The following is a 144,179-nucleotide window of genomic DNA, read 5'->3' as shown; positions in this document are numbered from 1 at the left end:
TCTGATGTGGTTGTGCAAACCATACATGTTGGCTGGGGGAAGCACCATTATCCAGTGTGAGGAGACGGACTGGGGGCGGGATAAGGCAGAGCAGGATCCCCATCCTCTCCCTTCTTTCAGTGCTGCATGTTCCATTCCCAGTATAGTGTGTTTCACTATACAACTCACAGCAGGACAAGAGAATCCCAGAGGAAACTGAGTCGTTCCCCTCACCCAGGGCTGTGAGTGCCAGTTCCAGTAGATAACGCCGTCCCCATGCGTGATGGGGCGTGGTCTCCTTGGCAGCACAGCACATGATCAACAGTGAGAGTCTTGCTGTGTACAAGAGAGTCTCTGGAGACTTCTGTACCTTCAAGGTGTTGGTCTCAGCGGGGGTCCCAGTCTGGCATATGGGGCAATAGGCCCTACTGGCTGATCCTTCAAATATAGTAAAACCTAAGGCAGTACTTCATTTTACCTGGCCAAGGTGTTTTCCTTGTTAGTAATTTAATCTGCTGCTTTAATATTTCAGTCATCCTTTTTACCAGCACTGCTACTGTGGGGCCTAGGGGAGATGGAGTTTCTACTTGGTGTCATGCTCTTTTACGCAGTCTTGCACATCATGACCTTTGAAATGTGATCACCAATCACTGTATAGTCAGCGAAGCTGCCTGACCATGGTCCTGTGTATTCTGATAACAGGGGAAACTTGGATTAGGCCAGATACAGTGACCACACAAACAAAGGCATATTTAGAACCCTCACTTGAAAAAACTGGCTTAAAACTCAACATTCAAAAAACTAAGATCATGATATTCAGTCCCAGGACTTCATGGCAAAAAAAAAAAAAAAAAATGGGGACAAAAATGGAAAGAGTAACAGACTTTATTTTCTTGGGCTCCAAAATCACTGCAGATGGTGAGTGCAGCCATCAAATTAAAAGACGCTTGCTCCTGGGAAGGAAAGCTACGACAAACCTAGACAGCATGTTAAAAAGCAGAGACATCACTTTGCCGACAAACATCCGTGTAGGCAAAGCTATGGTTTTTCCAGTAGTCATGCACAGATGTGAGAGTTGGACCATAAAGAAGACTGAGCACCAAAGAATGGACGCTTTCGAACTGTGGTGCTGGAGAAGCCTCTTGAGAGTCCCTTGGACAGCAAAGAGATCAAACCAGTCAATCCTAAAAGAAATCAACCCTGAAAATTCATTGGAAGGACTGATGCTGAAGCTGAAGCTCCAATACTTTGCCCACCCAATGTGAAGAGCCGACTCATCGGAAAAGACCCTGATGCTGGAAAAGATTGAGGGCAGAAGGAGAAGAGGGCAACCCAGATGGTATCATCAACTCAATGGACATGAGTTTGAGCAAATTCCAGGAGATAGTGAAGGCCAGGGAAGCCTGGTGTGCTGCAGTTTGTGGGGTCACAAAAAGTCAGACACAACTGAAAGACTGAACAGCAACAACTTGAAGGCAGGGGCTAATATAATCAATTTGCAATCCCTCACTGGTTGAAAACTCCACTCCAGACTCCTTTGGCAGTTTGCTGCCTTGGGGGTTGTTTAGAATACACAGGACATGCTGTTACCGCATTAAACAAGTCATTGTATTTCAAGGATAATCCCGTATTCTTGGCAATATGTCACCCAGGGACTAAGGTGGCTGCTCTTTCTATACACACAGTCTGCTTTAGCTACAGGATTAGGTTGCTAAAGTTTGCACCTAAATTTCCTAATTGCCAAAGGGTGTCAGTGCCTTACCAGGTGGGAGTTTAGAGGACAGTGAGCCTCAGGCTCTTGCAGATGAACCCAGATGTCTTTCCAGATATCCTGACCCCATAGGGCTTATTCATGATCATTCACTCCTCAGCTTCCTATTGTTCAAGCCACGGGATTGATCCCTTTAGAACATCCAACTGTCAATGCAAAGAGCTAAGGGCTGGGGCTCCTGAGTGATCACAAGCCAAACTGCTCTGAGTTTAGCCCACTGGCTGCTAGGGTGCATTCCTGTTTTGATCCAGATGGTGTCAGTGTTGGGCTGCAGTCCACCTGGACCAGTTGCTCTGACTAGACTCATCAGAACACCAGGCACAGCAGGAATTTCTCCCATTAACTTCTACAGGCCACAGGGGCTGCCCAGAAATAGGGAAGGGGCATCTGGAGGGTCTGCATACTCTAGCACCCACCTATCTGGAGATTGAGCTGGGAGAAAGGTGCTCCTCTGCTGTGAAAAAGCTGCCATGTAGCATGGGAGTTTGAGCCATGACAGAGGTGGGTTGATGGAACATGTTCTCAACCCGTCCCTTGATAGAAAGGGAAATTCTTGCCTACCTGAGAGGCTCTACCTGGAGGAGCACTCTGTACACTGCCAGGAGCTGTTGCTCTATGGGATCCAAGGGGTTTCTTTCCCCTCCCAGAGCTGGGACCAAACTCCTACGGGTACTCTCTTCTGCTGTCTCTGCCACAGTGCCCAGCCCATACCTTACAGAGTCATAGATACACTGAACTATGGACAGCCCTGCTTGGGAGATGCCCAGAGCTTTCATTGGCTTCATTAGTGCTCTTCCTTCTCAAAGATGGCTTGCTGCTCTGATCCCCAGGCCCACACATACCTTTTCTTTACAAGGAGGCTTGAGGGATGGGGCACTCTGCCAGGTGGGGAATGAAAGTCCTCCAAACCCCAAATCCTTATAGAGGCTTGCTCCTCTTTCTAGTACTTAAGGGTTGGACAGGCTTGTATTTTACCAATCACAGCTTCTGGATCAATGAGAATCTTACCCAACCACATGATTCCTAAATACTTTATGACAGTGACTGGGCCTTGAATTTTCTGTGAGGTCACCACCGGTCCTTTCCTCTCAGGTGTTCCAGCTAAGTTTTCAGAGTGTCCTTCAGCAGAGGCAAGTCTTTACGGGTTAACATGATATCATCCATGTAGTCCTTTTCCTGATGTGGGGAAGGACAACAGGGACAGGTCTTGGGGTCCCATCCCATGACAGGTGGTGAGGCGGTGCAGGCGGCCTTGGGGAAGCACTTGGAAGTATTTTTGTCCTTCCCACAGGAAGACAAATTGATCTTGTGGCTTGGCGGCCCAAGGTGTACTAGAAAAGGCAACACAGCATTGTACCTTCCTAGAACGATGGCCAAGGTTTCTAAAATGGGTGTGATGTTGGGCACAAAGCTGCACAGACTGGGTGTCCTACCTTGCTTTTGTTCTCGGCAGTCCAGCTCCCACTGTGGGAACAGTGGGTAGAATGTACATTCTGAGGACAGAGGAGGAGTGAGGAGTCTCCAGTTGCCCGGGTCCAGTTTGTGGGTCAGCAGTGGTTATGTCCTCTCCCTGACTTCCTCCAACACCTAGTACATGGGAGGCACACGAGAGGGGATCCCTAAACATTGACTATTGAGTGAATGGTCACTTAAGGGAACATCTAAAATCAGGCCAGTTAATGGAGATTTCCAGTGATAACACATCAGAGAAGCCATTATAGACTGGCACTGGTTCTTTAAGAATTTTGTTCTACAAATTAGAAATGCCTCTCTGAAATGCCATCAGCACTCCCCCATCTCAGGAAATGGGACCACTGATTCTTCAAGCCAGAATGCTGGAGATTCCTTCAGCTGATTCCTCCTGTCTGTTTCTCTTACTCCCACTTCCAGTACATAATTGTGTCTAGCCAAGGCTATCTCCAAAAGACACCTTACATTCATTCTCTTCATCTCCATCTTTAACTCCACTGCCACCTTGGAGGGCTAAGCCTCCACTATCACTGGTTTGAAGGCTTGTGATTGTGCCCTAAATGATCTCCCCCGGTATCCTAGCAAATACCTTCAAAGGGATATTTTCAGAATACCTTCTTCAGCCTGTCAGTCCATTTTAACTTTTTACTCTGTTTTATATGCTTCCCCTTCCAGACATGGACTTCCATAAGGGCCTGAACTTTGCTGTTTTTCTTCAGTCACCATTCTACAGCACCTAGTAGGTAAAAGGCAATAAAAATTGTCTAAAATGAGAAATGTCCTTGAAAATCATCTAACCTAGTGAATTGTAGCTTTGGGGAGGTCATGGATTGCTTAGAGAAATCAATGAAAGCTATGAATGTTCTCCCAGAAAAATAGATTTATATAAGATGTATAATATATTAACTATAATTTACAATTTTAGCTATTATGATATTCCCTCGTAATGTTCCATTCGGGTCCAAGTTATAAAAAAAAGAAAAACTTAAAATAACCTCTTACCTTTTTCAGAAGCTTAAATTAATTTTCTAAGATCAAACAACATGTAGTTGATGGAGTTGAGATAAGCATGTTCAATAAAACTCCAAGTGATTAAACTAGAACCCACATTTTCCAAACAAATGGTAAAGGAAACCATTTAGCTAAGAAATTCTGACTATAATACTCAAAAGCTGAAAAAGTATATAAAAAGCTACTTACCAGTTTATTTCTTAGTAATCAAATTTGTGGAATATAATCACAACAACAAGAGAATTTCCTTCTTTTATCATTTGTGCCATAGAAGTTCCATGACCAGCTAGAGAAGTTACAAAATCCTACGACCTGGAAAAGTCTTTTGAGATATGGCAGGTCTTTTACAAATGGAGACAAAAACATCCATAGGGGCAGTTAGACTGAAACTAGGGATGAGCATTCCAGGCAGAGGGAACAGCCATGGCAAGGTGCAGAATCAAGGGCAAGCCTGATGTGCTCAAAGAAAAGCAAAGAAGCCAGGTTGGCTAGCTCAGAGCAGACTTGAGGGAGGGTAGCAAGAGATATGCTCAGGTAGGTGACTCGGGTATTTGACTTCTCAGCAGCCATTTAAGGCTGGAGAGGTGAGGACAGTGTGGGTGGTAGGTAAAGTTGTGGGCACACAAGTCGACTATGGATGGGATCCAGATTCAAGGCAGGAGAAATGAAGACAGAATCTTTCTTGTTTTCTACAGTGGCACATTTCCAGTTTCTATTAGATCCCTCCTATTGTTCCCTCCCTCACCAGAGCCACCTTCTCTGTTGACTTTCCTCAGGTCAGTATGGGAGAAGAGAAGAAATGATAAGGTCAAAGGTGATACTGGGACTGGGCTCAGGTATATCTTTAACAGGGAGGTTGGGTAAGAAGTAGAGAAGGGTATAGCATGGGATTTCTTTTTTGTGTCAAGCCCTCACACAAAAAAGGAACCAACACACATAGGGCTTGCTTCATAATCCAGTCCCATGGCCTCTGTGAACTTCCAGATGCTCAAGCTGGATTTAGAAAAAGCAGAGGAACCAGAGATCAAATTGCCAACACCTGTTAGATCATCGAAAAAGCAAGAGAGTTCCAGAAAAACATCTACTTCTGCTTTATTGACTATGCCAAAGCCTTTGACTGTGTGGATCACAATAAACTGTGGAAAATTCTTCAAGAGATGAGAATACCAGACCACCTGACCTGCATCTTGAAAAAATCTGTATGAATGTCAGGATGCAACAGTTAGAACTGGACATGGAACAACAGACTGGTTCCAAAGAGGGAAAGTAGTATGTCAAGGCTGTATATTGTCACCCTGCTTATTTACTTATATGCAGAGTACATCATGAGAAACGCTGGGCTGGAGGAAGCACAAGCTAGAAATAAAATTGCCAGGAGAAATATCAATAACATCAGATATGCAGATGACACCACCCTTATGGCAGAAAGTGAAGAAGAACTAAAGAGCCTCTTGATGAAAGTGAAAGAGGAGAGTGAAAAAGTTGGCTTAAAGCTCAACATTCAGAAAACTAAGATCATAGCATCTGGTCCCATCATTTCATGGCAAATAGATGGGGAAACAGTGGAAACAGTGGCTGACTATTTTTCTGGGCTCCAAAATCACTGCAGATGGTGACTGCCGCCATGAAATTAAAAGACACTTACTCCTTGGAAGGAAAGTTATGACCAACCTAGACAGCATATTAAGAAGCAGAGACATTACTTTGCCATCTAGTCAAAGCTACGGTTTTCCCAGTAGTCATGCTTGGTTGTGAGATGCCAAAGAATTGATGCTTTTGAACTGTGGTGTTGGAGAAGACTCTTGAGAGTCCCTTGGACAGCAAAGAGATCCAATCAGTCCATCCAAAAGGAAATCAGTCCTGAAAATTCACTGGAAGGACTGACGCTAAAGCTGAAACTCCAATACTTTGGCTACCTGATGCAAAGAGCTGACTCATTTGAAAAGACTCTGATACTGGGGAAGATTGAAGGCAGGAGGAGAAGGGGACAACAAAGAATGAGATGGTTGAATGGCATCACCGGCTCAGTGGACATGTGTTTTGAGTAAACTCCGGGAGTTGGTGATGGACAGGGAGGCCTGGCATGCTGCAGTCCATGGGGTTGCAAAGAGTCCGACATGATGAGCAACTGAAATGAACTGAATTGAACTGAACTGATGTCCCCCTTAGTTATAACACCACCAATTAGACCTTCTAAAGAAGAAACCATCCAAACCAGGTCATTTTTAAAAAATAACACAGATGATGTGGTAGGGAGAACAATGGCCCCTAAAGATATTGGATAATACAATGATGGAAGTAATAAGGGGTCACAGGCCAAGGATAGTGGGCAATCCCCACAAAGTGGAATAAAACAAGGAAATGGATTCTCCCTAGGGCCTCCAGAAGGAACACAATCCTGAGGACACCTTGATTTTAGTCCCATGAGACCTGCTTCAGACTTCCAGCCTCTAGAACTGTCAGATAATAAATTTCTATCAGTAATTTGTTACAGCAGCATCAGGAAACAGATACACATGTAAAGCTGCTTCTCGTTTACTCATTCATTAATTCAATAAATATTTATTGAAAGCTTCTCTGTGCTGGACACTGTTCTTGGCTCTAGGGATACAGTTTTTTAGAAAGACACAAAGTCCACAGTCCCTTGGAGCTTACATTCTAATGGACACAGACAGATAATAAACAAGAGAATGTCTAATGTATCAGATGACATAATAGGTCAGGTAAGTCCTATGACTAAAATAGATGGAAGTAAGGATGAGAGGGAGGGACGATGTTATACAAGATATTTGGAGACATCTGACAAAATGACATTTGAGCCTTACACATCAGGAGCCAAAGCATTCCAGGCAGAAGAACAGCAAATGCAAAGCCCTGAGGCAGCAACTGTGATATAAAACATTGCGATTTCGCTGGTGGCATAGTTCCAAGAACTATCACTGCTTATATTTATAGTCCAAGGAAATGCTACTTTTGTGTTAACGGTTAGTAATTTTTTTTAATTCACACTGAATTTGGATTAAGATCTGGTTTAAAATCCTGGTAAAAGCAAGGCATTTACTTAATCTTTTAAAAATAGATAGTACTATAGTAAGTTAAAGTAGCAGACCACTCTTCTCAAATCCCTAGAAACCCTCTCTTTCCAATTCAAGTTTTATTAAGTACCTATAGAGATCTTCATGTGCACATTATGAGCAAATAAAACAACAGTAATAGGAAGTCAATGACAACATGCAAGTAAATCAAGGATTCTGATAATTATTAGAGGAAAATCTGACCTCTAACTTAGAAATAAACATATTTGTGTTCTAAATCTATTGAAACCAAACCCAGATGGGAAGGGGCAGAAGGAAAGAGGCATATAGGATTTGCAAGCATGACACCAGTGACATCTAGTGGGAGCTATGTGGTAAAGCACCTTGAATACTACCAAGAAATCCAGCAGACAGACAGAAACACAGAAATAATCATTAAACATGTATTGAGCGCAGTGAGGAGATACCCCATATCCAAGGTCAGGAGCAGCGGCTGTGCTTTGCTGGAGCAGCCCTGAAGAGATACCCCACGTCCAAGGTCAGAGAAACCCCAGTAAGATGGTAGGCTCTGGAGCGGGCTATGAGGAGATACCCCACGTCCAAGGGCAAAGGAGAAGCCCCAGAAAGATGGTAGGAGGGGTGAATTCGCATTTAGAATCAAGCTCCATTCCAGTCAGAGACACTAAGAGGGCTCAAACAAACGTGTGCACCAGGACCCAGGGACCCCACAGAGACAGACAGAACAGTTTGAGCGTTTCCTGTGGAGGTACGGGTCAGCAGTGGACTGCCACAAGGACAGGGGCTCTGAGTGCAGCAGACTTGGATACAGCATAAGCCCTCTTGGAGGAGGTCGCCATTAACCCCACCATAGAGCTGCCAGAACTTACTCAGGACTGGGAAATGGACTCTTGGAAGGCACAAACAGAGCCTTGTGCACCAGGACCCAGGAGAAAGGAGCAGTGACCACATAATAGACTGACCCAGACTTGCCTGTGAGTGTCCAAGAGTCTCCAGCGGAGGCGTGGGTTGGTGGTGGCCTGCTGCAGGGTTGGGGGCACTGAGTGTAGCAGTGCATGCATGGGATGTTTTGAAGGAGGTCACCATTATCTTCATTACCTCCACCATAGTTTGGCCCCAGGTGGCTCAGACAGTAAAGCGTCTGCCTACAATGTGGGAGACCTGGGTTCAATCCCTGGGTTGGGAAGATCCCCTGGAGAAGGAAATGGCAACCCATTCCAGTACTCTTGCCTGGAAAATCCTATGGGTGAAGGAGCCTGATAGGCTACAGTCCATAGGGTCGCAAAGATCGGACACACGATTGAGCGACTTCACTTTCTTTCTTTCTTTAGATAGCGGGGAGGGAACACAGCCCCACCCATCAACAGAAAATTGGATTAAAGATTTACTGAGCATGGCCCCGCCCATCAGAACAAGACCCAGTTTCCCCCTCAGTCAGTCTCTCCTATCAGGAAGCTTCCATAAGCCTCTTATCCTTCTCCATCAGAGGGAAGACAGACTAAAAACCACAATCACAGAAAACTAACCAATCTAATCACATGGACCACAGCCTTGACTAACTCAGTGAAACTATGAGACATGCTGTATAGGGCCACCCAAGACAGACGGGTCATGGTGGAGAGGTCTGACAGAATGTGGTCCACTGGAGAAGGGCATGGCAAACCACTTCAGTATTCTTGCCTTGAGAACCCCATGAACAGTATGAAAAGGCAAAAAGATAGGACACTGAAAGATGAACTCCCCAAGTTGGTAGGTGCCCAATATGCTACTGGAGATTAGTGGAGAAATAACTCCAGAAAGAATGAAGAAACAGAGCCAAAGCAAAAACAACACCCAGTTGTGGATGTGACTGGTGATGAAAGCAAGGTCCAATGCTGTAAAGAGCAATATTGCATAGGAACCTGTAATGTTAGGTCCATGAATCAAGGCAAATTGGAAGTGGTCAAACAGGAGATGAAAAGAGTGAACGTCGACATTTTAGGAATCAGTGAACTAAAATGGACTGGAATGGGTGAATTTAACTCAGATGACCATTATATCTACTACTGTGGACAAGAATCCCTTAGAAGAAATGGAGTGGTCCTCATAGTCAACAAAAGAGTCTGAAATGCAGTACTTGGATGCAATCTCAAAAATGACAGAATGATCTCTGTTTCCAGGGCAAACCATTCAATATCACGGTAATCCAAGTCTATGCCCTGACCAGTAATGCTGAAGAACCTGAAGTTGAACGTTTCTATGAAGACCTACAAGACCTTTTAGAACTAACACCCCAAAAAGATGTCCTTTTCATTATAGGGGACTGGAATGCAAAAGTAGGAAGTCAAGAATTACCTGGAGTAACAGGCAAATTTGGCCTTGGTGTACAGAATGAAGCAGGGCAAAGGCTAATAGAATTTTGCCAAGAGAACGCACTGGTCATAGCAAACACCCTCTTCCAACAACACAAGAGAAGACTCTATACATGGACATCACCAGATGGTCAATACCAAAATCAGATTGATTGTATCCTCAGAAGATGAAGATAGAGAAGCTCTATACAGTCAGCAAAAACAAGACCGGGAGCAGACTGTGGCTCAGATCATGAACTCCTTATTGCCAAATTCAGACTGAAATTGAAGAAAGTAGGGAAAACCACTAGACCATATTCAGGTATGACCTAAATCAAATTCCTTACGATTATACAGTGGAAGTGAGAAATAGATTTAAGGGACTAGATCTGATAGACAGAGTACCGGATAAACTATGGACTGAAGTTCGTGACATTGTACAGGAGACAGGGATCAAGACCATCCCCCCAAAAAAAGAAATGCAAATAAGCAAAATGGCTGTCTGAGGAGGCCTTACAAATAGCTGGGAAAAGAAGAGAAGCCAAGAGCAAAGGAGAAAAGGAAAGATATACCCATTTGAATGCAGAGTTCCAAAGAATAGCAAGGAGAGACAGGAAAGCCTTCCTCAGTGATCAATGCAAAGAAATAGAGGAAAACAACAGAATGGGAAAGACTAGAGATCTCTTCAAGAAAATTAGAGATACCAAGGGAACATTTCATGCAAAGATGGGCTCAATAAAGGACAGAAATGGTACGGACCTAACAGAAACAGAAGATATTAAGAAGAGGTGGCAAGAATACACAGAAGAACTGTACAAAAAAGATCTTCACGACCCAGATAATCATGATGGTGTGATCACTCACCTAGAGCCAGACATCCTGGAATGTGAAGTCAAGTGGGCCTTAGGAAGCATCACTATGAACAAAGCTAGTGGAGGCGATGGAATTCCAGTTGAGCTATTTCAAATCCTAAAAGATGATGCTATGAAAGTGCTGCACTCAATATGCCAGCAAATTTGGAAAACTCAGCAGTGGCCACAGGACTGGAAAATGTCAGTTTTCATTCCAATCCCAAAGAAAGGCAATGCCAAAGAATGCTCAAACTCTCCCACGATTGCACTCATCTCTGCTGCTGCTGCTCAGTCGCTTCAGTTCTGTCCAACTCTGTGCGACCCCATAGACAGCAGCCCACCAGGCTCCCCCGTCCCTGGGATTCTTCAGGCAAGAACACGGGAGTGGGTTGTCACACTCATCTCACATGCTAGTAAAGTAATGCTCAAAACTTTCCAAGCCAGGATTCAACAATACATGAACTGTGAACTTCCAGATGTTCAAGCTGGTTTTAGAAAAGGCAGAGGAACCAGAGATTAAATTGTCAAAATCTGCTGGATTGTAGAAAAAGCAAGAGAGTTCCAGAAAAACATCTATTTCTGCTTTATTGACTATGCCAAAGCCTTTGACTGTGTGGATCACAATAAACTGTGGAAAATTCTTCAAGAGATGAGAATACCAGACCACCTGACCTGCATCTTGAGAAATCTGTATGCAGGTCAGGATGTGACAGTTAGAACTGGACATGGAACAACAGACTGGTTCCAAATAGGAAAAGGAGTACGTCAAGGCTGTATATTGTCACCCTGCTTATTTAACTTATATGCAGAGTACATCGTGAGAAACGCTGGGCTGGAGGAAGCACAAGCTGGAATCAAGATTGCCGGGAGAAATATCAATAACCTCAGATATGCACATGACACCACCCTTATGGCAGAAAGTGAAGAACTAAAGAGCCTCTTGATGAAAGTGAAAGAGGAAAGTGAAAAAGTTGGCTTAAAGCTCAACATTCAGAAAACTTAGATCATGGCATCTGGTCCCATCATTTCATGGCAAATAGATGGGGAAACAAAGGAAATAGTGGCTGACTTTATTTTGGGGGCTCCAAAATCACTGCAGATGGTGACTGCAGCCATGAAATTAAAAGACATTTACTCCTTGGAAGAAAAGCCTTGACCAACCTAGATAGCATATTAAAAAGCATTGACATTGCTTTGCCACAAAGGTCTGTCTAGTCAATGCTATGGTTTTTCCGGTAGTCATCTATGGATGTGAGAGTTGGACTATAAAGAAAGCTGAGTGCAAAAGAATTGATGCTTTTGAACTGTGGTGTTGCAGAAGACTCTTGAGAGTCCCTTGGACTGCAAGGAGATCCAGCCAGTCAATCCTAAAGGAGATCAGTCCTGAGTGTTCATTGGAAGGACTGATATTGAAACTGAAACTCCAATACTTTGGCCACCTGATGCGAAGAGCTGACTCATTTGAAAAGACACTGATGCTGGGAAAGGTTGAAGGCAGGAGGAGAAGGGGACGACAGAGGATGAGATGGTTGAATGGCATCACCGACTCAATGGACATGGATTTGGGTTGACTCCGGGAGTTGGTGATGGACAGGGAGGCCTGGCATGCTGCAGTTCATGGGGTCACAAAGAGTCGGACATGACTGAGCAACTGAACTGAACTGAACTGAACTGAGCACCTATTATAGACTAATACTGAACTGGACTGAACTGAACTGAGCACCTGTTATAGACTAATATTCCTTGGGCCCAGGCCAATAGCCCATTCATGTATTTTTCCCTCCCCTGGCTCCATCCCACACCATAATGGCCTTCTGTGTACACATCTAAGCCAGATACAAGGTAGGTAAGGAAAACGACCCTGGGTACTGGCTAATTGAAGATTTAGTGCCAAAAAAGGTCATGCAGATATAAGATGACCAAATCCAGGCAAAGGATATTTGCCATGAAGACAAAGAAAAACATGTGCCCTGAAGTAGGTTATAATATTGGAGGCCTGGGATGGAATTAGTCAGTTCCCCACAATCTACTTCCATGTTCTCTCTCCTTTTGCCCTTTCCTTCCTCCAACAAACCCAGAGTGTCTGAGAGGTAGTGCAAGGGCCATGAGAGAAGAAGATAGACAGCATTTGCAGCAAAGTGAGTTCCCTGGGAACTCAGACCTACAAGAGTACACCCTGCGGGGGATCCACCCTACGGACAAGGGCAGCCTGAGCCACTGCTCAGCTGGTTGGAGAGGCACTGAGACCTGGGTGGTCAGAATGCAAAGGCTGAGAATAGTCCAGGCAGAAACATACTTGGGGCCCATTGTGAAGGGAGTTCCAAAGTCTCAGGTACCCAGTGTAAGCTGTTTAAGGATCTAGAGGTGGTCTCCAGGGGGAAATACTCTAAGCCACGTGGGCTCCTCAGCCAGTGGGACAGACATGCCAGAAGGAGCTGTGGGAGGGGAAAGGGTTCTTGCCAAGAGTTAAGGTTAGCACTACCCTTACCTGTCCTCCCTTCTGCATTACCTGGTTGTGATGTTTTCATGACTGTAGCAACTCTAGACATTCACATAGTCCATATGGAAGAGGAGTGAGAGAGATCAACCACATCTCTCTAACAATGCTCTGTGGTACAGCCCAAGAGTGGGCACCTGCTCCTGCCAGACTGGTGGGAAGCCTTCCCAGTACATTGTCAGAACTTTTCAGCATTTCCAACTGTACAGTCATAATGGGCATGGCAAAGTTCATCCTTTTCACCTAGTTGAGTCAGCCTGAGAATAACACCGTTGCAAAAGAAAACAGAGCCAAGACACACGGAGAAAGAGGCAGGGCTCTGATGAAATCCTGAGTCCTGCCACAGCTCTCACATCTCAGTTATGACAGATACACTTCTTTTGTCCCTGAGCTACTTTCAGATGGCCTCTTCTCTTCCTGATTTCAATCTTGCAAGATATAGACAGCAGCTGATTTCAAAATGGAGACATTATTGCTCCTATTTCAAAGGGACACATCTTCCAGAAGCCTTCTCCAACCCCTCTAATCAGCAAGAAGCCTCCTGCATTGAAACTTAGAGTTCTGGGGAGTTACCTAGTGACCTAGTTGTTATGATTCCTAGTTGTTATGATTCCTGCCTTGGCCCGGGTTCAGGGAACTGAGACCCCACAAGCCACTCATTGTGGTCAAAAAAGAAAAGGAAACCCACAGTTCCAACAGCCCTAGGCCTCTCATTTGGAACTTTTTATTTATAATCCCATTTATAAAGCATTTTCCAGTTGCAAAGCCTCTTTCAGATACATAGTCCAGACAAGAAGTAAACTGCCTGGGTTCAAAGCCCACTTTGCCCCTTCTTAACTATATGATGTTGGGCTAGCTACTTAGCTTCTTTGTGATTCCATTTCTTCTACTTAAGGCTGCTATGACGTTTGGTGGGTTGTTGTTCAGTCACTAAGTCGTCTGACTCTTTGAAACCCCATGAACTGCAGCACGCCAGGCTTCCCTGTCCTTCACTATCTCCCTAAGTTTGCTCAAACTCATGTCCATTGAGTCAATGATGCCATCCAATCATCTCATCCACTGTCATCCCCTTCTCCTCTTGCCCCCAATCTTTCTCATCATCAGGGTCTTTTCCAGTAAGTTAGCTCTTAGAACAGTGCTCAGCACATGGTAAGATCTATATACATGCCTTCCAATATTTATTATAGCTACTAATGTTGTTTTATCCCAAAACAACCTTTCAAAGTATGTATTATTGTTTTTATCCTTATTACCATTTTACAGTTAGTGAAACAGAGCAGGACCCTATAGCCCTTATTCCCTTCCTCCCCCCATATCCTCTGCCTTTCTTTTGTCTGTGGAAAACTTTAACCAAAGAATAAGTTTAATAGAGAAATGAAAAATGCAGAAACAAAAGAAAATAGTCAAAGGAAACCAAATAATAATAATGTAGTCATTAAGCATAGTCAAAGACCTTTAGTTCTTTCTCAAGGGCTATAAATATTCTGAGCCACAGCCCATGAGCTGTTTCATAGAAACTGAAACCCCAGGTGGTGAAGTTAACTACATGATGACCAGACTGTACAGATGACATGAGTTGCGACAATTCTGAGAACCGGGCTCAAAGAAATGGAAACAAACCGACCTGGAAGTGAAGATTAACTGTACCTAAAACAACTGAGATGACGCTGCTCAGACCACTGATGACCAGTATGAAGATGACTGTGCTATTTCTGCATGTAGCCCCCCTCCTTCTGTCTATAAAACCTCTTGCCTCCCCTAGTTGCTGGCATCTGAAAAAAAGCAAACTTTTCTTTCCACAAACCTGGCCTGTTTATTGGCTTTTGAGCAGCTAAGCAGCTGTACCCCTCACCTCTTGATAACATTGAAAGTGAAAGTGAAAGTCACTCAATTGTGTCCAACTCTTTTCTGTATAGTCCATGGACTATACAGTCCATAGAATTCTCCAGGCCAGAATACTGCAGTGGGTAGCCTTTCCCTTCTCCAGGGGATCTTCCCAACCCAGGGATTGAACCCCGGTCTCCCTCATTGCAGGCAGATTCTTTACCAGCTGAGCCACAAGGGAAGCCCAAGAATACTGGAGTGGGTAGCTTATTCCTTCTCCAGCAGATCTACCTGACCCAGGAATCAAACCGGGGTCTCCTGCATTACAGGCAGATTATTTACCAACTGAGCTATTATCAGGGAAGCCTTAGTAACATTAGGAGCTGAAAATATTGTATGGCAAATTCATTTAGTGAACAACATTGCTCAGATAATTTCAAGTCTTCTGACTCTATATACCCATGAACAATCTTCCCAAACTGTAATGTGTGGACTCTTCCAATATTGTCATATTATTTAGCTATTTTATTTGTATGCCTATTTTAGGTCTTCTCAATAACTAAACTGTAATCTCCTTCATGCTAGAAACTCTCATTAATACATCTTTAAAATCTCTGAGCAAGTAGCACAGTAGTGCCAGGTAGTAAGCAAGCATTGTTGTTGTTCAGTCCCTAAGTCGTGTCCAACTCTTTGTGACCCCATGGACTACAGCCACCAGGCTCCTCTGTCCATGGGATTCCCCAGGTGAGAATATTGGAGTAGGTTGCCGTTTCTTCCTCCAGAGGATCTTCCTGACCCAGGGATTGAACTTGTGTCTCCTGTGTCTCCTGCACTGCAGGTGGATTCTTTACTGTCTGAACCATCAGAGAAGCCCCCAGTAAACAAATACCCAGTGACTAATAACATTTAATGGGATAGAAATACATTAATACATAATGTGTTATACATTAATTCTTTAGATGGTGGAGGCAGTTTGTAAAGCAGGATGTAATGTATATGAATCCTATTACTGTAAAAAATAGTTTTCTATATATTTTTCTGTATAGAGACAGAAAAAATGACTAAAGGAAATTATATCCAGATAGTAACAAGTTTGTCACTTCTGGGTAGTGGCTTATGGATAATATTTTGTGTGTTTCTGAGATTTTAATTAATAGATTTCCAAAATTACATATACCCCAGTGTCCTTAGCAGAATTATTTATAACAAAAAGATATGGAAGCAACCTAAATGCCCATTAACAGATGAATGGATAAAGATGTTGTATGTACACACAGTGGAATACTACTCGACCACACATAAAAAAGAATAAAATTCTACCATTTACGACAACTTGGATGGACCTGGAGGATATTATGCTAAGTGAAATACTTAGCATAAATATTGTGTGTTAACACTTATTTGTGAAATCTAAAAAAAAAGTTTATGGATAAATATAACAAAACAGAAACAGACTCATAGACAAAGAAAGCAAACTAGTATTTACTAGTGGGGAGAGGGACAAGATTGGAGTGGGATATTAAGAGGTACAAACTACTGTGTATAAAATAAATAAGCTACAAGGATGTGTTATACTTCACAGAGAATATAGTTACTATTTTATAATAATATAAATGGAATAAAACTTCTAAAAACTGTGAATCACTGTGTTGTGCACCTGAAACTAATATAATATTGTAAATCAGCTATGCTTTAATAAAAATAAATAAATAAAAATTTAAAGAGACTTCCAAAGACTCAACAGCTGGCCAGTGTGATGTGCTGTGCTCTCTGACTTCCATCCTCCCCAATGCTACTTGAGGGCTGTCAGGGTTCCTGTAATCACCTCAGTTGGAAATGGACCAAAGGAACCTTCTCAGGTCCAGAATCTATATTTGTTAATATCCTTGGTGTGACCACCTGTCTCAAGCTCTCCCAGTTGGGTTCCAACAGCTTGAATGAATACACCACTTTTCAGTGGTGCATAAAACTCCCTCTTAGTGCTACTTGGTGTCTCCTCAGTAAAGGATTCTCAGAGGAGCATAGAAACTGCCTGGTCTTCATTCAGGAACTCTCCCAAATAGGGGGTGGAAGATCCCAGGTGATCCTCTGAGCAGAAGAGAGTGAAGTTCCCCGTGGGGGCTCTCCCTTCTACATCTTCTACCACCAACATGCATCTTAGAGAAAAATGCATTGTTAGAAAAGCATTATAACATAGATTGAGAATATACTGAAATGAGTTCTTTGTCCAAGTCTTGCCAAGTTTTCATGCTTTTCCTAGTATTTATTTTTGCTCTTTGGGAGTCAAAGCATAATCATCTTATTCTGGATTTTTTTTTTGTTTACATTTCCTCTCAGTTTCCTGGGATAGTTTTTTATCTCTATAATGACTGGCATAGAACAGCTCTAGAGATCTGTAAAAGGTCTTACCTAATTTCTTTTTTTTAAGTATTGTCTTTTTTTTAGTATTATCTTTAAACATTTCAGAGGGTTAAAAATCAGGAAACTATAGAGTAAGACTGGTTCCTTATTTAGCAAATATTTGTTTGGTACCTTCTATGTAACAAGCCCTGGGAAAAAGTGATGAATTAAAATACACACTTTACTTATCTTCCAGGAGCTTAGAGTCTAATAGCCTTCAATCTCACTCACCTCTAGAAGTGATGTCCCTTTTCTCCAACTGTCATCTGTCTATACTATTATTGTTGGTGCTACTGTTTAGTCACTAAGTTGTGTCCAACGCTTTGCAACCCCAGAGACTATAGCCTGCTAGGGTCCTCTGTCCATGAGATTTACCAGTCAAGAATACTGGTAGGGAAATGGGTAGCCATTTCCTTCTCCAGAGGATCTTCATGGCCCAGGGATTGAACCGACATCCTCAGCCTTGGCAGGCAGATTCTTTACCAGTGAGCCACCAGGGAAGCCTATGCTCTATGCTCTATAAATTTTCCAAAATCAAAGCTTTGCATCCACACTAAACAGAATATCAGAAGGAAAGAAATTAGGGGGAAAGGAGAGGTTGCCTCACATATTGTCTTCCTAATTATTGGTTTAATATCTACCTTTACTAGTGTATTGCAAACTCCATCAGGGCAGAGACTCTATCTTTTCATTCATTGCTTTATCTCCAGCACATAGAACATTGACTGGCACAGAGGAGGCACTCAACAAATACCAACTGATCTGTTGAATGAATGAATGGACTTAGGAGCATTGCCTGACAGGGAATTCGCTGGCTGCCCAGTGGTTAAGACTCGGCACCTTCACTGCTATGGGTGTGGGTTCAATCCCTGGTCAGGGAACTAAGATCCCACAAACTGTGTGGTGTGGGCAAAAAAAAAAAAAAGAACATTGTCTAACAGATGTAGGTGCTCATTTCTGGATAGTTAGCTGAATAGGTGGTCCGAGTAGATGAGAGGATAAGCATATAGATTAGCTAACAGTGGGGATGAATAGGTAAAAGGGTGGGAAGGTCAAGGAATGGATGGATGGGTCAGGCGGTGGGGTAAGCAGATACATGGTTGGGTTGATGCATATGTGGTTGGTTGATTTTAAAAATGGAAAGTTTCAGTACAGTTACCAAGATTCTTGTGATAATGTTCAATTTATAAAGAGGTTTGAATTTTCTCTAATCAGGAAGAAATCACAGACGCACCACCATGGTTTGGAGCAACCCACAGCCTGAATATTCCTAAATCACACCCCGCACCCAGGTCATGAGGCTCCAGCAGCACACATGGGTTCAAACCAGGTACATTTTGCAGCCCTCACCCATTCTCCGTACTCCTGACAACAACATCTATTTACCCTTTGAAGAACCACCCACCGACCCCTCCAAATATGGTCTCATGAGTGCAAAATAACATAAGCTGGACTACTCAGATATTTTGAACCTGAAGCAGAAAAACACTGTATTTGCTGCCATAACAAAGTACCACAAACTGAGTGGCTTAAAGCAATAGAAACTTTTTATCTCATAGTTCTGGAGCCTAGAATTTTGAAATCAAGTTGTTGTCAGGGCATTGCTCCCTCTGAAATTTGTAGCGGAGAATCCATTCTTGCCTCTTCTAGCTTCTGATGTTTGCTGGAAATCCTTGACCTCCCTTGGGTTTTAGCTGCGTGACCGACCCCAATCTCTGCCTCCATGGTCAATCACCATCTTCTCCCCATGGCTCTGTCTCTTCTCCTCTAACAAGGGCACTAGTCATGTTGGATTTGTCACCCTACTCCAGTATGACCTTGTCTTAAATCAAAGAACCTACTTCCCAATAAGATCACATCTGCAGATATTGAAGGGAGGACCTCCACATATCTTTTGGCCAATACAATTCAATTCCTAACAAACACAAAGCCTGAAATCATTTGTCTGAAAAGAGAAGCCTAAAGTGATTTGATCCCTATATGCCTTGGTTCCTGTGCTTTCCAAAGTCTAGTGGGGAGCTTTTCCTTGAGTCTGTGAACTGCAGCTACTTAACCATATATTTTAATTTTATGTGTTTATTCTTTTAAGACAGACTTGGTTTATGTTGTCTACAACCAAAATATCCTAACAGCTAGACCCAGTCCTCCAGGACAAAGGGATTGGGTGTGGTGCACACACAAACTCACCACAAACACACACACATGCACAGTCATCTCTCCTTTGACCTTGAAGAGTGAGCTTGTCAAGAAGAGGCCAAGGGGTTCCTTTGTCAACTCAAATGAAAACAAAAGGTCTTTTCCAGTACATTTTACTTAAACTTGGTGGCTCAGACAGTAAGGAATCTGACTGCAATGCAGGAGACCCAGGTTCAACCCTAGGTTGGGAAGACCCCCTGGAGAAGGGAATGGCCACCCACTCTAGTATTCTTGCCTGGGAAATCCCACGGACAGAGGGGCCTGGCAGGCTACAGTTAGTGGGGTCACAAAGAGTCAGACACAACTGAGCAACTAACAGTTTCAGTTTTCCTCTCCCTCTGTATTTTAGTTTAAGAATCTTGAACAGTTCATCAGTTGGATTGCGTTGAATCCTTATCTAAACTCTTCATAAGGGTATTGTAAAAAATAACTAGGGGAAAGAGGTTTGAAAACGAAATATGACCGACGAAGTGTTATAAAACGGTGAAGGCCATATCTTCAGTAAATGAGGACTGAGAGTAAACTGTAGATTCAGAAGACTCCTGTTAAGGGTCAATCTCTTATCCTTCTGTATTTTCCTTTGTAAACATTTCTGTTACCTGAAATTGTGTTTTATTTGTATTTATTTATTTACTTGCCTATAATCCAACTTTCCACTAGAAGACAAGTTCCCCTAAGTGGGGACTTGATTTCCCTATCTGAAGTCTCCATAATGCCTGAATGAATGACTGAAAGAAGCTGCATTGACAGCACTGAAGACAAATTGCTTAACCTGAGTGTTTGTTGTTTGCCAAGTTATTACAGGAATTGAGATGAACTAAGACTAGTAATAGGCTTCCCTGGTGGCTAAGATGGTAAAGTGTCTGCCTGCAATGCAGGAGATCTGGGTTCAATCCCTGGGTCGGGAAGATCCCCTGGAGAAGGAAATGGCAACCCAGTCCAGTACTCTTGCCTGGAAAATCCCACGGACGGAGAAGCCTGGTAGGCTACAGTCCATGGGGTTGCAAAGAGTCAGACACAACTGAGCGACTTCTCTTTCTCTTTTCTTTCTTAAGACTAGTAATGCACAATGTAGCCTGGAGACCAGTGGCATTGGCATCATCTGGGAGCTTGTTGGAATGCAGGTTCTCAGGCCCCAACACAGACCCAATGAGTCAGAATTTGCATTTTAACAAGATACTCAGATGATTCATCTGCGAGGTATAATTTGAGAAGCCTTGAATGTGAAAGGTGCATGAAACCGTTCATTTATTAAGGTAAATGAAACTATAAAACATATACACAGACATTATCATATTATTATATTGTTGCCATATGTCCCTCACTTTTTCACTTGTGTGTCAAAAGACAGGTACCCTAAGGGCCTGATAGAACATAAAATTTAATACAAGAGTGATAACAATGCATAATAATCTTAGAGGAGTTCTGATATACTGCTGGACAGAATATTAATGGATACAATCTTTCTGGTGAAAAAACTTTACAATCATACCAAAACTCTCTATTTTTTACTCACTTTGGTTTATTTAAACATTTGGATGCTCTGAGTCTTAGTTGTGGCATGCAGGATCTTTTAGTTGTGGTATGTGGGATCTAGTTCCCTGATCAAAGATAGAACTCAGGCTCCCTGCATCAGGAGCATGGAGTCTTAGCCCTGAACCACAAGGGAAGTCCCCCAAAACCCTTTAAATTTTTACATACTTGCACAAAAATTTAGCAAGATGTCCAGCAGAGCCTTAAATTGGAGGGCAATGGAAACAATTCAGAACAGTACATAATGGATCAAAATAAGTTATGCTTACCCAAACAGTAGAAAGCTTGTAATCATGTTCAGTATATACGAACATATGTATTATTAATAAAATGACTAAGCAAGACTCATACATCATAATCTTTTAAAACTATTTTACTTGTTTCCCATTCTTTCTATAGACACAAGGAGAGGGGGTATTTATCTTCCCCTCCTTGGGTGAAAATCAGGGCAGCTTTTATAAGATATCTGGGCCCTCTTAGATCATGAAAAGTGCTCCTGACACTGGCTGGTCCTTTAAAAAAAAAAAAAGTTTGGTAAGGGATAGTCTAGTTTCATGTAAAAATTTAAATATCAACCTTCATTCAAAGTTAAAAGTTCTCCTTCCTCCACCTGTGCTTCCCACAGCTTCACCACCTGCAGCGCTAGTTCTTTTTTTTTTTTAATACATAAAAAGGGTTTTATTTGCAGGGCAGCGGGACTCTAATCAAACAAGCCAAAGCCCATGTCGTCATCTGACTCCTCCGATTCTTCCTTCTTCTCCTCTGCTGCGGCTGGAGCAGAGCCCGCAGCAGGTGCTGCAGATCCTGGGGCAGCGGAGACGGCCACAGCCCCACCAGCGGGCACACTGGCCAGCTTGCCGATACCCTGGGCAATGACGTCCTCAACGTTCTTTCCGTTGAGCTCACTGATGACCTTGTTGAGCCGGTCGTCGTCTGCCTCGATGCCCACGCTGTCCAGGATCTTTTTGATGTCCTTGGCGCTGGGGGAGAAATTGCCCCCGAGGGCGGCCAACAAGTAGGAGGCAACGTAACACATCTCTCGCGGGTGCGACCTCGGCGGCGTCAGGGACGGAAAGGCTAGTTCTTAAAGAATGGGTAGGAATTTACACAAAGAAAGGGTAGAGGAGGGAAGTACAGACAGAAAGAACTGTGTAAACAAAGATGAGAAGCAACAAAGAGCACACCTTCCTCGGTGGACTCCAAGAAAACCATCCTGCTGAGATAGAGCCCTCTTAAATGGCAATAAACTCTCAGAAGCTGCCAGAAATTCAACCTATCAAAACTAGGTAGAATTGGAATTTGCAAAAGGAATACTGCATGTGTGTGCCAATAGTATTGTGAGCTATTGAGAGCATTGGTTTCAGAGTTAAACGGGTCCAAGTTCAAACTCCAAGTTTGCCACTTAATAGCTGAGTGACCTTGAGCAAATTGCTTAAGCTCCTTAAGCTTCAGTTTCCTCATCTGTAAAATGTCCCCTTAGGTTGTGAGGATTAAGTGACATAATGCATGCCAAGAACTAGATATTGTGCCTGGGACACAGAAAGTACTCACCGAAAGGCTAAAGACTGCCTCCATGACTCAGGAAACTGCAAACTTGCGCTTACCTTCCATAGTGGTCAAGGATTGGAAGCAACTGTCATTTGCAATTCCTACTAAGAAGTTGAGGTTGCCATCTCCTGTTCCCTTCCCAAGAGCCATTCTCTCCCCAGAAAAATGCAGGAGAGACATTCATTGTAGCACTGGAAGCCTTAGGGCAAGACTCAGGCTCAAACTGAGCTCAGGAAAGGAAAGACATTTCCTGTAAGTAAGTACTTAGAGAAGACAAATTTTTAGAGACCAGTGGAACTGGAGCTCAGAGAGCCCTTCCAGAAAGCTCTATAACCTCAGAATCTTCTTAAGATGCTGGATGGAGGTCAGGGAAGTGAAATCCAATAACAACAGATAACATTTCCCACCAGCATAGCAGAAGGGAAAAGGCAAAGAAGAAAGAGTGGTTTAAAATATTTTTGAAAAATTATTCATTTTAAATTTTTTAACAGGTTAAAATCTATCATTGATTAAAAGCAACAGATTCATACCCCATTCCTTGCCATACAGTGTCCTCCTGTTCCCAGAGGCAAATATTTCTAATTCTTTTAGCTCTTTCTCCTGGGTGTTAAATCTATATCTTTATACAGTGGAACCTCATTACACAGTTCCATATTTGAGAATTTGTCCAGGCTTTCCCAGTGGCTTAGACAGTAAAGAATCTGCCTGCAATGCAGGAGACCCAGGTTTGATCCCCGGGTCAAGAAGATCCTCTGGAAAAGGGAATGGGTACCCACTCCAGTATTCTTGCCTGGAGAATTCCATTGACAGAGGAACTTGGCAGGGTACAGTCGATGGCGTCACAAAGAGTCAGACGTGACTGAACAACGAACACACACTACTAGCTAAAATTTATTTGTAACTCCAAAATTAATATTCAAGGTGCTTTTGCAGCAGACAACAGAAAAATTGAGTCATCTTTAACATGCTAGTGTCCAACTGAGGTGGAGCAAGACAGTAGATGGCTTTCTTGTTTCATGTCTCACACAAATGTCTTCAAAAATAATCAATAAAGAACTTCCCTGATGGTCCAGCAGTTAAGAATCTGCCTGCCAATGCAGGGGCCACAGGTTCAATCCCTGGTCTAGGAAGATTCCACATGTCATTAAGCAGCTAAATCCACGTGCCACAACTACCGAACCCTGCTCACTCTAGAGCCTGTCCTGGGCGGGGCTCTAGAGAAGCCAACGCAATGAGAAGCCTGTGCACCACAACTAGAGATTAGCATCTGCTCTCCAAAACTAGAGAGAGCCTGCATGCAGCAACAAAGACCCAACACAGTCAAAAATTAATAAATGAATAAATAAAATTTTAAAAATAATAATCAGTTAAAAATCTATAATAGTAGTATAAAAGAGTTTTATTTGACCCAAATTGAGGACTATTGTCAGGGAGACAGCAACTCAGATTAATCTGAGGAACTGCTCTGGAGAAGCATGTTTTTCCGCAGTTTTATGTCTTGTCATAACAAAGAACATCAAACTAGTTGGGGATACATCATTTCAACTTTTCAAAAATAAACAAATCAGCACATACACAGCAAGTTAGTATGTTCTTGGCACCTAGGAAGGGAGTCTTATCACTGAAGGAATACCAACATTGGCATCACTTGAAGTCAGGCATTTCAACTTTATTTTTAATGTGGACATTCTTTACTTCTAGTCAATGCCATCTTTTCTTTAGTGATTAAAGCAGATGTGCAATGTATGTTCAAGAGACCACAAACAAGCTGTTTCAGTTAACATAAAATTCAATTAAAATCATGATTAACCCAGAAACCAGGTATTCCCATACCTCAATAGGTGAAATTTTCCATCCATTATTTTTCTCTTTTGATTGTAAATCTTTCTATAGAAAGCATTGATGATCAAAATATTTGTCCCCTCAATGCCAGGGTGGTTGCTGCCTGCCCTGGGTCCATCACGTCCCTCAGTGCTAGGCTTCCTTTTTTGTTGTTTACATATGTGTAGAGATCTGCCTAAGAAGGAGATAGCCTGCCATCCAAGTGGTGGGCCTGTGCCAAGAGGAGCCACAGTGCAACGAAGCCCGGGCGTGGTGGGAGCCAAGCAGAACATAGCCCCAGCACACAGAGGAGATGCTAACCCTGCCTGGCCCGCACTGCCAAGGCAGGCCTGGCATGAAGGAGGAGTGCCAGGTGCTCTCCATTCAGAGCCATGTCATCCACAGCTAGAGGGCAACTGGGTGGCCATGTTCCTACTGCAGGTTTTGGGGTTTGAGGTGGACACAGTGAACTTTGTCCGGTTTTCAAACCACACAGGCTACTCTCCCTGGAAGGGTCAAGTGTTAAACTCAGATAAACTCCCCAAGCTGTCAGATGGGCTGAAGCTGAATGACATGAACAAATATGACAGTGTGCTCACAGGTTACATGCGAGACAAATCCTTCCTGGCCATGGTGGTAGACATCCTGTGGGAAGTGGAACAGCAGAACTCCAGCCTTATGTGAGCAACCCCATGATTGGAGACAAGTGGAATGGAGAAGACTCCAGGTACTTCCCCTGAGGACTTCCTTCAGGTTTACAGAGAGAAGGTCATGCTGGTTGCAGACATCACAACTCCCAACCAGTTCTGGGGCTTCCAGTGGTAAAGAACCCACCTGCCAATGCAGGAGAACTAAGAGATGCAGGTTCAATCCCTGGGCCAGGAAGAGTCCCTGGAGGAGGACATGGCAACATACTCTACTATCCTTGCCTGGAGAATCCCATGGACAGAGGATCCTGGCGGACTACAGCTTATAGGGTAGCAAAGAGTCAGACATGGCTGAAGCGACTTAACACACACAAACGACCAGTTCAAGACTGACTTGCTCAGCAGGAGGAAGATCCATAGCCAGAAACAAGCCTTACCAGTGATGCCCATGCTGCACTTGATGGGCCCCAACATGGTGGTCATCACACCTCAGATCTGCTGTCACCCAAGAGGCAGCAACTACCCAATCAAGCTGGGGAGCCTAAGCATGCTGACCACCGATGGCTCTGTGGAGACACAGCACATTTGTGTGGAGATGCGCAAGGTGGACACAGTCCTTGTGAGTACTTGGGGCCTCTTTGCAGCCATGCTCTTGGTGGGGACACACAGGCACCCTAAGGATCTCTGGGTGGTCTGTGAGAACACCATGTTGCCAGGCACCGTGTTCTGCAGTGGAAGATCAAGTGCACAAAAGCCAAGGCTGGGGACAGACCAAAGCCTAACCCAGCCTAGCGGAAGCTGAGAATGATCCAGAGCAAAAAGAATATCAAGAACCCAGAGATCATTGTCCAGGCCACAGTGCTATGAGTGATGCAGAAACCTGCCTCCCTAACGCCCATCGTTAGGTTTTCATCCTTGTGAAAAATGTAACGTCTACTTAGAGCTGTGACTGAAATTTGATTTTTCTTTTATGAGAAAAAAAAAAAGAAAGATTTGCCTAATTATTCAATTGGGGGAAGGCAGAGTGGGGGGTACAAATCAGACATAGCTAATTAGGCATGCACAGGCATGCTAATTGGGAAACATTTTATAGGTGATGCATGCATGCATGCGTGTGCTAAGTCGCTTCAGTCATGTCCGACTCTTTGCAACCCTATGGATTGTAGCCCGCCAGGCTCCTCTGTCCATGGGATTCTCTAGGCAAGAATACTGGAGTGGGTAGCCATGACCTCCTCCAAGGGATCTTCCCAACCCAGGGATTGAATCCGCATCTCTTTTATTTCCTGTGTTGGCAGGTGGGATCTTTACCACTAGCACCACCTGGAAAGACCTTACAGGTTATGAAAGTGAAAGTGTTAGTCACTCAATCATGTTTGACTCTTTGTGACCCCATGGACTGGAGCCCACCAGGCTCCTCTGTCCATGGAATTCTCCAGGCAGGTATACTGGAGTGGATAGCCATTCCCTTATCCAGGGGATCTTACTGACTCATGGATCGAACCCAGGTCTCCTGAATTGCAGGCAGATTCTTTACAGTCTGAATCACCAGAGAAGACTTTATAGGCTATAAATTTTATCAATTATGCTGAACTGTCACATAAACATTGTTACACTTGTTTTTAGCAGTAGCCTTAAAGCAAGCAGTGATACATGTCCTGAATAACTTCATAAGCAGCAAAAGAATAATAATACCTACTATGACAAAGATGATCACTTGTAAAGCAAAACAGGAAAAAAAAAGATCAGACAATCTTGTAGCCATTTCATCCTTTTGGGAAATTGTGTGTGTGTGTGTCTACTTTTCCAGGGTTGTTGATTTAAGTGCAACAAGTAGTGTGAGCAATAGAATTATTGCTTCCTTGTTTAACCAGCAAAACTATGAGGCCGTTCTATTATCCAGTATTATGTGGGCTAAGGAACTGAGGGATGTCTGCTATGCTGCAGTGCTTTTTGCAGTTTCCTCAACAATTTAAAGAATGGTGGCTGATGGATTTCTAATCACATCTCTGTTTATACATGCTCCTGCATTAGGAACCAAAATTGCCAAAATATTTTGACATGAGATATCTTATTATCTTGCTAACATGGATCTCTTGACTGTAATAAAGACAGAAAATGGATTCATCTCTTTATTTATGGATAGACAATGTAGTGATATTTTATCCTAGTAAACATAAACCTTCTATTTGCCAGCTAGTTAAGACTATGTGTCCATCTTTAGGAAAGTGGATCAGCTCCAATATCACATACAAAGACAAAACCTGGGTGAACACAAGTGATCTCTCCCACAGTGCTTTCATTGTTAGCCTCATTAGCTGGAAGTTTTGTTAGCATGATATTAAACCATGGGTCATTTCTCCTGCAGGTGTTCCAAAAGCCATCTCCATAGTATTTGACATAAGGGAGTCACTGGCATAATTTACTTGTGTTTTTTTTCATTAAGACATTTGTTAATTAAATAAGAAATAGAATGAGGTGTCCTAAAGTAAGTTATGTCAAGTCTCTAAGGATCAAGGATAGTATCAAAGGAGAGACACATTAATATATAGAAGAATTTGTACCTGAAAGGTTAGGCCAGAGGGAGGTCAGTATAGGTGGATGGTAATGTTAGAAACATTTGAAAAATCAGCAATATAGGTATTATGGTCTTGTACTATGGCCAATTGGTCTTGTACTAACAGAGGAATTTGATGGCAAATCCAACAGATTGCCCCTAGGAGTTATTGTTGCTGTTGTTCAGTCACTAAGTTGTGTCCAACTCTTTGAGACCCCATGAACTGCAGCGCATCAGGCTTCCCTGTCCTTCAGTATCTCCCAAAGTTTGCTCAAACTCATGTCCATTGAGTTGATGATGCCATCCAAACATCTCATTCTCTGTCGCCCCCTTCTCCTGCCCTTAATCTTTCCTAGCATCAGGGTCTTTTCCAATGAGTCAACTCTTCGCATCAAGTGGCCAAAGTATTGGAGTTTCAGCTTCAACATCAGTCCTTCCAATGAATACCCAGGACTGATCTCCTTTAGGATGGACTGCTTGTATCTCCTTGCAGTCCAAGGGACTCTCAAGAGTCTTCTCCAACACCACAGTTCAAAAGCATCAATTCTTCGGCACTCAGCTTTCTTCATAGTCCAACTCTCAAATCCATACATGACTACTGGAAAAACCATAGCCTTGACTAGACGGACCTTTGTTGGCAAAGTAATGTCTCTGCTTTTTAATATGCTATCTAGGTTGGTCATAACTTTCCTTCTAAGGAGTAAGCGTCTTTTAATTTCATGGCTACAGTCACCATCTGTAGTGATTTTGGAGCCCCCACAAAAATAAAGTCAGCCATTGTTTCCACTGTTTCCCCATCTATTTCCCATGAAGTGATGGGACCAGATGCCATGATCTTAGTTTTCTGAATGTTGAGCTTTAAGCCAACATTTTCACTCTCCTCTCTCACTTTCATCAAGAGGCTTTCTAGTTCTTCTTCACTTTCTGCCATAAGGGTGGTGTCATCTGCATATCTGAGGTTATTGATATTTCTCCCAGCAATCTTGATTCCAGCTTGTGCTTCATCCAGCCCAGCGTTTCTCATGATGGACTCTGCATAGAAGTTAAATAAGCAGGGTGACAATATATAGCCTTGACATACTCCTTTTCCTATTTGGAACCAGTCTGTTGTTCCATGTCCAGTTCTAACTGTTGCTTCCTGACCTACATACAGGTTTCTCAAGAGGCAGGTCAGGTGGTCTGGTATTCCCATCTCTTTCAGAATTTTCCACAGTTTATTGTGATCCACACAGTCATAGGCTTTGGTATAGTCAATAAAGCAGAAATAGATATTTTTCTGGAACTCTCTTGCTTTTTCTCTGATCCATTGGATGTTGGCAATTTGATCTCTGGTTCCTCTGCCTTTTCTAAAACCAGCTTGAACATCTGGAGGTTCCGGGTTCACGTATTGTTGAAGCCTGGCTTGGAGAATTTTGAGCATTACTTTACTGGCATGTGAGATGAGTGCAATTGTGTGGTAGTTTGAGCATTCTTTGGCGTTGCCTTTCTTTGGGATTGGAATGAAAACTGACCTTTTCCAGTCCTGTGGTCACTGCTGAGTTTTTCAAATTTGCTGGCATATTGAGTGCAGCACTTTCACAGCGTCATCTCTCAGGTTTTGAAATAGTCAACTGGAATTCCATCACCTCCACTAGCTTTGTTTGTAGTGATGTTTTCTAAGGCCCACTTGACTTTACATTCCAGGGTAGTAGTCTTTAAAAGCACAATTTCCTCCTCCTCTTTTTTTTCCAATTTTATTTTACTATAAAGGACAAATATATCCAATTTTAAGCCACATTTTTTTTTTTAAGTCAGCCAACTCGCTTCACTTCAAAGTTCCTTCTAAAAGAAAAAAAGGTTCCTTCTAGGCTTTTCCTGCCTAGCAATTCTCTCTAGGTTCTCTACCTGGTAACTTTCCCCTATGTGCCTTTCATTAGGAAATATACTGGTATCCTTTTAAGACTCCAAGTCTTAAGATAACAAGCAGCTCAAATAAAAGTCATTGACCATAATTTAATGCAAGGAGATCCAGATATCAAGGAAAAACTCACTGAAGCACCTGAAAGGTGCTGTGAAGTTGGTAGGGTTGGGGTCCAAAGTACACTCCAGGTAACCTCAGGTGAATTTTTATGATATCCTATGGGTTATGCCAAGCAATGTCATTGGAAATAATCAATTAAAAAAATCTATAGTAGGACTATAAAAGAGTTTTGTTTGGCCCAAATTGAGGACTATAGTGTGGGAGACAGCCTCTCAGATTAATTCGAGGGACTGCTCTAGAGAAGCATGATTTTCAGCAGTATCATATCTTGTCAGAGCAAAGAACATCAAATAAGTCAAGGATACATTCCCTCAAGGTTTCAAAAATAAACAGATCAGCAGAGCATATACACAGTGAGTCAGTATGTCCTTGGCAACTGGGAAGGGTGTTTTATAATTGAAGAAATACCAGCCATCCTAAGAAGGGAGCATTTAATCTTTATTTTTAATATGGACATTCTTTACTTCTAGTCAACACACCCTTTTCTTTAATAGTTAAAGAAGATGTACAAAATATGTTCAATAGACCACAAACAGACTGTTTCAGTTAGCTTAAACTTTAAGCTAAATCATTTACAAACCAAAATGATTTCCCATACTTCAATATGTGAAAATTTCTTCCATTATAGAGGAAGAAGGATGGAGGATGACCAGAGGATGGAGATCAGTTGACAGTGTCGTGTCCTGCAAAAATCTCCAGCTCTGGGGTCATTTGGATGTAGTGTGAATCCCAACTCTGGCTTCTATTAGTGGAGCAGCCTAAGATTAGCCACAACACTTTTGAAGCCCAGAAAATTTTTAAAAATAGAAGCTACCAGGATAAGTTGTTTTTAGATTTAAAATTATGATCTATGGGAAATATGTATGTATGTGTGTTTGTGTGCATATATCTCCCTAGGAGCAATGGTTCATTATTGACTAATTCAATGGTCATGGCAACTTTATAGAACATAATTCCCATGAATAATAAGATTCAACTGTATATAATATCAGAGAAGGCAATGCCAAGCCACTCCAGTACTGTTGCCTGGAAAATCCCATGGACAGAGGAGCCTGGTAGGCTGCAGTCCATGGGGTTGCTAAGAGTCGGACACGACTGAGAGAATTCACTTTCACTTTCACTTTTCACTTTCATGCATTGGAGAAGGAAATGGCAACCCACTCCAGTGTTCTTGCCTGAAGAATTCCAGGGATGGGGGAGCCTGGTGGGCTGTTGTCTATGGGGTCGCACAGAGTCGGATACGACTGAAGCGACTTAGCAGCAGTAGCAGTATATAATATGTTTCTACTACTGATTCTTAAGTTATCAATTTGAGACATCTGTGGACTTCCATGTATAATAGATGAGTATTAAGTTCTCTTACAAATCTCCCACCTCTCAAAACAGGTATATCTAGACGTATTTTTAATTTAGTTCTTCTCTTGGTTACTTTTGTTACTTCAAAGTAACAAGGTAATATATTAATACCTTGATTACTTGTTTATTAACCTTTGGCATTCTGTAATGTAACATGAGGCTTTTAGCACCTCTAAAAGTTCTCATGAACTGAGAACTTCCAGATGTACAAGCTGGTTTTTGAAGAGCAGAGGAACCAGAGATCAAATTGCCAACATTTGGTGGATCATGAAGAAAGCAAGGGGCGGGGTGGGGGGGGTTACTTCCCTGAAAGCTCAGTTGGTAAAGAATCCACCTGCAATGCAGGAGACCCTGGTTCAATTCCTGGGACAGGAAGATCCACTGGAGAAGGAATAGGCTACCCATTCCAGTATTCTTGGGCTTCCCCTGTGGCTCAACTGGTAAAGAATCCATCTGCAATTCAGGAGACTTAGGTTTGACCCCCGGATTGGGAAGATTCCCTGGAGAAGGGAACAGCTACCTTTTCCAATATTCTGACCTGGAGAGTTCCATGGACTGTGTGGTCCATGGGGTCACAAAGAGTCAGACATGACTGAGTGAATTTCACTTTCCAGAAAAACGTCTACTTCTGCTTCATTGACTACACTAACGTTTTTTGACTGTGTGAATCACAACAAACTGTTGAAAATTCTTAAAATGATAGGAGTACCAGATCACCTTACCTGTCTCCTGAGAAATCTGTATGTGGGTCAAGACGCAACAGTTAGAACCAGACATGTAACAACAGACTGGGTCAAAATTTTGGGAAAGGAATACGTCAAGGCTGCATATTGTCACCCTGTTTATTTAACTTATATGCAGAGTACATCATGCGAAATGTCATGCTGGATAAATCACAAACTGGAATCAAGATTGCCAGGAGAAATACCAACAACCTCAGATATGCAGATGATACCACTTTAATAGCAGAAAGTGAAGAGGAGCTAAAGGCCTTCTTGAGGAAGATGAAAGAGGAGAGTGAAAAAGTTGGCTTGAAACTTAACATTCAAAAAATGAAGATCATGGCATCTGGTCATATCACTTCACAGCAAATAGAAGGGGAAAAGTGGAAACAGTGACAGATTTCATTTTCTTGGGCTCCAAAATCACTGTGGACAGTGACCGCAGCCATGAAATTAAAAGATGATTGCTCCTTGGAAAGAAAGCTATGACAAACCTAGACAGCGTATTAAAAAGCAGGGACATCACTTTGCCAACAAAGGTCCATCTAATCAAAGCTATGGTTTTTCCAGTACTCATATACTCATGTATGAATGTGAGAGTTGGACCATAAGGAAGACTGAGCACTGAAGAATTGATGCTTTTGAATTGTGGTGTTGGAGAAGACTCTTGAGAGTCCCTTGAACTGCAAGGAGATCAAACCAGTCAAACCTAAGGGAAATAAACTCTGTATATTCATTGGAAGGACTGATGCTGTAGCTGAAGCTGCAATACTTTGGCCACCTGATGCGAAGAGCTGACTCACTGGAAAAGACCCTGATGCTGGGAAAGATTGAAGGCAAGAGGGGAAGGAGGTGACAGGGGATGAGAATGTTAGAAAGCATCACTGACTCAATGGACATAAATTTGAGCAAACCCTGGAAGGGAATGGAGGACAGAGAACCCTGGTGTGCTACTGTCCATGAGGTTGCAAAGAGTCAGTCATGACTTAGTGACTGAACAACGTTCTCTCTTTCTTCCACCCCAAAACTCTGTCACCCGTGCCTTTATCTTTGTGTTGTTGAGGTTGACTGGAAGGTTTTTTCCCCCCACCCAGTTCTCATTCTCTGACACAAAATGGTATCCTTCAAGAGAAGGCAATTCTGTCACTGGCCACCTGGAGTAGCAGCAGATCCCACAGGTATAAGAGCTTAGTCCCACAAGACTGTCCTCACTTCAGATGCCAGTTGCAAGAATTGCATCCCAAGTTACCTGTACTCTGTCTGATTTGGTTACAAAGTCAGAGGTTCCCACAATCCCCTTCCCTCAATGCAAAATAATTTACTAGAAAGATTCACAGCACTCATGAAAAATGCTGTACTTACTACTCCAGTTAATCAGAAAGGATACAAAGGAACAGGAAGATGCACATACTGAGAGTGAGGTCCAGAAGGGTGGCAAGTTCAGGGGCCTCTGTCTCGATGGGGTTGGGTGCAGGATTTCCTGGCATGTGGATGGGTTCACCAACTCAGGCCTCTCCAAAAACCATCGCTGAAGGGGTTTTATAGGCATGATTGTGGCAGGTGGTGATAAAGTCAGACTCCAGCTCCTGGAGATTAGAGCATGGTGCTGAAAGTTTTTAATCAAAGCCTGGTCTTTCTGGCCACCAGCCCCAGCCTGAGGCTATCTAGGGCCCTGTCAGAGTCGCTAGTTACAACAAAAAACACTCTTGTCACCCTTATCACTCAGGAAATTCCAAATGTTTTAGGAACTGTGTGTCAGGAACCGGATGAAGACCAAATATCTTTCTTACTATATCACTGACAATGTTTACATCCTGTTTCATAACTATAATTCAGTTTTATCTGCTTTGCTTATAGATTAATTTTTGAAATTGAAAAGGTTGTATATCCTTTTTTACATCTATTTTCTTTCCTGAATTTTCTGATCGACTTTATTTTTTCTTGCACTATCTTTCTTTACCAATCTCAAATCTTTTTCCAAACCTCTCATAACATCAAATATTCTTGACATCTTCTTTTGCCCTCGAGGGGAAGGAGGTCTTCTTTGCTTTTCTGGATTGAATCTACCGTTTCCTGTATCCTAATTGTCCCTGTCTCTTGATTCACTTCCTTGCTTTCTTGAGCTCATTTTGAGAATGTTTTTAAGACAGGTTTTCTGAGAATTAAATTTTCTGAGTCCCAGAATTTCTGAAACATATTTGATTGATGGTCTGACTCGGTATAGAAAGCTCATTTGGGTTCTTTTATAGATAAGCTGGCTTTTCTTACTAAAAGCTTTTGAGTTTGTATATTTACACAGTGATATTATATTTCTCAATACTGTACCTTGATATAGCTATTTCTTATTTATTTGATAGATATCCAGCAAACTCTTTAAACTAGAGGCTCTTTTTCCTCACTCTGGATGTTTCTCACACTATTTCTGTGATAATTTATCCCACTGTGTTTTCGTTTTTCTCATGTATTAACCTTGATGCTTTTGAACTGTGGTATTGGAGAAGACTCTTGAGAGTCCCTTGAACAGCAAGGAGATCCAACCAGTCCATCCTAAAGGAAATCAGTCCTGAACATTCATTGGAAGGACTGATGTTGAAGCTGAAACTCCAATACTTTGGCCATCTGATGCGAAGAACTGAATCATTTGAAAAGATCCTGCTGCCGAGAAAGATTGAAGGTGGGAGGAAAAGGGGATGACAGAGGATGAGGTGGTTGTATGGCATCACCGACTCAATGCACATGAGTTTGAGTAAACTTCAGGAGTTGGTGATGGACAGGGAGGCCTGATGTGCTGCAGTCCATGGGGTCGCAAAGAGTCGGACATGGCTGAGTGACTGAACTGAACTGTATTGACCATTTAGGTTTCTTATCTTTTTAACTCATTTTTTATTATTTATTTATTTGGCCATGCCAAGTGTTAGTCACAGCACCAGGTGTCTATCTGTGTTGCAACACGCAAGATCTTCTCTTAGTTGTGTCATGTGAGATCTAGTTCCCTGAGCAGGGATTGACCCGGGCCCCCAGCTTTGGAAGTGCAGAGGCTTAGCCACTGGACCATGAGGGAAGTCCTGATTTTTACTCACTTTTTGTGTGAAATTTTCTCATGTCAATTATTTCAATAAAACTGGGGGAAATAAATAAAATAAGAATTTTTAAAAGTTTGTTTCTCTCTCATGTTGCATGGTTTCCTTAAATGTTTGATAGCATTTGAAAATGAGGATATAGTGTTGTTGTTTTTTATTTATTTGGGAGGTTTCACTGATAGGCTTTGCTTTCAGGTAACTGAATGGGGAATTGGTCTTTATAGCAGGTAACCTTTTCAAAGGAGACATTTAACTTCTAAAGAGTGGAGCCATCTGAATTCGGGCCAGCAGGGTGGAGATCTTGCAGCCATTCACTCTCCCTGAATGTGACAGCGAGGGAGAACTGACTGTTCTTTATAGAGACTTTCCATTCATTCCTTTGTTTTTGATAACACACCTCATATCCACATTTGATATTTCATACCTATTTGTCATACTTGTCATTTTCCAGGACTTGAATTTTTCTGAGAATATTCTAGAAAGCCATGGTTACATTCCCATTTTCACATACACCTAGACTATGGATTTCACTGTTCTGCTTCATTACTAACCACTCCTTCAATTTTCTATCTTCTAGTAAATCTTGAAATCTCTTACTGGTTGATGGCTTTTCTCCTGTTAACCTTTGTTGTTGTATGTTTATACCTTTTATCCCTATACTATAATTTTAGCAAGGAGTCAATAGGAAGAAAAGATGAGTGGCCAATCAACTATCTTTAACCAAAAATCAAAATATAAATTTAGATTTATAAAAATAAAGGATTATGACTATTCTCACACTCAGCATTCTGAATTTTTCAAAATCATACCTGCTACTATAATAATAGCTAGTGTTTATTGAATATATATTACTAGAAAGTAGGACAGAAACCACTCCAATATTTCTAGAGCACCTTACACCTGCACTGAGATTTGGAAAGAACTCGCTATGACCCTTTTCCTACTAACCTGGTGTAAACTGTCACATTTTCCCTGTGGTACAGTCTGGGAAAATTGATAAATTCCTACAGATTCACCTAAGTGACACTTCCTCCCCTTCTTTCATCCCTTACCTGTGAGCAAAAATGCAGGAGAGGTAAGCACAGTCTTACCACACTGGGATGAGATGCAACATCTTCAGGATCTCCAATTCCTCCTCTTTATTGGAGAACAGCCCAGTCTTTCTTATTTATTTATTACTGTAGTAAAGTTTCAGGCTCTATGCTTGGGGAATATCCTCTCATTTCATAGCAACTTATGAGATGGGTATTATCAGTCCCATTTTATAGAACCAGAAACTGAAGCTCAGAGATGCAGACTAAAATTTGCCTAACCCTTCTCATGTGTAATGTCAGCAGTACCAGCAGGTGAACACAGATTTGTCAGTTTTCAAATCCTGAACCACCATACTGTAAAATCACCGCCAAGATAAGAATATTAGATATGGTCCCCAAACCCTAATCTAGTTTAAAAACTCTGAGTTACAATAACAGAAAAACAAACAATCCAATCAAAAAGTGGGGAAAAGACCTAAACAGACATTTCTCCAAAAAAAAAAAAACACAGATGGCTAACAAACACAAGAAAAAATTATTATTAGAGAAATGCAAATCAAAACTACAATGAGATATCACCTCACACCAGTCAGAATGAACATCATCAAAAAGTCTACAAACAGTAAATGCTGGAAAGGGTGTGGAGAAAAGGGAACACTCTTGCACTGTTGATGGGAAGGTAAATTGATAAAGTCACTATGGAAGATGGTATGGAGATTCCTTAAAAAAACAAGGAATAAAACGATCATATGACCCAGCAATCCCAATCCTTGGCATAAACCCTGAGGAAACCAAAATTGAAAAAGACACATGTACCCCAATATTCACTGTAGCACTTTTACAATAGCTAGAACATGGAGGCAACTTTGATATCCATCAACAGATGAATGGATAAAGAAGTTGTGTTAACAACAAAGGAAACTATAAGCAAGGTGAAAAGACAGCCTTCAGAATGGGAGAAAATAATAGCAAATGAAGCAAGGGACAAACAATTAATCTCAAAAATATACAAACAATTCCTGCAGCTCAATTCCAGAAAAATAAACGACTCAATCAAAAAGTGGGCCAAAGAACTAAACAGACATTTCTCCAAAGAAGACATACAGATGGCTAACAAACACATGAAAAGATGCTCAACATCACTCATTATCAGAGAAATGCAAATCAAAACCACAATGAGGTACCATTTCACACCAGTCAGAATGGCTGCTATCCAAAAGACTACAAGCAATAAATGCTGGAGAGGGTGTGGAGAAAGGGGAACCCTCTTACACTGTTGGTGGGAATGCAAACTAGTACAGCCACTATGGAGAATAGTATGGAGATTCCTCAAGAAACTGGAAATAGAACTGCCATATGACCCAGCAATCCCACTGCTGGGCATTCACATTGAGGAAACCAGAATTGAAAGAGACACATGTACCCCAATGTTCATCACAGCACTGTTTATAATAGCCAGGACATGGAAGCAGCCTAGATGCCCATCAGCAGACGAATGGATAAGGAAGCTGTGGTACATATACACAATGGAATATTACTCAGCCATTAAAAAGAATACATTCGAATCAGTTCTAATGAGGTGGATGAAACTGGAGCCTACTATACAGAGTGAAGTAAGCCAGAAAGAAAAACATCATTATATATGGTATTTAGTTAATTGGTAAAGATAACCCTGTATGTGAGACATCAAAAGAGACACAGATAAATAGAACAGTATTATGGACTCTATGGAGAGGGCAAGAGCGAGATGATATGGGAGAATGGCATTGAAGCATGTAAATTATCATATGTGAAACAAATCGCCAGTCCAGTTTCGACGCATGATACAGGGTGCTCGGGGCTGGTGCACCAGGATGACCTGGAGGGATGGGATGGGGAGGGAGGTGGGAGGGGGGTTCTGGATGGGGAACACGTGTACACCCATGGTGGATTCATATCAATGTATGGCAAAACAAATACAATATTGTAAAGTTAAAAAAAGAAAAAGAAATATTTGACACTGAAAACTTTAAAGTTAGGAACAAATAATCTGTAAAAAATAAAATAAAATAAAATATAGAGCAGGAGACTGGCAAAAAAAAAAAAGAAGTTGTGTTAAATATACACAATGGAATATTACTCAGCCATAAAAAGGAACACATTTGAGTACGTTCTAATGAGGTGGATGAACTTAGAGCCTATTATACAGAAAGAGAAAGATAAATATCGTATTCTAACACATATATACAGAGTCCAGAAAGATGTTACTGATGAATTTATTGGCAAGGCAGCAACAGAGAAACAGACACCACAAACAGATTTATGGACACAGGGAGAGAGGAGGAGAGGGTGAGATGTATGGAGAGAGTAACATGAAAACTTACATTACCATATGTAAAATAGACAGCCAATGGGAATTTGCTGTATGTCTCAGGGAACTCAAACAGGGGCTCTGTATCAACCTAGCGGGGTGGGATGGGGAGGGAGATGGGAAGGAGGTCCTAGAGGGAAGGGACATATGGACACCTATGGCTGATTTGTGTTGATGTTTGACAAAAAAAACAGCAAAATTCTGTAAAGCACTTATCCTTCAATTAAAAAATAAATTAATTTTTTTCAAAACTTGAGTTACAACAAACAACCACCTGCACATGACATTTTCTCTCCCTGCTCACTGGAAAGTCATGGCTGGATCCAGAACCGCAATTCTTCTCTGCTTGGTGAGTTGCTTCAGGGTCAGAGCATGCTCCTATTGCTATCTTCCTCCTTCTCTTCATTTTGAATAATCTTGGTCTTATAGGAAAATTATGAAAAGTACACAGAGAACTTGTATACCCTTGTACATAGTCACAATAAAATTATGGAAACCAGGAAATTAGCATTCTAATAATACTATTAACTAATCCACTGCCCTATTCACATTTCACAGACTTTCCCTACTGACATCTGCTCTCTGTTCCAGGATTAAATCTCACATGGCATTTAATCGTCTCTTTAATCTCCTCCAATCTGACACAGTCTCTCAGTTTTTCTGTCTCTCATTGTCACTTTTGAAAAATATTAATGATTTATTTTGTAAAAAATGTGAAAGTGAAAGTGAGTGAAGTCACTCAGTTGTGTCTGACTCTTTGCGACCTCATAGACTGTAGCCTACCATAGACTGTAGCCTACAGGCTTCTCCATCCATGGGATTTTCCAGGCAAGAGTACCAAGAGTGGGTTGCCATTTCCTTCTCCAGGGGATCTTCCCGACCCAGAGATCAAACCTGGGTCTCCCGCATTGCAGGCAGATGCTTTACCCTCTGAGCCACCAGGGAAGCCCCTTATTTGGTAAACTATCCTTCAATTTGGGTTTGTCTGATATTTTTTCATGATTAAATTGAGGTTATATATTTGGGGCAAGAATACCATGGAAGTGATGCTGTGTCTTCTCAGGTATGCAAGGTCAATATGCATTATTACAGATGATGCTTATTTTGATCACTTGATTAAGGTGATAACTAGCAGTTTTTTCCACTCTAAAATTACTATGTATCTTGTAGGGAGATACTTTGAAACTACAAATATCCTGTTTCTCATCATACTTTTACTCACCTATTTTATAATCCTTTCTTTCCTATGATTACTAGGTGTGAAAACTTCAAATACATCTTGTCTTTGCACCTTACTCACTTCCAAATTAAAGCTGTGCTTGTGTGTACCTGAGCAAAAGGGTCTAGGTCGCAGGCCTGTGCCCCAGCTGCAAAGGAGATTGGAAATTCAAGTTCTGATTTCTAGGCTGAAAGAATTTCTACAAATGTAAAGAAGACTTTCCAAGGGTAGTAGGCAATGATGACTATGAATGATGTCCACTATTAAGATATTTTAAAGTGAAAAAACAAAACACAAGAAAAAAAAATATATGTATAGAATACTACCACTTGTATAAAAGCTAAATAGTCTACTCACACAGACTATCTCTGGAAGGTTCAAGATGAAACTAGTAACAGTTTTCTCCAGAGAAGGGAACTTAGTATTATCAAGAGAAGACGAAGACAGTTATCAGAGCATATTCTTTTGTACCCTTTGATTTCAATGGATGCAAAGAAAGGAGGTCTGGCATGCTGCAGTCCATGGGGTCACAGAGAGTCAGACACAACTTGGCAACTGAACAACAGTAACAACAAAGGAAGGAAGAAGAAAGAAAGAAGGAGGGAAAGAGAGGGAGGAAAGCACAATCTTTCTTGCTCCTCTCACTCAACGGTGGCCTCCAACAAGATCTCCTTGGCCCTTCCTCACTATCTTTACCTGGTACCTGTCCACAGATCAGGACACACCTCTCTGCCCACTCAGGGAGAACATTTTAGAACTTGCCTGAGCATAGAAACTACTTATTACCCACCCAACTGGAAAGGAGGATGTAGCTGCAATAGGCACATTGTGATTTTTTTGCATTAAATAGAACACAAACATGAACACAGCTACTGAGTGTCAAGGACTCAGTGAAAACAAAAATACATTTTCAGTGACTGTTGCCATTTCTTAGTTGCCAGACTTGTGACACATTTATGAGCTGAATGCGCAATACAGAAATTTACATTGGGTAACAGCTTATTTGTTTTGTCCAATAAAACCACCAGTCAGGAAAAAATTCCCTCTTTTCTCTTTCTAGCAGTTTTCTCATTTTCTCTAAGTCAAGCATATAGAATTTTTTAAACTTTGAGGGCTCATCTGGTAGAAGTGAAAAGGTATTAGCAGAAGAAGGTCATTTGTGTCTAACAAGTTAAAGTAGCTGGGATGGTCAAAGGCCCTCTACTGGTTTATTTCCCTTTTCTGTTCAGTGAATAAGAACATGGCCACATCAATCATCCATTCCAGTGTACTTGTTACCAAATCTGAGCTCATACCGCTGGCCACGCAACAGGCCAATAAATCAAGAGATGAGCTGTTGGGACAAAGAATAACAACTTTATTTGGAAAGTCAGCTTATTAAGAAGATGATGGACTAGCAATCCAAAGAAACATCTTCCCAGCATTAGAATTCAGGCTTCTTTTATACTAAAAGAGGAGGCATGTGTCTGGCTGTTTCAGACTTCTTGGTACTAGAATCGTTTGCGCTTGCAGCTGTCCAAGTAGGTCAGGTCATCATGTTTCTGTAAATATCCAACAAGGTTCCTGTAAACCTCTGTTCCACAACTTTTTGTCTCTATATGAGTGAAAAATGTTGTATCTTTAAAGGGAGGAAGAGCCTTGAAAATGGGCTATCCTGTATATTTCAGGTTTGTTCTTTTCTGTTATAGACTTATATTCTACATGATAATGCAGACCTGACTAACTTACCTATTGAGGGTAATGATTCTCAGGCCAGCTCTGCAGTATTATAAGTATCCGATAATAGTTATTGTTTCAATATTTGCACTGTGAACCTGGAAATTTTTGAGATCAGGAAATATGTCTCCTGAAGCACAATAACTATCTGCTAACTAAAAAATATACCTTAAATCTGTTTTCTAGAGACTACAGGTTATTATAGGCAACTATCAAGCTTCGAATTCCATCTCAAAACCGATCTCTGAAGACTTTTCTAAAGCTCCCCACAATGCCACACACCTGGGAGAGGTACACACCACTCCTCCATATTCCTTAGGATCTGAGGATAAAGTCTGTGCCTAATCTGAGTAGTTTCAGCACTTGTTTCAGTGTCTATCTAGCTCACAGTAATACCATGGATGAAAGAATAAATAATCTTATTCATTGCTTGATGAACATGTGTGGATTAAATAACAGACTCAAAGTGTTGATTCTGCTTGTTTTTAAGAGGAATTCAAGCAAGCATTACTTGTTAGTATATTATGAAATTTTGAAGTCCAAAATATACTTTTTAATACACTTGTAAATCAGAATCTTAGAGGATGAATTGAACCTCTATCACAATAATAAGCAAGTACTAAAAAAAAAAAAAGAAAGAAAGAAACAACCTAAGACATTCAATATGGATGAAACTCAAAAACAATGCTAAACAAAAGAAACTAGACACAAAATAGTATATATCATCCAATTCCATTTATATGTGGTACAAATATCAGCAAAAAACCCATTTAAGGATTTGAAGTCAGGATAATGGCTACTCTTGGTGAGTGGTGGTAGTATTAAAAACTAAAAGGTGAGATTAAGGGGCTTCTGAGGACTGGCAATGTCCTGTTTCTTCATCTGGATGTTCATTTCACAGATGTGTCCAGCATGTGAAAATTCATCAGCTATATATTCTTGATTTGTGTTCTTGCATATAAAAGTATATTTCAATTAAAAGCTTAAAAAGGAATTTAGCCAAGCAGAGAAAGCTTAAAACCAGTTAAATTCTTTAGCGCAATCCAGATATTTTCAACTAAAATGGAAAACCAATTTGGTGTAGAGAAAGCCACCACTACTTTGTGATTGTGTCCAAGATCCTCAAGACCGCCTGTGGTCTAATCAGTCATGCACAGTCTCCAGAAAGCAAGTCTTAGACACTCTCTGCCCCAAATAAGTGCATATTTGCTCAGTCGGTATTAGGTATGCAAGAAAGTGGAACCAGATGACAGTTGACTACATTCCTATAGTTGACGAACTATAGGAATTAGGAAATTCAGTTTCAAATTTTTAATCATTTTAATTCTAAAACCCCATATTTGCTGATGTTTGTTCAACTGGCCTTTTAAAATTAAGTGTAAAGTACTTTCAGAACCATAATAATGGCTGAATATGGCAATGCCAAGCAAAAACAAGGATTCCACTTCTAAATTTTGCAACATTTTAAATTAAATATAAGTTATTGGAAGCTTTATGTACTTGATGAAAATCGCTAAAGACTGTATTACTGCATGAAACTCCTCCATGGACTGAAATTCTAGTGGTGGGAATCCCACCCCTTTACCCATTTTACAAATTCTGCTGCTGCTGCTGCTAAGTCGCTTCAGTTGTGTCCGACTCTGTGCGACCCCATAGACGGCAACCCACCAGGCTCCCCCTTCCCTGGGATTCTCCAAGCAAGAACACTGAAGTGGGTTGCCATTTCCTTCTCCAATGCATTAAAGTGAAAAGTGAAAGTGAAGTCGCTCAGTCGTGTCCGACTCTTAGCGACCCCATGGACTGCAGCCTACCAGGCTCCTCCGTCCATGGGATTTTCCAGACAAGAGTACTGGAGCGGCTTGCCATTGCCTTCTCCGATTTTACAAATGAGAAAACTACAATTTCCTGTTTTATAACCCTGATCCTCAAAGCTCAGACTCAGGCCTGGTGCGTAGTAAATACTCAACGAAAGGTTTGGAGAGGTGTGCCAATTGCCCAAGGTCACCCACCCTTCCTGCTTCCTTCGGAAGTGAATCCGACAGGAAGGTGAGCGGCGGGGCTGGGTGGTGAATATGAGGTGAGCCACCCAGACTTCAGCGAGGGGAGCGGCCTTAGGTTGCCCGGGGATCTTCCAACGTGCGTGTTTGGGGCGCCTCGCCCTTCTCAGAGGTTTACACCACCCTCTTACTCAGAGATGAACCACTTTTGTTTCTTCCAGCGGGCAACCACAGGTCCTCCGGGCTCTCTAGAGCGGAGGCGATTGTTCTCGCCTACAGCCAGGGCTCGGAGGAAGTGGACGCACCCGGGATGTGAGTGACGAGTACACCCGGAGGGCGGGGAAAGTAGCAGGACCTTAATCACCAGGCTAGTCCCGGGCGGGCCTCGGGGAACCGGGAAACGAGAGGCCGTCTAGAGGAGGGTGGGCAGGATGAGAGGTAGCAAGAGGGGCGTGGGTCTGAGCATCCGCACCGGTTTTCCCCGCTGTCCTGCCGCGCGGCAGCCCAGCGACCACCGTTTGTCCGTAAAGTCTGCAGAGCGCCCCCTCCTCGGGCAGCGGGACCTGGCAGGCAGAGGCTGGTCGTGCTGCCGCCTGCCCGCCGCGCTAGCTGGCCGTGCCCGGAGGGCCGCGCGGGGCGGAGACCAGTCGGCGGGGGCGGGCGCCAGTCTAGGCGGCAGGTCCGCGCGCAGCACTCGCCCGCAGAGCCTCGCGGAGCAGCCGCCGCCGCCACCGCGCGCCCCCGGCTCGGTCTGGGTGGCCTCTGCCCGCGTCTCCAGGAGGGCAGCGGCACACGTGCCCGGCCGCGAGACCGCACGCCGCAGGCTTGAGAAAGGAAGTGAGTGCCCAGGAGCTGGGCCCCGGCGGGGACTGGAGACTGGCGGGGAAGGGAGGCTGCGACGGGCACCGCTGGTTCCCCAGACCCCAGCTCCTGCCTTTCTGCGGCTTCCTGCGCATAAATAGCTGTTGAATTAAAAATCGCGTGATCAGCTTGTGACCACCTTCTCCGACCTTGCGCATCTGGCTGCGCAAAATAAACTCTCAGTCCAGCAGCGGTGCTGACCTTACGGGTGGGGAGGGGTTTCTACCCACCCACCACATTCCCCTGGGCCCCAGGACCCTGCATACCTGGTAAAAGACAGGGCAGTGGCCTTCGGACCCACTCACTCTCTGTTCTTCCAGAGAAAGCGTTCGGTCTGTTTCCCTCTCTGTCTCTCTGCCTGTGTCTGTCAGTCTTGACTGAGTTTTCTATAAAGGACCGCCGGAAGTGGGCCACTGGGTTTCCACAGGGAAGGCAGGTGTGCCGGTGCGCTTTGCTTCTGACTCTAATCTTTAACCCACTGGGTCTGCTTTCCCGGCCGAAGTCGGAGGCTGTCCTCAACAAGCAACAGCTTGCTGCAGAAGTTCACTCTCGAAAAGAAAGGCGCAGAAAAGATAGGAGCGGAATGTGGGGAAACCAGATTGTGTAATTTTAGCCTGAATTTCGTTGTAAGGGAATCACCACCTATTGCCTGTTTTTTAAATGAGAAATACTTTGATTGTCCAGGTTAGGTAAAGAAAAATCCTGTCTGATTGCTCCCAAAACAAGCAGTGAGGAGTCATTTTAAAAGTAAGGTTATTTTCTTTATGTACAAAACATTTTAAATAACAAAACCTCAAAGCATAGCATTTAAAAAGCTGTAAGGATCTTAAAAGTCAAATACTTCAATACCATGTTAAGAATCTGACAGTGAAAGAGGTATCTTTATTGTCTCCTAACTGGGAAAGATTTATGTTAGTTAAAATGTTTGGTGAAGGTACTGAGAATTTAGCTCATAGTTTTAAGTGTTGTATTTCATGTTAACTTTGTAATATTACCGAGAATGTGTCCCAGTGTGCTGGTTGAGAGTTTGGAGTTAGAACCTGAATTTCTGTTTGCACTCCATGATCTAACATGCTGTGTGACTTTTGATAAATTACCTAGCTTTTCTGAGTCTGTGTTTCCTCATTTCTAAATGGGATTGCTGAGAGGATGGAGATAACACAAGGATAGTAGTTATCCCAGAGTACCTCACTCTGAATGATGTACACAATAAATAACACCTGAGGCTGACGATGACAGTGAGGTGGTTAGGCCCAATATAATCATTGCATGACACTGCCCATGCAAGAAGTCCTGTATGTTCCTCTGTGCATTGGAAGCTGCAAACATTAGGATCCTTCTAGTCACCTCTGAACTCTTGAAGTTGAGTGGAACAAATGAAATCTGTTCTAAGCCTGTTCAGATTTGCAACATTTATCTATCTTGTGATTCTCTTTTGCTTACAAATGTGAACAATGACACTGGTGGTTTAACTATTGCTTTTTATAAATTTTTTTTACTTTTTAGTGAAATATAGTTGATGTACAGCATTATAAGTTACAGATGTACAACAGTGATTCACAATTTTAAAGGCTATACCCCATTTATACTTATAAAATATTGGCTATATTCCCTGTGTTGTACAATATATCCTATAAGCTATAAAGGTTATCTATTTTATACACAATAGTTTGTAGCTCTTAATTTCCCCTATTTTGCCCCTCCATCCTTCCCTCTCCCCACTAGTAACCACTAGTTTTTCTCTATATATGTGTTCTCTATCCATATATCTGTTTCCTTTTTGTTATGTTCAGTAGTTTATTATTTTAGATTCCACATATAAGTGTTATCATACAGTATTTGTCTGTCTGACTTATTTCACTTAGCATAATATCTTCAAAGTCCATCCATGTTGTTGGAAATGGCAAAATGTCATTCTTTTTTATGGTTGAATGATATCCCATTCCACATATTTATCCACTCATATGTTGATGGATACTTAAGCTGCTTCATATTTTGGCCATTGTAAATAATATCTTTACAATATGTATATTTTGTTTCTTTTCAAATTGGTGTTTTCGGGGGATTATTTGTGTTGTTATTTTGTTTTGTTTTTTGATATATATCAGGAATGTAATTGCTGGGTCATATGATAGCTCTATTTTTAGTTTTTTGAAAAGCCTCCATACTGTTCTCCACACTGGCTACACCAATTTACATTTTCACCAACAGTGTATTGAAGGTTCCCTTTTCTCCATGTCCTCACCAACGTTTGTTATTTCTAGTCTTTTTGATCATCGCCATTCTGACAGGTATGAGACTATATCTCACTGTGGTTCTAATTTGCATTTCTCTGGTGATTAACAATGTTGAGCATCTTTTCTTGTGCCTGTTGGCCATCTACATGTTTTCTTTGGAGAGATGTTTATTTAAGTCTTCTGCCCATTTTTTGAGTGGGTAGGGTTTTTTTTTAATTGAGCTGTATAAGCCGTTCGTACGTTTTAGAAATCAATCCCTTTTCTGTCACATCTTCTACAAATATCTTCTCCCATTCTATATGTTGTCTTTTCTTTTTATTTTTAGCTTCCTTTGCTGTACAAAAGCTTTTAAGTCTAATTAGGTCCCATTTGTTTATTTTTGCTTTTATCTCATTTGCTTTAGGAGACAGATACAAAAAAATATGTTGCTATAGTTTATGTCAAAGGGTGTTCTGCCTATGGTTTCTTCTAGGAGTTTTTTGGTTTCTGGTTACATTTAGGTCTTTAATCCATTTTGAATTTTTGTATATAGTATTAGAGAGTGTTCTAATTTCATTCTTTTACATGTAACTGTCCAGTTTTCCCAGTAGTACTTATTGAAGAGACCATGTTTTCTCCATTGTATATTCTTGTCTCCTTTGTTGTAGATTAATTGACCATAAGTGTGTGGGTTTAGTTTTGAGCTCTCTGTTATATTCCATTGATCTAAGTGTCTGTTTTTGTGCCAGTCTCATACTGTTTTGAGTACTATAGCCTTGTAGTATAATCTGATATCAGGAAGCATGATTCCTCTAGCTCCGTTCTTCTTTTTCAAGCTTGTTTTCACTATTTGGGGTCTTTTGTGTTTCCATACAAATTTTTAAATTATTTGTTCTACATCTGTGAAAAATTCCTTTGGTATTTTTATAGGGATTGCACTAAATCTGTAGATTTCCTTGCATAGTATCGTCATTTTAACAATATTAATTCTTCCAGCCCATGAATATGGTGTATCTTTCCATCTGTTTGTATTATCGTCCATTTCTTTCATCAGTGTCTTCCAAATAGATCCAAGTACAAATCTTTTACCTCCTTAGATTGGTTTATTACTAAGTATTCTATTCTTTTAGATGTAGTGGTAAGTATGATTGTTTCCTTAATTTCTCTGATAGTTCATTGTTAGTGTACAGAAATGCAACAGATTACTATATATATATATGAGATACATATATATATATATATATATAGTGTCCTGCAATGTTACCAAATTCATTGATTAGCTCTAGTAGTTTTCTGGTGGCATCTTTAGGGTTTTCTATATATAGTGTCATGTCACCTGCAAACAGTGACAGTTTTACTGCTTCCTCTCCAATTTGGCTTCCTTTTATTTCTTTTTCTTGTCTTATTGCTGTGGTTAGGTCTTCCAATACTATGTTGTATAAAAGTGGCTATATTGGGCATCCTTGTCTTGTTCCTGATCTTTTTTATTTATTTATTTATATGCATCAGGTCTCAGTTGCAACACGTGGGATCCTTCATTGCCTCACGGGGACTCTAGTTGTGGCATGCAGGCTTCAGCAGTTGCAGCATGTGGGCTCTCTAGTTTTGGCACAGAGGCTCTGGAGTGCACAGGCACAGTAGTTGCTCCAGGGTATGTGGGATCTTGTTCCCCTACAGGGGATCAAACCTGTGATCCCCTTCATTGCAAGGTGGATTCTTAACCACTGGACCACCAGTGAAGTCCCTGTTCCTGATCTTATAGGGAAATGCTTTCACCTTTTCACCACTGAGAATGATGTTTGCTGTGGGTTTCTCATTTATGAGCTTTATTATGTTGAGGTAGGTTTCCTCTATGCCCACTTTCTTGAGAGTTGTTACTATAATTAGTGGTTGGTGGTTTAGTTGCTAAGTCATGTCCAACACTTGTGACGACGTGGACTGGAGCCTGCCAGTCTCCCCTATCCATGGGATTTAGTGCTTAATATTAAAAATAATGTTCCTCAGAGGTCACCATGGTCCTAGCTTAATACTGATCTAGTTAGGTTGAAGGGAGGAACTGAGTCCTGGAGCTAATTTTTTAAGTGGCTGTTGTGACTTAAGTGTGTAAGATGAAGACTAGCATCAGCTGGAGTTTGTTATGAATGCAGCATTTCCACATCCATCCCAGATCTGCTGACTAGAACCTGCATGTTAATAAGATCCTGCTGAATAGAATCTGCATATAAATAAGATCCACAGGGTTCCTGTGCACTTTCCCTTAGAGAGACCCTTTCCCGGGCCCTTTGCATACACTGATAGTTTTCAAGAACCGGCCTTATGAAAACATGGATTTCTCATAAGCTGTCTTTACCTAGCAAAATAAAACAGATTTGTCATCACTTAAATGACTGATTTTTATTTTAAATCTTAAAATAGCCAGGAGAGGTATTATCATTTGCTTCCTACTTAAGAGAGAGCTGACATTTTTAAGTTCTGCAAATTTGGGATTCCAGTGTTCCTATTATACTCCAAACAGTCAGTTTTGATACTGCTTATCTTCATTCATCCTAGTTCCTCCAATGACGGGGCACTGTGGGTTTGAAGCGCTCACCCCATCTGTACTTTGAAGAGTGGGATTGTATGTCTGTCACTCCTGTTTTAAATATTTTGCCAAAAGTGTGTCTAAAAATGTATATGATATATATGATATAAAATGGTAACTCAAGTAAGTTGAATATGTGCTTCCTCTGGCCACCCTGAGGCTGATCCACCACCCAGGAGTAGAGGGCCCCGCTCGAGGTGGGTAACCCTGGAGCCGATCCCCCACCACTGCCGAGCTCTGGCCCCAGGCTCTCCTCTCCTCCTGCTCTGTGCTAGGAACTGGTGGTGCTGGTCACTACCCTGCTCCCATCTCCGTCTCCGGTATGATCTCTGTGAAGCTGCTTCCCAGGCCACCAGTGCCTCTTCAGGATTCTGCTGCCATGTTGTCCTGTGGACATCTGGTCCACTGGAGAAGGGAATGGCAAAGACCTCTAAGGAGGCCTTACAGAAGCTGAGAAAAGAGGAGAAGTGAAAGGCAAGGAGGAAGGGAAAGATATACACAACTGAATGCAAAGTTCCAGAGAATAGTAAGGAGAGATAAGAAAGCCTTCTTAAGTGTACAAAGCAAGGAAATAGAGGAAAACAATAGAATGGGAATGACTAGAGATCTCTTTAAGAAAACTGGAGATAGCAAGGGAACATTTCATTGCAAAGATAGGCACAATAAAGGACAAAAATGGTAAGGACCTTCAGAAGCAGAAGAGATTAAGAAAAGGTAGCAAGAATACACAGAAGATGGTGTGATCAGTCACCTAGAGCCAGACATCCTGGAATGCAAAATCAAGTGGTCTTTAGGAATCATCACTACAAACAAAGCTATTGGAGGTTATGGAATTCCAGCTGAGCTATTTCAAATCCTAAAAGATGATGCTGTGAAAGTGCTGCACTCAATATGCCAGCAAATTTGGAAAGCTCAGCAGTGGCCACAGGATGGGGAAAGATCAGCTTTCATTCCAGTCCCAAAGAAAGGCAACACCAAAGAATGTTCAAACTGCGGCACAATTGCACTCATCTCATGTGCTAGCAAAGTAATGCTGAAAATTATCCAAGACAGGCTTCAACAGTACGTGAACTGTGAACTTCCAGATGTTCAAGCTGTATTTAGAAAAGGCAGAGGAACCAGAGATCGAATTGCCAACATCTGTTGGATCATCGAAAAAGCAAGAGAGTTCCAGAAAAACATCTACTTCTGCTATATTGACTACACCAATGCCTTTGACTGTGTGGATCACAACAAACTGTGCAAAATTCTTAAAAAGATGGGAATACCAGACCACCTTATCTGCCTCCTGAGAAATTTGTATGAAGGTCAAGAAGCAAGAGTTAGAACCAGACATGGAACAGACTGGTTCCAAATTGGGAAAGGAGTACATCAAGGCTGTATAATGTCACCCTGCTTGTTTAACTTATATGCAGAATACATCATACAAAATGCTGGGCTGGATGAAGCACAAGCTGGAATCAAGATTGCTGGGAGAAATATCAATAACCTCAGATATGCAGATGACACCCCCCTTATGGCAGAAAGTGAAGAACTAAAGAGCCTCTTGATGAAAGTGAAAAAGGAGAATGAAGAAGTTGGCTTAAAACTCAACATTCAAAAAACTAAGATCATGGCATCTGGTCCTATCACTTCATGGCAAATAGATGAGAAAACAATGGAAGCAGTGACAGACTGTTTTCTTGGGCTCCAAAATCACTGCAAATGATGATTGCAGCCATGAAGTTAAAAGACACTTGCTCCTTGGAAGAAAACCTATAACCAACCAAGACAGCATATTAAAAAGTAGAGACATCACTTTGCTGACAAAGGTCTGTCTAGTCAAAGCTATGGTTTTTCCAGTAGTCATGTATGGATGTGAGAGTTGAACTATAAAGAAAGCTGAGCACCCAAGAATAGATGCTTTTGAACTGTGGTGTTGGAGAAGACTCTTGAGAGTCCCTGTACAGCAAGGAGATCAAACCAGTCAATCCTAAAGGAAATCAATCCTGAATATTCATTGGAAGAACTGATGCTGAAGCTGAAGCTTCAATACTTTGGACACCTGATGAGAAAACTGACTCATTAGAAAAGACCCTGATGGTATGGAAAATTGAAGGCGGTAGGAGAAGGGAACGACAGAGGATGAGATGGTTGGATGGCATCACCGACTTGATGGACATGAGTTTGAGCAAGTCCAGGAGTTAGTGATTCACAGGGAAGCCTGGGGTGCTGCAGTCCATGGGGTCACAAAGAATTAATCGGACATGACTAAGTGACTAAACTGAACTGATACACAGAGTTCAGTTCAGTTGCTCAGTCGTATCCATTTCTTTGTGACCTCATGGACTGCAACACACCAGGCCTCCCTGTCCATCACCAACTCCCAGAGTTTACTCAGACTCAAACGCGTTGAGTTAGTGATGGCATCCAACCATCTCATCCTCTGTCATCCCCTTCTCCTCCTGCCTTCAATTTTTCCCAACATCAAGGTCTTTTCAAATGAGTCAGCTCGTCGCATCAGGTGGCCAAAGTATTGGAGTTTCAGCTTCAGCATCAGTCCTTCCAATGAATATTTAGGACTGATTTCCTTTAGGATGGACTGGTTGGATCTCCTTGCAGTCCAAGGGACTATTAGGAGTCTTCTCCAACACCACAGTTCAAAAGCATCAATTCTTCGGCACTCAGCTTTCTTTATAGTCCAACTCTCACATCCATATATATGACTACTGGAAAAACCATAGCCTTGACTAGACGGACCTTTGTTGGCAAAGTAATGTCTCTGCTTTTCAATATGCTGTCTAGGTTAGTCATAACTTTTCTTCCAAGGAGTAAGTGTCTTTTAATTTCATGGCTGCTGTCACCATCTGCAGTGATTTTGGAGCCCAAAAAAACAAAGTCTGCCACTGTTACCACTGTTACTCCATCTATTTGCCATGAAGTGATGGGACCAGATGCCATGATGTTTGTTTTCTGAATGTTGAGCATTAAGCCAACTTTTTCACTCTCCTCTTTTACTTTCATCAAGAGGCTCTTTAGTTCTTCTTCACTTTCTTCCATACACAGAAGATACACAGAAGAACTGTATAAAAAAGCTCTGAATGACCTGGATAATGATGATGGTGTGATCACTCACCTAGAGCCAAACATCCTGGAGTGTGAAGTCAGGTGGGCCTTAGGAATCATCACTGTGAGCAAAGCTAGTGGAGGTGATAGAATTCCAGGTGAACTGGAATGATGCTGTCAAAGTGTTGCACTCTCAGCCAGCAAATTTGGAAAACTTTGCAGTGGCCACAGGCCTGGAAAAGATGAATTTTCATTCCAATCCCAAAGAAAGGCAATGCCAAAGAATGTTCAAATTACTATACAATTGCACTAATTTCAATGGTAGCAAGATTATGCTCAAAATCCTATGCAGTAGGCTTCAGCAGTACGTGACCTGAGAAATTCCAAATATACAAGCTGGAATTATAAAAGGCAGGGGAACCAGAGATCAAATTGCCAACATTTGTTGGACCATGAAGAAAGCAATGGAATTCAAATAAAATATCTACTTCTGCTTCATTGACTATGCTGAATCCTTTGACTGTGTTGTTCACAACAAACTGGAATATTCTTAATGAGATGGGAGTACCAGACCACATTACCTGCCTCCTGAGAAACCTGTATGCAGGTCAAGAAGCAACAGTTAGAACTGGACATGGAACAATGGACTCGTTCCAAACTGGGAAAGAAATACATCAAGGGTATATATTGTCACCCTGCTTATTTAACTTATATGCATCATACGAAATGCTGGGCTGGGTGACTCACAAGCTGGAATCAAGATGGACATGTGGATGGACATGAGTTTGAACAAGCTCTGGGAGATGGTGAAGGACAAGGAAGCCTAGCATGCCTAGCATATGACCATGGGGTCACAAAGAGAGGGGCATGACTTAGTGACTGAACCACAAGAACAAATTATTAATGACTGATATCTGTTATGTGCTTAAGATAAAACTACATGTTATATGACTAAAAAAGAAACTATTTTGTTCTGTTTTTAATTTTTTGAATTTTCATACCAGAAAATGTCCTTACTATTTTATGGGAGGAATACAATAATACCTATGTATAGATTTCAATGGTATTCTTTTTAAAATCAATTCTATTTAGGTATAATATGCATTCAATAAAATGCATCAAAGTATACATTTCAATTCAATGTCTTTTATTGTATGTAAATTATACTTCAATAAATGTGATTTTTTGTGTCAAGGAGTGTCATGATTTGTTGTCTATTGCTAAAGTAGTTCATAGAAGGTCAAGAAAAGTCAGTAGAAAGGGAGGGATGCAGTGGGCAGGCACAGAAAATAAATAGCTAGGTGGACCTGGGAGGGTGGAAAGGTTAAAGTACAAGATTTAGAAGAGATCATTTTTGTAAGACTTTTTGTCTTTAAAGTTAAGATGCTGAATTTAATATCAGGAACTGCAGCATTTTTGAGGAGGGGACTAAAATGAGAGAAAAGAGTTTTGCTCTGCAGAGTCTACCTGATGAGCCTCAGTTTCCTTCTGGTCTGTCTGCCTTTTTTCATGTAGACACCTGTATTTGCCACAATGCTGTCATCCAGTGACTTTGCATCTGCTTCGTGGGAGCTTGTGGTCCGAGTTGATCATCCAAATGAAGAGGAGCAGAAGGACATCACACTGAGAGTTTCTGGAGACCTCCACATTGGCGGAGTGATGCTCAAGTTAGTGGAACAGATAAGTAAGTTGCTGCTTATTTATGGTTTCTCTACATTTGAAACCCTCTGTGTTGCATCATCACTGAATGACTGAACTAGGCTGTTTGACTTAAGTTTTTCTGATCATTCATCTTGTAATGGCCCCTTTCTGCAGGAAGAAGAGAAATGGGGAGCCCTGAAGGAGCCCAAACAACCCCCTGACCCCCTCTGTCAAAATTTGAGTCTTTGGTAGCAAACTGAAGCTCCCCAGTAGGTGTAATAACCTATTTGCACTGGAATGAGGTCACCCTCCATGGTAACATCTAGGGTAACCTTAGACCGCACCTGGGGCCTTAGACTATTATGTGATGTTTTGTCAATGCTTGATTGCTCTGTGAGCAAGCAGCCTGGTACCAGTGTCCTTACCCACCGTTTGCCACTAGCCCTTGTTTAAACAAGGAAAGAAGTCTTCAGGGTCAGAGTCTTCGCATCAGGAGTCAACATGATGGACCTAGAATTTAATAATGTTCTATTTTCTTTGCATTTATTTTTTTGTCTTCTATTTAAGACCACAGATGTTGGCTTTCCACTTATACTAGTGATATAAAGTATTTTTAAGTTAAGTCTTCATTGGAATATAATATACATACAAAAAGTGCAGTTATCATAAGTATATAGTTCAGTGAATTTTCACAAAGTCATATAAACCACCATCCAAATCAAGGAATAGAGCAGTACCTGTTCCCCCACCCAAGTCCCACATCTGACACCTCCTGGCCACTGTCCCACTAGGGTAGCTATTACCCTGAATTGTTACTCCAAAGGAATAATTTTACTTGTTTGCAAACTGTATATATGTGGAATTATACAGGATAATATACCCTCAAGCATGTGCTTTCTTTCAGGCCACATTATGTCTGTGAGATTTATCCATTTTATTGCATATAGTTTGGGTTCTTTGATTCTCACTGCTGTATAATATTCCATTATATGATTTTTTTTTCCCACAATTTATCCATTTACCTGATGGTTTATGGATATTGGGATCTTTACATATGGGGGCTCCATTTTATTGCATATAGTTTGGGTTCTTTGATTCTCACTGCTGTATAATATTCCATTATATGATTTTTTTTCCCACAATTTATCCATTTACCTGATGGTTTATGGATATTTGGATCTTTACATATGGGGGCTTTTATAGATAGTACCTGTCTTGGGTGAGTATAGGCGTTTCTGTTGGGTATATAGATCAGAGAAAAGTTACTGAATCATATGACTTTCCAAAATAGTTACAGCATTACAGCATTTATGCTGCACTGCACTGTGCACAGTCGCTTCAGTCATGTCTGACTCTTCGTGAACCCATGGACTATAGCCTGCCAGGCTCCTCTGTCTGGGATTCTCCAGGCAAGAATACTGGAGTGGGTTGCCATGCCCTCCTCCAGGAAATCTTCCCAGCCCAGGGACTGAACCCACATCTCCTGCATTGCAGGCAGATTCGTTACCACGGAGCCATGGGGGAAGCCTATAGCATTTATACTTCTACTAACAGCACTGAGAGAAAGGTTTTCTAATTTTAAAAGAGAAAAAGAGGGAGAAACCATTTTTTAAGTAAAAGTACTGGTGGCTTCTAATTGAGCAAAATAAGAGACTGAATGTGACTCTAACATTGGCAAAGGGGAAAGATTCAATCTTGATGCCAAGGGGCATTGAAGAGGTAGAAGGGTTCAGTGTTGATGCTACCATTGAGAGATAAGATATTCAGCTCTGATTTTAGTGTAAACAATTTTGGAAACTGGTAATGCAGTGATACTGATAAGAGATGGACATTCCTGAGAAGAGTAAAATGTAAACTTCTCAGTAGTTCTACGTGCACTTTGACTGGAAGCTTTTGATATTCCCTTGTGAGCCAGTGTCTGAAGAATTCATCTATTTTTCCTCATTGTTGTGGTCGTGTTGGTGGTGCGTGGGCTTCTCTAGTTGTAGCACATGGGCTTAGTTGCCCCACAGCAGGTGGGTTCTTAGTTCCCTGACCAGGGATCAAACCCACATCCCCTGCATTGGAAGGGGGATTCTTAACCAACAGAGCACCAGGGACCTGGAAGGATCCATTTCTGTTAGACAAATCATCTTGATTAAACAAAGCCTTGCTTCTGGCCTTCCCAGAAAGGACCATGGCACTGAGGGACTTGGGAGAAGAAAACTTTAGCATTTCATTGTGAATAAAAGTTGTATGTTTCTGTTCCTTCCATAGTATTTAAATATAAAGAAGGTAAGGTTCAGTCGGTCTTCTAGCTGCCTTGCCTTAGGGACTTTGACAAGAAGCCAAGAATGATGGAGCCTTGGGTTGTAGGAAGAGATGAGGGTGGAAGATCAGCACTGGCTTTGGTTTTGCACATGCAGGACTTGACTCTAGGATGCAAGTGCTTGCTCTCACTTTACTGCGCTCTGTCCTCTATTCTTGCAGACATAGCCCAGGACTGGTCAGACTTTGCCCTTTGGTGGGAACAGAAACATTGCTGGCTTCTGAAAACACACTGGACTCTGGACAAATGTGGGGTCCAGGCAGATGCAAAGCTTGTCTTTACGCCTCAGCATAAAATGCTTCGCCTCCGCCTGCCAAACATGAAGACAGTGCGACTGCGAGTCAGCTTCTCAACTGTGGTCTTCAGAGCGGTCAGCGACATCTGCAGAGCCCTGAGTGAGTCCCCAAAGGCAGGCACCTCTACCCTCTGGACTCTCAGCCTAAGAGGACAGGAAAATACATACACTTCTGCCCACAAGTGGTTGGCTTTACATCCCTTATTAGGAGCACAGTTTTCAAGCCCAGTTCTGGGGACTTTAGCCATTAAGTTAAAGCAGATGGAACATATTGGAGTAAATCAGGCTCATTTACCTAAAGCTTAAAGCTATTTCAAAAGAGACTTGTAAACAGAAGAGACAACTCCATTAAGATTTCCATCCCAAAACTCATTTCCCTAAGCCATACTGAAATTGTTAAATGAAAAGAGTTCCATTAAATCATTATCACCATAGAGCTGATATGTCTATGTTGTTTTTGAGATAATGGTGATGCAGTGTCTTAATTGCTTCCCTAACACTTGGCTCCAGTAAATAGCTCTGTCCATAAACATTATTTGTGGAGTTTATTTTAAGCAGAAAAGTATACCTAATTATGTATCAAAAATTTTAACAGCCTTTAGGGACAACACTGCCCAAACCATTGCTTCTTTCTGGGACTTCCATAATAGTAGCAAACTCTGGGTCAGGAAGTATATTTTTTGAAAGTGTGTAGGTATATTCTTGAGTTCCAAGGCTAATATTTAGTATTTGAACACAGTATACACACTATGTGAGTGGGTGAGCTATCTTCCCCATTAAACTGTAAACTGCTTATTCATTCCTTCAGCAAATACATATTTTGACGTGGCAGACACTATGGTGAGTGCTAGAGACTGGTTAGCAATAAAAATAACCCAAACCCTCTGCCCTCCTTGAGCTTCCATTGTAGCACAGAGAGACAGAAAATAAATCATGTAAAAACTAAGATGTTAAAAGGGGGTAGGTAATGGAGGAAAAAAAGGGAAAAAGTCTAACAATGTACACAGTATTGAGAGTGCCAGTGTTGAGTGGTGCAGGCTGGTATGGTATTAGACAGCCGTTTCTTGAGCATGTCTGTTCCTAACACTTAGCACAATGCCTGACACATATCACCTGCTTAGTAACTGTTTGCTGACCAAACAAATGATTGGAAGCTTCCATTACAAAGGGTAAGTTCCAGAATTGTCCTTGATGCATGGTGAGCAAATGATATAAGCACAAGGTACGTGGCTTTCAATAACATTCTAATGAAAATTTGAAAACAGTAAATGAGTAAATAAAATGTACATTTCAGACACCACGGTGGACTAGAAACACACATTATAGCTGGGGTCAAAAACTTGGAGTTTTTAAATAAACAGAAGCATTCATATATTCTTTTCTTTCCAGTTACTTCATAGTAACTCTAAATGACTCAACTTGGCATTTCTAATAATCACTTTTTTTTGGCCAAGATGCACAGCATGTAGGATCATAGTTCCTCAATGAGGAACTGAACTTTGAACCTATGCCCTCTGCAGTGAAAGTTCCAAGACCTAACCACTGAACCTCCAGGGAATTCCCTAATAATCACTTTTTTTATCTGACCAACTGAACTTAAATCAAATCTAGCAATAGGATGATTTTTTTTTCTCTCAAAGAAAAGACAAGATACAAACCTTGGGCTTAGATATCAGTGGGGTTTTTGTTTTGTTTTGTTACTAATGTTTCCATTGGAACTTTTTATTCATCTCCTGGTTTTGTGTATAAATTATGCATTTGGAATGGTTACAAGTGTATGTTGCAACCTGACAGTCAGGCTTGTTTACTGGCAGCTCAGCTGCCAGATTCAACCTCAGCTGAACTAAGAGGTGGGAAAACCTGTGGAATCAGTGCATTTACCTCCAGGAAAGCTGCCCGGAGATTCTAACATACACATTCCTTGATTTTTACCTGGGATCATAACAGCCCAGTGTATAATCAGTTCTAATTGGAAATGGCAGTTAGAAGTATATTTGAGTAATGGAGGACAGTAGGGACTATCTTCTTAGCTAGAGTTCTCCAGAAGCAGACCTGAGATGAGAATTCAAGTACAAATATTATTTGTTTGGAAGGTTATGCCAGGAAACACTGGCTGGGAATGGTGAAGTGAGACTGGGAAGAGAAGGCCGCTAATAAGCGAGTGTCACTAATCAGCTCACACTGTGGACAGCTGGGCCCTCTGGGAAGCGGTGTGGTCATGCCTTCGAGCTGTGCAACCGGGGGGTGAGGGAGCTGGGGTGTTAATATACCATTCCACCAGTCACTGAGTCATTGAGGGCTGCTCTTGGGGAGTGTTAACTCTCTGAACTCATGTGACCTGTTGCATCTCTATCTGGGCAGTGAGGACTCTGGCATCCAGAGCCGGCCCTTGGATAAAGAGATACATCCTAGCTACCGTTGGAAGGAGGTCAGAGTGCACCAAAATGGGGAAGGCCAGGAGACGGACAGGGTGCCTAGAATGTCTGCCACAGGGATGGAAGAAGCCACTGGGCAGAGAAAGGCTCTGAGGACCACTGATCCATAAAGAAAAAGGTGGAGTCCTTGCTGGTTGCTTAAAAACCTAAAAACAGAAAAGGAAGGGAGAAAGGAAAGAAGGAAGGAGGGAGGGGAAAACTGCTAGTAAGTAAATGACACAAGAACAGCGAAACACTAGGAATGGTTTAAGGGGGCGGCGAGCATGGGAAGGGGCCACCATACGAGCATTGAATATGTTTGAAATAGTTTCACAATAGATTTTAAAACAAACTAGAAATTTTCCTAGAATGAATCTCCCTCCACTTTCCTAGAATGAATCCCCACACACCCATTTTGGGGGTCACTGATCTTCAATTTCTTCAAAAGGAATGTCATTTAGTTCCATTTACTTCTCAGGAAGTTTTTGAGAAATGGTTTCAAATGCCCAACGTGACTCAAAGTCTTAGAAGGAATTTTCTTTTTACTTCTTGCTTTTCTTTTTTATATTTATTTTTAGATATTAGAAGAGCAGAAGAACTGTCCTTATTAAAGCCTTCAGGTGAATATTTTAAAAAGAAGAAGAAAAAAGAAAAAAATAATAAGGAGCCCATAATTGAAGATATTTTAAACCTGGAGGGTTCTCCAACAATTTCAGGTCCATCTGGTAAGATTCATGATAGGTGTTTCATTATTTTATTATTAAATCCAAGAATTTCTTAAATTCTTAAGTCCCAAGAACTCTCCTCCCCTCTACTTAGCCTTTCCTCCTCTCTCCCTAAACAAGGACTAAAATTAAGGATTCCAGTGATAAGGAAAGAATATCCAACTAATTTTAGAACAGAAATTTTTTAACAAGGTATGTTATGTAGCTCATTATTTTAATTGTATATATTATGTTGCTGATGAATGAAAATCTTTAGCAGAATTGACCATGAATTTGTGGGATAAGGAAATTTGTTAGATCACTCAAATATATTTCTCTTCTTGATTCTACCTTCACATGACTCTTTCCTGAACTCAATTTAAATCTTGCATTGGGTATGTAACAGGAAGGGCAGTAAAAATTCTAGAAAAGTGTCATCCTTTCATTTTTACAGACATACCTCAGAGATACTGCAGACCACTGTAATAAAGCAAGTTGCATAAAATTTTTTTTGTTCCCCAGTGCATATAAAAGTTATGTTTACACTATATTGCTACCATTAAGAGTGCAATAGCAGTATGTCTTTTTAAAATGTACATACCTTAATTTAAAATATTTTATTGCTAAAAATGCTAACATCATCTGAGCCTTCAGCAAGTCGTAGTAGTAAAATGAAAGATAACTGATCACAGTGACAAATATAATAGTAATGAAAAAAAGTTTGAAATATTGGAGGAGTTACCAAAATGTAACACAGAGTCACAAAGTAAGCAAATGCCAATGGGAAAATGGTGCCAGTAGACCTGCTGTATGCACAGTTGCTGCAAACCTTCAACTTGTTAAAAAACAAAAAAACATATCTTCGAAGCATAGTGAAATGAGATATGCCTGTATATAAGAATGAATCTCTAGCTTGCTTGCAACACTGAGAGTTTCTTGCATAGTATATTCTACTACAAAGAATGAAAGCAATTATTTATACTTCCCTTATGCAAATTAGAGTCAGATGATTTATAAGCCATCAACTAGCTAAGTTCTTCAAATTGGTAAGCATTGCAATTTAAGAGATTTGCCAAAAAATAAAGTATATGCATGTATTCTGTGAGAGCTCCGGTTTTTTAATAGTGCCAGAACTCACTACTGATATAAGAGAATTTTGAATTATTGAGAAGGAGATAGTCCCACATTTGTCTGGGTTGATTTTGGAAGTTTTTACAGCCTATGAGTTTCCAAGCTTTCCAGGGACTAAATATTCAGACTAGAGTTTTACCTGTGTTTAACTTCTGCCATCATTCATCTGATTTTTCTAAATGATACAAACATTTAAGTTCAAAATCCATTTTATTACAAGCAGTGTTGATAATTATTGTTCTAAAGATTCTTATCCCAAATCTCATATCCTAGTTCATACTCTCCTTTGCTTTGCAGTAAGTCCTGGCTTATACAGTAAAACCATGACCCCCACATATGACCCCATAAATGGAACACCAGCATCGTCCACAATGACTTGGTTCAGTGACAGCCCTCTGACAGAACAAAACTGCAGCATCCTGGCATTCAGCCAGCCCCCACAATCGCCAGAGGCACTTGCTGATATGTACCAGTCTCGGTCTCTGGCTGACAAAGCCAAGCTTAACGCAGGGTAAGGACATGACTTGTTTTACTTCTCTGTGAACTGATGTTAATGTAGTAAGAGAGATGCTGTGGAGATGAGGCAGGGAGGGGTTGTTCAGTTCTTAAGTCAGCACACCTAGAAATTGTATACTATCCACAAAGGTCAGCACTGATTTTAGCAACAAAAAGACAAAATGTGGCTATTTGTCATTTCAATACATTTAAAGTGTGACAACATTTACACATTGGGCTAACTCAACGATTTACTGGCATGTGAGTGCTAATTCTTTGTTCGGACACTTGTGCAAATTTTATGGGATGTAGATCAGCTTATAAGTGGGCTGGTCCCCTCTGTGGCAGCAAGGGAGACCCAAGCGGCCCCGCTGTCTTTTATAGAGCACCCCTTTTCCATTCTGCATTCCAATTAGTGAGTCCTTAAGCTTTGAAGTGGTCTCAGAAAATACACTCAAACTATTTCTCAAACTGCCGCTTATCTCACTCACTGTTGTCCAGGTAAAGTCACATTTGTTAGCATTCCACTCCCCCAGATCCTAGTTCATACTCTCCCTTGATCCCGTGAGATCCGACCCATGCCTGTCCATCTGTCTGTCCTGCTGTGCTCTCATGCCCCCCATCCCCCCAACGTGCATGCTCATTCCTGTGTCACTGCCTTGTCTCCAGCTTTTCCTCTGCTCCAGGACCCTCTCCTTCCCTCCTGCTCTTCTGGCCTGTCCCTGTGTGTCCCATAAGGCCCAGCCACTTACGGTCTCTCAGAAGATCAGTCACTTCCCTCAAGTCCTGTTCTACTGCTCCAGTGTCAGCTTGTTTCTTTAATATGAGGCTTGGTTACCCCACTGACTGTCAGTTCCTTTCCATGGAGACTGCATCTTGGTTATTCTTATTCTCCCATATGATTATATAATAGAATATTTTATATATAAATACATAAAATCAATTTATATAAGCATATAAAATATATAAAACATATAAAATGAACTTCTATGTATTTATATATAGAAGTTCAAGCCATTTTCAGCAGTATTGGAGGCCCCTCATTCCCACCTCATTTCGTTGTTAACTTTTACTGTCTCCTCACCATTACCCAGTATTTATCTTTCAGACTCTACAACTGTGCTACCCAATACAGGAGTCACCAACAGCATGTGGACATTTACATTTACGTTTGAATATAATTAAAATTAAAACATGGCACTAGCCACATCTAAATCTTCAGTAGCCACATGAGGCTAGGGGCTATTCAGTTGAACTGGGAGATATAGAATATTTCCATAGTTACAGAAAGTTCTAGACAATAAGATAAAGCCACTCTGGGGTCAGGTCATCTGGTGTGGAAGTGGTCAGCAGTCAGCAGTCAGCAACTGCAGATTCTCGTTCTGGCTCCACCAGGAGACACAGGACCTTGAACATGTCACTTAATGTTACTAAGGCTCATTTTCCTCATTGCTAAAACTAGGAAAATAATAACTGCCCTGGCTCCTTCACTGGTTTACTCTAAAGTGTCAGTGAGAAAACACATAAATAAAAAAAAAAGCTCTTAGAAAGCTGTGTGATTAAATGGAGGCACAAGCTATTATCAAGTCATCTCCTTTACTGCATTTAGACTATGTTACTTACCCAGACTTTGTTCAAGGGTGTATATAGACATACATGCATACATTTACATGTATATGTATATATATATGTGTAGATATATCATATTATATAACACTAAAATATGTGTGTAAAATTGATTGACTTTTAAAACTTATCTTGTTGTTTTCTAGTTGGCTAGACTCCTCACGTTCCCTTATGGAACAAGGCATCCAGGAGGATGAGCAGCTGCTGTTACGATTTAAATACTACACTTTCTTTGACTTGAATCCCAAAGTAAGATACTTTTTCTCTAGTCTCTCTCTTCTTTTTTAATGTAAATGCATAGAAATGTAAAACTGAATCATTTAGTTACCAAAATTAGGATTAATTCGTGTAACCTTCTGTTTAGCTCTGCAGGGTTAGACCAATAAGTGTATACTGGTCTCTGGATTTTCCTGTTGGTCTCTAGTGGGAATGGTGAGCTTCCCCTGAGTTAGGGGAGTCTCTAAGGACCTTCATGCATAGCACGTACTGCCCCTCTCCACAGGGACCCAGAACAAGAAGAGAGTGAGTGGCTCACAAGTATGAAGCCGGAGCCCTTCATGCTTAAGAAGAAAGGAGTTGTCAGGGCCAGGTTAAGAGGTGTAGGGGTTCTGGCAAAGAAGCCAGGACCCCATGATAGCACACACTTGGCTCCCACCACAGTGCTGAATGAGTCTTGACTGGTGAGACAGAGGGGTCACCTGGGTCAATAAAGTACCCACCTGGTTGCCAACTCCCATATTAAGTGCACATCCCCTCCCTGAAGTTTCCCAGGACAGCTGAGTGGTGAAACAAGACCTCTGCATGTCTGCCCTTTCTTTGCCCCAGCTCTCCCTTTTGTAGAGCTGTGAACCAGCACTTAAAATGGCCCAAAGTAGAAAATACAAACTGAGTCACCTGAATGCACAGAAGAATTGTATTATTTCCACCCCAGTATGATGCTGGCTGCTTTTGTCCAATTACCAAAGGGCTGCTCTTCGAGGAGCCTGCTCCAAGTCGCCTTCTGCGCCCATCCTTTCCTCATGCATGGCAGTGTCTCTGTCTCTTGTGCCACTGTCTTCTCCTTATTCCTCAATTTAAATCTGGTCTCCAGAGGCCTTGTGGGCTCACTGCTTCTCTAACTAGTGTCTTCTTTAAAATAAGCCCGATTTCTTGTCCTTCTGTGGAGCTCTTGCTCAGTCTTGACTTGAGATCCAGCTTTCTGCCCCTGGTCCTGGCTTGTGTCTGGAGTGCATCACTTCCATCAAACCATGGTAAGAAAGCAAATTTTGGTTCTTCTTTGATTAAATCTTCAGGAGAAATCACTGTTACAGCTTTTCCTAACCAATTGTTTTAATTTTCCTAAGGACAGTATGAATTATACAGCTATTAGGATTTTCTTTTTGCATTGCCTATTAGAACCAAATCTTTTTTTAATATTTATTTATTTTAATTGTTGATGATTGGTTTACAGTGTTGGTTCCATTTCTGTTATACATCAACATGAATTAACCATAGGTGTACATATGTCCTCTCCCTTTTGAATCTCCCTCCCACCTCCCACCCATTCTCACCCCTCTAGGCTGTTACAGAGCCCAGTTTGAGTTCCCTGAGTCATACAGCAAATTCCCATTGGCTATTTACATATGTTAGTAGCATCCATGCTACTCTCTCCATTTATCTCACCCTTTCCTTCTTCTCCCCACCCTTAACCATAAGTCTGTTCTCTATGTCTGCATCTCCATTGCTGCTCTGTGAACAGATTTGTCGGTACTGTCCTTCTAGATTCTATATATATGTGTTAATATATGATATTTGTTTTTCTCTTTATGACTTCCTTCACTCTGTGTAATAGGGTCTCGGTTCATCTACCTCATTAGAACTGACTCACATGCATCCCTTTATATGGCTGAGTAATATTCCATTGTATATATGTACCACTACTTCTTTATCCATTCATCTGTCAGTGGACATCTAGGTTGCTTCCATGTCTTGGCTATTGTAAATAGTGCTGCAATGAATACTAGGGTACGTGTCTTTTTCAGTTCTGTTTTCTTCAGGGTATATGCCTAGAAGTGATATTGCTGAGTCATTTGGTAGTTTTATTCCTAGTTTTTTAAGAAATCTCCATACTGGCTGTATCAATTTACATTCCTACCAGCAGTGTAGGAGGGTTCCCTTTTCTCCACAGCATCTCCAGCACTTGTTGTTTGTGGATTTTTTTATTATGGCCATTCTGTCTGAGATGAAGTGATACCTCATTGTAGTTCTGATGTGTGTTTCTCTAATAATGAGTGATGTTGAACATCTCTTCATATGTTTATCAGCCATCTATGTATGTTTTCTTTGGAGAAATGTCTGTTTAGGTCTTTTGCCCACTTTTTGATTGGGTTGTTTATTTTTCTTGTATTAAGTTGTATGAGCTCTTGTATATTTTGGAAATTAATTCTTTGTCAGTTATTTTGTTTGCGATTATTTTATCCCATTCTGTGGGTTGTCTTTTCACCTTGTTTATAGTTTCCTGCTTTTTAAAAGCAGAAGCTTTTAAGTTTAATTAGGTCCCATTTATTTATCTTTGTTTTTATTTCTATTATTCTAAGAGGTGGGTCACAAAGGATCTTGCTATGATTTATGTCATATGGTGTTCTGCCTGTTATCTTCTAAGAGTTTTATAGTTTCTAGTCTCACATGTAGGTCTTTAGTCCATTTCAAGTTTATCTTTGTGTATGGTGTTACTAAATGTTCTAATTTCATTATTTTGTAGCTGTCCAGTTCTTCCAGCACCACTTATTGAAGAGATTGTCTTTTTCCCATTGTATATTCTTGCCTCCTTTGTCAAAGATAAGTGCCCATATGTGCATGGATTTATCTCAGGGCTTTTTTTCCTGTTCCATTGGTCTATACTTCTGTTTTTGAGCCAATACCTTACTGTGTTGATGACTGTAGCTTTGTAGTATAGTCTGAAATCAGGCCAGTTGATTCCTCCAGCTCCATTCTTCTTTCTCAAGATTGCTTTGGCTATTCAGGATCTTTTGTATGTCCATACAGAATTGTGAAATTTTTTGTTCTAGTTCTGTGAAAAATGTCATTGGTAATTTGATAGGGACTGCATTGAATCTGTAGATTGCTTTTGGTAGTGTAGTCATTTTCACAATATTGATTCTTCCAACCCAGGAGCATGGAATATCCCTCCTTCTGTTTCTGTCATCATGATACTATACGTAGAAAACCCTAAAGACACTATCAGAAAATTACTAGAATTAGTGAATTTGGTAAAGTCAGAGGATACAAAATCAATAAACAGAAATCACTTGCATTCCTATATACTAACAATGAAAAATCAGAAAGAGAAATTAAGGAATCAATCCCATTTACCATTGCAGCTAAAAGAATAAAATACCTAGGAATAAACCTACCTAAGGAGACAAAAGAGCTATATACAGAAAACTATAAGACACTGATGAAAGAAATCAAAGAACCAAATCTTTACATTTTCTATGACCTCAATTTTTAGTCTCATTCCTGACTCAACCTACTCTTTCCTTGCCTAGTTTCTAGGTAGCTTATTCTACCTTGTTGTATGCTATCTATTCTAATACATAAGTTTTTTTTTTCTGAAATCTGATAACACATAAATAAAGCATATTTATGCATTTTCTAATTGCTAAGTCGGGAATGTGGCTCCATCTTGTCTGTTCAGACTTGTACCCCTGTTGTTTATTTTTTCATTTATGTATCAAACAACTACTGTGTGCCGAGGGCCTCTCAGGTGGTTCAGTGGTAAAGGATCTGCCTGCCAATGCAGAAAATGGTCCCTGGGTCAGGAAAATCCCCTGGAGAAGGAAATGGCAACCCAACTCCAGTATTCTTACCTGGAAAATCCCATGGGCAGAGGAGCCTGACAGGCTACAGTACGTGGGGTTGCACAGAGTCGGACATGACTTAGCAACTAAGCACCAAACAACCACCATGTGCCAAGAACTAAGATAGCAGCTGAGGACCCCAAACTGCTGGACAGTAGAATAAGGTTTTCAAATTTATGAAATAAAACATAAGATTACAATAAGGAATAATTATGTTGAACTATATTAACCAAAATCTTTTTCAAAATGGATATAAGTAAATCTCTTTCATTAATTGAATAAACAAGAATATATAGTGGCCATTCTCATAACTAGCTTAATATTGAAGTGGTGATGATGCATGTGAGCGTTATTGGAAAATAACAACTGTGAGGAATATGAAAAATCTGTGATTCTGGTAGTCGTGAGTGCTCTATAATACTGTGGTTTGTTGCCTACATTCATCATGGATGGAAATGCTAAATTTCCATTAGGAGTTGGTGCAAATGGAGATGTAGTTTTTCCTCATCCAAGCTTATGGACTACCTGATTTAGACTCCCAGATTCAGAAACCCTTCCCTAGGTTCACACTCAGGTCTTATTCCTTCTAGAATAAGAGCTTTTCTCTATTCTTGGTCATGCTGGCCCTTCCATTTTCTGAGCCACAACTGAGTGTGGTTTCAGAACTCATACCTCTAATTGTACCACATTCATGAATTTTCTCCACAAACTGCAGACTCCTTGAAAATAGAGAACACTTCTGATATATCTTTTGCCCTCCACCCCTACATGTTGCAAGGATGCTAGGAGAGTGATCTTCGGTCACTTGCTCTGTGATTGGATCAGCTAGGTCTTGAAGGCCCTCCTATCAGTTTCCTTGCCAAGAGATTCTACATTCTACATTCTAAACTCCTTGCTTTGGCAATTGAGCTCATTGCTAAAAATAAACTCAGTCATCTACTTCTAAAAAATTTGTCAGAAACATGTGAATGACATCACAGTCATAAAATTCAGACATGTCAGATCATCAGCCTAAGTAAGCAGACATGGAAGAGCAGTGTTAAATATGTGTTGTCTAAAAAGTGGAAGATTGTGAGACGTCCCTGATGGTCCAGTTGTTAAGACTCCATGCTTCCAATATAGCAGGAGTGGGTTTGATTCCTTGTCGGGGAACTAAGATCCCATATGCCTCTCAGTGTGGCCATGTTTTTTTAAAAAAACAGTAAAAATAATTTAAAAAGTGGAAGATTAAAAAGAATCATAATCCCAGAAGGGGGCAAGCACACCAAAGACAAAGGTCACCAGGGTCACTGTCCTAGGCTCTTTGCCTCCAGTCTCTGCTTGCTTAATTGGTAAGGAATTCTCTGTCCACAGCCTATGAACAAAATGTATTTGAATCTAACAGCCAAATAGCAGCTGCCAACCAGCTGCTATGACAGGAAGATTCAGGCTGGCAGGATATAACTTTGCGGCGCAAGATGATTCCCAACCATCTAGAGTTGTGGCAGCCCTCCTTCCCTTCCCCTCCTAAAGTACAGAGTGCTATAAATGAAACCAAGTTTAAGGCTTCTACTGTGTACTGGGTAGAGGGATATAGAAACTTTAGATAGAGTTCATGTTTTCAAAGAATCTATAATCAAATTAAGAAGAGCAAAGATAGCACCCAAGAAACCACTGCAAATATACAAGGCACCCTGTATTTAGGAGCTAAATCAGTTAATTGGACCAGGGAGCTTCTCTACTCTGGCTTTCAGAGGAGAGATACAAGCAAGCTACAGGGTGTAGGCTACTGGAACTGATTAAAATCTCAGATGTGTGAGAGTACTAGAATACAACATTTCAAATATATTACTTTAGAAATGCAAAAAGAATCCATAAAAGGAAAGATTGATACATTTTAATTAAAAATGAAAATTGTATACATGGCAAAAAACTACAAATAAGTAGAAAAATGTTACTGTAATACTTACTACAAACAAAAGGCCAGACTCTCTAATATATAAAGAGTTCTTCCAAATCAGTAATAAAATAGCAACAACCCAGTAGCAAATGATATGAACACATAGTTCATAGAAAAGGAACTACAATAGCTCTTAGTCTTATATCCACAAAGAACAAAAAGTTCCGTACACTATCTTATTTATCTAGAGTATGGAGAAACAGGTTCTCTCATACATACACTGCTTGTAGGTCAAAGTACAAATTAAGTTTCTGTGGAAGACTATTTGACAGTATCTGTCAGAATTACAATTCTGCATAGCTTTGACCCAGCAAATCTACCCTTTGGTATTTTTACCACAGTTGTACTCAAATATGTGAGTCAATATGTCTGTACACCAGAATAGTTATTATCACATTATTTGTTTTAGGAAAAAATTGGAAACCACCTAAACATCTATCAGTAGGGAACTGGTTAGATACATTATGATCCATTCATATAGTGTTGTGATTAGGAAGAATGAGTCAGCTTCCTTTTGATGAGAAACATGTTCAGGGAATATTATTGAATAAAAAGGAACAAGATACAAAACAGTAGAGAAACCACCATTTGTGCAGAACAAGGAAGAAAGAGAGATTGACTTTTTATTGTACACCTTTTGTCTCTTTTAAATTCATTCAAAATTAATTTCATCATTATATACTCTTTTGCCCCATTTAAGGGCATTTTAAAATGTCTGCATTAAAATAAAAACTTTTATGACTTCAAAGCAACACTTTCCCTTTTATTAGGCTCACATGGACTTTTTAAAGTCCAACTTCTTGGAAAAATGTTTCTTTGTTATTAACTTCCTCGTTAGGGAGCAGACAAACTCTGTCCTTGAAAGCTGTGTTTTCTACTTGGTACTGCGCTCAGTCCTCAGGCCTGCAGTATGTGGTTTACAAGCAGCAGTCAAGTCTAACATCTTAGATAAAAGTGCTGTCAAGGCAGGAGGTAACCAACCAGGGCCTTCCATACTTCATACAAATATGTGTGTGTGTGTGTGTGTGTGTTAGTTGCTCAATCATGTCCGACTCTTTGCAACCCCATGGACTGTAGCCCACCAGGCTCCTCTGTCCATGGAATTCTCCAGGCATGAATACTGGTGTGGGTTGCCATTTCCTTCTCCAGGGGATCTTCCCAACCCAGGGATCAAACCCAGGTCTCCTGCATTGCAGGTAGATTCTTTACTGTCTAGGCCAAAGGGATGCCTATATAGATGCTGCTGCTGCTGCTAAGTCGCTTCAGTCATGTCCGACTCTGTGCGACCCCATAGACGGCAGCCCACCGGGCTCCCTCGTCCCTGGGATTCTCCAGGCAAGAATACTGGAGTGGGCTGCCATTTCCTTCTCCAATGCATGAAAGTGAAAAGTGAAAGTGAAGCCGCTCAGTCGTGTCCGACCCCTAGCGACCCCATAGACTGCAGCCTACTAGGCTCCTCCGTCCATGGGATTTTCCAGGCAAGAGTACTGGAGTGGGGTGCCATTGCCTTCTCTGGCCTATATAGATAGATAGATGCATATAGATACACATATATATGTACACATTTACATTTGTTTTTTACAAAAATAATATAACAGGGCTTACAGAGTTCTATTAATTCTTTAAAGTTACATAGTCAAGGTCTATGCTTCAATATAACCATTTTTTACTCTGTAGTAAAATGGGAATTTTAGGCCTAATATTAGATTTAAGATTACTGAACAGAGGCCATATAGCAACACAGATGTGATACATCTTGATCATCACATAACTAGAAATATGTTGCTTTTACCCTTATGCTCGGTCTTACACATCCCCCATCAGTTAGTTTCATTTTAAGTAAAATACAAAAGCAAAATAGTTCACTGAAGTAATCTTCTTTTCATTACATTAGCACATATGCCAAATTATACTAACTGCATGATAATCTCTATGTACCGAGGCTATATTTTTAGCATGTGCTCATATCTACTTCATTAAATACAGCATCCAGCTAGCAACCACAAAAAAAGGAATGTGTGCTGTACAGCAGAAAAGAGAACAACCTGCAGGGTGGTGTCTTACAGGGTTTGTTGTTTTTTAGTCACTAAGTCACGTCCAACTCTTTTGCAACCCCATGGACTGTAGCCCACAAGACTCCTATATCCATGGGATTTCCCAAGCAAAAATGCTAGAATGGGTTCCCATTTCCTTCTCCAGAAAAGGCACATTGGTTTTAGTAAGAGGTTTAAAAGATACTAAAAGTTGCTACCCAATTAACAGAGAATCTTGAATGATTAGATCAAATAGTAATCCTCTCCTGAGAGCATGAACACTGTGGGAGGTAGGCTTTATTATTTTTCCATATTGTTGATTGGTGGAAGGAGAGAGGTTTATTGAACTGACTAGATGGGGAAAAACAGGGATTTGAGCAGTGGAGGTGGCAGAGGCCACATGCTTTGGTGATTTCTATTTTCAATTAATCAGAAGACAAAGAAAATCCAGAGCCAAGGAGAGGACAGCAGTAGCCAGCCCCTACCAGGGAAAAATGTGTTTCTGAATCATTGAAACCCCTGAAGGAGTTCTCAGGGAAAACCTTTTGGGGCCCCTGTTAGCAAATGAACCTGCAAAAGACCCAGGACCCTATGCTCAGTGGGAACGTGTACAGTCCAAAGAGGAAAGTCCAAAGCTCTCTGGATGCAGCAGATGATCTGGGGTTCCTCAGCAAGAGCCAGGCCTGGCCCAGCCTGTTCTCCTGATGTCAGTCTGGAAAAGTAGGCAACTCTTGCTAACCAATACTTTCAAAGAACTGTTTTACCAGACTTGGGAATGGAAAGGAGATAAGTAGTTTTAGGTGTGGAAGCGCTTATTCAATTTTTTAAATCTGTACTGACTGCATTTGAGAGAAAAGCCTTATTGGGTGATTTAATTTACTTTCGCTAAGCAGACAGAGAAGGAGTGATAGGTAGACCAATAGATACATACATGCATACAGATATATATAAATATGTATATGACATATGACAAATGACAGTTTATTAGCCTAATTCAGATTTCAGCAACTGCACATACTATTTAAATTGTGTGTGTCAACTTGAATTAAAGGCAGGGGCCTTTTGTGGCGAGAGGGTTGGGAGTTGGTTGCCTGGTTTTTGGTGTGCACTGTATGTATGTGTGGGTTTTTTTTAGTTTTCATGTCTTTGGACGGTAGTATAATTGACATGCCATAAAATTCACCCATTGTAAGTGTACAGTGTAATTTTTAGTAAATTTACATAGTCGTGTAGTCATCACCACAATCTAGTTTTAAAACACTTGCATCACGCAAAAACGTTTCCAATCATACCCATTTGCGGTCAGTCTCTGTCCCCAGCCCCAGCCTGCACCTGATCTGCTTTCTGTCTTGAGTTTTGCCTTTTCTAGAAATTTCACATATGGAATCGTACAGTGGTAGCTTGTGTCTGGATTCTTTCACTCGGCTTGATCGCTTTGATGTGTATCTGTGTTTTTGCCTGAGTGGTGTCCCATCATGTGGATGGATACATGTGGATACATTTTGTTTATTCATCTTCAACTTGAGGGACATTCCGGTGTTTCTGGTTTGGAGCTGTTATGAATAATGCTGCCATGAATGTTTCTGTGTGTGTCATGTTTCAGTCTGTTTTTGGAGGATTCTGGGGCAAACTCCTGAGGGTTTCCATGACACCTGGCAAAGTTAAGAAAACAAGGACAGACTTTCTTGAGACTGTTATTATTCCAGCCTTCTGAAAACCACACACTTGGATCTGCATTTGCCCTCCTTTCCAAGCAGTTTTAAAAGCAGTGAGAAAGGAGGAAGCCTGCAGGCAGGTCACAGTCCCACTGGCCTGAGAGCAGCGCTCCTTCCCAAGCTCACCTTACTGTGGATTTTGTCCTTCCTTGTCACTTTTTTCCCTACTGTGCATAAAGTTAATGCAAAAGGAAAAGTGGACTCATGCTAACCAACCGATGATAAACCTGTTTACATACTCTGAATGTCTTTCTATTTCTCCGCCATGTTTTCTTCAACATTTTTATCTTTTTTAAAGGGTACAGTATTAACTCAATATGAAGGAAAAAAAGAAAATCAAACATAGGAGTTACTGTTTAATCGGAACAGAATTCCAGTTTTGCAAGATGAAACAAGTTCTGGAGTCAGATGGTAGTCAATGCAAGTGTACTTAATGGCACTGTGTACGCTTAAAAATGGTTAAGATGGTAAATTTCATATGTATTTTTTAAAGAAATTTTTAAAAATCAAACATAAAAAGGAAGTAGTTACAGTAAAAATAGAAAGTAATTCTTTACCATGATCTTTCTCCTGAGAGGTAGCCGTGGTTAACAGCTTAATGATTAGCCATCCCTGCAGATTTTTTCACATATATTTACTTGCTTCTTTTTACTTTATAATATATCAGCCATATTTTCATGTCAGCATATATATGTCTGACTCACTTTTTTTAACTACTACAAAATAATCAAAGAAAAGGCTAAACCATAGTTTATCAGGATCTATGGGTTGCTTGAAATTTTTACTCTTTCAAAAACTGAATATTCTTGTTCAAGTATCTTTGATGAATGCTTTGTATTTCTTTAGAATAGTAACCATGGACGTGCTCATGAAAGGGCAAAAAGACATTTAAAGATCTTGCCAAAGTGCTTCCTACTGACGTATGTGTAAGCGCCAGTTTACATCACATCCTCACCAACACCACACATTATCAGTACTTACAACCTAGATAAATCTGATAGGAAAATAGAAATTATGTCATCTGGTTTTAGTTTTAATTCTCTGATTATTAGTGAGGTTGAGCATATTTTCCAATGTTTATGTGGCCATTTTGGTTTCATCTGTGAATTGCCTGTTTATATATATTTGCCCTATTTTTTATTCAATTCTTTATATTTTTCATATTGATTTATAGGAGCACTTATTTATTGCAAATATTTTCTTTCAATCTATATCTTGTCTTAACATATAATCTTCTCTAGGGTATTTTTCGCCATTAAAAATGTTTAAATGATATAAGCATGATTTAAATGATTTAAAAATGATTGTAAAGTCAGCTGTATGCATCATAACCTAAAGGCTTCCTCTCTTGCTTAGAAAGGGCTTTCTCTCTGAAAGATAACAGTTTTCTATTGTGTTTCCTTCTAATAGTTTTTATTGTTATCTTTAGATTTTTGAATATGATATGCCTTTAGATATAAAATCATATACCATGCATTTCACGTACCAACATTTCATTCATTTAAAATGTACAAGTCAGTGGTTTTTAGTATATTAAGAGTTGTGCAACCATCACCACTATGTAATTTCAGAGCATTTTCATCATCCCATCAAGAAACCTTGTCACCCATTAGGAGTCTCTTCCCATTTCCCTCCAATTCTCCCAGTCCTCAGCAACCATCAGTCTACTTTCTACCTCTATGGATTGGCCTGTTCTGGACATTTCATGTAAATGGAATTATACAATATACAAAATACGTGGTACTTTGTGACAGTTTCTTTCCTTTAGCATATTTTCAGGGTCCATCTGTATTGTAGCATGTATCAGTATTTTATTTCTTTTTATTGCCAAATAATATTCCATTCTATGTATATGCCACATTTTATCATGGACATCTGAATTATTTCTATTTTTTGGTTATTATGACTAATGCTGCTGTGACCATTCATGTACACATCTAGGGGTTTTTTTCCTTTGACTTTTTTTAATCATGCTAAAATATACAAAATATAACATTTGCCATTTTAATCATTTTTAGGTCTACAGTTCAGTGGCAAGAAGTATAGTCACAGTGTTGTGCAACTATCACCACTATTTCCTGAACTGTTTCATCATCCTGTTCAGAAATTCTATACACATTAAACAAAACTCCCCATTTTCTCCTTGCTCCAGCAGCTAGTAAACTCTATTCTACTTCCTGTCTGTATGAATTTATCTATTCTCAGCACTTCATCATATAAGTGGAGTCATAAAATAGTTGTCTTTCTGTGTCTGTCTGTTTTCACTGAGCATAATATCTTCAAGATGCATATATGTTATAGCTTGTATCAGAATTCCTGTCCTTTTTAAGGCTGAGTAATACTCATTGTGTGTATATACTTCTTTTTGTTATTCATTCATCCATTGATAGATATTTTGGTTGTTTCTACTTTTTGGCTATTGTGAATAATGCTACTGTGAACATTGCGGTACAAGTATCCATTCAAGTCCCTGTTTTCATTCTTTTTCAGTATATACTTATGAGTGGAATTGCTGGATCTTATTCCATGTTCAACTTTTTGAGGAACTGCCAAACTGTTTCTTATGGAGGCTGCACCATTTTACATTCCCGCGAGCAATACATAAGGGTTCCAATTTCTCCACATTCTTAGCAACATTTGTTATTATCTGTCTTTTAGGTTAGATTGATCCTAGTGCATGTGAAGTGGTATCACATTGTGGTTTTGCCTGCTTGGATTCTTTAATCTATCTGTATATTTTGGATGTGTGAGGCTTTGTGATCTTCTATCTTGTTTTCCAAATGGCTAGGCATTTTTAACACTATTATAGTGTTGAAAGAAAGCTTCTCTTGCTTATAAAATGCCATTTTATTTTATATTAAATTATATACCTTCATTAGGTCTGTTGCTAGATATTGCTTTATTGACATTTTGTCCATTGCCATAGAAATAACACACTATTTTAGTTGCTGCCACTTTATTATATGTTTCAATACCTGAGAGGAAAAGTATCTTCCCAACATTGCTGTTTTTCAAAATGTTCTTGGAGATATTTGAACATTGTCTTTTCCAGCCCAACTCGAACAGCTTGCATGAAGTTCCACTAAAAACCTGTGTCCTTGTCCACTGAAATACAGAGGCTGGGGGGTTAAGATTCTGCTTAGAATTACACAGAGTCTACAGATCTGCCTGGGGACCCCTTCTCCTTATTTTACTTACCACATAAATCATTCCATTAGCTGTGTTTCTCACCAACAGAAGTATGATAAGAAAGGGAAAATAATGAAGTCTAATGGGTCAGTTTGGCCTCTTGAAGAAGCTCTGGGAAATATTTTGAGTAAGTTCTTAATTCAGAAGTAAAATGAACTGGGGTAGTGGAAAGATAGAGGGGTTTCTTCTAGTTACCTGAACTAAAATTTATTGCATCTGATTAACAAGAATTGACCTCAGTTATTCTAAAACTTTTGTATTATGGGATGTAAATATGCTCCATCACACACACATTGCACATGCCTGTTCTTCTCTCTAGTATGATGCTGTCCGAATAAACCAACTCTATGAACAAGCCAGGTGGGCTATTCTCTTAGAAGAAATTGACTGCACAGAGGAAGAAATGTTGATCTTTGCAGCACTACAGGTATGGGAACGTTAATACCTTCCTCTGGAAGGAAACAAAAAAAAATTTGTTCTCCTTAAAGTTTCATTTTCTTTCTACTGATTTTTTCTTTGAAAAGGAGTTGAAAATTAGTGTAGTAAATTTAAGTTTAAAATATTCCTCATAACCAACCCATGCATACATCTTATAAGGCATCAGTCTTGCTATCCTAATTGCTTCTACACTAAGGTCAACCAGTGATGGAGAAGAACTGAGCTGGAACTTGACTAACCATAAATCTCAAAATAATTTACATTAAAATGTCATTTTCCATGCATACCTGGGAGATCTTCCAGGAGATGTTCAGTATTTTCTTTCTTCATTTATGTTTCTAATAGTCCTAAAAACTCTGTTTCTGTTGTAGTATCACATTAGCAAACTGTCGTTGTCCACTGAAACACAGGATTTTACAAATGAGTCTGAGGTTGATGAAGTAGAAGCAGCACTTTCTAATTTGGAAGTGACCCTGGAAGGCGGAAAAGCAGACAACACTTTGGTATGAATGTTCCTGATAACTCAGAATTGTGGCTTTGCTCTGATTGACAAATATAATTGAGCTTTTTTATTATAAATAAGGGAATATTTTGTCTGATTTTGAAGAAAAGAAAATACTCTCTTCCTTGGACAAACTTAAACCTGACTAGCTTTTCTCGGATCAGCTCTGTAAGTGACTGTAAGGTATTTTTATCACTCCCAATGACAATTCTTTTGTATTGTATTTCTTCTTAAAGATAAGCTAGCTTGGTATGAGGGAAAGACCGCTCCGGTGTCCATTTCACTAGAGTGGAACATGAAATTGGCCCTTTAACTGAAACCTAGAAGAATGAGGTAGCTGTGAAAGTAGAGAGAATGCTTCACAGATACAAAACCATATGATCTGTTGACCTAGTCATGCAATTCTTTGGGCAAGACTGTACACTATAAAAAGTTCCTGAACCCTTTTGACTTTAGGAAATAAAGAAAAACTCTCCAGTAAAACATAAAGTAATAACGCTCCTGCTTCTTATCCAGCAAATGTGGCTGAACTGTTAGCTTTAAAATTGCAGTGTCCTGCCTTGTTTGATTCATTCGTTGGGAGCCACCCTTTTGTTTAACTTCTTCAATCATTAGTTTAATCACATTGAATCAGAGAGGTAGATTCATTGTAATTGGGTATAAATAGTAATAGATGTAATGAGGCATTGTATTGTATTTAATGTGTGTTCTCTTACAATTAAATTCCTTAAAATAGGAAATTGGTATAATGCAAAAGCAACTACCTCATGCAAATGAAATTCTCAGATTCTGTAGAGATCCAGGCCCTGAAACCACATTTATGAGACCTGGGCCCCATGAAACTGGATTTCTCTTTTGTTTACTTCCTCCACTAAATATTTACAGTGGAACAGTCATCCTTCTTAGAACAAATGGAAAATTCCCTCTCAATGCCCTCAAATTTTTATGTGATGCCAAACAATAGTCTTTTCAGTTTGAAAATAGGCACCAGCCTATACCATAGAATGAACTTTGAACCAGATTCCTTCTGAGAATCAGTAGGATTCTGTATATCAATAAACTAGATATAGCTTAGTCTTATACACTCTGATGTAAAAATTATGAAATATTTTGTTTGTACATAAAAGTAGCAGTTTCTAACTCAGATTTTTAACTTGAATGATAGTGTATGGTCAGTTTTTTTTAATCTTTTTTCGATTGTGTAATATATGTATTTTTTCACAGAAAGTGAAAAAATACAAAAATGTACAGCTTAACAAATCAGTATTAAATTATCAGCCAAGTTACCACCCAAAGCAAGAAATAGAACTTCACCAGTTACCCCGAGGATCCCCACAGGTGCCTAATCTCAGTCCCAGCCCTCTCCCACCCTACCCATGAGGTAACTACTGGAAATGTAGCTAGTATGACTGAGGAAGTGAGTTTTTCATTTTATTTAATTTTAATTAATTCTTATGTAAATAGTTCCACGTGGCAGGTGGCTACAGTGTGGGATAGAGTACCAGCACCACCTGTCTAATTACTGCTTGTCAAATGTTATCTGCTTTTCCTCAGGAGGACATTACTGATATCCCTAAACTTGCAGATAATCTCAGATTATTTAGGTAAGTCATCCTTGAAAAGGAAAGAAGTTACTCATAGCAAAATCTTGCAGGTAAAGAGAGTAGGAGTTTAAATTGAACATCCATTAGGCAGCTTCATGGTTCAAAGGTAAGAGCACAAGCTTTGGCATCAGGCAGATAATGGATGGAGTCCTAGCTCCATAGCGCACAACAGCCGGATGATCTCAGGCATTGTCATCATGTCTCTGAGCCTCAGTTTCCTGATCTGTGAAGTGGGGTATACCTCCTCTTGGGCATGTTGGGAATATTAAATTAAATGATGTATATGAAGCATTAAACATGGTGCCTGGCTCATTAAATGCTGGTATAAATATTGTCGGTATTGGTGATCGTGAACGCGTATGCCAGATTTTTACGGTCCACCTGCTCAGGGCTCTCATACCATTTGAAGGCTCTTTTATGATTTAAAAGCAAGTTGTCTCTAGAGCTTTGATCCCAGACTTATAGAGAGTTGGCTTCCCTGGTGGCTCAGAGAGTAAAGAATCTGCCTGCAATGCAGGAGACGTGAATCTGATCCCTGGATCAGGAAAATCCCCTGGAGAAGGGAGTGGCAACCCACTCCAGTATTCACACCTGGAGAATTCCATGGACAGAGGAGTCTGATGGGCTACCGTCCATGAAGTCACAGAGTCAGACATGACTGAGTGACTAACACACACATACACACACCTTAGTTTATCTACCTTCACCTGTTAAAGTATTTCTGATAAACCCCTAGTCACGTCAGATCACTCTGAAACTGTTAAAAGGAATAGAAGTTTTTTACTTTCTTCATGAAGGACTGCCACATTTGTGATGGTGCCAAGGTGTGTTAGGATGAAAGGAGTAAGGTTCGTTTGAAGTTCTATCAGTTACTTTATGATTTGTTGACTTTTCTTAACAAACTGACACTTCACTTAGTTGGCTTGAAAAGAAACACCAGTTGCTTTTGTTACCACGATTCAGAGAAAAACTTGGAAAGAATGAGCAATGAATCAGATATAAATGAGAAATAAGAGTCCAAAGGTAACAGTATTTGTCATCAGGTTTCTACAGGGTTTTTTTTAATGTGATCTTAGCAGATGGTCCAAACAATTGGGTCATTCGTTTAACTTCTGTGGAATAAATAGTTGTAACCATGCATATCATTACAGTCAGAATTACAGAAAAAATAATAACAATTTGAATCCACAAATCTATCTTTGTAAACTATTAATTGTTCTTGAGAGAAATTTGGTTGCCATAGCTTCTGTATAGAGCAAACTGAGCTCTTCACAGACCAAATGATGACAGTATTCTTCCTATAAAATGATAAATCCTAAAAAGGAGATGATATTATGGAAGTAAGCCCCACATCCATATCACTTTAAAGTGACTTTTATGCTAAAACTCACAAAGTTGTCCTCATATTTGGCCAGTGGACACTTTGTCTACCAAAGTTCTCAATGCATTGAATGTAATATATAATATTGTTTCTGGAAGAAAAAAATATAGAAAGAAGGTTGGGGGAGAGTGGAGCTGATGACACAGAAAAGGAGAAGGGAAAAGAGGAAGGAGGTTGGAGGGTGTACCTCTGCTGTTGGTGGGTATGTGACCCTTATAGGCCATTCTTTTCTCTGGGCCTCCTGTCCTCAACAGAAGAGCATTGAACTAGCCCTTTGGTTTTAAATTTTTTTCTTTGACAATGAAGCTCCTTTTTCTTTCCTAAGCCACATCTATTGAACCCACATATAAATAATGGACTTCTCTTCCTAGCAATGTGGTATCTGATCTGATGCAAATCTCAATCTTGCTTGCCTACACCAAATTGATCTTGAGGTGAGACTGGGAATCTCAGCTTGTAGGGAATGAAGAGGGAACCAGTTCTATTAGGTTGGTGCAAAAGTAAATGTGGTTTTGTATTGTTGAACTTTGCCATTTGATATTGGAATACATTCTTAAATAAATGTGGTTATGTTATATATCATTTTAATGCATATTTCTCACTTTATTTTTTTTGCTAGTGACATTACTTGCTGTGTATTTTACATTCATTTTAGACTATGGAAATTATATTAGACAAAAAGCAAATTCAAGCAATTTTCTTATTCGAGTTCAGAATGGGTCATAAAGCAGCAGAGATGTTGCATAAAACCTGCAATAATGCATTTGGCCCAGGAACTGCTAATGAACATACAGTGTAGTTCAAGAAGTGTTGCAAAGGAGTTGAGAGACTTGAAGATAGGAAGCGTAGTGGCTGGCCATCCAAAGTTGACAACAACCATTGAGAGCAATCATCAAAGCTGATTCTCTTACAACTGCATGAGAATTTGTCAAAGAACTCAGCATTGACCATTCTACAATCGTTTAGCATTTGAAACAAATTGGAAAGGTGAAAAGGCTTGATAGGTAGGTGCCTCATGAGCTGCCCAGAAATTTAAAAAATCATCATTTTGAAGCATCGTCTTCTCTTATCCTATACAACAACCAACCATTTCTCAATTGGATTGTGACATGCGAGAAAAAAGTGGATTTTATATGATGACCAGTAACAACCAGCTCAGTGGTTGGACCAAGAAGATGCTCCAAAGCACTTCCCAAAGCCAAACTTGCACCAAAAAAATGTCATGATCACTCTTTGGTGATCTGCTGCCAGTCTGATCCACTACAGCTTTCTGAATCCCAGCGAAACCATTACATCTAAGAAGTGTGCTCAGCAAATCAATGAGATGCACCAAAAACTGCAACACCTGCAGCTGGCACTGGTCAACAGAAAGGGCCCAGTCCTTCACACCTAACCACATCGCATGTCACACAACCAACGCTTCAAAAGTTGAACAAATTGGGCTACGTACAAAGTTTTGCCTCATCCGTCATATTCACCTGACCTCTTGCCATCCTTGGACTACCACTTCTTCAAGCATCTCAACAACTTTTTGCAGGGAAAATGCTTCCACAACCAGCAGGAGGCAGAAAATGCTTTCCAAGAGTTCGTCAAATTTCAAAGCACAGACTTTTTACACTACAGGAAAAAACAAACTTATTTCTCATTGGCAAAAATGTGTCTAGTGGTTTTCCCTCCCTTTCCCTAATACAGATGAAGGGCTTCGCAGGTGGCTCAGTGGTAAAGAACCCTCCTGCCAGTGCAGGAGACACAGGAGACGATTTGATCCCTGGGTTAGGAAGATCCCTGGAGGAGGGCATGGCAACCCACTCCAGTATTCTTGACTGGAGAATCCCATGGACAGAGGAGCCTGGTGGGCTACAGTTCATAGAGTCACAAAGAGTCAGACACAACTGAAGCGACGTAGCACACAAGCACAATACAAATGAAGCCTCAGTGGCACAGGGAGATCAGGCTATAGACATCGATGCTCACGGCTCAGGGCTGGGATTGTAATCCCTGTACAAAATCTAAGGTGGGGTTGCCTCCTGTGAGGCAGTGACCCAGGACTGAAGCCACTGCCTAAAGGCAGAAACTTGTAAGAGCTGTCTTCTCTGCTTAACCTGGAATAGAAAAACTGCCCATCAGCGGAAGGAAGAGTAAGAAGTTATCTTTGCATGGAGTTCTGTGTGGGGAAATGCGATGTCCTTTGAAAAATAAGAGCCACGGTCTGTGCCACACACAGATGTAGCTCTAAATTTAAATGTCTTATATGATAAAAGAATTCCGAAAAATAAAACATACTGGTCCAAAACCACAAAAGCTATGAAGCTCTGGCAAATGTAATTGCAAAAATACCTAGAGAGCTACAGAGAAAGTAAACCCCCTCAAATAAACAAACAAATAAAAACCTTCCCAATAAAAATTGCTAACCATGTGAGTTCATGAACTACCATAAAGAAAGTTCAGTAGGCCCAATAAATAAGAGGATTAGGTAGTAGAACAATCTGAAGAAACCATAAAATGAGTATGTTAAGAATCACTGAATATACTGAAAGGTAAAAATTTTAATGAAAGGTAATACTAGAAACTCTAGAAAATTAAAATATAGTCATAGAAATTGAAAATGGAATACATGTGTTAAACATCAAGTTTAAAACACAGCTAAAGGGAATCCCCTGTCAGTCCAGTGTTTAGGACTCAGATTTCACTGCCAAGGGCCCAGGTTCGTTCCCTGGTCAGGGAACTAAGATCTCACAAGCCGCACAGCCTGGCCAAAAATAAAAGAAGTTAAGGAGAGGACTTAGAAAGATAAAAGTGGAAAATATGATATAGGTAGAATAAGAGGGTTCAACTAGCAGTTTAAGAAGGGAAAAAGGATGGAGAAGCAAGTATTCAAAAGAGAATACTCCTGGACTTGCCTGGCGGTACAGTGGATAAGAATCTGCCTGCCAATGTAGGAGACACAGGTTCGATCCCTCATCTGCGAAGATTCCACATGCTGCAGAGCAACTAAGCCCATGAGCCACAACTACTAAAGCCCATGCACAGCCAAATAAATAAATAAAAAGTCAACAAATGAGAAACCCTCAGGTTAAGAGGATTAAACTGCAGAGATTGACCATTGCGGCTCTGCCTTTCTCTGAGCATTCCTTGAAATGGCATACGCAAATTACAGGAAGAATTTCTTTGAAGGGCCATTAGATGAAGAAAATGTCATTCTTACATTGTATCCAGTTAATGAGGAAGTTGTTGAAGACCATTAAGTGGAACCAGGTGTTTCCTCAACTTCAGAAGTCAAAGCGGAGGCACTGAATACAAATGATCAAGTTCCTCCTCCTCAAACAAATGAGCTTGAGGAAGCCTGTCCTAGCTCTGGCTTTAGAAGATTAGTTTGTCCCTTGCCGACCACATTGCCTCCAATTAACGACGTGAGTCGGGACACTGTGGTACTGGTGCCAACAACTTAAGTTGAGTACCGACGGCCAGAAAATAGAAGTTTATCGGAGACTCCAAGAACATGCTTATCCTGAAAAAGATCAGTATATTCCTAAATCATCACAGGAGGCCCAAATGCACTCATGTTCAAGGAAACACAACATGGTGACCAACAGGGGAAGTATACAGAAAAGGAAGATGCGTGAGAGTGAGGAAAGGACTAACATGGTTGAGGTGGTAACTTCAGCTCAGGCAGCCACGCTGGCAGCATGGTCAAGAATTGCTGCAGGGCTGTTCAGCTGAAGGCTGTGAATTCATGTGCCCTTCTTACCTCTCAGTCCTTTCTGCCCCAAGCCTCAGGCATCCGGTGTTTTGTGGTCCACAGCAGACCACTCTTGGCAGACACAGAAGGTTGGGTTCACCTGCGGTTCCAGGCAGATCAGACCTGGGTTCCTAACACCCCCAGGAGGATGACCTCTCTCTTCATGTTACCTGCCTGCACTTTCGCACCCCCAGACCTGGAAAATAACATGTTATGCCCTGAATGTGTTAAGAGGAATAAGAAGATTATGAAAAGATTAATCACAGTGGGGAGGAGGAAGAAACCTGGTTTGGATACATCAACATCATTGCTTTTAAATGGGCCATGTCTTAAAACAGAATATGTGATTACCAGAGGGGAAGGAGTGGGAAGTGGGGAAATGGGTGATAGGGGTAATTTTATGGTAATCACAGTAACTAGATTTTTGTAGTATCAAATATGGAATTTCTGTGTTGTATATCTGTAGTGGTATGTGCATGTGTATGTGTGTGCTCACTCGCTGTCGTTCAGTTGAGCTTGATTCTTTGGGACCCCATAGACTGCAGTCTGACAGGCTTTGCCATCCATGGAATCTTCCAGGCAAGAATACTGGTGGCAGACTTGCTGCCATTTCCTTCTCCAGGGGAAATTTCCTGACCCAGGGATCAAACCTGCATCTCCTGCATTGGCAGGAGGATTCTTTACCACTGTGCCATCTGGGAAGCCCGGTACATCTGTAACAAAATGTTATATACTGGTTTTGCCTCAATTTTTTAAAATGTTAGAATTCACCACTGGAGCCATCTGGTCTTGGAGTTTTGCTTGTTGAGAAGTTTTTGATTACTGATTCAGTCTCCTTACTAGTAATCAGGGAGGAAAGAATAAATGGTGTGGAGCCCGCAGTTAAAGTGACATCCCAATGATTGCTGTGCTCTGTCCTCACCATCCTCAGTGTGGCCTGATGCCTTAAGTACAGATGGGAATGTCTGAATTCTGTACTTGAGGTTTACCTGAAAGTGACTGTTACTAGCTATGTATTGATAAAATGTAATTTGGTTTTGTTTTAGTTAATAGATTTTTTTTTAGCAGTAGGCTTAATGCTGAATACTCCATTGTCTGGATGTACCATAATTTATCCATTCATATCTTGAAGGCCACCTTGGTTGCTCCCAAGTTTTGGTAATTATGAATAAAGCTGCTACAAACAAACAAACAAAAAGTCTATAAATAAGGCAAAAATCACATATAAAAAAAGAGAATGCTTAAGAGTTTTTCATAATTGTTGAGGAAAAAATCCTTAAATTTAGAAATCTCAAATCCCAACAAAATAAATCAATATAAATATACATCTTGATATGGCCAAACATTGGTAAGAGAAAGTTGTTAAAGTCTGAGAGAAAAGATAGATTTCCTACAAAAGAAAAATAGGAGCAGCAGATTTCTTATTGGCTGGAAGATATTTTGAAAGGACTAAGAAAAGATAAGGGCTTTTCAGGTGGCACTAGTGGTAAAGGACCAGCCTGCCAATGCAGGAGACATAAAAGACACAGGTTTGATCCTTGGTCGGAAATATCCCCTGAAGGCGGACATGGTCTCCCATTCCAGTATTCTTACATGGAGAGTCCCATGGACAGAGGGAGGAATCTGGCAGGCTATCATCCATAAGTGCGTGCTCAGTCACTTCAGTCGTGTCCGACTCTTTGCAACCCTATGGCTCCTCTATCCATGGGACTCTCCAGGCAAGAATACTGGAATGGGTAGGCATGCCCTCCTCCAGGGGATCTTTCCGATCCAGGTCCATGGGGTCGCACAGTCAGACATGACTGAAGCGACTTAGCACACAGCACACAAGAGAAGATAAGTCAGTCTAGAACTTTATGCCCAATCAATCTCTTCAAGATTTTACTTGCTACAAACCCTTAAATATAAATCAGGCAAGATACAATCCTAATATTCAATTATATGTTTAATAAAAACAATGATTTATCCCAAACTGTGAGGTATAACCACTGTTGGAGAGACTGCTTTGGAATAAATGGCTCCATAGCAAGGTTATAGCTGAGAGGTTATACATAAAATCCATTCATGGAGTTATTCACAGTCAAGTTACTATAGCAAAGAAGTTCCAATCAGACATACACAATGTGCTATAGAAGACGATCAGTTTGATTCAATTTATAAATGAGACTCTTTACAGTCCTTTTAAAGGACGGAGGGTGACCGTGAAAATCTTTGGTCCTGCTCTAAGGCTCACTGGTTATCACATGCAAAATTACCTATAAATGTCATACTTTTTTAAAAAAAAAGTGTTCCAAATCTGTGACTTTTCTGTGATGATAAGTGGCCATCATTGGTAGTGAGTCTCCAGATACTTTCAAAATAATAAATATACTTAATCTGTAATTTTTTAAAGGTGATTGTAAAATGAGTGAGTATGGAACCAAATTTTGAAAGATGTTAATGCTATGAAGAGAACATTTTGAGAGTTATTTGGAAATGTTTCCATTGCCACAGTGTTGCCGGTAATGATCCTGCCTATTAAAACAGTATTATCTGCTCACCTTTAAAACTTGGAAACAGAATTTTTCTGTGTTAAACAGCATCCAAATTGAGTGATAGTGTATTTGAAACACACTTATTAAGAATACTAAATTACAACATACCTGATTAATTTGCATAAGTGAGTGATTGACATCAAGGAATATGAAAATTAGTAGCCTTGCTTCAACAAAAACCTTCACAAACAGATAGACGGCATTAAAATATGAATATTATAATTAGTAAACACAGCCAACAGTGTGGTTCCTCAACTGGGGTTTGTATAACCTCCCTTCTTGAAACAAAATGACCTTTTCATATATAATTTTCAATAACTGTAAATATGTTAGGAAGTAGGTACTCAAAATATTTTAAAGATAGATTGTGCCCAGATTTACTTTGGAGATTATGGGGCAAACTAGGAAACCATGTTAAGAAAACTTACCTAAATTGCAGACACCTGTGCCCTAAACTGAACCTGCTGAATAGGACTCTCTGGGAATGGGTCCAGGCTTATATATCTCCAATAAGTTCCCTTACATGTCTTATGAACACCAGAGTTTGAGAACCATTTTTTTAGAACATAAAGTCCAACTTCTTAGCCATACATCCAGAGGCTCACAGTGGCCCCAGCCTGCTTGCTGTTTTTGTCTTCATCAGCCCTGATGTGGAAATGACGTAGTCTCAGAAACTGCCCCTCTGCTCATTTCCATGACTCAACCCAGCACCCAGCATAAGGGAGATGTCCAGGAAGTGTTGACCCAACTTCTACCAGCAAAGTACCCAACTCTGACTCACCTCTGCATTTTGGACATGCAGTTGCCTGCACTTTTCTTTTTGAAATTTCTTTTCTGTTCCTCCCATCAAATGCTTATTGATCCTTCATTCTGAGTTTAAGCATTGTGTCCTCTGTTACAACTCCTATATCCTTGCTGTGTGACTTACCACATTTTTTTATATTTATTTACTTACACATTTCTCTCTTTAAAAGGGAAGCTCCATGAGGATTTGAGACTGTCTCATTCTTTTTTCTTTTATTTCTCTTTGTCATCCTTCAGGTAAAATTTATGGATTAATTTTTCATTTATTTTTATTGAGGTAACACTGATTTATAATATTATGTGATTTTCATATATACATCATTGTATTTCTACTTCTGTGTACCCTACAGAGTGGTCACTGCTAAAATTTAGTTTCCATCTACCACCATGGGCTTCCCCGGTGGCTCAGTGGTAAAAAATCCGCCTGCATTGCAGGAGACACAGGTTCAGTCCCTGGGTCTGGAAGATCCCTTGGAGAAGGAAATGACAATCCCCTCCAGTATACTTCCTGGAGAATCCCATGGACAGAGGAGCCTGGTGGGCTACAGTCTATGGGGTCACAAGAGTCAGACACAATTTAAGCAACTAAACCACAACCCACCACCACCATATAGTTTATCCCTTTAACCCATTGTGCCCCCCTTTCCCCAACCCTCCCCTTCTAGTAACTACTACTCCCATTTCTATATCTATGTGTTTGGTTTGTTCATTTATTTTGTCTTTTTTTAATTAGTTTTTTGTATTCCACACATGAGTGAAATCATACTGTATTTATCTTCCTCTGTATGACTGATTGCACTTAATGTAGTACCCACAAAGTCCATGACAAATGACAAGATATGATTCTATTTTGTGGCTAATATTTCATTGTGAATATATATATTGAAAATATACATATATATTCATATACATGTTCATATCATATCTTCTTTATTCATTTATTGATGGACACTCTGGTTGTTTCCATATCTTGGCTATAGTAAATAATGCCACACTGAACATAGGGTTGTGTGTATCTTTTCAAATTAGTGTTTTCATATTCTTTGGATAAATACTCAGAGAAATGAAATTGCTGAGTTACACAGTAGTTCTAGTCTTAATTTTTTGAGGAATCTCTGTATTGTTTTCCATGGTGGCTACATCAACTTACATTACCACCAACAGTGTGTGAGAGTTTTCTTTTCTCCATAATCTCACCAACACTTGTTATTTCTATTATTTTTTATAATAGCCAGTCTAACAAGCATGAAGTGATTTTAACCTTGTGGCTTTGATTTGCATTTCCCTAATAATTAGTGATGTTGAACATCTTTCCATGTACCTACTAGTCACCTGTATGTCTTTGGAAAAGTGTCTATTCATCTCCTCTGCTCAGTCTTTAATTGGGTTGCTTGTTTTTTGTTATTGTTGAATTATATGAGCTCTTTATATATTTTGGATATATATATTTGCTTAATTGGATATATCATTTGCAAATATCTTCTTCCATTCTGTAGCTTGTCTGTTCATTTTGTTGATGGTTTCCTTTACTGTTCAGAATCTTCTTAGATTTATGTAATCCAATTTTTAAAATCTGCCTTTGTTTCCCTTGCTTGAGGAGACTTAGTTAGAAAGATATTGCTAAGACCAATGTCTAAGCAATGTTGGCAAACATAGGTGTAATGCCTATGTTTTCTTCTTCTAGGAGTTTTATGGTTTCAAGTTTTACATTCAAGTCTTTAATCTATTTTGAGTTGTTTTTTATGTATGGTATAAGATAATAAGCTTCCCAGGTGGCTCCGTGGTAAAGAATCCACCTGCCAATGCAAGAGACGTGGGTTCAATCCCTGGGTTGGCAAGATCCTCTGGATAAGGAAATGACAGCCCCTTCCAGTATTCTTGCCTGGAAAATCCCGTGGACAGAGGAAAATCCCATGGAAAATCTATAGACAAATCCCGTGGACTGACAGGCTACAGTCCATGGGGTCACAAAAGAGTCGGACATGACTTAGCAGCTAAACAACAACAATAAGATAGTGATCTCGTTTCATTTTTTTGCCTGTAACAGTCCAGTTTTTCCAACACCATTTATTGAAGAGACTATTCTTTCCCCATTGTATGTGCTTTGATCCTTTATCTAAATTAATTGTCCATATGTGCATGGGTTTTTCTGCCTATACCATGGTGTTTTGATTACTGTGGCTTTGTGATATAGTTTAAAATCAGGGAGTGTGATACTTCCAGCTTTGTCCCCCCACCCGATCAGGATTACTTTGGCCATTTAGAGTCTTTTGTGGTTCCATATAAACTTTAGAAATTTTTGCTCTATATCTGTGAAAAACATTCTTGGGATTTTGATAGGGATTGCATTGAATCTGCAGATTGCTTTAGGTAATATGAACATTTTAATTATGTTAATTCTTCCAGTCCATGAACTTGGAGTATCTTCCCATTTATCTGTGTCTTCTCCAATTTCTTTCAACAATATCATATAGTTTCCAGTGTACAAGGGACCGTCTCATTCTTGTGTACATCATTCCCCATTCTGACACCTTCTCCACTCTTCTTTCCCTGCCTTTCCTCCATCTCTGGAACATGGAATGAGAGTTTGGGGATGTGTGAAAGCAGTTGGAGGATGAACCAACCTGGAAGAAGATAGTAGAAAAAGTTTAAAATCTTTTGATACTTTTCAAGTCCAATTAAAATGGAGAAACAGAGTTTCATTCTTAATTCTGAATAGAAATATTTAGATACCTAAGACTAAACTGAGACTTCACTGTATTTTGTTTGTAGGCTGTGTCCTTAGATTTTATTTTGAAAACATTGTTAACTTTGGAGAATCTGATTCTTAGACAGGTACCTTTTAAATATGTCCCTTAAAATTATCTTACAACTCTCAACATGATAAAACTATTTTTTAAGTAGTGGTTTTTTAAATCCTGGAAATATTAACTATATATAATGTTTTTCAATTTTATTATATAATTGTTATGTAACAGTCTCCTGTAATATGCTGGGTTTTTAAATTAACATTTCCCTTACCCTTGTGTTAAGGATAACAGATTTTTAGCTGACAAAAGATTAGTACTGACATGTTAATAGACTTGCCTAGAAGCATATGTGAGTGCAGCAAGCTTCTTGTCTTCCTCACATTCTTGAATGCAGAAACCCACCTCTCTGACAGGAGAGACCCTGATCCACCCCTAAAGCCAGAATTGTCCCACTGAACCACATATAAAACCTACTACCTTTTCTCTGTCTAGCTGTACCCTCTTCCCTGTTCCCCAGCTTGCTCTCTCGTTTCCTGGTTTGAATGACTCAGCAGAGGTCTTCCTTTGGCACTGCCAACCTTGTCTAGCCCAGAGTACAGTTTTCTGGCCCAAACAGATACCATGGTTAGAAATCTTCCCTCAAAATATTTTTTAATAACCGTAGGGTCTACATTGATAGATTTTGGTGATTTCCATGGCTCACTGGGAATTTTCTGGTTGGTTTCTCTTAGGGTCAAGAGGAAAATACAGAAAAGGTTGCTTACTTTTGTATCTGATTTGTAACTTGAAGCTTGTGTTGTCCATATGGACAGCTTTTTCAGAATCAAGAAATCAGTTGAAATTTTAGATGTCACCATATTCGTGGATGTTTCTCACATCATCACAGTGATAATAATAATAATTTGTTGAGCACTTCAGTTTGCCAGGCACTTTACAGAAATTACCTCTTTCTACCCTCACAAAAGCCCTGTGAATTCGAGGCTGATACTCTCCCATCACGCAGAAGTTGTACACATGGCCCAACCAGACACAGTGTCTTTCCCAGGGTCACACGTTTATACAGCAGAGGTAAAGTGTAGCACTGAGTGGTCTAGCTCCTGAGATTTTGTGTTAACTTCTACATCTCATCAAAACCCCCATTTTCCATTTTTGGAAATGAGTTAGCAATATGAAAATTATTAAAAAATAAAGAGAGTGTTGTTTGAAAGGATCTCTAGAGCATCTTGATTCACTTGAATTTGCAATGTGTCCTGTATTTCTGGATGGTTTTTCAAATGTTTACTGTACTTTAATTTGCAGGCCCAAAAAGCTAATATTAAAAGCTTTCAAACAATATTGGTTTGTCTTTAAAGACACATCTATAGCCTACTTTAAGAATAAGGAACTTGAACAAGGAGAACCAGTTGAAAAATTAAACCTTAGAGGTAAGAGGGTCCAGTATCTCAGTATGGCTTGACATGGCCCATCAAGAGGGTGGAAGCATGTTCACTCCCAGAGAAACCTCTGTCTGTCATGGGCTGTCAGTGGCCACCTGCCTGAAGCTCCTCCTCCCCATGAAGTATGAACCTGGCATGCAAATCAGTGAAAAAGCAATCATTTATTATGCTGTCCCTTCTTTCCCAGTGTGCCCAAGTCTCTGATGTGATGGTAATTGTTGTCATAAATGTAGTACATGAGATGTTGTTGGATCCTGTAAAGCTTTCTGAATTCCAAAACAATTATGTTTAATTCAATGTCACTTTTGGGCTTTACTCCTGAAAGTGGCTGTGAGCGTACTGGTAACTCCATTAACTAAAAAATTTAATTAACTAGTGCACTCAATTCCCTTATCATTGTGACAATCAGAGAATTACCTCTCCTTTAATTCATTTCAAAGTTTATGTTCAATAACTGATCGTATGAGTTAGCCAAATTAGCCTGAAAATGAAGTCAATTGATGATATATTTAAGAAATCCATAAAATAAAATATTTTTATTTATCCATGTTAAGTTCATAACTTACCTAGTAATCATTTAATTCAGCAGTCCCTAGCCTTTTTGGCACCAGGGACCAGTTTTGTGGAAGACAGTTTTTCCACAGATTGGGGGCTGGTGAGGGGGGTGGTTTGGGGATGATTCAAGCACACTACATTTATTGTGCTCTTTATTCCTATTATTGTTACATCGTCTCCACCTCAGCTCATCAGGCATTAGATCCCAGAGGTTGGGGACCCTGGTTTAATTAATGTTATCAGCCTGCTCTTCAGTTTTTCAGAAGAGAGTCAAATCTGAGGAGTTTATGTTCAAATTCTTTGTTTTTAGATGCACATCTGATATTTGTCTAAGAGATTTCTCAGAACTCAGTTCTTTCCCTACCTTCTATCATTCAGGTTGTGAAGTTGTGCCAGATGTAAATGTAGCAGGGAGAAAATTTGGAATCAAATTACTAATCCCAGTTGCTGATGGTATGAATGAAGTGTATCTGAGATGTGACCATGTAAGTAAAATCACTTTTATTAAGCCTCAAGACAAACCATCTCAGTTGTTTTCTCAAATCAGAGCACTCATCAGTCAGCTCTTGCTTTGTAATAATCACAAAAATCATAAAGACACATACCAATAAGCATTCTGCCAGGTGACTAGGGATTGGATGATTCAGGCTGTGGGCAGCTGGACAGATCTGCTTCAAGCCATCCACCTGGCTCAGCTGGCTTTTTACCACTGGCTGAGCTCATGGGCTTTACTTTGAGCCCCAGGCTGCCTGGGGAGACTCTTCTCATAGTGATGACAGATGTGCCAGAAGGAAACTGGAAATGTGTGAGACCTCCTAACGCTTAAGCTTGGAGTCAATCGGTAGGTACACTGTCATTTCTACCCACACTTCGTTGATTAAAGCACATCCATGGCCAGGCTGAAAGTCAAAAGATGGGAAATTACACTCTGGCTCTGATGGGAGAGACTGTAAAATTACATAGCTAGAGATGTGGATGCAAGGAGGGTGATGACTGAGGCCAGTGATTCAGTGAACCACACCTACTGTTGTCCTGAAGAATTAATTTCACTCTTCACCCACATCCCCTCAGCTTCTGGGACCACTCCCCTTTGCTCCCTGAGGTAGCAAATGAGCACAGACATTAAAGAACAGTAGAACCCACAACTAGCTGGTTCACGTCCACCAATGGACCTGATTCCTATCATAGGATTAGAAGCTTTGCTAAGGACAGGCCGGGGGAGATATAATATGAGAAGTCAGTTAATGATTTTTCCTCACTGTCTTCTGTCATAGAGATAAGACATGATATGAAAATGGGAATATACATCAAGGACGTTCCCCAGTAGTTTGAGTTTTCACCTGTCTGTGCTCCATGAAGCTCCTTTGTGTCCTTGGTTCATCTTTAAATGCGAAGTTCTCCACACAGAATTTCTCAAAGTCGACATTCCTGTTCTCCAGTACCTTGGTATCTAGAAACTCAACACAGGACTCAAAAGCTCTCATATGGTGTTAAATTAGGTGATTAACAGACAGTTCAAATGCCACCCCACATCTTCTAGAATGATAGTCCAAATCCTGCTCCGTTCCCAGCATGGCAGCTTTGTACTTGAACTTGCTCCTCAGACCTCTGGTATTTCTTGCAGGAGAGTCAGTATGCCCAATGGATGGCTGCCTGCATCTTGGCATCAAAGGGCAAAACCATGGCAGACAGCTCCTACCAGCCAGAGGTCCTCAACATCCTTTCTTTTCTGAGGATGAAAAACCGGAACTCAGCATCTCAGGTGGCTTCTGGTCTTGAAAACATGGACATGAACCCAGAATGTTTTGTGTCACCTCGGTGTGCAAAAAAGCACAAGTCTAAACAGGTACTGCTAATCTGGCTGGGGTGATTATTTGCAGTACATTCTGTATTTTCTGAAATAGAATAGGGAATTAAATTGATTGAGATCATCATCATGAAAAATCAGCTAGTGGGGAAATTTAACTATGAACTGGGTATCAAATGATATTAAGAAATCATTGTTAATTTTTTAAATATTTATTTATTTGGCTGTGTTGGATCTTAATTGCAGCATGAAGGGTCTTCGTTGTGGCATGTGGGCTTCTCTCTAATTGCATCACACAGGCTCTAGAGCATGCAGGCTCAGTCACTGTGGCACATAGGTTTAGTTGCTTTGCGGCATGTGGGATCTCAGTTCCCTGACCAGATATTGAACCCATGTTCCCTGCATTGGAGGGTGGATTCTTAACCACTGGGCCAACAGGGAAGTCCCAAATTATTGTTAATTTTGATAGCAATGACTGCACTGCTAACTGAACATGGTAATATTCCCAGAATAAAAATTTTAAAAGAATGATTTAGTCCCCACAAATTAAAATTTTAAATTTATGCTTCCATAAGAGTGGGAAAGTTATACAGTAAAATGATTCGAGTAGAACCATTGTCCATGGAGACTCCACAGACCCCAGAAAGAAAGCAAGCCTACATATTACCTGATCATCCTGCTTCCCCCTAGTGATTTGTATATATTATAGAAAAAGAGATAGAGTGAATGAATGAATGAATGAATGAATGGAAAGGAATTGTCTTTGTGAAGCTGCAATTGGGTCTTGTGTTCATTCTTCTCACTGGAGACCTGAAGCCAGCAGGATGCTTGCTGTAGAGAGTCAGTGTCTGCTAAAGGGAATTTGACATCTCCCACTTCTGCTTAGCTGGCAGCCTGCATTCTGGAAGCCCACCAGAACGTGGCCCAGATGCCCCTGGTCGAAGCGAAGCTGCGATTCATCCAGGCATGGCAGTCTCTACCTGAATTCGGCCTCACCTACTACCTTGTCAGGTGATTATAATGCTCACCTGCCTCTTACTTTCTGTTCAATTCTAAGTGGCTTCCTTGGAATCCAGTTTATTCTCATTTGGTCTAGAATATAAAATTCTCTCTCTTTTTTTTTAAGTTTTAGAATACTGTCCATTCACAAATGGCCATCACTTTTGGCTGCTCATAACAGTCTTCCATACCTCTGTTCAGAGTGCCTACCTGATCTCTCTGCTTCTCCTGTTTGTCCCCTGAGTTTTCAGTGTAGCAGCCTGTGTGATCCTTTTAAGTCACATCCCGTCAGGCCTCTTCTCACCTCATCTAAAGGCATTCTGTCACACTCAGGGTAAAGGCCAAATCCTTACAGTGGCCCTGCAGGACCTTAACTCTGGGATTTCACTTCCTCTCCCCTCATTCATGCTGCCCTGGCCTCCTGGCAGGGCTTTGAGCATGAGGGGACTGGTGGGGGAAGGAGAGCTCAGGCCTTTGCACTGTGCCCTCCGCCTAAGATCCTTTTTCTCCAGGTATCCACATAACTCCCTCCCTCATAGACACCAGTTCTTCAATCAACTCTTCTTTCTCACTAAGACCTCCCTGACGCTCTATCTAAAATTGTAACAACCTCCTCACCATTATTCCCTGTCTCACTTCTGTGCTTTATGCTCCTTCCTGATCTTATCTGATATATATATTTCACTAATTCATGACCCTCTCCCCCAACTAGAATATAAGCTCAATGAGGTTAGGAACATTCTTTCTGTCTGCTTAGGTCGCTGTGCCTGAGCAGTGCCTAGAAGGGTGCCTGGCATACACAGTTGGTACTAACTTGAATTAATTGACTTGACTACCTCTTATTTTGCTTTCCTCTGATGTCAATTTCATTTAAGTAATGTCAGCGGGACATCCTAATTCTCTCCAGCCTTCATATTCTATCACAATAATAATACCCTTTACAGAAAGTTAATCCCTCATTGTCTACTCTTCAGAAATGATTTAGAAATGTTGGTATTATTTTTAAGAAGTTGTGTGTGAATAAACATCATGTCACAGGAAGCAGTTACATCTTTTAATTAAATTTTTTCAGATTTAAAGGAAGCAAAAAAGATGACATTCTGGGAATTTCATATAATAGGTTGATTAGAATCGATGCGGCCACTGGGATCCCAATTACAACATGGAGATTTACAAATATGAAACAGTGGAATGTAAACTGGGAAATCCGGCAGGTAAAGTGAAAGTCTGGATACGTTCAGTATTGAACCTATAAACCTGTGCTCCCTCAGAACTGCAGCTTATTCTGATTTTAAGAAGGTATTCTTATACCTAGAATTTAGAAACCGCAAGCATGTGGTATTGTCTGCTAAAATAATCACATGCAGTTCTGGGCAGTTCCCTAACAAGTATAGGCCAAATGCTTTTGAATTAACATAAGTTGGCTTGGTCTCCATACAGACAGACTCTAAAATTGCTGAGTAGTTTAATTTCCTTCAACTCATGTATGATTATATAAGATTTAGGCTGATAATTACTTAGCAGGAGCCACCTGAGATGTATATATCATACAGAATAAATCCAAAACAGGCCTCATCTGACTGGCTGCCGAGAGGTATAACTGGTTGACGACTCCCAGGCTCAACTGCCCACATGGAGAGCATTCTAGTCCCAAAGGGGAAAAGTACCAAAGAAGCCAGTATGGTACACAGGGGTGACAGGGGAAAATTCAGCCTCTGACTTCAGGAGCCGTCAGCCCCGATCGTCTCTGCCCTAGGATCCAGGCCACACCTACATCACAGGCTGTGCTGGACTGAGTCAGAAACACCTGAGTGTCCTGATGATTTAAAACATTTTTCTGATGATGATAGAGGATCTTTTCCTCATTCCTTTGGCATTCCCATTTTTCCAGTAGAAAGCTGTCAATGTAGAGGGAGGTTAAGTGACTCACATTTTTTTAAGAACCATGGATTCCTCTCAGCACAGCTGTTGACAGTCTTAACTCTTTTGTAGAATGAAGGTCTGAGATTAGATGGCCTCTAAGGCAGTGGCTTGAAAACCTTGCTATACCCTCAAAGCCATATAAATACACACCTCTGGGAAATGGAAATCAAAACTACAATGAGGTACCACCTCTCACCAGTCAGGATGACCATCATCAAAAAATCAACAAACAGTCAATGCTGGAGAGGGTGTGGAGAAAAGGGAAACTTCCTACACTGTTGGTGTAAGTTGGTGCAGCCACTCTGGAAAACAGTATGGAGGTTCCTCAGAAAACTGAAAATAGAATTACCAAATAATCCAGAAATCCCACTCCTGGGCATACATCCAGACAAAACTATAATTCAAAAAGATATATGGACCTCTATGTTTAAAGCAGCACTATTCACAATAGCCAAGACGTGGAAACAACCTAAATGTCCAACAACAGACGAATGGATAGAGAAGATGTGGTACATAGATACAGTGGAATACTACTCAGCCATGAAAAAGAACAGAATAATGCCATTTGCAGCAACATGGATGCACCTAGAGATTCTCATACTAAGTGAAACAAGTCAAAAAGAGGCAGATAAATACCATGTGATATCACTTATATGGCTACACCATATTATACAGAATCTAAAATATGACACAAATGAACCTATTTACAAAACAGAAACAGACTCACAGACATAGAGAATAGACTGATGTTTGCCACAGGGGAGAGAGTTGAGGGAGGGATGGAGTGGGAAGTTGGATTTAGCAGATGTAAGCTTTTGTATATAGAATGGATAAACAAGGTTCTGCTGTATAGCACAAAGAACTATATTCAATATCCCATGATAAACCATAATAGCAAAGGCTATTGTAAAAATGTGTGTGTATATATATATATATACACACACACACATAGGATTGGCAAAAAAATTCATTTGGGTTTTTCCAGAAGATGTTACAGGATTAACAAACAGTTTGGCCAACACTGTATATATATATCTCTGAATCACTTTGCTGTACAGCAGAAATTATCATGTCATTGTAAATCAACTACAATTTTAAAAAATAACTGTGCACCTTAAATATGTCTGTTTATTATATATCAGTTATACCTCAGTAACACCATTTGGAAAAAAAAAATCCAACTCTGGGAATTGCCGAGGTCAGTGACTCTTTTTTTAAGGTTTTTAAAGTAACGTTTATTTCTTAAAAGTTATCATGTGTATTCGGATCCCACTCCTGACACCAAAAAAAAAAAAAAAAAAGTTATCATGTGTATAATAGGAAACCAAAAAACACAAGAGGCAAAAAACAAAGTCATCCATAATCACAAGCAGTTTACCATTTGATGTGTCCTTCTAGGTTTCATTTATGTATCTATAAAACTAAGCATCTATTTTTATATAATTAAGATCATATAGTTACATATTATGCTTTTTCATACATCATGAATATTTACCATTTCAAAGTCCCAAAGCTATATGAGTATTTAATAACCAAGAATACACTACACCAACACAATCTAGAAGGAAAAAATGTAGTCCTACCTTTCTTGGGACAAAAATTTCATAAAAGTAAAAAATGGCAACAGACCTCTAGATAAAGATGTTGGCAGAGTCATGATTAAAATACTATATTCCCTTAATATTCCATTAAAAATGAGACATGAAGCAAAATATAAGTATGAACACATCCACATATATCCCTCCATTTATACTTCCTCCTGCCCTTCTGCTGCCAACCTAATGAACAAGTCCTGACATACATTTCTCAGAGATGGATTAATAAATCCATGTCCAAGATACTACTTTTTTATCAATTATAACAAAGATATTTACAAATTGATTAATTCACTAGCTCTACTTTTTATCATATGTTGTCACCTCAGGACATCTAAAAGGCTTAGATGATGCAAATAGAGAATGAACTTTGCAAAGAGGTTTTGCTTTGTGTACAAGAACATTTCAACATATCCATTGTTGTATAAGTTACATGCATTTTAGCTTTACTGTATATTCTTTGTAAATGCTGGACAATATGTCCCAATTGTATAATATCTAGTATCTAGATATTAAAGAGTAGCCAATGTATGACAAAAGTACAATTAGTAAACTAACACATTTTGCACACTTTGTGTTAAAATTCATTGAAAGGCCATCTTCTGAAAGGGACCATTGGAAGTGAAATCCTAAGTCACATCTAAGTGACACATGTGCCCGTACTTGCCCACTGTTGGATGGATGATGGGAAGAAGAAATTGGGAGAAATGAAGCATTCTAGATTAGAATGTTTCTATGTAGATCATCAGTTCTTGAAGGTCCTCAGCTGATTCCAGTGGGCAACCAAGGTAGAGAACCCGTGAAGCTTCCATTTCTTCTAGTGTAGCGTTTATGACTTCCAGCTGGGAAGGACTGAGGGCCATAGCCATAGAAAAATTCACGTGAGCCTTTTCTTCTCCGCAAAACTCTACAAAGCATCCCTCCCTCCACACACAGAGTGTTGAGATGGTTCTTTCGTCTAAAGAGAGACAGACGGGAAATACCTATGCATTAGGTCGTAGTGTTTTGCCAGGTGTGCGGCAAAGCTGACACCACAAGAGGGCGCACGGAGAGCAGAGATGTTTTTCTGTAAGCTTGGCTGCAAGCAGTGGGGTTTTGTGGGGGTTGGGGAAAACTATCTGTTAGCAACTCAACAGTCCTCAGCTCTGGACCATCTCCAGCCTAGCGGCTTCTTTTCGATCCATCCTTATCAGGTTTAAGCGTACCTGTGCCTTCCCCTTCCAGGTGGCTATCGAGTTCGACCAGAACGTCTCCATCGCATTCACCTGCCTGAGTGCGGACTGCAAAGTCGTGCATGAGTACATCGGAGGCTACATTTTTCTGTCCACCCGCTCCAAGGACCAGAATGAAACGCTCGACGAGGACCTGTTCCACAAGCTGACCGGCGGCCAGGAGTGAGCAAAGCAGGCCTGCTGGGCCTACACAGAGGGCGGCCTCCCCGGAGCTGAGTCCACGGCCGGCAACGTGTGTATGCTCCAGGCTGACAGCATATATTCCCATGGACACCCAGACCCTCTCCTTATTTCAGACACCCTGCCTAGCACATCCCTCCCCCAACTCTTCCCTTTGCCACCTGTGGTGGAAGGAGCCTCAGTTAACTTAACCTCTTGTGTAAAATGGGGTGGGTGGGAGAGAGCACCGTGCTTGGCATTGCTCTAAGGCCCCGCGTGTAGCTACAGTTCTGTGACTTGAAGAGCCTGCGCGTACAGGGTTGGAAGCTGCCCGTGTGCTTATCTGCTTTGTTGTTAAGTCAGAGGAAAGCCAGTTGGCACATGTAGTAAGGACAAATCTTATTCCCCAAACTCAGATATGAAAAGAAATAGGTCTTTCCTTAACAGAAGTGCTTTTAACTGCCATCTTATGAAAATGGTAAAGGGAGCCCTGAATATACTTTTGTCCTGGAGATCAAAGTCTAGGGTACAGGTCTAGGGAAAGGTGGGGTTACCTGGTACTAGTTGGTAACAAGGTGTCAGAGTAGTGGCCCTTGGTGTCATGAGTCCAGAGTGACATCTGCTAAGGTGATCATTGACCCATCGTGTCTTGGACACAGGTTACCACCCACCCTCCCCACCCCGCAAGTCCCATTCCATTCCAGCCACCTTTAAGTCCTTCTAAAGACATGGTAACACATGGGCTCTGGGAATCCCACTCCTCAAAACTGCTTCATGTCCCCAAAGCTTCTACTCAGGGTTGAGGCTCAAGAAGATAGGTCCAGTTCTCTCTTCATAAAACCACCTCATGCACCAAGGCTTCCAGCAAAGTTTCCATTGCAACCAGTCAGGGAGAGAAGAGCAGGACAGCCCATCCCCAAAGCCCACCACATTTAAGAGCTCTTGGCATCCCTGGAGACTTCCGTCTACTGGGCCATTGGCTGGTGGGTGGGTGGGATAGGGAAGCCTTGCTCTTATCACTCAACAGTGTTCTCCCAGATTTGTGTCTGTTTACATGACCGTGTGTGCTCAGTTGCTCAGTTGTGTCTGACTCTTTGTGATCCCATGGACTGTGACCCACCAGGCTCCTCCATCCATGGAATTTTCCAGGGAAGAATACTGGAGCAGGTTGCCATTTCCTACTCCAGGAGATGACTAGATAGCATCACCAACTCAATGGACATGAATTTGAGCAAATTCTGGGAGACAGTGGAGGACAGAAGAGCCTAGCATGCTGCAGTCCATGAGGTCACAAATGAACAACAATAACATATGACTCGTGGCCTTTCCCCTAAAGGCTTTTGACTTTTGTAAATCAAAAGCTGATAACAAACTTTTTTTTCTCTCTGCTTTTTGCTTTGTCATCTCTGCCATGAGACATGAACATGGGTCAATTAACAGCTGCCTCAATTGTCATTTTCTGTTTTGGCTAGTCACTGTTGGGATGAGTGAGTTTTAAGAAAGTAAAAACCAGTACTGAGGATAGAAGGAAATATGAGATGTATTTTATTATGTTTTTATAAATATTCTTCTGTCACACAAAGGATGTAGGTTGTGAGGTTAAGGCCGAGACTCCCTTTCCACTTTGAAGTTCTTTTAGAATGCAAACCTCAGGGGGCCTGGCTGTGCCTCAGATGCCCAAAGACATCTGCTGCTTTATTTTCCAACAGAGCTATTTGAGAAGACAGATCTCTGCAATTCTGAGGGCCACCTCAAGACAACCTTGGCTGGGGACTCTTTGGTCCTGAGGCTGAAGTTGTCACTAGAAGTACCTCTTTCAGCCTCACCTTAGAAGTGAATGTTAGTGAAGAATCTTCAGGCAATACCTGAACTTCTGAGGCCTAGCTTAAAGATTAATTGTGCCTCAGGCACTTGGTTAATCTGGTCCATGTCATAAAGAACTGAGTTTGAAACATTCTATACAGAAACCAGTGCCAAGCGAACTGCGTTGAACTTGGTGGTCATTTCTCCATAGTCCTGGGCCCCATTATTTTAGAACCTAGCTGGGCCCTACATTAAAATAGTGTTCCTTGATGTCACAGTTTACCTGTCTGCTGTCAAATACAGCTCTGCCTAATTTACCAAAGCTAGACCTTTGGTTCAACTTTCTTCCTCAGCTTTTCCTAGTTGTCTGATATTTCCACGTAAACACTCAAAAGAGTTGACTGGTTTTAACCAGACTTTTAAGGGAGCATTTCTTCCATGACTACACAGCAACATCCCAGAGGAAAATGCAAGTATGACAAGAAAATCATAAACACTGCTATTCTAAAGAGCAACTTACGGATTTTTTCACATTGGGTGCAAAGGTCACCTGACTTCCTATGATGAAATTTGAAATTAATGTGTGGCTTTCAACCTTGTTTGCTTTCTTATCTATGGTACATGGGGAAATCTGCATTTTTTTTGTTATTTTATATGACTTTTTAAAAGTTTTCTACAGATTTGAATATAGTCTAGTTGTGTCATCTCCAGTCTATTGACTCTAAAAAGGTGAATATTTTCTCCACTTTTAAGAAGAAGTGCAACTTTCAGGTTTAACATATGCTTTTGCTCACAATTCCAAGATCTGAGCATATTCTCTGCAGTGAGATTGACTTAGAAACGTTACTTAATCATTGGTTTCAGGTACTGTACAGCCCTTTGTGCAATTCTCACATCAACCCATAAGGGGCAGGAACGACTTGCCTTCTCATTTCACAAAGGAGAAACCAGGCTCAGAAGATAAAAGTAACTTGCCCAAGGTCACACCAAGAGTAAGCAATGAAACAAGATTGAGAGGCAGGTCTTAACTGTAGAGACCATTGAGCTTAGCCCAGCAAACCCCACCAAAACCTGCTCAGCATTGAAATGCCTACCCCAACCCCAGCCCCAGTGCAGGCCTCTCCTGAGCTCAGTGTCCCCATTTCACACACTGGTGGGGGAGGGCCAGGAAAGCTAGAGGATTGGTTGCCTCTGAGGAGCTGGGGAGGTTCAGGGGTATCAGAAAGGTCTGGGAGCCAGAGAAGTGAGTTGCCTCACAAGTATTTTGATTCTGGGAAAGTTTCATTTTCAGTCCCAACGTCGAAAAAGTAAGCAGATGAGTCTCTCATTTAAAAACTCATCTTTGAGTTGCAGGCATTAGAAGCAAGACATCCTGAAATTGCTTAAAATTTTTAAACAATTTTTTTTAATTCACTTGTAAGTAAAGACTTTTTTTTTCACTTCAGTACATTCAGCAAAGAGTGAAACAGAAAAGGAGGCTCCTTTCCACCCCTCCAACCTCCCTGAGAGATTCCAGGGTGACAGGAGGAAGAGAAGAGGCAACAAAATCATGTGAAATAATGAAATAAACGTGAAATACATTCTTTTATTATTTTCCCACACAAACACATGATTTTTAAATCACAGGAGATATGATCATGTGTGATAATGACATATATATGATTTTCATTATTTTTCCACACAGCGTGTGGTTCCCTGCTTCCTCCTCATCCCTCGCTATCACCCCAAAATCTCTCTAGATGGTAGGGGTGGGAGAGAGCTGCCTCCTCTTCTTTTTCACCCCCTTTCCCCTCTTCATGCCCCTTTCCTCCAAGAGCCATTGGACCCTGAAAATCCTAGAAAAGCTGACAGTCGCATGTGGCCCTTCCTTGTATTCAAGTTTCCCCATCTCCTTTCTCAATAGTGGGTTCCTCCCTGAAGCCAAGGGGAAATATTGAGCTCCAGCAAAGAGAACAAAACCAGCCTGTGGGTTCTCCCTCCTTACAAATGCCTGCACTGCCCTGAACTCCTGCTGGCCTTGGGGTGATGGATTCTCAGATTTCTTCAGAGTGGAAATCTTCTGAGTGAAAGGTCAGATTCCAAAAGCCACCCTGGAGCCCAGAGCTCCCAGAAGCCACTTCACATGACACTAGGTCAGAAGATTTAGAGAGAGCCTCCAGGAGCCTCCCCACGTTTGCCCAGACATCCGTGTTACATGAAGACCCAGTTCCCTCAGAGCAGCCCTTCTGAACACATGTAAACAGAATGAGAATGTGAGGTTTCTCTTCCGATTTGCTCAGGCTCCTCAACTAACAAATGTCAAAAGAGATTTTCAACTAAATGAATTTTCTTCCTTCTGGCTCGCCGCTGTGTGAGGGGACCCAGGGCCTCAGGGGAGAGCAGGGTCCAAAGCCCCAAGCCTGTGTCCTTGTTGGCCCCAAATAGGGCCCATAACAGCGAAGCAAGGATGGCAAATGAGGTTCCGGAAGGGGGAAAGAATTGTATGTCTTTGAGAAAAGAGGGGATGGGGAATGCAACAGAGCCTTGGGGGCCCGGGCCCCACACACAGGGGTTGGTGGTGGAGTGGCTGGTTTGGGCCCAGCACCTGCCTTATAAAGGGAGCCCTGACTTGTGCCCACTGTGACTATTGGGAGAGAACAAGGACACTCTTTCAGGCAACATAGTGGAGAGTGGGAAAGCCAGTGCTGAAATAGTGAGGTCTTCCAGGAATGGGTGAGGCTCAGGGATGGTGGTCTGATGAGGGGCTTACAAAGGGGCTCTAGATACCTGCAGTGTTCCCAAAAAATCAATATTATTAGCTAGGTCAGTCCACATGACCCAGCATTAAAAACACAGCAGAACCAGTGTTTCTTTTCTAGGACTTAGCCCATATACTCAGCTTCAAAATGGAAAAGCATGCTCTTTGCTATTGAGGGACAGATACCGAGCATTAAACCCACATACACTGTAGCTTACGTGCATAACTGCTAAGTTACTTCAGTCGTGTCCAACTGTGCAACCCCATGTACTGTAGCCTGCCAGACTCCTCTGTCCATGGGGATTCTCCAGGCAAGAACACTGGTGAAAGTGTATTGTTGGATCCACAGCATTCGTTAGAGATGCCAAATCCACAGGGCCAGGAACAGGGTGAAGCAAGCAAGTCACCCAGGGCGCATTTAAGGAGGTCCTCACCACCAAGCCCTCCTTATCTCATCCTTGTCCCAGCTCCGAGGCCCACTCTGACCTCCTGAATTTTAACAAGACCTTCAAGTGATATGTGTACACAGCAAAGTCTGAGAATCTCTGGCCTAAGACACATGGCATGGATTTGGCAGAGAGGACATCAAACACTGAGGAATTACGAACACAAATGCCATAAAACCTGCTTGCCAGTGTATGGGTTGACTAGTTCTCCCCCAAAACTTCATGTTTATCCAGAACCAGTGAATGTAACCTTAATTGGAAATAAAGTCTTTGAAGATGTATTCAGGTTAGGATGAGGTGTACTAAATCAGGGTGGCCCCTAAATCCAGTATGACTGGGGGCTTTATAAGAAGAGAAGAGACAGGCAGAGACAGGGAGAAAGAAGTCCCTGTGATGACAGAGGCAGAGATTAGAGTGGTGTACCTGCAAGCCAGGACTTCCCAGGTGGCACTAGTGGTAAAGAAGCCACTTTCCAATGTAGGAGTTGTAAGAGATGCAGGTTTGATCCCTGGGTGGGGAATGGCAACCCACTTCAATATTCTTCCTTGGAGAATCCCATGGACAGAGGAGCCTGGCAGTCCATAGGGTCGCATAGAGTTGGACATGACTGAAGCAACTTACCACACATGCATACATGCAACTGCAAGTCAAGGACTGCTGGCAACCACAAGAGCAAGAACCCATGACTCCCAAGACCCTTCAGAGAGATCATGGTCCAGCTGACATCTTGATTTTAGACAGTTAGATTCCAGAACTGCAAAAGAACAAATTTCTATTTGAAGCCACTGGGCCTATGGTAAAATTATATGTCAGTTCTAGGAAAATAATGCAGCCAGAATTTTCACATCCTTAAAAATGGGGGTGCTGCTTTCCCCACCATATCACTGGGTTACTGGAAAGAATATATGACAGAATGACTGCAAAGATGTTTCAAAAACTATAAAAAGCAGAGATTTCCCTGGTGGTCCAGTGTCTAAGATTCCATACTCCCAACTCAGAAGGCTGGGATTCAATCCCTGGTCAGGGAACTAGATCCCACATGTGTCGACTAAAGATCTCATGTGCCACAACTAAGACCTGGTGCAGCCAAATAAATAAATATTAATGAAAAAACTATAAAATGCAACTCAAAGATAAAACATTATTTTTTTTTATATTTTTAAATCTTTATTTTTTGGTCATGCTGTGTGGCATATGGGATCTTAGTTCCCCGACCAGGGATCAAACCCTCAGCCCCTGCATTGGGAACGCAGAGACTTAAGCACTGGACCACAAGGGAAGTTCCAACATTATTATTTTTAATGAGGACATACTTTCAGTTATAAAGTATTTATGTACTTAGTTTGTGTAATAGTTTGGATACTTGTCCCCCTCCCAGGTGTTGGTAGCACATGCCTCTTGCCCCGTTGTGTGGGTTTGGCCATATGACTTCCTTTGGTCAATCGGATGTTAGTGATTTATGTGAGCAGAGGCCCTCATGTGCTTGTACAGTTTGACTGCCCTTTTGCACTCCTGTCATCCACTGTGAGAACAGGTGCCCCAGATAATCACCTGGGCCACAGAATGGAACATAATGCTTCATCTTTTAAGACATTTTCTTTTTTTTTTTTTCCTTTTTTCCCCCCATCTTCACCCATTTCTTCCATCCTCCACTCCCCACCTCTGGAAACCACCAATTTGTTCTGTTTCTAGGGGTTCAGTTTTTCTAGATTCCACGTATAAATGTGATTATACAGTATTTATTAATATCTTTTTCTGTCTGACTTATTTCACTTGCCATAAAACCATCCAGGTCCATGCATGTTGTTACAAATAGCAGCATTTCCTTCTTTTATGACTAATATTCCACTGTGTGGATATACTACATTGTTTTTATCCATTCATCTGTCAGTGGACACTTGAATTGCTTCCATGTCTTAGCTATTGTGAATGACGCTGCAGTGAACATGAAGGTACAGTAACCTCTTCCAGATAGTGGCTTTCATTTCCTTCAGATAAACACCCAAAAGTGGAATTGCTTGATCATCTGGTAATTCTATTTATACTATTTATCATTTTTTTTAGGACCCTCCATACTATTTTCCACAGTGGCAACACCAGTTTATATTCCTATTTTAAGATATTTTCCCACTTGCTTTTCTGATCCCATTTAGAAAATTCTCTTACAGAGTCTGAATTTGATCATTTTTTCACCATAATCAAAAGATAAAAGCATCAGCCTGGTCAAAAAGGAAATGGAAAAACAATGGTAGAGGAAGATCAAGCCTTGGTCTAAGAGTATCTGTCTCCTCAGCTGAAAGGCAAGGGTTTAAGACCGTGTGGTTTCCTGTAGCCCCTTATATCCCAGGTTTTAGTGATTGTTGTCCATTTCCCCCACCTCCTCAGTCAGGTCAAGGTACATCCCCCACTCCAGTGTAACACTCCAAGCCTTTCTACCATACATTTGCCTTTCTCTCAAAACTCTGTCATCACTCTGCCAACACAACCGCATTATCTGTGTCAGGCGCTATTGTTATATAACTCAAATTTCATGGTAGGATGACAAGCTGCCATGGCAGTCAAATATGCCCCAGGGGCCAAAGGAATACTGAGAGGTTAAATGGCTCAGCCATCTCAGAGCCAGTGAAGTCAGCTTCTGCCTCCCCAAAGAGCAGTCTCAACAATAACATTGCCAACGATCCATGGCTAAAAGAATTAGGAAACAAACACGTATTAGGGGCTATCACTTGTGCTTCCCACAAGGTCATTCCATTCATCCTCTGGGTGAGATAGGTATTATCAGCCCCATTATACAGATTTGGAAAAGCACAGGGAGTCCTGGTAAATTTTTAATAACTCCATGGGCAGGAGGGAGCCCCAATTTGCCAGTTTCCCTGGCTTAAAGATGCCTATCACAGCCAACATGACCCAAGATGATATCAGAGTTGAGAAGAGATTCAAACACCTGGCTCTCCAACAGGCCTGAGCAGACTCCAGCACTCACCATAACTGTGTACAGAGAGGTCAAGCAACTAAGCAAGGTCACCCAGCTAAAATGTGGAAAGTGAGGATGTGAACCCAGACCTCTGACTTTAGTACAGCTCTTGATATTCCCATGTGAACGGCAAGTCCTTGTGAGCAGAGAGCCCTAGACTGTCTTTATATGTAATAATATACCCCTGAGGTGATTTTTCCCAGAACATATTAGGTCCTACAAAACTCCACAGACATTTTTTCCTCCCAATTACATCACATCAGATTTCCAACAAAAAACTGATGAAAATTTCTTCTAAAAAAAATCTTAAACCTAACTGCTGACCTACTTGTTCAATATGACATTTGACTGCAAATGGGACAGAGGTAGAGTTTAGGAGGGGAAAAGAATTCTGCCTTCTTCCCAATAAAGCAAACACCCAACGGTGACAGGAGACAACCCTACCCACTCCCACTCCCACACAGGGTTGGCCCAGCTCCTGCCATTGCATGTAAATGATTGATGCCAATTCCACCAGGGAGAGGTGACCCTTTCTCAGGGACTGAGCGCCATTTTCAGAGGCTGAGTGAAATGTTTTTATTCTAACCTTTGCCTCCCTTTATAGATGGTTCTTTGAAACCAGTACACATCAGGAGAACAAATGGGTATGTACCATGTCAGGGACCAACATCCTTTTAACCTTTTACTCTGCCATCTCATGGTATGACTTTGGTGTCATCTCTTTGGTGGCTGCTTTAGCTTCAGGCATTATGTCACACAGCTTTAATTAGCTACAAGGGAGATTGAAATATTTGGTCTTTATTCAAAGTAACCATGAACTCAATTCAAAATCAGCATTCTGGGACTTCCCTGATGGTCCAGTGGCTAAGAGTCTGCATTCCCAATACAGGGAGCCAGGGTATGATCCCTGGTAAGGAAACTAGATCCTACCTGCCACAACTAAGAGTTTGCATGTGCAAACTAAAAAGGCCACACGTACCATAACTAAGACCCGGTGCAACCAAATAAAGAAATAAATATTTTTTAAAATAGGGTTTTTTGATAACAGTAATAATAGTTGTTGGGAGATAAGTAGCTCCCTCTGCCATAAACACCTGCTACAAGCTACACACTATGTCAGCTACTAAGAGGAATCTCCTGAACAGAGTTTATAATCTAGCAATAGACAAGACTCTGAGCAGTTTTGTAATGCTGTATAACAGCTACTATTTTTGATATATAAAAAAGACATATGATAACAAAAATGAGAGAAAAATTAGTTTTGATAGATCAGGAGCAAAGGATTTTCCAGACCAGGGGACATTTAGACTTGGCTTTGAAGGATGAGTAAGAGTTTGCCAGGTGAGGAGAAGGGTGGAAATTAGGCCAAGCTTGACAGAGCAGCCACTAGCAGAGAGAGCCAGTGAATGTTCTTATACATGAGAGGCCATAATCAGATTTTCATTTTAGAAATATAAGTCTGGCAACTGATGGAGGATGGATAAGGAGAGCCACACTGAAGTTGGGAGAGTCATTTCCGATGGCCAAGTTAAAAGACACTGAGGACTAGAGCTAAACCAGTGGAGAGAGATAGATGTGCGAGCTATCTCAGAACTAAAATCAGCAGACTTTGCAATTGTGACCAACACTATTATTTACCTACCAACACCATTTCCCCTTCTCCCTTGGGTCAGAACCTGAATTTGGCTGAATGAATGTGTCCACCCCCAGGAATGGATCTTTATTGGTCTGTACCAATCTAACACACTTTCCAGTAGCCTTTGCAGTTAGGAATGGCCATGTGACCAGTTCTAGCCAATGAAGCCTAAAGAAAAGTATACTGTGCAGATTTCTAGGAAAGCTTTCTCTATCCTGATAAATGGGATATGCAGCTGGCTTCACCATTCCTGTTTTTCCTGTCTTGAATGTGGATGTGATGCCTGGAGGTACAGCAGCCCTCTTGAAACCTGAAGGAAACAAGTCTCAGGATGAAAAGATACCCTAAAAATGTTGGGGCCTAAAAACAGGAGTTCATGCCATTATCAGCTAAAGGTACACCAACAGCTGCCTAATTCTGGACTTTCTGTTATGTGAGAAAAAATAAACAAATGTGTTTAAGTCCCTATCATGTAGGTTTTCTACAACTTTCAGCTGAATATATTCCCAGCTGATTGTGGTAAACAGTAAGTAAACAAGTGAATTTGTAGAGGACTGGAGCAGAGCACCAAGCTTGACCTACAGTTTCTAACTTTGCTAGTTGGGGGGATGGAAACCCAGTTGATTAATAAAGAATACTGGAGGGAGAGAAGGCATAGATAATAATCAGTGGACACAGAAAATGATTGGGTGAGCCTAATATCTCAGTCACTCCTGGTACGATGTGATTCTATGAAGTATGTGTGGATCTTTGCAGTGGTGCATCCTCAAAACTCCCCTTTGGAAATTTGTAGCAAAGCCTCATTCACTTTATTTGGGATATCCTGACTGTGGATGAATCTTCATTGTTTTCATGGGGATTCAGCTTTTGGAAATATCTAAAACTAAATAAGGTGAGTTATGAGATTTTGATAAAATATTTTTGTGAATGCTCTAGTAAATAAAAGTAATCTTGTTGATTGTTTTCTATGCATATCATAGTCCTTCTAAAAGCAATTCTACAACAAGATACAGAAATGTTTTCAACTATGTATGAAAGCATCATTTACAAAAGGACACCACCTACCAAGTAACTTCACTCAAGACAAACTCTTGCCAGATTTTTTTTTTTTAATTACACTCAGGAGTTGGTGATCCAAACATCCTCTTAAATAAAACAGGCAGGTATTTTACATTTTTTCCATACTCCTAAAAAAAAGAAATGATCTCAGAGTTCTAATCTTGGGTTCTTCCTCAGACTTAATTTATGAAATTAATCCTAATTCCCCCAAGCAATAAAACAGAAACAGCAAATGCCTCCCATCAAAAGGAATGTGGTGAACAAGAATTAGTCATCAACTTCCTAGAATTTAGCGTATCTCTCCTAGTTTACATAAATACTTGGCATAATTAACAATCACCAATAAAATGGTTTTGTTATTAATATATTATTCAGTATTGATCATCAAATACTTAGGGCTTCCCAGGTAGTGCAGTGGTAAAGAATCTGCCTGCCAAACTCAGGAGACACAAGTTCAATCCCTGGGTCAGGAAGAGCCCCTGGAGTAGAAAATGGCAACCTACTCCAGTATTCTTGTCTGGAAAATTCCATTGACAGAAGAGGCTGGTGGGCCGCAGTCCATGGGGTCACAAAGAGTATTATCTATATTCTTTTTTGCAATAATAGAAAGGCAGCACTGTTAAAATCTGCTTTTCAAACAAATACCTAATGTTCCCACTTTCTGAAAACACTGAGCTGTACAGCTTCTTTTTTCTCAATCCTCCTCAGCACCTACCCTTAGCTCATGATTTGTAATGTAATGACCTGTACATTACTGGGCACAGTGAAGTCATCAGAAGGGAGCAGTCTCATCTTTTCACTCCACATCCTTCCTCACCACGTTCTTCTTCCCTCCTGTCCCGGTGAGAACGGTGCTCAGTCTCGAGCCTTTGAGTAGTGTCCCCTTGTGACCTGCGAAGAACTCGATTCCTAAAGTTTGCTCTTCTCTCTTTCACATCATTCACCGCTCCCCATCTCGTGGTACACTCCCAGCCAGCCTGCAAACATGTTCTGATCTGTGGGGGTTTAAATCATAGCTGCAAGTTCTCTGACTGTCCTTCCACTAAAGGGCAGGAACTATGTCCCACCCTTTAATCTGGTCGGGCTTCTAGCTAGATTGATCAATAGAGTACAGCTGCAGTGATATTTTTTGACTCCTAAACATTAGTCATAAAAGGCCAAGTAGCTTCTATCTTGTCATGGGACACTCCCTCTTGGAGCTCGGAGGCCATCATACTAGAGAGGCCACAATCAGGCACTCCAGCTGACAGGCGAGTGGAGCCCAGCCTTTCAGCCATACCCACCAGATGCCAGACCTGTGAGTGAAGCCATCTTGAACCCTCAAAACCAACCTCTTCAACAGCTGAATACTACCAATGACTCCAGTCAATACAAACTTGAGCAAAAGAATCATTCAGCCAAGCTATGACCAAGTTCCTGGCCCACAATAATCATGGAATAGAATATAAGGATTATTGCTAAAGCCACTAGTTTTAGGGTACTTGCTAGGCAGCCATTGAAAACTACAATATTTGCAACTTTAAAGAGTTTTAACTCCACCTTACCCCATTTTTCTGCTGCTTCTCACAGCAAAATTTCTCCCAAGCGTTCAGTTCAGCTCAGTAGCTCAGTTGTGTCTGACTATTTGCGACCCCATCAACCGCAGCACGCCAGGCCTCCCTGTCCATCACCAACCCCCTGAGTCCACCCAAACCCATGTCCATTGAGTCAGTGATGCCATCCAACCATCTCATCCTCTGTCATCCCCTTCTCCTCCCGCCCTCAACCTTTCCCAGCATCACGGTGTTTTCCAATGAGTCAGCTCTTCGCATCAGGTGGCCAAAGTATTGAAGTTTCAGCTTCAATATCAGTCTTTCCAATGAATATTCAGTCCTTTAGGATGGACTGGTTGGATCTCCTTGCAGTCCAAGGGACTCTCAAGAGTCTTCTCCAACACCACAGTTCAAAAGCATCAATTCTTCGGCGCTGAGCTTTCTTCACCGTCCAAATCTCACATCCATACATGACCACTGGAAAAACCATAGCCTTGACTAGATGGATCTTTGTTGGCAAAGTAATGTCTCTGCTTTTTAATATGCTGTCTACTGTTGCTGCTAAGTCGCGTCAGTCGTGTCCGACTCTGTGCAACCCCATGGACTGCAGCCTACCAGGCTCCTCTGTCCATGGGATTTTCCAGGCAAGAGTACTGGAGTGGGATGCCATTGCCTTCTAGGTTGGTCATAACTTTCCTTCCAAGGAGTAAGCGTCTTTTAATTTCATGGCTGCAATCACCATCTGCCGTGATCTTGGAGCCCAGAAAAATAAAATCAGCCACTGTTTCCACTGTTTCCCGATCTATCTGCCATGAAGTGATGGGACCGGATGCCATGATCTTAGTTTTCTGAATGTTGAGTTTTAAGCCAACTTTTTCACTCTCCTCTTTCACTTTCATCAAGAGGCTTTTTAGTTCTTCTTCGCTTTCTGCCATAAGGGTGGTGTCATCTGCATATCTGAGGTTGTTGATATTTCTCCCAGCAATCTTGATTCCAGCTTGTGCTTCCTCCAGCCCAGCATTTCTCATGATGTACTCTGCATATAAGTTAAATAGGCAGGGTGATAATATACAGCCTTGACGTACTCCTTTTCTTATTTGCAACCAGTCTGTTGTTCCATGTCCAGTTCTAACTGTTGCTTCCTGACCTGCATACAGGTTTCTCAAGAGGTAGGTCAGGTGGTCTGGTATTCCCATCTCTTTCAGAATTTTCCACAGTGTATTGTGATCCACACAGTCAAAGGCTTTGGCATAGTCAATAAAGCAGAAGTAGATGTTTTTCTGGAACTCTCTTGCTTTTTCGATGATCCATCGGATGTTGGCAATTTGATCTCTGGTTCCTCTGCCTTTTTTATTTTTATTTTTTTAATAAATTTATTTATTTTAGATGGGGGCTAATTACTTTACAATATGGTAGTGGCTTTTGCCATACACCTCTGCCTTTTTTAAATCCAGCTTGAACATCTGGAAGTTCACGGTTCACGTATTGCTGAAGCCTGGCTTGGAGAATTTTAAGCATTACTTTACTAATGTGTGAGATGAGTGCAATTGTGTGGTAGTTTGAGCATTCTTTGGCATTGCCTTTCTTTGGGATTGGAATGAAAACTGACCTTTTCCAGTCCTGTGGCCACTGCTGAGTCTGAGTTTTCCAGATTTGCTGACATATTGAGTGCAGCACTTTCACAGCTTCATCTTTCAGGATTGAAATAGTTCAACTGGAATTCCATCACCTCCACTAGCTTTGTTCGTAGTGATGCTTCCTAAAGCCCACTTGACTTCACATTCCAGGATTGGCTCTAGGTGAGTGATCACACCATTGTGATTATCTGGGTAATGAAGATCTTTTTTGTACAATTCTTCTGTGTATTCTTGCCACCTCTTCTTAATATCTTCCGCTTCTGTTAGGTCCCTACCATTTCTGTCCTTTATTGAGCCCATCTTTGCATGAAATTTTCCTTTGCTATCTCTAATTTTCTTGAAGCAATCTCTAGTCTTTCCCATTCTATTGTTTTCCTCTATTTCTTTGCATTGATCACTGAGGAAGGCTTTCTTATCTCTCCTTGCTATTCTTTGGAACTCTGCATTCAGATGGGAATATCTTTCCTTTTCTCCTTTGCTTTTCACTTCCCATCTTTTCACAGCTATTTGTAAGGCCTCCTCAGACAGCCATTTTGCTCTTTTGCATTTCTTTTTCTTGGGGATGGTCTTGATTCCTGTCTCCTGTACAATGTCACGAACCTCCATCCATAGTTTATCAGGCACTCTGTCTATCAGATCTAGTCCTTTAAATCTATTTCTCACTTCTACTGTATAATCATAAGGGATTTGATTTAGGTCATACCTGAATGGTCTAGTGGTTTTCTCCACTTTCTTCAATTTCAGTGTGAATTTGGCAACAAGGAGTTCATGATCTGAGCCACAGTCAGCTCCCAAGTGTTAAGAAGGCTAAACCCTCTTTCTTGCACGTTAACTTTTTCCTCTCTGGCTTCTGTCCCTTTCTCCCCACCTCAAACTCTGCTCTCACCCAGGTCATGTTCTCCCCTTATTCGGTCTCTCCAAGCCTGACTGGTTGTGCCCTCCTCACCAAAACTCTGATAATACCAAACTTTCCTGAGTTTTCTTCTCCTCCCTTGCTGATCCTTCTCAGCCAGCTAGGTTGCCTCCACCTTCACATGCTGGTAACTGAGTCCCCTCCTTTTCTCTCTGCACACATTCCCTGGGAAGCCTCAACCAGGCTACCGGCTTTAAGCACCATCTCTATGTGGTGACACCTCCAGAGTGTAGCTCTCCCGCTCTGCCCTCCCCTCAGAATCCCATAGTCGGATGTAGCTCTGGAAGTCCAGCAGACATCTCAAACTTAGTATGGCCCAAACAGAGCCTGTGATTTTCCTACTCTGAATCTCTTGTTCTCTGAGTGTTCTCTTTCCCAGTAAATGGCATCTCAACCCATTCAGTCCTCAGGCCAAAAGCCTGCATGCATGCTAAGTTGCTTCAGTCGTGTCTGACTCTGTGTGACCCTATGGACCGTAGCCCTCCAGGCTCCTCTGTCCAGGGGATTCTCTAGGCAAAAATACTGTAGAGGGTTGCCATGCCCTCCTCCAAGGGATCTTCCCGACCCAGGGATAGAACACAGATCTCTTACATCTCCTACATTTGCAGACAGGTCCTTTACCACTAGCACTACCGGCAGGTCATCCTTAATATCTTCTTTTCTCTCCCTCATATATCAGTTTCCTACAGCTACTATAACAAATTGCCACAACCTCAGTGATTTAAAACAACACATGTAATATTAATCTGTAAAAAGGAATGAAAATTTTTTAAAAAGGAATGAAATTTTTATGTGTGTTACAACATGATGGACCTTGAATATGTTATGCTTTAGTGAAATAAGCCAGGATAGAAGGACAAATATTGTATGACTCCACTTACAGGAAGTATCTAGAATAGACAAATACCGACACGAAAAGTAGAATAGAGGTTACCAGGAGTTGGGGAGAGTGGGGAATGAGGAGTTACTATTTAATGGGTTCAGAGTTTTTGTTGAGATGATGAAGGTTTTTTAAGCCAAAGATAGTGGTGATGGTTATACAACACTGTGAATGTATTTAATGCTACTGGTTTGTACACTTAATGAATAGTTAAAATGATAAATTTTAAGTTACATAAATTTTACCACAAAAAAATAAAATAAAATAAAATATACATGTGTTCTCTCAGAATTCTTGAGGTGAGAATTCTGAAGACAGATTCACTGAGCCAAAATCGAAGTGTCAGCTGGACTGTGCTTCTCCAGAGCGATTAGGAGGGGATCCACTCCCTTGCCTTTTCCCGTCTCTAAAGCTGCATATCTCAAGCCAGCAGTGGAGCATCTTTCTTCAGTTTCCACTTTGCCTTCTTCTTTGCAGCAAAATCTCTCTCTGCCTCCATCTTCTAAATAAATAAATAAAGATACTTGTGATTACATTCAGGGCCCATCCACATAATCCAGGCTAATCTCACCTTCAAGATCCATTACTTTAACCACACTTGCAAAGTTCCTTTTGCTATATTAAGTAACATCTATAGGTTCTCAGCCAAGATGAATTCTGGCAACAAGGTTTCTGGGAAATTGGTCATCTTCTCCCTCCTTTTGGCCCCTCCTGAATTCTACTAGTTAGTCTTCCAATGGCAGCATCAAGTTCCTTATTGGGACCTCCTGTTCTGAGACAACTCAAGCAAGCAGTTATCATTGTAACCCTAACCCTGGCCACAGAGAGCATTTTGCTCAACAGTTCCCTAGCAGCTTTGCTTTTGCCTACAACAAAGCAAAGATAGTGACCTTTCAACATACCAAGCAGACCATGTGCAATTTATTTGCACGATACTGTCCCTGCCTTCCTCTCCCCTCCCCTACATCCCTACAGACACAAAGATCTGCTTTCTGTGACTCAAACCCAGCAGGCCCTTCCCTGAAGGCTTTTCCCTGGAACATTATTCCTGTGGCTCTTGGCATGATAGCTCCCTCTCATCCCTGGGACTCAGTTCAAATGAAGCAACCCCTCTTGATGACCATCTCTACTCTCCTCCCTGATTCCTTTACATTATAAAGGAATGTAACAGTCACCAGCCTGTTTATTTCCTTTATAGCTCTTACTGCAATCTGTAATTACCTTATCCATGAATTTGCATGTTTTCTATACTTCCCAATAGGATGAAAGTTTCCAAAAGAAGAGACTATATCTGTTCCAGCGTTTTGAATAGTGGTTAGTGTAGAGCAGAAGCTCAGTGTGTTGAACGAATTAATGAACAAATGAAATTGACATCATAACCAAGGTCTGTATTAACCAAAATAGATAAAAATATGCTGCAGTAGTAACAAGCAACCTAAAACTACAAAGTTTATTTCTCACACTATACATACATATGTTCAACCTCAGGAGAACTCTGGTCTTCCTAGGGGCCAGGCTGATGAGGCAGCCACCTCCCAAGCAGTGTCAACTGCAAGAGGGGAAGAGAGAACTCCTTGAAAAGTCTCACTACAGTAGTTAAATGCATTGCCTAGAAGTGACACACATTGCTTCCTGTTACAACCCACTGACTGGAACAAAACATGGAAACATGGTCCCACTCAACCACAAAGGGCCAGGAGTAAAATCTTACCAAGTGGCCAGAGGGAGAGAACCTGAAATATGTGGCTAATAGCACTAATGACTACCTCAGGGCCTTTTACAAAATGACCCAAGAAACCTTCCACTCTCTCTCCCTATAAGCCTCCTCCCTGGCTCTTGCAATCCTCCTGCCATACTGGGTTTCCCCTTCCCTCAAAACACCAAGCCTTGTCAAAACTCCATTTCTTTGCACATACTGGGCCCTCTGCCTCGGATGTTCTTCAGAGTTAACTGCTATAGCCCATCATATGACTATACCTTGATTTATGTATCTATTCTCCAATTTTTTATGTGTGTATCACAACAAACTGTGGAAAATTCTTCAAGAGATGGAAATACCAGACCACCTTACCTGCTTCCTGAGAAATCTGTACGCAAGTCAAGAAGCAAAAGTTAAAACTGGACATGGAACAACAGACTGGTTCCAAATCAGGAAAGTAGTATGTCAAGGCTGCATATTGTTACCCTGCTTATTTAACTGATATGCAGAGTACAATCATGCAAAATGCCAGGCTGGATGAAGCACAAGCTGAAATCAAGATTGCCAGGAGAAATATCAATAACCTCAGATACACAGATAACACCCCCCTTATGGCAGAAAGCAAAGAAGAACTGAAGAGCCTCTTGATGAAAGTAAAAGAATAAAAAAGTTGGCTTAAAACTCAACATTCAGAAAACTAAGATCATGGCATCCGGTCCCATCACTTCATGGCAAATAGATGGGGAAACAATGGAAACAGTGACAGACTTTATTTTTGGAGGCTCCAAAATCACTACAGATGGTGACTACAGCCATGAAATTAAAAGAAGCTTGCCCCTTGGAAGAAAAGCTATGACCAACCTAGACAGCATATTAAAAAGCAGAGACATTACTTTGCCAACAAAGGTCCGTCTAGTCAAGGCTATGGTTTTTCCAGTGGTCATGTATGGATGTGAGAGTTGGACTGTGAAGAAAGCTGAGCGCCAAAGAATTGATGCTTTTGAAATGTGGTGTTGGAGAAGACTCTTGAGAGTCCCTTGGACTGCAAGGAGATCCAACCAGTCCATCCTAAAGGAAATCAGTCCTGAATATTCATTGGAAGGACGGATGCTGAAGCTGAAACTCCAATAATTTGGCCACTTGATATGAAGAACTGACTCACTGGAAAAGACCCTGATACTGGGAAAGATTGAAGGCGGGAGGAGAAGGGGATGACAGAGGATGAGATGGTTGGATGGCATCACCAATTCAATGGACATGAGTTTGAGCAAGCTTTGGGATTTGGTGATGGACAGGGAAGCCTGGCATGCTGCAGTCCATGGGGTCACAAAGAGCTGGACACAACTGAGCGACTAAACTGAACTGAACTTTCTTATTTGTATCATTTGGGCTGTTTTCAGCTCAGGGCTTTTGAATAAAGCTGTTATATACATTCTTTTGGTGGATATATACACTCATTTCTCTTTAATATTAACCCAAGATTGCAACTTCTGAGTCACCAGGTAGATGTACACTTGACGTTCACAGATCGATAGTACCAGTTTTCCAAAATAGCTCTACCACCTTACACTCTCATCTGCAGAGTTCTAGCTACTCCACATCTTCCCCAAAACTTGGTACCTTCAATCTTTTTCATTTTGGCCATCCTGGTTGGTGCCTGCTAGTATCTCATTGTAGCTTAAATTTGTGTTTCCACGGTGACTAATGATATTGAGCATACGCTCATATACTTATTGGATGGCATGCATTACTTCATTCCACAAAATGGTACTGAACATCCACATTGCATGTGCATGTGGCTATAGAAATGGGAATAAATAACATTCAGGCTCCATGAAATCCTATTATCATTGCCTTGTTTGTGCAGCTTGAACATTGTTGCTTCTGGAAGAATTTTATTCAACATATTAAAAATCTAAATAAATATACAGGCAAACCCTGACAGTCCTTCTATGGAAAATCCTAAATTAGGAAATATAACTGATTAGAAACAGAAGGAGATGCAGTTAATAAACCCTTATTCATTCAGCAAATATTTCTTAAGCATATATGTGTGCAGGTACTGCCAGACCCTGAAAACAGCAAGGAAGAGGCTGGACACCACCAGAGCTAACAGAGCTTGCAATTCAGCCCTCTGTGACTGGGGTGGTGCACTCACACTCTGCAGGATTGTATTCTGTCCTCTGCCCCTTCTAGTCTGGGAAGTGCGTGAGGATAGAGTCCCATGTCCTGTTCATCTCTGAGTCACCATTTTATATCCTGAGCACCTCAGGCAAGTGCTGCCATGTTCTGAGGATAGTTTTTGTTGTTGTTCAGTCACTAAGTCGTGTCTGACTCTGCAAACCCATGGAGTACAGCGCCCCAGGCTTCCCTGTCCTTCACTGTCTCAAACATGTGTTGAATTGCTAAGCCTGAACCAATTAATTTACTTCAAAATATGAGACAGGTCTTCCCTGGTGACCCTGGTAAAGAATCCTCCTGCCAGTGCAAGGGACATGGGTTTGATCCCTGATCCCAGAAGATCCCACATGCCACAGAGCAACTAATCCTGTGTACCACAACTATTGAGCACGTGCTCTAGAGCCTGGGAGCCACAACTGAGCCCATATGCCCCAGAGCCTGTGCTCTGCAACAAGAAAAACCACTGCAATAAGATGCCTGTGCATTGTAATGAAGAGTAGCCCCTGCAACTAGAGAAAGCCTGTGCAGCAACAAAGACCCAGCACAACCAAAAGTAAATAAATAAATAAAATTCAGCATTGGGAGTAGAAAGAAAATATATGAGACATGTAGAAGCTTAAGGATGCAGACACTGTACCCAATCAAATATTAGCACTGTTATGATGCAAACCCAGTATCCTGTCCCACCTTAAAGAACTTTTTACTTGTGTATTGCCTCTGAAAGTGAAAATGTTAGTCACTCAGTCGTGTCCAACTCTTTGCACTCTCATGGACTGTAGCCTGTCAGGCTCTTCTATCCATGGAATTCTCCAGGCAAGAATACTGGAGTGGGTAACCATTCCCTTCTCCAGGGGATCTTCCTGACCCAGGGATCGGGCCCAGGTCTCCTGTATTGCAGGCAGATTCTTTATCATCTGAGTTACCAGGGCAGCTCATGCCTCTGGGCTGTGGTAAATTCCAGAATGTGTTTTATAAAAACAGCCTAGGGACTTCCCTGTTGGCCCAGTGGTTAAGAATTCACCTTGCAATGCAGAGGACACAAGTTCAATCCCTGATGGGGAAACTAACATCACATGCCTTGGAGCAACCAAGCCCACACACCACAACTAGATTCTATGTGCTGCAATGAACATCCCATGTGCTGCAACAAAGACTCTAGTGCAGACAAATAAATTAATTTAAAAAACAAATAGCCCATGTACTACCTTATCCCACTTCCTACAGCCTCATACAAAATAAAGTGGCAGATTAGAGCCTCATTTTTCAATTTTTTTCTCTTCCACTACAAATTTTAACAGGATCTCAAATGGTAATTTTTTTTCATTCTAAGCACCCTACAAATCCTCACAGTTAAAATTTCACTGTCACTGAGTGATGTGTCAATAGAAAAATAAACATGAGTCTCAACCCGTTACTATTTCATTCCATCAAGTTCAGAACAGCCACGTCAGCGGAGCCCCCACCTCTGCTCTGCATACCATTCCATGAGAGCTGCTGCCTGGAGACTTGACAACCTGGTACCATCTCCTCCCACAATCACCCTCCCATTTCTCCAGCTTATCTCCGGTGTCAGAGAAGAATGAGCCTCAAACTTGTACATTCCAACTGCAGCCCTTGGGGGAAGAACCCTTGGCACAGCCATTTGGCATCTGGAGGCAGGATGGGGCAGCCGGCTGCCCAGTCATCCGTCACATAAGCCAGGCCCCCTCACTGCACCCAGGCTGGCAGAACCATGCACAGAGCTAGACAGGGTCCCTTTGGAAAGCACCAAATCTGCATCTCTGGGGCAGCCCCATATAGTCTCGGGGTATTTATCTCTGGGGTCCTGGGAATGGTATCAGGACCAAAGGGTCAGCACCCCTAGAAACTCTGCCAGTCACCTGACTCGTCAGGTGTGTTCCATCTGTCACGCCCATGGAGAAAGGCCCACCGTGCCAATGCCCAGGCAGGTGAGACCTGGCTGCCTATGCAAACGAACCCAAAGCCCACAACAGAACAGTGAGAACTAGGTCAACCCTTCCTTCTCACTGGACTATTGGGACTCAAATATGTGACCCCAGACAAGCCAGTGTTCCTCAAAGGGGCTGTTCTCTCCCTCTATAACGGACAGGGAGGGGTGGAACCAGACAAGTCACATCTAAGCCCAAGGACCCATGACTCTGATTTCAATCTAAATCCAGAAAAACATGTAGCCAGGTGTGTAATTACTGGTTTACTGTTTTTCTTCTGAAGGCTCTGGGTTTACTAACATCTAACCTTGTGATCTTCTTCCAAGAGAACTTTCCCCCAAATATCCCTAGCTGTACTGGGGAAAACGATTGGAAACTTCTTTGGGACTCAGTTCTCTCCTTCCATTCCCACCTCCACCACCTCTACCTGTACCCACCATGCCCACTTCAACCTTCACCTGAGCTCTTCTCAAGGCTGGGATGCTGACAGACCAGGGGTGTAAATCTCAGGCACTTGCATTTTTTAAAATATTATTTATTTAGCTGTGCTGGGTCTTAGTTGCAGCATGTGGGATCCTTTATTTGTAGCATATGAACTCTTAGTTGCAGTGTTTGAGATACAGTCCCATGACCAGGGATTGAACCCCAGCCCCTGCATTGTGAGTGCAGATTCTTAGCCACTAGACCACTAGGGAAGTCCCAAGCATTTGCATTTAACGTTTGCTGTTTTGAGTCCTGCCCCATCCACTCCTGGGCCCCTTGGAGGGAATTCTAACTCATTTCTCATCCTGTGTGCCAGCCTATATCCTAGGCTGCTGCTGCTAAGTCGCTTTAGTCGTGTCCGACTCTGTGCAACCCCACAGACGGCAGCCCACCAGGCTCTGCTGTCCCTGGGATTTTCCAGGCAAGAACACTGGAGTGGGTTGCCATTTCCTTCTCCAATGCATGAAAGTGAAAAGTGAAAGTGAAGCTGTTCAGTCATGTCCGACTCTTCACGACCCCATGGACTGCAGCCTACCAGGCTCCTCCGTCCATGGGATTTTCCAGGCAAGTACTGGAGTGGGGTGCCATTGCCTTCTACGATATGCTAGGCACCTGGGCTCAAAAGAAGAATGATGTGACCCATACTCAGGGAGTTGACTCTTAAATTAGAGAGGAACCACATCAGTCCACGTGACAGCAGTTAACCCCAGGCCCACCTGGGAGAGAACACTAAGTGAAAGCCTGCCTGGGCAAAACCTTGAAGGTTCTAGGCAGATGCTGTCAGTGCCCACCCATCCCCATAGCCCTCCTTAGAGTTCTCAGGACAAAGCAGATGTGCTGGGCAGTTAGAGCCACAGGAAGAACCCTTGAGCCAACAAGCAGCAGAGGCTGGGGGATAAACACCCCACCTCCTCTCCACAGGATGAAATAATCCCGAGGCAGCTGGACATAGGCTCCTAGGGGACCCCAGGAGGGCTGAGTGACCTGCTTGTAGTCAACACACCTGTAGTACCTGCCCTTCCGGGTCTCACTTCCTTACTCCCTCTCCATGCCTCTCAGGATGGTCTCTTGAGTAAACTACCTGCATGCAAGTCCTTACCTAAAGGCCAACTTCTGAGGGAAGCCATGGGAGGTCTGGAAGAGTGAGCTGGACTAGAGAGTAAGGTGGGCCGGAGGAGGGCACCCAGACAGAAAGCCTACTTGGGAAGACCCCCTGGGGTGGCATGCAGCCTGGCACATTAGTTGGCTCCAGGACTTTGTCATTGGACTTTAGCACCCTTGTCCAAAGAAGGCAAACACTTGAGTCATCTTTTCCAGAGGTAGTGCTGGGGGAGGAGAAGGGGCAGGAGAAGATGACCAGGGTCTTCCTGAGAGGTGCCCAGTGACCCTGCCCAGCCATCTGCCTCAGTCCTGAGACCACGAGGGCCCAGAAAATCAGCTCTGTTTCTTTGGAGAATGAGCTGCTCAACTATGAAAGGAAATACCCCAACTGTCCTGGTTTATAGAGTGATTTGGGTCCAAGTATTTGGAAAAGTTTCTCTTGTGCTTACAAAGGATATTACAGTGTGAAATCCTGAAGCCTGTGGAAGGCAATGTAAAGCAGTGGGTAAGCCAGGCAGAAACTGGTAGTGTGCTCCAAAGCCTAGAAAGCCTCTGAGAGCCTCAGTTTCCTTACCTGTAGCATGGGAAAAAATCTTACCCAGTGCAGATTCAAAAAAATAACGCATACGGCATTGGGCTCTGAGTATATTAAGTGCTCAATTTTAAAAGGCGGAGGGAGGGGGCCGGGATGCTGGTAACAAGCAGAGTGCACTCACTGAGGCAAGGTCAACCTACCACCTGGGCGAGACCCCTGAACAAATGCTGCCATGAAGGATCTGCCTCCAGAATGCCTGCCTCCCACCAAGAGCGTGTCTGCTTGGGTTGGGTATGACCAAAGCAACAGAGCAGTCAGAGGGCCGAGCTCAGACATCGGGTCCAGCTCACCTGGCCAGGCCCTTGCAGCCACTGGTGGGCTACCCAGCAACAGCAAGGAAAAGAAGGTGGCTCAGAGGGCCTGGGGCTCCGGCAAGTGCCAGACAATGACCTCAGGGGGCTCCTCGAACAGGGCCTGTCCAGACCTCTTGCCCCACTGGTGTCCAGAGGAGCAGGCCAACATTACTCTCTGAGGTCCTCTTTATAGTCCTCCATGGACAGCCACTTCCTCCTCAGGGTCTCTGTTCAAATAGGCATGTTTCAGTGGATTCAGCTCCCTCTTATCTGGGTCCCCCAGCCTGAACGCCCCAAACCTCTGCTGCCCTCAGGTTGTTGGTCACCTTGAGAGCAGACCCAGCTGGTTATTCTCTGAAAGAAGATGAGGTTGTGGTTGACCTGCTGGGTGCTCTCTGGCGTGAGAACCAAGCAAAGGCAGAGGTAAGGGCCTCACCTCAAGCTGCCCATTGACCCCCACGCTGGTCCTTTCACTCTTCCCATCTTTTCCTGACCCCTCCTCCCTCTTGACCCCATGTCATTTATGACACAGCATTTCTACCTCTGGGGCCTGAGCCTCAGGCTCCTTGGGTAGTGAATGCAATGCACCAAACAGTGCCGCACAGAACAGGTATCTCCCTGCCCTCTCGTGTGGCTGATGGAGGTATACTTCTGAGCAGCAAGGCTCCGGGCTAGCACTTAGCTGAAAGGATATTTTTGAAGCTTTAGGTAGAGAAGGCCTCAAAAGAGATGCCCAGGAATTTGCAATCATCCAATTAAACATGCCAATCCCCAGAGGTCCTGGAGTTCCTCAGGACTGTTCAGATAAGGACTGACAGGAGGAAGGATGAAGTTCTGGTCTCAGAAGTCTGTGTGCACAACGCTGGGAATGATTAACCCCTGGCCGGGGGTAGGGGGGGTGTGCAGATCAAAGACCCTAGATGAACGAACAGTCTTGGAATTCTGGAGAAGAAAGGCACTGACTGCTCTAAACAAATATGCTCAAAGGAACGCACACTTAACATTCCCACAGCTTCAGGAAGACCTGGGCTTGTGGTAACCAGGACTGATCACCCCAGTCAGGGGGTGGGAATGATCTTTCTGCACTTCTGCATTCTTTATTGATTCCCACCCCTTATGAGAGACAAACATTCATACTTTCACCCATCTGGGTCCCAGAGAAACCAAGCCATGGAACTTCCCTGGTGGCTCAGTGGTAAAGAATCTGCCTGCCAATGCAGGAGACATGGGTTTGATCCCTGAGCCAGGAAGATCTCACATGCTGAGGAGCAGCTAAGCCCCCGAGCCACAACTATTGAGCCTGTGGTCTAGAGCTCAGGAGTCACAACTACAGAAGCCTGCGTGCCCTGGAGCCTGGGCTCAGTAACAAGAGAAGCCACTGCAATGAGAAGCCCACATACCTCAACGAAGAGTAGCCCCCACTTACCACAACTAGAGAAAAGCCCAACAACAAAGATCCAGCACATACAAAAACAAATAAAATTATTTTTTTAAAAAAGGAAATGAAACCAGTCCTTCTTGATTTTCCCCATGCTTGCCCCTGCTCTCACATTCCTCTGAGGACGCCCCTTCCTGCCGCTTTTTCTTTCCTGTGGACTGGGGTAGCTTCCTCTTCTGGGAAGGGGGCTTCCTCCTCATACCAGCTCACCATGCAGCCTCCAGGAAATGGGAACCACTTGGCAGGAGGATCAGATTCCTGGGAGGTGACGGGGCTGCCTCTGCCCCTCTGCAGCTGTCAGCCCTCAGCGCTCACATTGGCCCGGAAGAGCTGACTCCCTCCATCTCAGGCCCCGGAAAGGTGGCTGGCTGGGTGGCTAACTGGCTGGCGTGGGGCCAGGTGAAGATAGGGGAGGGCTGAAAGGAGATGCCTTGCATGGAAAGGGGCAGGGGCCAGCCCAGGTCCAGAGTAGGAGGAGGAGACAAGCAATGAGGGTGTTGGCTGAAGACCACAATGTCTCAGTAGGGAAGCGGGGCTGTAGGAGCTGGGGTATCCGAGGCGCCCTGGTGAGTGGGGCCAGGGCCAAAGGCATCTGAGAAACAGACCTCCTGAAATTCAAAGTTGAGCTGCTAGCCACTGGCTCCTGGAATCTACAAGACAAAATTGAAGACTGCAGACAGGGGCACCCGGGGCTGCCACACTCCAAAAGGACAGCTTCTGGGTGAGTATGACATACTGCTGGACACATGGACTCCTAGCCTCAGTTTCCAGGATTTTTCTCATTGCCTTGACCCCCAACTAGCAAGAGGAGGCCCTTTCCCTGGATCCAGGGTGGTTGCTCAGGGACTTAGCAGTCAACAGAGACAGCAGAGCAGAAATACACACCTGCAGAAACGAGGGGATGTCAAGCAGTGACCGCAAGGCCAGGACCTAGTTGGAAATAGCTTTGCCACTCCCACACCAGCCCATTGCTGCCTTATCTACCCCAATTTGATCTCCCAGCTGCCTGTGTAATCCTGGGTACTCCAGAAACTCCACACTGAGCAGCTCTTGGCCATCCCTTGCAGGCAGGGCTGACTTCAGGAGCCTTAGTTTCTGTTGGAACCAACATGGGATGAGGAAATGCTTGACTCCAGGTTCACAAGTCCTACAACTGTCTGGAGGCTCCTTTCTTCCCTGAAGGCAACCCTGAGCCTTCCCAAGAAAGAGATACCAGAACTTGAAGTGTGACCTACAAGTCACACTTCAACCAGATCAGAGGCAAACCAGACTCACCTGTGGCTGGGCAGTTCTAAGGATAAAAACTGGGACAGCCAATGTCGTTGAAACTAACAAAATCTCCCTCAAGTCCCATGTTTTTACCCCAGTGGAGGAGCTTCCTCCCGAGGGAAGTCTCCCACTAGAGTGTTATTAATATACGTTTATGCAGCAACGTCTGCGCAACTGGGGAGAGTTAACAAAAAGGCCATGTTCCCTTCTCTCCAGAAGCTCATGGGATGAAGACAAGCAACAGGAGAAGCTTACTGGGCTCAGGGACAGATGAGGGAGGCCGTCAGCAAAAGATCACCTATGGGTGGTAACCCTTGAGTGAATTAGAGGGAAGGGCAAAGATTGGGGAAGGAAGGGCAGGAGGTGCCCGTGTGTACATGCGGGAAATGATGGGGGAAGCAGGCAGGGGCCAAGTCACCGCACATCCCCGACGACGCAGGGATCAACCCCCGCCCTTCAGGGAACATCCAGGGCTAGGTTCTCCTGGGAAGGGGGTAGCGAGGTGGGGACATTTGCTCCTTCTTTCGGGGTTTCCGCTGCATTTAATGGGCTGTCCCGCTGTTCTCTCCAGCCACTCGCCATGTGGTGGACCCTGCTGCTGCTGCTGCCTTTCCCGATAGCGCCGCGACCCAGCCAGCCGGGGCCGCTCCAGAACACCCTTGTTTTCCAGCTCACTCAGCAGGGCCCTTGGGGGAGCGGGTCCGGTAATTCCACGGTCTCGCCCTGCGAGTGGCTCCCAGTCGCGGGAGTCACGACCCTGACTTTCACGAACCGTGGCCTAGAGCGCCTGCCGGGCTGCCTGCCCCGCGCGCTGCGCAGCCTCGACGGCAGCCACAACCTGCTTCGCGCCTTGAGCGCTCCGGAGTTGGGCCACCTGCCGCAGTTACAGGTACTGACACTGCGCCACAACCGCATCACTGCGCTGCGCTGGGGCCCCGGAGCGCCCGCCGGGCTGCACTCCCTCGACCTCAGCTACAACCTGCTGGCCACCCTGCCGCCGTGCACCGGGCCCGCGCTGCCCGGTCTCCGCGCGCTGGCGCTGGCCGGGAACCCGCTGCGGGCGCTGCAGCCCGAGGCCTTCGCCTGTTTCCCCGAGCTGCGCCTGCTCAACCTGTCCTACACCGAGCTGGGCCGCGGTGACCACGAGGACATCGCCGACGCTACCTTCGCGGGAGTGGGCGGCGTGCCCCTGGCCGCTCTCCAGGTGCTGGATCTCAGTGGCACATTTCTACCCCGCGGTGAGTGCCGGTGCGGAGTGTCTAAGCCCGCGGAGGGAGGGCTGTGAACTTCCTCGAGGGGCGCTGCCCCGGGCGCCTTCTTGCAGGAAGGCTCAAAGAGATCCCAGAGATTCCCTGAGCCTAGGGCAACCTGTTCGAAGCGCCCCACTGGTCTGCACTCCTTGAGCCCCAAGAGTTGGGGACTATTACCTCCGCTCTGCTTGTGAGGAAACCAGGGCACAGAAAGGAGAATGGCTGGCCTGCAGCCTCCCAGCTCCTTAGCAGTGCCTCCACGTCTGAACTGTGACATTCTGGGTCCAGAGCCCACAGGTTTAGCCTCTCTGTTCTGCTCTCCAGCAGAATGGAGAATGGGGAGTGGATGCAGTGCTTTGGGGCTGATGAATGGACAAACCTGGTATCAAACATTTTAACATGAAGCACCTGATGTTCAGAGGATGCTTTCATTGATTTCTATTAATACTTGGTTGGCTAAAATTCTTTCTGTGAATGTTAAATCCTTCAAACAAGACACAGGAGGGAGGTGAGAATACCTATTCTCCTGTACTTGGGCATTCTGACTCTGATTTACAAGGTTGGTCTTATTGTTTAACAACACTTCACATGTGATAATCACCTGTTCCACCATCACCAAGAGAACAAAGAGCAAGAATGGGAAACAGAGAAGGGGCACTTTCTCCATTTACTAGGAGAGCGATGAAATGAGATTTCCCTGCCTTCTCCTGCCCTACTCCTCCTCTGAGCCTCCTTCCTTACATTCCTCAAAGATTTCCCCTGCTCCTGGTAGCCATCACATTGAAGGCTGGGGTACTTCTGTGTGGGGTTTAACAAGAGGGTGGGACATCAGCGTACTTGGAGACAGTGTCCTAGACAGTGTCCAAGCTCGGCCTTGTTCCTTCCTTGTTGTGTGGCCTTTAGCCAGTCATCGTCCTCTGGGACCTCAGCTGTCTGGGGCTGGAAAGGGAAGGACTGGTCTTTTCTGAGGGTTCTTCCAGCTGAAATGGCCCATGCTCTGCGATTCCTGAAGCTGCCCGCTGTCCCCAGGCTCAGCAATAACCTTCACCACTCACCTTGTCACTCTCATTGTTTCCTTAATGGTGTGCCAGCCTCACGGGTTCACGCCTTCCAGGATAGTGGGCAGCGTCCCATCTGTATTTCAGTTCGGTCGGGATGGATCAGAAACCTGCCGCGGCTCACATCCCTCTACCTGAGGAAGATGCCAAGGCTGAGGAGCCTAGAGGGGGACATTTTCAAGATGACCCCTGACCTGCAGCATCTGGATTGTCAAGATTCTCCAGCACTTACCTCTGTCCATACACACATCTTTCAAGACACGCCTCACCTACGGGTCCTTCATTTCCAGAAGTAAGTGTTTCTGAAACACATGACTGATTTTTGCCCATTACACTAAATTGAATAGTCATAACTATTTTATAGAACAAACTAGACCTTCCTTTTCCTCCCATTGCTCTTTCAAGTCCTCGTTGGGGTCTTGTTCCTCCTTATCCTTTGGGTGATACGGTGAGCACATCCCAGAGAGTCCATCTGGCCTAAAAACCAACCAACTCAGTCCTGTCCAGAGTAATGTTAAAACTTCAAACTTTCACACATGTCAAGTTTCATTCATGTCCAGGAGGAGAAATTTGCAGTGGGAAGAGGGCATCAGGGTCTTCTCTATTTCTCCATCCACCTGCTTCCCCATGTATTTTTGCAAATCAGCAGCCCCTTCCAGGGCTTGAGCAGCTCCTACTTGCACTGGGACCCAGGGGTGGTTCCCTCTGGGCCAGGGGTTATCCCGAGTCTCACCACATCCACCCTCCTTCCCAAGAGTAACTACTATCCTGACCTCTAGCAGGAAGGGCAGCATACCTTCGAAGATGATCCCAGGCCACCTTCTTTCCTGGGAGGCCACAGCTAGGCCCTGGGAAGCAAGCACCATTGCCCTGCCATCACTCTCAATGTAGCCACTTCTCTTTTTTCTTGACTAGCTCCAGAGTGCATGTAGCTCAGTGCCTGTAACACTGTGTGTGCCCTGTAACATTAGTGAAGATCATGGTGGTTGTGATGATGGTGATATTATGTTAACAGTGATGGTGATAATGGTGTCTCATGATGATGGTGCTGGTGGTAATGAATGGTGACAGGATGGTCATGGTGATGGTGATGGTAGTGATGATGTGGATGAGAGTGATATCATCTCTGGCTTAGACTCCTCTTTTGAGTTTTAGACTGATGAAGCATTGTTTATCAGATGTGGAACCAAACTGCTTGGACTCAGTCTTGATTCCACTCACCACTTCCTAGCGATGTAAGTTAGAGCAAGTTACCCTATGCTTTTGCGGCTCAGTTTCCTCATCTGTAAAATGGGAATAATGATCAGATCCTCCCCTACTGCATTGTTGTGAGAGGAAATGCCTTGATATGTGTCTAGAACAGTGCCTGGCACAGAACAGCAGGTTTGTGTAATAACTACTGGGCATCTCCACTGGATGTCTCACAGGTCTTTCAGCATCTAGGACATACCTACATACATGAGCCTGGAGCTCATGGAAACTCTGGGCTGGAGATTCCTAACTGAGCATCCTCAGCACAGAGGTAGCATGAGAAAGCATGAGGTGATGATAGTGATGATGCTGATGGGGTTAGTAGTGAAGACACCAGATGGTGTTGATGGCCATGAGATGGTGATGGTGATGATGAAAGCATGGCCTCTGCTTTCAGGGAGCACACAGTTCTGTAGGGAGAAGACATCTGTCAATTGTCATGATGTACTGGGATCGGTAACAGAGGCACATGCCACATACCATGTTATAAGGCAAGTGGGGTCAGTGTTCAGCTTCAGCAGGCTGGAAAAAGAACATAATTGTTCCGTATCTTCAAAGGTGAGTCTAAACTCCCCAGGTGGAGAAAGGCAACCTAGACTCCAAGAAAAGCAGGCATCCCTGGATCAAAATTGGGGGCTGCTTCCTCTTATCCCTACACTTCTCAGTTTGCTGCAATCTGACCACCCACTTCAGCCTCAGGATTGAATGCAACCAGTGGCATTTCAGCTGCTGTGTCCAGTGGACACTTCTCTATCCCCTGAGCCCCTTCTTGAGTCCTTCCTCCCTCTTGACACTCTCTCTTCTCATCCTTAGGATGCTGCTCTGGTGCTTCTCCAGCTTTTCTGGATAGGCCTTCTTAAGGCCCTTGACTATTTCCTGCTCTTAAAACTTTTCTGCATGTCATTACACACCCTACATGCTTCCTCTAGCACTGTTTCCACCCACTTTTCCAATGCCATAGGATTTGGCAAAATGTGGGGTGTCGGCAACGTTCATTCTCAATGAAGCCAGAATGGAGTGGGATGAAGATTCAGTGCAGGTGCAGACAGCTCTGAAGGTTGGCTGCCTGGTCGGTCACCAGGTCCAGCCTGGTCTCCATTCCCAATGGCTCTGTGCCAGCCCTTCCCACCCACCCTGCAGGGCAGTTTGAGGTCAAGTTCTCATCATTCCCTACCCAGCTAACCAAAAGCCTTCTAACCCATGACCTTCAGGGTGCACAGGTTAGTGCAGGGAGTCTTAAACACTTCTGTGCTATGTACTTCTGTGGCAGTCTGTGAAGCCTGTGGGCCTTTCTCAGAAGAAAGTTCTTATATACGTAATATCCAGTCCCATCACTTCATGGCAAATAGATGGGGGAAATGTGGAAACAGTGACAGATTTTACTTTTTGAGGCTCAAAAATCACTGCAGATGGTGACTGCAGTCATGAAATTAAAAGATGTTCCTTGGAAGAAAAGCTGTGACAAACCTAGACAGTGTATTAAAAAGCAGAGGCATTACTTTGCTGACAAAGGTCCATATAGTCAAAGTTATGGTTTTTCCAGTAGTCATGTATGGATGTGAGAGTTGGAACATAAAGAAGGCTGCATGCCAAAAAACTGATGCTTTTGAACTGTGGTGTTGGAGAAGACTCTTGAGAGTCCCTTGGACTGCAAGGAGATCAAACCAGTCAATCCTAGAGGAAATCAATCCTGAATATTCATTTAAAGGGCTGATGCTGAAGCTGATGCTTCAATGCTTTGGCCACCTGATGCAAAGAGCCAACTCATTAGAAAAGACCCTAATGGTGGGAAAGATTGAGGACAGGAGGAGAAGGGGATGACAGAGGATGAGATGGTGGAATGGCATCACTGACTCAGACAGGTTACCTGGCTCAGGCAGTAAACAATCTGCCTACAGTGCAGGAGACTTGAGTTTGATCCCTGGATTGGGAAGATCCCCTGGAGAAGGAAATGACAGCCCACTCCAGTATTGTTGCCTGGAGAATCCCATAGACAGAGGAGCCTTATGGGCAATAGTACATGGGGTCACAAAGAGTTGGACATGACTGACTAACACTTTTCACTGACTCAATGGACGTGAGTTTGAGCAAGCTCCGGGAGATGGTGAAGGACAGGGAAGCCTGGTGTGCTGCAGTCCATGGGGTCGAAAAGAGTTGGACACAAGTGAGTGACTGAGCAACAAATGTAGGATTCCAAAGAAATCAATTATAGTTATTAAGATACTTTTAAGTGTGTGTTTTAGGACTATGTATGTATGGCGTGCTTCTTTATTTTTTGTTCTTGTTGTTCAGTCGCTCAGTCGTGTCCGGCTCTTAGAGACCCCATGGTTTCCCTGTCCTTTACTGTCTCCCAGAGCTTGCTCAAACTTATGTCCATTGAGTCAGAGATGCCATCCAACCATCTCATCCTCAGTGGCCCCCTTCCCCTGCCTTCAATCTTTCCAAGCATCAGGGTCTCTTACAATGAGTTGGCTCTTTGCATCAGGTGGCCAAAGGATTGGAGCTCAAGTTTCAGCAATTCAGGGTTGATTTCCTTCCTTTAGGATTGACTGGTTTTATCTTCTTGCTGTCCAAGGGACTCTCAAGGGTCTTCTACAGCACCACAGTTCAAAAACATCAATTCTTGGATGCTCAACCTTCTTTATGGTCCAACTCTCACATCCATACGTGACTACTGAAAAAGCCATAGCTGTGACTATGCTGACCTTTGTCGGCAAAGTGATGTCTCTGCTTTTTAAAATGCTGTCTAGGTTTGTCATAGCCTTTCTTCCAAGGAGCAAGCATCTTTTAATTTCATGGCTGCAGTCACCATCTGCAGTGATTTTGGAGCCCAGTAGAATAGAGTCTCTCACTGTTTCCACACTTTCCCCATCTATTTGCCATGAAGTGATAGGACCAGATGCTATGATCTTCATTTTTTGAATATTGAGTTTTAAGTCCGTTTTTCACTCTCCTCTTTCACCTTCATCAAGAGACTCTTCAGTTCCTCTACGCTTTCTGCCATAAAGGTGGTGTTATCTGCATATCTGAGGTTATTGATATTTCTCCTGGCAATCTTGATTCTGGCTTGAGCTTCATTCAGGCTGGCATTTCTCATGATGTACTCTGTGTATAAATTAAATAAGCAAATTGACAATATACAGCCTTGACATACTCCTTTCCCAATTTGAACCAGTTCATTGTTCCATGTCCCATTCTAACTGTTGCTTCTTGATCTGTATACAAATTTCTTAGGAGACAGGTAAGGTAGTCTGGTATTTCCATATCTTTAAGAATTTTCCACAGTTTGTTGTGATTCACATGCTGGAAGGCTTTAGTGTAGTCAATGAAGAAGAAGTACCTGTTTTCCTGGAAATCACTTGCTTTTTCTATGATACAACGGATGTTGGCAATTTGCTCCCTGGTTCCTCTGCCTTTTCTAAATACAGCTTGTATATCTGGAAGTTCTGGGTTCACGTACCGTTGAAGCCTAGCTTGAAGGATTTTGAGCATAACCTTGCTAGCATGCAACATGAGGACAATTGTAAGGTAATTTGCACACTCTTTGGCATTGCCCTTCTTTGGGATTGGAATGAAAACTGACCTTTTCCAGTCCTGCAGCCCCTCCTTAAATTTAAAAAATCCAGCAGGAGGTCCAATAACTTCCATAATTCTGATGATCATTAAGTTCAGTTCAGTCACTCAGTCGTGACCGACTGTTTGTGACCCCATGGACTGCAGCACGCCAGGCTTCCCTGTCCATCACCAACTCCCAGGACTTACTCAAACTCATGTCTATCGAGTCAGTGATGCTATCCAACCATCTCATCCTCCGTTGTCCCCTTCTTCTCCCACCTTCAATCTTTCCCAGTATCAAGGTTTTTTCCAGTGAGTCAGTTCTTTGCATCAGGTGGCCAAAGTATTGGAGTTTCAGCTTCAGCATCCGTCCTTCCATGAATATTCAGGACTGATTTCCTTTAGGATGGACTGGTTGGATCTCCTTGCAGTTCAAGGGACTCTCAAGAGTCTTCTCCAACACCACAGTTCAAAAGCATCAATGCTTTGGCCCTCAGCTCTTTTATAGTTCAACTATCACATCCATACATGACCACTGGGAAAACCATAGCTTTGACTAGACGGACCTTTATTGGCAAAATAATATCTCTGCTTTTTAATATGCTGTCTAGGTTGGTCATAGCTTTTCTTCCAAGGAGCAAGCTTCTTTTAATTTCATGGCTGCAGTCACCATCTGCAGTGATTTTGGAGCCTCCAAAAATAATATCTCTCACTGTTTCCATTGTTTCCCCATCTATTTGCCTTGAAGTGATGGGACCGGATGCCATGATCTTAGTTTTTGAATGTTGAGTTTTAAGCCAAATTTTTCATTCTCTCTTTCACTTTCATCAAGGGGCTCTTTAGTTCTTCTTCGCTTTCTGCCATAAGGGTGGTGTTATCTGTGTATCTGAGGTTATTGATATTTCTCCTGGCAATCTTGATTCCAGCTTGTGTTTCATCCAGCCCAGTATTTTGTATGATGTAATCTGTCTGTAAGTTAAATAAGCAGGGTGACAATATACAGCCTTGACGTATTCCTCTCCCGATTTGGAACCAGTCTGTTGCTCCAACGTCCAGTTCTAACTGTTGCTTCTTGACCAGCATACAGATTTCTCAAGAGGCAGATCAGATGGTCTGGTATCCCCATCTCTTTCAGAATTTTTCACAGTTTGTTGTGATCCATGCAATAAATTTGGCGTAATAAATAGAGCAGAAGTAGATGTTTCTCTGGAACTCTCTTGCTTTTTCTATGATCCAATGGATGTTGGCAATTTGATCTCTGGTTCCTCTCCCTTTTCTGAATCTAGCTTGAATATCTGGAAGTTCATGGTTCACGTACTGTTGAAGCCTGCCTTGGAGAATTTTGAGCATTACTTTGCTAGTGTGTGAGATGAGGGCAATTGTGAAGTAGTTTGAACATTCTTTGGCGTTGCCTTTCTTTGCGATTGGATTGAAAACTGACCTTTTCCAGTCCTGTGGCCACTGCTGACTTTTCCAAATTTGCTGACATATTGAGTGCTATACTTTACCAGCATCATCTTCTAGGCTTTGAAATAGCTCAACCGGAGTTCCATCGCCTCCACTAGCTTTGTTCATAGTGATGCTTCCAAAGGCCCACTTGACTTCACATTCCAGGAGATCTGGCTCTACGTGAGTAATCACACCATTGTGGTTATCCGGGTCATGAAGATCTTTTTCGTATAGTTCTTCTGTGTGTTGTTGCCACCTCTTCTTTATATCTTCTGCTTCTGTTAGGTCCATACCATTTCTGTGCTTTATTGTGGCCTTCTTTGCATGAAATGTTCCCTTGGTATCTCTAATTTTCTTGAAGAGATCTCTAGTCTTTCCCATTCTATTGATTTCCTCTATTTCTTTGCATTGATCACTGAGGAAGGCTTTCTTATATCTCTTTGCTATTCTTTGGAACTCTGCATTTAAATGAGTATATCTTTCCTTTTCTTCTTTGCCTTTAGCTTCTCTTCTCTTCTCAGCTATTTGTAAGGCCTCCTCAGACAACTTTGTTGCCTTTTTACATTTCTTTTTCTTGGGAGTGGTCTTGATCACTGCCTCCTGTACAATGTCATAAACCTCTGTCCATAGTTCTTCAGGCACTCTATCAGATCTAATCCCTTGAATCTGTTTGTCACTTCCACTGTATAATTTTAAGGAATTTGATTTAGGTCATAACTGAATTGTCTAGTGGTTTTCCCTACTTTCTTCAATTTAAGTCTCAATTTTACGATAAGGAGTTCATGATCTGAGCCACAGATCATTAAGTGATTAAAGTGAAAGTCGCTTAGTTGTGTCCTACTGTTTGTGACCCCGTGAACTCTACAGTCCATGGAATTCTCCAAGCCAGAATACTGGAGTAGGTAGCCTTTCCCTTCCCCAGGGAATCTTCCCAACCCAGGGATCGAACGAGGATCTCCTGCATTGCAGGCAGATTCTTTACTAACTGAGCTATCAGGGAAGCCCTTTAACGATCATAAATGACAGAAAACTACTGAGAAGTGATTTGGAAATATCTGTGTTTTGTTGATGATTCACCTGTGGTTTGTTGCCTTCATTCGTCACTGAAACAAATGGTGAATTTCAGTTAGAGATTTGTGAAAGAGACCTCTATCCAAGTTAATATACCCTGTCTCCAGGGACCTCTGGTTGAGAACCCTTGTAATCCAGTCACCATATTCAGCCAGGGGATCTGTCTAAATTATAATCTGATTGAGTTTTAAGACAAATGAAAACTCTTCCATGGCTGGAGGAGAAGGTTTACCTCTTTGGCTGGCTCATCCCTGGGCTCTACTGCACCATCAATCCCACCCCTACCCTGTGCTCCAGCTGGGGAAGGAGCCACTTCCTCTCTGGGTGCTCTCAAGTCTCTGAAGCTCATTAGATGTCATCTCACCTGTGGCACTCTCTTTCCTTTTTCTCAAGCCCGCCTTGCTCTTGGCTCTCCTTACCTCACCCAAAGCCTCCCCTGGGACATTATCTGTGATAGATGCTGGCAACATGTGGGTTCCTTGGCACAGCCAGCACTCTCTGGAGAGGGGGTAGCACCCTCCTGGCTTCTCTGCCAACCTGGCATGCCCAATGTCCTCCACCGTCCTCTCTGACAATGCTACATGCGGGAGGGAGAGGCCTTTGGCAATATTTCAGCAAAAAAAGAAAACCAGGATTATTTACAAGATAAGTAGAAACTTCTTCCACGTTAAGGCTCTGTCAGTTCAGATGCAGAGAATACTCAGATGCAGACACACCTCAGGACATGAAGCAGGCTCTCCCATCCTCGGCATGTGATGGGAATGCAACTTGTCTTTTTCATGTGCAAGTTGCAATGTGTGGCAGAAAGGGCCACCAGAGAAGGAAAAGGCTCCTTTTCCTTATCAATAAAAATGAATGAAATACTGGAAATTCCAGAGTTACTCAGCAGTTTCACTCCCAGGGGCCCAGGTTGAGTCCCTGGTCAGGAAACTAAAATCCCGTAAGCTGCTGGTTTGGCCAAAAACAAAAAATAAATAAAAAATAAGTGAGTGAAATATTACCTACTTCATGATCTGACATATGCTATCAATGAGATAATGTTATCTGAAATACTAAGCAATGTTGTGTGTGTTCAGTCACTCAATTGCTTCCAACTCTTTGTGACCCTCTAGACTGTAACCCACCAGGCTCCTCTGTCCATGGGATTTTCCAGGAAAGAATATTGGTACATGTTAACATTTCCCTTTCCTAAGCAATGTTACTTTCCCCAAAATATGGTAATCCTTTTCTCCTACCACTTCAAGCAAAAAAAAAAATTCCTTTGCAAAATGAAGTGCTAAGTAAACTCCTTTCTAAGCTTTCCACTCTAGCTCTGTGAAACCTGCTAAAAGCAAGCATTTGCATATGTGTGTGTGTGTGTGTGTATACACATACATACATTCATACACACACATATATGGGGCTTCCCAGGTGGCACTAGAAGTAAAGAACCCACCTGTCAATGCAAGAGACATAAAAGATGCACGTTTAGTCCAGAAGATACCCTGGAGAAGGGCCTGGAAACCCACTCCAGTGTTTTTGCCTCGAGAATCCCATGGACAGAGGAGACTGGTGGGGAGTCTATAGGTTTGCAAAGAGTCAGACACGACTGAAGTGACTTAGTATGCACTCATGCATACACATATATGTGGGTTCCGCTTAAGTTTCAATATAATGGCACACACATATGTTCAGTGCTCCACAGGGGACAACTGTCAGGTGCCCAGAGAGCAGATCTGGGTGGTGGGTCCTTCCTTGCCCAGAACATCTGCATCTCCCCCAGAGCAACAGAAGAAGTTTCTCAAGTAGATGGAGAAAAGCTAGTTAGTCTTGGGTTGGAAGAGGCCTGTGGATACAGTGCAGCGCCTGTTGCTCATCATTCTCAGATTGTAACTAGAATGTGTACAAGAGGCTGGGAGACTCTAGGAGTTGAGACAGTTGAGGCCAAACACTTTGGGCAGAAAGAGCAGAAAACCAGGAGGGGGCCTGCCATTGCTAGGTGTGGTACATTGTTGGCAAAAATGGCCCCAGTAATTCCTCCCATCATCCCTGTATACACAGCCCTTTGCAAATGTGACTTTCCAGCTCTTCCCACTAAGAAGTAGAGCCTATTCTCCACCTCTTGAAGCTGGGCATAGCCATGTGACATGTTTAGGCCAGAGGGACATTAGCAAATGTGTTGTAAGCAGAGACTTGAAAGTAGTTAAGCAAATTGGGGGTCACCCTCTCTTGCTGGTAGAGACTGGCACACCACCACATGCACAAGCCTCCTGGGTGATGAAAGACACAGAGAGAGGAAGCCCTGGCAAACCAGTTGAGACTCCATATAAGTGAGGCAATCCTAGATCTTTCCAGCCCAGGTGAGCCGGCCCAGACCATAAGAACCACCGAGTCAACCCACAGGATCATGAAAAAGAATAGACATTTATTGTTTTAAGTTAAAGCTGATACACTTCAGTGAACCATCTTCCAAAAGACTGGTGTGAAATGCTATCAGCTACAGTCCAACTGCAGTAGTATACAGTGTTCTCATTAAGAACATATGTATACCTATGGCTGATTCATGTTGATGTTTGACAGAAAACAACAAAATACTGTAAAGCAATTATCCTTCAATTAAATAAATTTTAAAAATTTTCTGCCCTTTCTTCACTGGTCTATAATAACAATAACATACTTTTATGTAGAGATCTACATTTATAAGTACTTTTATCAGCACAGACTCTTTTTTATATAGCCAGCAGGGAGAATTGTCTCCATTTGTTATGAGAGGTGATACTGACTAGGTTAGGTTGGTATCTCCACAGATTAAAAAAAATATATCCAAGGTCATTAATAGTTTCCTCAAAGCAAACTAGCCCCTAACAGAATGGTTTTCCCATGACACCACTGTGGCTCTCTGGGTTTAGTGTTGACCTAACTGTACAAGCCTGAGTTAATTAATTTTTGTGTGTTTCAGCTGCAACTTGAGTTCCTTCCATCCTTGGAACTTGCATACCTCCCAGGTCTTGTCCATCAACCTCTTTGGCAACCCTCTCACTTGCAGTTGTGAGTTGGCCTGGCTCCTCATGGATGCAAAGAGGATTGTCCTAAGCAGGTAACATGTTTAAAAAGCAGATGACTGAGGGGTGAAGATCAAATTTCTGGAGCTGAAGTTCTCACAGTTTGTATCCTACTCATGTAACAATGCTGGGCAGGTTGGCAGTGCTGGGTAGGGCAACTGTTCCCCATATAGTCACAATCAGGGACCCAGGAGATAAAGGCTCTGCCTCCATCCCAGCAAGCCTGAGGAGCAAAGAGCTGGAGGAGCCCACTCAGGAGGTTTTAAAGGGCCGGGCCATCACTTTTACCCACATCCCATTGGTCAGATGAACTTAGCAGGTCATGCCTACTGCATTGGAGGCTGTGAAATGTAGTGTAGCTCTGTGCCTGCTAGGAAAAGAAAATGGGCTAAGTAAACAGCTAACTCTTTCTGCTAAAGCGGAGTTATCATTGCTCATTTTACAAACGAGCGAACTGGGGCAAAAAGAGGAAGGTACTTGCTTAGATTCATGCAGCTGCTGGGTGGAGGAGACAGGATCTACTGTCTTTCAAAATTCTGCTCTTGGGACTTCCCTGGCTGTCTGTCATTAAGTTTCTGCTGCTTCCAATGCAGGGGACCCCAGTTCCATCCCTTTTTGGGGAACTAAGATCCCATGTGTGGCCAAAAAAAAAAGACACAAAAATGTGGTCCACTGAGTCCCCAGAATGAATACCTTCTGTGGCATTCAGTCCAGTGTTAGTGGGTTTATAGAGCTCTCATGGGACAGGAGCCTGAATATCAAGTGGGTCTCAGTCTGCCACCCCTCACCCTTTCATCTTGCCTATAGCAGCAGGCTCTTTGCAGTGAATGAAAATGTTGAGAGTTCAAGCTCTTCACACCACTTACTGCTATTGATTTTGGCTGTTACTTAACCTCTTTGTGCCTCTACCTTCTCATCTGTAAAATGGGTATAATAGTGCCTATCTCATGAGGTAGTGGATATTAAATTGGTTTATACAGAAAAGTGTTAGCAACAGTCCCTAGCATGTGGCAAAGTACTCAAAAAATGTTAACTAGTATAAGTGTTGTTACTAGTACTCACCACCAGGAAGCAGAGAGGTGAGAATAAAATGACAGACCACACTTAGAGCATCTGGACTGCCCTTCACCATGCTCACCATGGGTTTAGGTTCTGCATTTGCTAGCCATGCTATCTTGGGCAGTTAGTTCCTCTTTCTGAATTCCCATTTCCTTCTCTGTCCAATGGGACTTACAAGGGGAGCCTCCTTGATAGGTTGTCCTGAAGGTCACTGAGGTGACCCATGTTGAGTGTGTACCACGTGGTACCTGGCAGATGTGTTACAAGGCTTGGGAAAGGGATTATCTGCCCGAAGGACTCAAAGCCGAGAACAGAAGCAGCCCCTCTAACTGACCAACCTCTCCTCTAGGGAGACAGACATTGTGTGCAAACCAGCTGCAGGATCCAGTGGCATCTTCTCAGCCCCTCTTTTGCTGTCCCAGCTGCCAAGTGTGTGCCATCCGGACCAAAATACCACTCTCCTTGATTTCAACCCACCCTCCTCGGTCATCTCCACTCACACATCATCTGCTCAGGGTTCCTCCACCTTGCGGAGCACAACACCCTCCACCACACCTGCGGGAGGCCAACAGAGCATCACCAAGTTTCCCTCCCTCCCTGTGGATTCCCCCACACGAGCCGCCGCTGGGCTACGGCACAGCCTTGCCGAGGATGGGGCCGCTCCCTCGACTACTGTCTCTCCAACAGGTTCGAGCAACTCTGGCGACCCACCTAAGACTGTGAGCACAGCCTGGACAGAGCACCAAGAATACGCTACCGGGCTTATCCTGGAGCCTAATATCTCAGCGGCCTCCATCCCATGGGCCAGCAGACACCCTGGTCTCTCCCCTGCCTCCCGGGACTCAGTGAGCCCGCCCCAGCACTCCTGGGAGACACGAGCCACCCCGCAGGCTCCGCACCCTCCTCCTTCCGAGCGCGGAATTCGTGTCCTGCTGCTGAACGACTCCAGCGAGGAGGAGGAAGAGGAGAGCGGAAAGGAGGAGGTAGGGGCCCCAGCCTGGGATGTACCCTGCGATTACCACCCCTGCAGGCACCTCCAGACACCATGCGCAGAGCTTCAGCGGCGTTGGCGGTGCAGGTGCCCCGGCCTCAGCGGGGAAGACACCCTGCCAGACCCTCCCAAGCTGCAGGCGGTGGCGGAGACCACCGACACGTCGGCACTGGTGCGCTGGTGCGCCCCCAACTCAGTAGTGCGCGCCTACCAAATCCGCTACGCGCCGGAGGGCTGGCCAGGGAACCAGTCGTTGGTGGGGGACGTATGTGCCACCGCGCGCCAGCACGCCCTGCATGGACTGTCACCGGCCACGGCCTACCGAGTGTGCGTTCTGGCGGCCAATGGCGCGGGGCTGAGCCAGCGCGGGGCGTGCGCCGCCTTCACCACCGGGCGCAGCCCCATGCTCGTCGCGGCGGGGCTGGGCTCCGCTGGCGGCCTGCTGCTAGTCAGTACAGCGCTGCTGGCCACCGGCCTCTGCCGCCGGGGCCGGACGCCACGCACTCCGCCCTGCCACACGCAGCTGCTGGCCTACCGCAACCCCTCCTTCGTCCCTGTGCCCGCGGCCCCGCTCTCACAGGCAGATGTTCACTGAGCACCCACCGCCAGTGCGGAGAAGGCAGTCCCGGGGTCTAGAAAGACCCGTCTGCCTATTGCTTCCTCGAGGCTTGCGCTCCTTGAGCACATGTGGCACTGGCCGAGCTGGGATCCTCGGCCCCGGGAACCTCTGCCTTCCCTTCTTGCTGCTTCTCTCTGTTCCCAGAAGTTATGGGTCACCTTGCTGGGCACCCTGTGTCTGGTTTTTCCTCAGCCGGTGTCCCTCAGCATCCAGTAGAATAGAATTGTGTCGGCCACTATTGTCCTGTTGGAAGTGACATCTTCGTCATTTCAGTAAAGTTCCCTCAAGGTCAAGCTCTGGCTAAGAGATTGACTCCAGCGGATTCTCTCCCGGGCTCCCTGTTCCACACACCCTGACCACCCCCCACCCCAATACTCCCCCTCTCCCTGGACCCCACCAGTGGATGCTTAACCTGAGAACCAGTTATGCTCCCTGAAGCCTTCTGTTCATTTCAGGGTATGGCAGCATGTGTACTTCTAGCTTTAAACTGCAGTCTTCCCAGAACATCTGTGAAACACAGGCAGGGGGAAGGCTGTCCTTTCAAACTCGGTTTTTAATACATTTCACTTAAGACCAGGTGAGTAGAGGAACCGTGAACTGCTTTTTGAAGGAAGCATAATAATTGATGAACTCATGTTCAAGAACTTTTCTGAGAGAAAAAATGAACAAAAGGAAACCCTCAAGGCTCCAGCTAAACACCAAAGCACTACTCTGCTCAAATTGCATCAAACTTTCTCTTATTTTACTTCTATACAAACTTAGGAGGGAAAGTGATTTTATCAAATTAAAATGGGATCATATTTCTAGATTTTAGTTTTCTACATTATCATTTATGTAAGCTACCTGTGGCAGCCCTAACAGACTACCACAAACTTGGTTGCTTCAAACAACTGAAGTTTATTCTCTTACAGGTTAGGCCAGAAGTCCACAGTCAAGGTATCAACAAAGTTGGTTCCTTCTGGAGACTAAGGGGAAACTGTTCCACCCCTCCCCTCCACCCTGGGGAGGGAGCCAGGGAGCCAGCAATCCTTGGGTTCCTGGGGTCGCAGTTTCCTTATCCATGCCTCCTTGTCTTCTGACAGTCTCTAAATCCCGCCCCCTCCTTTCTTCCATTCTCTTTTCTCCAGTCTTGAGATATAACTGAAGTGTAACATTGTTTAAGGTGTACCATGCAATGATTTGAGACTCCTATATATTGAGAGATAATTACAATGAGGTTCGTGAATACATCTGCCACTTCATACAGTTATCTTTGTGTACAAGTGCGGTAAGAACTTTTAAGATCTTAGCTACTTTCCAATATACAGTATTATTAACTGTAGTCATCATGAACTTTCTTGTACCATTTGACCACCTTCACCCATTCCCCATCCCACCTCCCACCTCTAGGAACCAACAATCTAACTCTTAAATTGGTTTTGTTAGATTTCACATATGAGATCATGCTGAATTTGTCTTTGTGTTATTTCAGTTAGTATATTGCCCTCAGGATCCATCCATTTTGTTCCAAATTGCAGGACTTCCCTCTTTTTATGGTTGAATAATATTCCATTATATATTTTTCTTTCTTTATTCACTCATCCGTTGACATTTAGGTTATTTCCATGTCTTGATTACTGTAAATAACACTACAATGAACATGAGGAGTGAGGATATCTTGAGATAATGATCTTATTTCCTTTGGATATGTACCCAGAAGTCAAATTTCCCTCTTCTTGTAAGAACACCAGGCATTGGCTTAAGGCCCACCCAAATCCAGTATGACAATCCTAATTTTGATTATATCTATAAAGATCCTATACCCAAATAAAGTCACTTTCAGAGGTACTGGGGGTTAGAACCTGAAAATTTTCTGAGGCACAGTTCAACCCAAAACAGCATTTACTTCTAAGAAAAAAAAATTAGATTCTCATGGTATCTTCTGTTTCTACAACATGCTGCAGCATAGAAACCATGCTGCAGAAACTAAGCATATCCAAGTTTGATCTGGATAATGGAATTGTACTACATAGTTCTAGATGTTTGAAGTTTTGAAAAAGCTTCCAAAAATTCTAAGGTGGATCCCTAGTTTTATCACATATGTAACCAGGAAAAATGGACTGATTTAAAAGATCTTCCAGCTCCAAATTTAAAGCTGCAAGGCAAAAGCCCAAAATGTGACTAATATAAAAGCCCTCAGGCATGTAATTAAATTATCCCAGTGCCTTTTTAAGTTTAGTATCAAGATTGAATCTGTTATGTAGAGGCACCAAAATGAATTTGTCATGCTTGGAGTCTGTATGCATGACTCAAATATACCTAATACAATTCCAATGTTTTATAAACCAGCAGAATTTGTTTTATAGCAATTCAGTATCCAAAAACCTACAGGTTATGGGGGGGGAGTATATTAACAAGAATCAGATTAAGACTTGACTACTAAAGAGACTACGGATCCAACTGTAAGTCACTCCAAATAGTACCAACACTAAACCACAAGTGAGCACAAAATTCAAAACGAAACACAAAATTCTAATTTTCCTCCTACTTTATTTCAAGTTCTCCCTTTTAAAAACATTTTCATGTGCTCATACTTTGCTAGTACTGAGACATGTTCAATGTGCCTCTTGGGTAGTCCAGCAATGTGTCTTTCACCTCTCACTGCCACCCAGGCCATTATGAGACATTAAAGGAGGTTCCAGAAGGGGAGAATGACTAGCCTCACACAGCCCTTCTCTCACCCACTTCCACTGGAGTCCATAGCAGTGTCCCTGGCTGCAGGCTACGGTATTTTTCAAGCCAGGGGTGACTCAGCAGCTAATCTGGGAACAAGGAAGCCAGGACCAGCAGGCAACAAAGGACACACTGGTCCAAGGATGCCACAACTGAGAGGCATGGATTTTGCTTATAACCCCTTATAATTTTTAACACAGCTTAACAGGCTACATTTAGATAACCTCACGGTATGAGGCTATATTACACTTGGGTTAGAACCTGGCAATGAGCAACAACAGGCCTCTGAAGAGGAAGCAGCCAGCACCAGCCACATGTCTTCCTCTCCTTGTACCTTCCATTCTCTTAAACATGATAGTGTAGTAAGAAAAGGACTTTTAAGTCAGTTCAGTTCAGTCCAGCCGCTCATTCGTATCCAACTCTGCGACCCCATGAATCGCAGCACGCCAGGCCTCCCTGTCCATCACCAACTCCCGGAGTTTACCCAAACCCATGTCCATCGAATTGGTGATGCCATCCAACCATCTCATCCTCAGTCATCCCCTTCTCCTCCTGCCCCCAATCCTTCCCAGCATTAGGGTCTTTTCCAATGAGTCAACTCTTTGCAACAGGTGGCCAAAGTATTGGAGTTTCAGCTTCAACATCAGTCCTTCCAATGAACACCCAGGATTGATCTCCTTTAGGATGGACTGGTTGGATCTTCTTGCAGTCCAAGGGACTCTCAAGAGTCTTCTCCAACACCACAGTTCAAAAGCATCAATTCTTCGGTGCTCATCTTTCTTCACCGTCCAACTCTCACATCCATACATGACCACTGGAAAAACCATAGCCTTGACTAGACGGACCTTTGTTGGCAAAGTAATGTCTCTGCTTTAAATATGTTATCTAGGTTGGTCATAACCTTTCTTCCAAAGAGTAAGCGTCTTTTAATTTCATGGCTGCAATCACCATCAGCAGTGATTTTGGAGCCCCAAAAAATAAAGTCTGACACTGTTTCCACTGTTTCCCCATTTATTTCCCATGAAGTGA

General features: G+C 42.2%; 2 protein-coding genes and 3 pseudogenes across 10 annotated transcripts; 4 read left to right on the top strand and 1 right to left on the bottom strand.

Moving 5' to 3' along the window:
- Nucleotides 1-21,564: 21,564 nt before the first annotated feature.
- LOC145532103 (large ribosomal subunit protein P2 pseudogene) lies at nt 21,565-23,784 on the bottom strand (annotated as a pseudogene). The gene has a single exon (XR_014072994.1). The product of XR_014072994.1 is annotated as a large ribosomal subunit protein P2 pseudogene (transcript).
- An 855-nt stretch (nt 23,785-24,639) lies between these two features.
- Nucleotides 24,640-25,798, top strand: LOC145531169 (pyridoxal kinase-like; annotated as a pseudogene).
- Nucleotides 25,799-43,013: 17,215 nt separating this feature from the next.
- FERMT1 (FERM domain containing kindlin 1) lies at nt 43,014-100,976 on the top strand. Of its 8 annotated transcripts, XR_014072992.1 has the most exons (16): nt 43,281-43,816; nt 53,198-53,366; nt 55,793-56,026; nt 58,919-59,065; nt 60,473-60,686; nt 62,443-62,545; nt 75,331-75,438; nt 75,821-75,952; nt 77,506-77,555; nt 90,063-90,187; nt 91,133-91,239; nt 92,379-92,600; nt 93,448-93,572; nt 94,633-94,774; nt 97,673-97,866; nt 98,303-99,903. XR_014072992.1 is itself a non-coding variant. In XM_081556442.1 (15 exons), exons 2-15 carry the CDS (start codon nt 53,216-53,218, stop codon nt 98,474-98,476), a joined length of 2,034 nt encoding a protein of 677 aa, XP_081412568.1. In that variant the 5' UTR covers nt 43,014-43,059; nt 53,198-53,215; the 3' UTR covers nt 98,477-100,001. The 8 variants fall into 8 exon arrangements, 6 of the variants coding, with proteins under 6 accessions (XP_081412568.1, XP_081412567.1, XP_081412566.1 ...); XM_081556442.1 differs by lacking the exons at nt 43,281-43,816; nt 97,673-97,866 and adding an exon at nt 43,014-43,059 and having other exon boundaries at nt 98,303-100,001; XM_081556441.1 differs by lacking the exons at nt 43,281-43,816; nt 97,673-97,866 and adding an exon at nt 43,039-43,118 and having other exon boundaries at nt 98,303-100,001.
- On the top strand, nt 81,994-83,105 carry LOC145532236 (developmental pluripotency-associated protein 2 pseudogene; annotated as a pseudogene).
- A 23,181-nt stretch (nt 100,977-124,157) lies between the features above and the next one.
- On the top strand, nt 124,158-140,742 carry LRRN4 (leucine rich repeat neuronal 4). The gene is made up of 5 exons (XM_081556429.1): nt 124,158-124,546; nt 125,666-126,332; nt 127,490-127,694; nt 137,667-137,804; nt 139,178-140,742. The coding sequence occupies exons 2-5, from the start codon at nt 125,675-125,677 to the stop codon at nt 140,412-140,414; spliced, it is 2,238 nt and encodes a 745-aa protein (XP_081412555.1). The 5' UTR covers nt 124,158-124,546; nt 125,666-125,674; the 3' UTR covers nt 140,415-140,742.
- Nucleotides 140,743-144,179: the final 3,437 nt, after the last annotated feature.

The sequence above is a fragment of the Giraffa tippelskirchi genome, chromosome 13 (genome assembly GCF_054371585.1).
Source record: "Giraffa tippelskirchi isolate mGirTip1 chromosome 13, T2T-mGirTip1v1.2.pri, whole genome shotgun sequence".
Classification (NCBI taxonomy): Eukaryota; Metazoa; Chordata; class Mammalia; order Artiodactyla; family Giraffidae; genus Giraffa; species Giraffa tippelskirchi.
The sequence above is the reverse complement of the archived record's forward strand: the minus strand, read 5'-3'. Positions and strand labels throughout refer to the sequence as shown.

Excerpts from the sequence above, each read along its gene's own strand:
- LRRN4 (XM_081556429.1), top strand. The coding sequence starts at position 125,675 with ATGTGGTGGACCCTGCTGCTGCTGCTGCCTTTCCCGATAGCGCCGCGA. Across the intron at positions 126,333-127,489 it reads TGGCACATTTCTACCCCGCG|TTCGGTCGGGATGGATCAGA; the intron begins GTGAGTGCCGGT and ends TCTGTATTTCAG. Across the intron at positions 127,695-137,666 it reads CGGGTCCTTCATTTCCAGAA|CTGCAACTTGAGTTCCTTCC; the intron begins GTAAGTGTTTCT and ends TGTGTGTTTCAG.
- FERMT1 (XM_081556442.1), top strand. The coding sequence starts at position 53,216 with ATGCTGTCATCCAGTGACTTTGCATCTGCTTCGTGGGAGCTTGTGGTC. Across the intron at positions 60,687-62,442 it reads AAAGCCAAGCTTAACGCAGG|TTGGCTAGACTCCTCACGTT; the intron begins GTAAGGACATGA and ends GTTGTTTTCTAG. Across the intron at positions 75,953-77,505 it reads GAAAAGCAGACAACACTTTG|GAGGACATTACTGATATCCC; the intron begins GTATGAATGTTC and ends GCTTTTCCTCAG.